Source organism: Tiliqua scincoides, chromosome 2 (genome assembly GCF_035046505.1).
Source record: "Tiliqua scincoides isolate rTilSci1 chromosome 2, rTilSci1.hap2, whole genome shotgun sequence".
NCBI classification, from domain to species: domain Eukaryota; kingdom Metazoa; phylum Chordata; class Lepidosauria; order Squamata; family Scincidae; genus Tiliqua; species Tiliqua scincoides.
Genome location: NC_089822.1, coordinates 102,477,869 through 102,620,984, shown reverse-complemented (window position 1 = coordinate 102,620,984; position 143,116 = coordinate 102,477,869). Strand labels below are relative to the sequence as shown.

At 45.6% G+C, this 143,116-nt stretch overlaps 3 protein-coding genes and 2 pseudogenes across 6 annotated transcripts; 1 reads left to right on the top strand and 4 right to left on the bottom strand.

Moving 5' to 3' along the window:
* Nucleotides 1–40,628: 40,628 nt before the first annotated feature.
* LOC136639335 (lymphocyte activation gene 3 protein-like) lies at nucleotides 40,629–51,041 on the bottom strand. The gene is made up of 8 exons (XM_066613432.1): nucleotides 50,987–51,041; nucleotides 50,417–50,576; nucleotides 49,987–50,213; nucleotides 47,112–47,363; nucleotides 46,622–46,915; nucleotides 43,165–43,443; nucleotides 41,455–41,570; nucleotides 40,629–40,736 (listed from the first exon to the last, which is right to left on the bottom strand). The coding sequence occupies exons 1-8, from the start codon at nucleotides 51,039–51,041 to the stop codon at nucleotides 40,629–40,631; spliced, it is 1,491 nt and encodes a 496-aa protein (XP_066469529.1).
* An 8,281-nt stretch (nucleotides 51,042–59,322) lies between these two features.
* Nucleotides 59,323–59,439, bottom strand: LOC136642587 (5S ribosomal RNA; annotated as a pseudogene).
* Nucleotides 59,440–67,473: 8,034 nt separating this feature from the next.
* On the bottom strand, nucleotides 67,474–79,940 carry PTMS (parathymosin). 2 transcript variants are annotated; one of them, XM_066616094.1, is made up of 5 exons: nucleotides 79,739–79,939; nucleotides 76,512–76,580; nucleotides 72,529–72,613; nucleotides 72,352–72,419; nucleotides 67,474–68,508 (listed from the first exon to the last, which is right to left on the bottom strand). In XM_066616094.1, the coding sequence occupies exons 1-5, from the start codon at nucleotides 79,784–79,786 to the stop codon at nucleotides 68,458–68,460; spliced, it is 321 nt and encodes a 106-aa protein (XP_066472191.1). In that variant the 5' UTR covers nucleotides 79,787–79,939; the 3' UTR covers nucleotides 67,474–68,457. The 2 variants fall into 2 exon arrangements, with proteins under 2 accessions (XP_066472191.1, XP_066472192.1); XM_066616095.1 differs by lacking the exon at nucleotides 67,474–68,508 and adding an exon at nucleotides 70,562–70,718 and having other exon boundaries at nucleotides 79,739–79,940.
* Nucleotides 79,941–101,579: 21,639 nt separating this feature from the next.
* On the top strand, nucleotides 101,580–118,955 carry MLF2 (myeloid leukemia factor 2). Of its 3 annotated transcripts, XM_066618111.1 has the most exons (10): nucleotides 101,580–101,969; nucleotides 102,102–102,233; nucleotides 103,412–103,484; nucleotides 103,617–103,743; nucleotides 109,666–109,701; nucleotides 111,797–111,850; nucleotides 115,479–115,604; nucleotides 115,882–116,041; nucleotides 116,140–116,380; nucleotides 118,300–118,955. In XM_066618111.1, the coding sequence occupies exons 3-9, from the start codon at nucleotides 103,435–103,437 to the stop codon at nucleotides 116,316–116,318; spliced, it is 732 nt and encodes a 243-aa protein (XP_066474208.1). In that variant the 5' UTR covers nucleotides 101,580–101,969; nucleotides 102,102–102,233; nucleotides 103,412–103,434; the 3' UTR covers nucleotides 116,319–116,380; nucleotides 118,300–118,955. The 3 variants fall into 3 exon arrangements, with proteins under 3 accessions (XP_066474208.1, XP_066474209.1, XP_066474207.1); XM_066618112.1 differs by lacking the exon at nucleotides 102,102–102,233 and having other exon boundaries at nucleotides 116,140–116,305; XM_066618110.1 differs by lacking the exon at nucleotides 102,102–102,233.
* A 5,751-nt stretch (nucleotides 118,956–124,706) lies between these two features.
* Nucleotides 124,707–124,840, bottom strand: LOC136642565 (5S ribosomal RNA; annotated as a pseudogene).
* Nucleotides 124,841–143,116: the final 18,276 nt, after the last annotated feature.

Below are 143,116 nucleotides of genomic sequence, written 5' to 3'. Positions count from 1 at the left end.
CTGCTCTCCTGAGGAGGGAGCGGCTGCAGCCTGGGGGCAGACCCAGCCTGGAGGCAACCGCAGGCTGGGAGAAGCACTAGACTTTGACCCAAGGAGAGGAGGAGGAGGAAGGGAGAAGGAGGAACCTGCCCAAGTTACCGCCTCGCTCACCAAGATGGGAGGTCCTTCCCAGGGCTGCTAGAGAGCCCTGGCTGGAGGGAGCCCCTGGAGCATATCCAGTCTGACCCCACTTACCTGGGGGGAGAACTATTCCCCATCTGTCCAGACCAGGAACCCTGTGACAGCTGGGCCAGGGACTACCTGAGGGAGCAAAAGGGGGAAGAGAGCACAACCCTAAAACCTCCAAAGACAACCCCAATTCCAAGAGGACTACTTGGGCCAACCTACCCTTCCAGAGGGGAGCACGGCTTCATCGGCAAGGGAGGGACTGGACAGGCCTGGACCACCCAGTAGACACCGCATTCCTTGACTCCACCCCCGAGATGGATGTCACACCACCATTTGTCAATATCCCTGACTACCATTCAAATACAACCACATTAAAAAATGCATAGGTTGTGTTGCATTAATGCAAGGCTTAATGAAATGTTCCACTCTGCAATTACACAAGTCTCAGCTGCAAAAATATTTGTCAAAGAGACTTAATATCAGTTTCTTTCAACATCAACTGCAGCAACATGTTTTGCAGTTACACCAAAAATTACACCAAGATACAAATTTCAAGTAAACTCTGAATGTTAAACAAATGACATAACATTTTGTTATTGTTTTAAAGTTACACTAAAATTTATATAAACGTTCTGTCTAAAATGGTTTCTCTGAAGCCACATTACGAAACTTACAGTTTTGAAATTGCAGTAATCAGTTAGAAATTAGAATACAAGTAAACTTTTTAAAGATTTAAGATATAAAACTATCACTTCTACAGTTTTCTCTTTTTATTTTGTAACTCTTTTAGTTTCTCATCAATTGTTTCCTCTTTCATTTTGGCTTCTTCCTTCAGTCTTTTTACAAGATGTTGGATTTGTCTCTCAAGTTTCTTCTTCTGAATTTCTTCTTGTTGCTTATGGTGTTTAGCCTCCATGTGCTCTTGCGTAGCATGCATGAGCATGCCTGACTAGTCGACTGCAACAGATTCAACTCAACTCAAACTTTTATTAGGCATAGAGTTTTACAGATAACTCCAGATAGTCCAATATATAGATATATATGTTAAAAATAAAAGTTAAAAAACAGCAATTTGCTTGCAAAGTTACTCCATATTACTTGAGACCAACAGCTTAACCTGCTTCAAATTGCTCAAATATAAAAATTTTGCAACTGGAAAGGTCAAGCTCAGAATCATCTGCCAGCAGAAATGGTAGAAAAGCACTCTCAGGGAAACCTTTTTCAATGCTTAACAATGGAGAAAGATACTGGTTTCTAAGCACTTGATTACTAGCTCAACGCAAAACAATGTGAATTAGAGTCTGACTGCAACAGATTCCTATCAGTTATAAAGATTCTAGTCCTCCATGGTTCAAGACAGCATCGTGAACCTGACGTTGACAGACAACAGTTTTTTCATGCAAGTTCTCAGTTAACATTGACTTATTAACTGAAAATCCACTTTCAACAGAAGCATTACCATGAGACAGGATAAGGCACATTTTGACAACAGTCCAACAGGTCTGAGAAACTTTTGTTGGACATCAAAATACCACTGTAAAACGTATCCAGTCCAACCATCATGGTGTGCTCGGAGCACACCAGAATAAAAGTCTGAAGCAAATGCTGGCATTGTCCAGTCCCAGCCCAGCTGATGAACTAAAGTCATTGAGGTAGTTGGCAGATTAGGGCATGCCTGTCTGGGAATGAACTGCCCATTCCAAAAAGGTATTAAATTTTTCAAAAGCCGATCAGGAAATAGCATATCCCATGGGGAGGGACTTGTCCACGTATACCCTGCTCCCAAATTGAAAACCCACGAGGCAAAAGTCCTTGGGATGCACCGGAAGGAGGCAAAAGGCAGATTCTATGTCTGCCTTGACCAGCATGGCATGTTTACGACAGCTGTGCACCACCTGAATGGCTTGATCAAGTGAGGTATATTTAACCAAACAGAGGTGGGAGGGCCTCCTCTCATTAACCGAAGAACCCTCAGTCGGTATTCCCCCGGGGCTTTTTTAGGGAATTCCCAAGCTGGGAAATCTGAAGATTGGGAAGCGGCAGTCTGGGAAATGGGCCAGTAACCTTGCTGGCCCTAACTTCCTTTTCTATCTTTTTTCTGACCAGCTTTTCCTTACCCCAAACTGAAGGCAGTTTCTTGCCAAAGTCTGTCTGGCTGGAGGGGATGCTAGAATCCTAAAGCCTTCATCAAAACCCATATAACAGTGATGGCGAAGCTTTTAGACACTGAGTGCCAAAACTGCAACCCAAAATCCCCTTATTTATCACAAAGTGCCAACAAGGCAATTTAACCTGAATACTGAGGTTTTAGTTTAGAAAAAACTCATATATTAACATCTTTTGTCTTAAAAGAAAAACACAATAACAGAGCTTTCAATGATACAAACAACTTTTTATTGAAAAGTCAAAGTTTGCATTTGGCCTGCTTTTGAACCATTAATGTGATTTTTGCTGTTGTGTGCATGCTGATGATTTGTCTAACCTTGGCTCATACTTTGTAAGTTTGAGAGCAACACTTGCAGCACTTAGGTCATCTCTTAGTCTGTTTCTGGTGTCAGATTTGATATCCAAAGATGAAAACAGCTGCTCACAAGCATAAGATGATCCAAACAAAGTAAGGAAAGCAATCCCGATTGCTTTCATTGACTTAAAATTATTTGGCAGAGAATTCCACACTTAAAGGATTTCCTTGTCAGAACTAACTGCTGTCCTTTGTCATACCTTCTATCTTCTCAAGTATTTCACGCAGGTCATAGAATTTTTTTTTTCCAGATAGAGCTTTCTTGAAATTCTAATAGCTCAATTTCCAGATTTCCTAAGTCTAACCAGTGTAAGCAAGAAAGATCAAGTTCTTCAAATTTGGCTTTATCTGGAGAAGTAAGAAAACACGGTTGTCTCCATCTTATGGAACCGTAAAAATCTGTTACTAAAATTCACCTTTGCAGCTGCTACAATGCTAGAAAATTCCTTGTAGATTTCCTAATGGCTTATAGGATTGTCTGCAAATGTTGTAGAATTTTCTAAATGCAATTTTAGATTTGGAAAATATTTCAGCTGCCCACTTTCAAGGTCTCTTTCAAAAACCTGCCGTTTTCTCTCAAATGTTTTGATATCACAAAACATCCTTTCTGCTGTTTTCCCTACACCTTGTCGTTCATTCAGTACATTGAAGTGTAGTGTAAAATCTGTAAAAAAAAACATGAGGTTGGTAGGCCAGGTCATATCAGTGAGCTGTGGATATTCCTGTACTTTTTCATTCATAAACAGCCTAATTTCATCCGAGCAGGCTACAAATCTCTCCAGGACTCGTCCTCTGCTCAACCACCAGACATTATTGTACATAAGTAAACAATTACACTGTGCCTGAACCTCCTCAAGAAGTGCTTGAAACCGTTGAAAATTCAGAACACGAGCCATGATGTAATTCACCATTTTTGTGACATCTTTGAGGACATCGTCAGATTTTTTGCTTGCTTTCTCTGGCACAAAGAACTTCTGGATGTATAATACAATGGAACCGAATGACTTGATGTTTTGTTTCAAACCAGATGTTGCCCCCACCATAGAAGGTGCCCCATCACTAGTAATTGAAACCACTTTTTCTGGTCTTATGTCTTGTGACAAAAAAGCCTCCATCACAGCATTGTAGATATCTATCCCTTGTGTTCTTTCAGGCAAAGATACCAGTTTCACCAGCTCTTCATGATGTCACCAACAGCATAACGCAAAATTACTGCCAGTTTTGCATGATTATTTATATCTGTGCTTTCATCCAAGCACATGGAGTAACAGGTTGCCTTTTGTAAGTCAGTGGTGAGCTGCTGACTAACATCACTTGCCATGCGCTGGACTCGATCTTTAACAGCACCTTATTTTTGTTTTCTAGGGATATCATCAGTAAATGGGTGACATTCCTCATTGATGCAATTTTGTTTTTCAAGTAAGTGCAAATTCTTGTGGTTTACTACGGTGGGGGACTGCATAGGCAGAGCATGCTTACTAATGCTTACTGCAGCGTGCGGCATGGGGCTAGAATCAGGTGTTAAGAGTGATTTACTTGATTTCCCCCAATCGGACCCCCAGCTAGGCTGGCAGATAGTTGGTTATCAGTCACTGACTTTCAGGCAGTGAGGTGCCAAGCTGGCAGAAGAGATGCTACCTGAACTGATACTACCTGGACTGCACAAAGCTTGCAAAGTTAGCACATGACATGCCAGGCCCCAGAGACTGCCCTTTCAGCTACCACTCAGCCCTGGCAGCTGGAGGTTTTGCAGCATGTGGTGCATGCTGCACACAGGATTTTAGAAGAATGTTAACTCTGCACTTACCAGCAGTCCTTTCTTCTTTCTCCAGATACAGCTTGCCATTTAATGTCTAATCCGTCGCTGTGCACATGCTGCCTCTACTCCTTCTCCACCTCTCCCATCTAGCTATGGATGGCTGCTTAGTGCTGTTTTCTTTTACCCCCACACCCCCAAAAGAGAGTTCTTTTGGAAGAATGGGCCGCTTTATTAACTATTTAAACACAACTGCAGCAGGGACGAGCAACTACAATTGTGTGCGCCTAGTTGGGGGAAACAGAGCTGCCCATCTACCTCCCCCATAGGAAAACGGGTGAACCATTAGGCACTCACTTCAAAAACCTTTATTGGCATATTAGGAGTTTACAAGAATAAATATAACATAATAAAATAAATACAGCTTTACAAAGAGATGTTAACTTCTGACTTTATCCTTAGAAACTGCCGCTAAAAATTCCGCCACCAAGTTGGTAATGGGAGGGGAATAATCCTAAGAAGAATTGGGAAAGGATCAACAAGGGAGATGGGAAGGGAAGAAAGAAAAGGGTCAAGTAAATGAGACCTGAGACTGCGATGAGCAGAACACCGAAGGAGAATATGGTCCAAGGTATCTGGTTCAGCTGAACAAAATAGACATAATCTGTTTTGATGTGGGGTTTTAGAAAATCTCCCTTGGTATTTTGCAGATGGAAATATATTCAGTCTCGCCAACATAAAAGCCCGTCTTTTACTAGGATTAGTAAGTTGGACACAATAATTCGCAGGACGGCCCAGGGAGGGGGACAAACCAAAAAAGAGGGGTGAGCAAGTTGGATTTAAGTTGGACAATAACATTGCGTATTCCTGCTCCCAAAGTTTAAGTTTAATGAGATGATGCACTTTTTGAAGATCCATATCAGCTAAACGTTCAGGGGAAAGATCTAAAGAAGATAATTTAGCTTCAGTAAATTTGAACCAATTAGATTAAAAAGGGCCTTTTAATAAATCTGAGAGGATAGAATTTGGATGAATATTAAGATGGAGTCTAAGCCAAAACTTAAAAGTGGAAGTCCAAGCTGTAGTAGTGGGGAGATGTATACCTAATTCCAGAATCATAGTGGACAACCTAATTAAGTTTGGAACTCCAAGAATTCTTCTCAAAAATTTAGCCACTGCCTTGTCTATCTCCTGATTAGCTGCTTCAATCCAAACAGCTACTCCATATAATAATTGAGGGAGAATTTGAATTTGGAGGGCGTGAATGGCAGCAGGAATGTACTGGTTGCCCTTACAGAAGTGGAATCGGGCAATCGCATTTTGGGATAATGAAGATGAGCAGATAGCAGATCTACGGTGATACAACCAGGAATGACGATAATGAAAAATAATCCCTAGATATCTGAAGGATTTAACTTGCTGGAATATTAGATTATCAATCCTCCAGGAGGACAATGCCCAGGATTTAGAAAAAACTAAAATCTTTGTTTTTTCAGAGTTAATAGACAAAAGATTAGAAAGGCAGTATTCCTGGAAAGAGATCAGCAGTCTACGAAGACCCAGTTTGCTAATGGATAATAAAACAGCATCATCTGCATATAAAAGGATCAAGATAGGGGTACCATTTAAAGAGGGAACAGAAGTTCCTAAGGTAGGGAGAAAAGAGGGGAGATCAGCAAGATAAAGATTAAACAAAAAAGGAGCCAGAATGCATCCCTGTCAAACACCCTTATTCACCGGTATGCTATTGGACATAGCACCTGAACAATCCAATCGAATGCGGCAGGTGTTGGAAGAGTGCAGTTGTTGGATCAAAAATAGGAGACGGGTCAATCCCCCATATAATCAGTTTTCTCCACAGAATGTTTCTATCTGTAGAATCAAAAGCACCTCTAAGATCGATAAAAGCCAAGTATAGTTTAGTGCCATGGTGCTCAGAATACTTGCTAGCTAGAAAAGAAAGAGTGAATACATGATCCATTGTAGAGGCTCCCGGTTGGAAACCTATTTGTTCCCTACCCAGGAGACCTATTGAATCAGCCCAGGATGTGAGTTTATTTAAAATATACCTAGAGTACAACTTCCCAATAAATGAAAGGAGACTAATTGACCTATGGTTATTAGGGGAGGCTGGGTCTCCTTTTTTAAAGATTGGGACTATTATAGAAGCTAGCCAAGTAGCAGGGATTAAACCAGATTTGTTGATGATTGTGAATAAATTAGACAAAGGAGTGGACCACCATGAAGGATTGTTGGTAAAAAACTCTGTTGGAATTCCATCTGGGCCAGGGGCTTTCCCAGATTTCAAGGAGCTAATAAGCTCCATGATTTCAGAGGGCAAGACAGGTGACCATTCCGGTAAGTCAGGGGGCATGAAAAATAATTAACACCTGAATTCAAAGCAGAAAAAGCTTTAGAGTAATAAGTAGTCCACGTGGAAGGAGAAATCAAAAAAGGGGATATATGACTTGATTGAGAGTAAGTATGTGAAACCAAAGACCAGAAAAGCTTATGATTGTTGGAGTGAATCGCGTCATAAAGGGATTTCCAATTTTTGGGGGCAAATACATGTTTCTTACAATCAAAGAAACGGCCACATTTTTTTTTAATAGAAAAAATGCTTTAAGCATTTCTGGAGAGGGATCACAGGTTGCAAGGTGGAAAAATTACCTGATGTATTTCTTGGCAGCCCAACACTCAGCATCAAATCAAGAAGGGGGATGAGAGCGTGTAGTCAGAACCTGAGGCGATTTCAATGACTGGACCAGTGACTGAATGGGCAACTCATAGAGTGCAATGGCCAGAGGAGGCGACCGGGTCTCAGATAACTTCAAATTAAGATCCGTGACTTCGCTTGTTCTGGTCCAGTTTTGGAAGGCCTCTTCAGATTTGGTGGACCATCTAAGTCTATGAGATATATAAGTAGAAGAATTTTGCCCCTCAATAGTAAGGGTGAGAGACAATTTCAGAAGAATTGGCAGATGATCACTATCAGACCGTTGATCAACCGTAAAGTGTAAAATATAGTGAAAAATATCTAAGGAAGTAAGGATATAATCCAGGACGCTGGCCCCATTATGAGAAAAATGGGTCAATCTGCCTGGGATGTCATTTGAAAAAGAACCATTTAAAATATACAGGTTAAGTTCAAGGCAAAGATCTACCAAGTAAGGAGTATAAGCATTAAATAAAGGATCCATAGATGATCTGAGTCCTTGAAATTCCGGGGGGATAAAATCTTCTGGATCCGAGTTCATATGTTGAGCTAATGCTATGTTATCAAGGCCTAACCTGGAATTAAAATCTCCCAAGAGTAATAAAGGCACAAGGGGGTTAGACTTGAGATAGTCTGATATGAAGGATTTAACGTCATCCCAGAGCAAAAGAAAATCTGGATGGGAAGGTGGAATATATATATATATATATATATTAAGAACCAATGTTTGGGTATTTTTAATTAAAAGAAGGGAAGCTTGAAAGAAAGAAGACTGTAGATAAAGGGTTTAATAGGTGTCCGAATGAAGTTTAAAAAACAACAAAGGCCCGCACATGGGCGGCCTCTTGTGTTAATTTTAAAAGCTGGTAGAGACATATAAAGGGGAGTTAATGACCATGTTTCTTGAAGAAAAATTAAGTCGAAGGATGAAAGATAACTTAAAAAATCTGGGTCCATTGATTTATTTCTCCAGCCAGCAGTGTTCCAAGAGATTAATTTAAAAGGGGTAGCTAAGGGTGGAGCAGCCTGGACAAGAGTGGGTAGTCAACCAGAAGGATTGGGGTTTAATTGGTCAGATAATATAGTGACAGGTGGAGAATCAGTAGCCACAGGCAGGCTACAATTTGTAGATAATTCAACTGGTGAATGGGTGAAAGGTTTAAGAGAAAGGGACCTGTATGGGAGAAGGAGAATTAGGTAAGGTATTAACCATGTCATAAACCAGCAAGGGCCCTTGAGAATCGGGGCTTATAAAATTAAAATTTAAAGGGGGTATAGATTGGGTTTCTGCATCCACTAACAAAAAGGAACTAGGGTGGGAACAATTTTCCACTATACAATTTGGGTATAGTGAAGTAACAGGATTATGCATTGGGGAGAAAGGTGAAGAAATACAATCTTCACAGATAGAGCTAACAGGAGACGGAAGGGCAGTGGATTTAACCAAAGAGTTCAAAGTCACAGAGAAAATTTGAGAATTAGAAGCAAATAAAAATTGAGGAGAATTCTCGGAAGTCTTCCCCTGAAAATTAGGATAATCAGTTTCCATTTGAAGGAGAGGGAGATCAGAGACTGTTAATTGCTCCAAAGAATTGTTCTCAGCTGCTGGGGATGAAGGAGGTTTCCATCTGGGATTCTGGTTAGGAGTTGAAGGGAGAGTCGACGTCCTGGATTCATCCTTACAGAAAGTAGATGGAAGGAGGCTCGTGACTTGGGTGTTCCTGAAGTGTCTTTGAATAAAAATTCCATGTCTCCTTAAGGCTCCTGCGCGCTGGAGCAACAGCTTCGGGGTGTGAGTGGAAGAAAAGTATAACATAAGCCTGTCCATGGAGCTTGTTGGAAACAGTTTTTCGATTTTCCGGAGATCAATAGAGGAAAAAGTTGTTCCTAGTAGTGTGGCCAGGTGTCTTTTGGCTTGCCTTAGCTTACTCCAGTCAGAACAATTCCCTCCATGCCGAGGAATTATGATTGTGATGCAGTTTGGTTCATAAATCAATTGAACAGTTTTACTCTCTCGCATCGGTGAAAGGTGCTTACATAAGGAATTTGCATACTTTTTTTGTTCCTTCTGATAGCAAGGAGCACTTGACTGCAATGAAGTAATGGCATGATGTAGTTAGTCCCTTTAAGACTTCCACTATAATCTCAGTTTGAGAAAAAATCCTGCTTGCTGTGCGAGAGGTTAGGAGAGAATGCTGAGAATGTTGCAATAATAAGTGAGAGTGTTGCAGCAATAAATTCTCAAGTTCACGTAGTTTATCTGCTTCGTATGGAAATGCAAAAGAATGCTGCTTTTTCCTATCGAAGTTGTTGTTAGAAGCAGAAGGCGACGTCAAAGAAACTGGATGGGGGGGACATATGGAGAGCTCAGTAATACAGCTCCAGCTTCTGAGGGCTGAGGCAAGGAGAAGAATGTCTCCAATCTGGTTTGTTTAAGGTGGGGTGTTGAATCGAGTTCTGCATCCCCTGGAGAGAATGTTCTTTTTCCCCCCATTCAATTAGGAAACGAGGTGAAGGTTCAGTGAAGAATGTTACAAGTCAAAAGGATATGGAGGAGATAATCAACCAGCTAGGCCTGCTAACTCCTGATAATGAGCTCCGGGGGAGTCTAGTAGCAGGCAAAAAAGACACCACAAGATTTACAAACTCTCAGTCTGTCTGTAGAAAGCAGAATCCAAAAACAGCATAGGAAATAAAAGAAGAAAATTTAGATAGCGGAGCTATCCAGTGTCCTTGGCTTGGAGTGTCCCACTGGAAGTCCCCGTGAACCATTAGGCTCTAGCACATGACACACCCATCACTTCTCTCATTGCCACCCACGTGGGGCTGGAGCAGCTTGGTGGCATGGCCATGTGGGCAACCCAGCATGCACCCTTTCCCACCGGAGCCAGGGGTCCAGCTGACCTGCCTCAGCCAGCTGAGCAAGCAGGCATGAGCAGGCCTGGTTTCCTCCTGGCCTTGCTACCCCACAACAAAGATTTCTTCTGCCTATCCCTGCCCGCATGATGTCACACAGGATGGGGGGGTCAGCCTAGCTTGGCCTCCCCACCTCACACGGCAACAAGGATTTCTGCAGGCCCTGCTGCAGGTCACTAAGGAACAGATCTACATCCTCATCGGAGAGGTGTACCCAGTGGTGGGATTCAAATTAATTAACAACAGGTTCTATGTCCTAATGAGCAATGAGCAACTCAGCTTCAATTGTTTGCCGCAAAGGAAGTTGAAAGACTACACTTGCTTGGTGCAAGTATAGGCTGCACTCCTATACTGTAGAGTACACACTTTCCTGGGAGTAAGTCCCATTGAACATAATGGGACTTACTTCTGAGTAGACAGTCATAGGGTTGCACTGTAACTTTAACACGCACCCAATGTCTAAATCCAAATTGCAAGGCTGCAATTCTGTCCTCTATAGTCATACTTACAGGCCTCTGGCCACTAGTTTCCAAGGAGGATAAACATGCTGCTGAAATGCACACTTCAAATGGACATTTCTTCTTGAATTCTCAAGGCAGTTGTATAATGAAATCAGGAAAGCACCAAGAAGAGGAGGTGGGAACTGCCAGGGCTCCAGGTTACCAGCCTCTGGAGACACCACAGCAGCATAGCACCTTCACATCTGCACAAACCAACTTGCTGCACTGGGCTTTGAGCTGGGCCACCTTCCTTCTCAGTGGGAACTTGGTGATTTTTACCAGAGCAGTCAATCTTCTCAAGGATCTGGTTCACTTTTAGTGGTGAACATCTGGTCAGCAAAAGAGCACTGAGCACATAGTCCGACACCTCATCATCAACCAAAAGCAACAACAGCATAGTAACATCTTTACATCTCCCCTTCTTCTTTGTTCTATTACAGCATTCCTCAGCATCTGCCTCTCGCCCGCTGTACCATTTTGCATGGCCCACCTCTGGGAAGTACAACTAGAAGTAACTGGAATGACTTTATCACCAGTTATTTCCATACTAAGAGGCCAGACATGATGCAACAAACAACGGTAAGAGGCTCAGGCTACAATCCTATCCACCTTTTCCTGGTAGTAAGTCCCATTGACTATAATGGAACTTAGTTCTGAGTAGACATGCATAGGATTGGGCTCCCAGGGTAGATGGGAGGTCTTTTTTGAGTGCAGGAAAAGCAGAACTGAGCCTCCTACCACTGTTTGTTGCATCGTATTGCTGGTCTCACTGCCAGGCAGTGGAGGTCTGGGGAGGGGGGGTCCTGCCATGAGTACCACTGGGCACCACCTCAAGTACTACTAGTGGTATGAGTGCTACTGGTTGAGAAATGCTGCTCTATTACTTTTACCACCCAGCCCCAAAAAGAATTCCAGTGAACTCTAAAGCTTTCCCCTCCAACTTCCAACTCTGCAATCCAATGCACGTCAACTCAGAAGCCCAACAAGTTCAAGGGGAGTTGTTGACTTTCCAGGGTTTGAGAGAGAATGGCAGCCTTGAAGGACAGTTTCACTGATGAGCAAAAAAGTACTATGAGGGGACTGTTCTTCTAGGTTGCTTTCCGACAGGCAACAGCAGATACCCATCACTTTGGTCTACTCTAGTGGCGAGTCTCCCACAAGTTTGAGGGCTGCTACTGACCAGGGAATGCAAAGCAGGGGCCTGCAGTGGGTGGGGAGGCAGGTGAGGCAGAACCTCCCCACCACAGTCCTTTGAAAGTGTTGCAGCTGTGTAGGTGCCCAAGCACCCACAACCCAGCCTAAAAATGAAAATTAACAGCACATGTAACAAGCCTGCCATTTCACTTGCATGGGGGGAGGGGGAGGGAGAATAACCTAAAACCTCTTTCTGCTAGAGAAGCAGCAATGCTAACTGTACCATCCTCAGCACACTTACTTGGGAATAGCAGCCCAATCCTATGCAAGCCTACACAGGAGTAAATCACATTATACAGTCAATTGGGCTTGCTTCCCAGGTGTGAGTAGGATTGCAGCCTAAGGGCTATCCAACTTTCCAGAGCCAATGCAGCCACATTGCAGTCCTGAGGTAAGGGAACAAACATTCCCTTGTCACAAGGAGACCTCCAGGACTTGTTGCTGGAAAGTTACAGTTAAAAGGACTTAGGACACAATCCTATCCAATTTTCCAGTGCCAGTGCAGCTGTACCAATAGGGCATGCACTGCATCCTGTAGTGGGGGGCAGGGAACATTTGTTCCCTTACCTCAGGGCTGCATTGTGACTGCACAGGTGCTAGAAGAAAGCCTCACTGAGCACAATAGGACTTACTTCTCAGTAGACATGCATAGGATTGTTCCCTAAGGCTGCAATCCTACTTCCACTTTCCTGGGAATAAGCCCCATTGGCTATAATTAGATTTACTTCTGAGTAGATATGCATAGGATTCTGCTCAAAGGCTGCAATCCTATCCACACTTTCCTGGGAGTAAGACCCATTGAACACAATAGGACTTACTTCTGAGAAGACCTGCATAGGATTGTGCCCTTAATGAAGTAATGTTTTTTGCCACTTTCCTGCCTTTTTTTAACCTGAGGAATTTCAGCTGTGGGAGCATCGCCTCTATGTGTCTGATAGTGTAACAACACTACATATTATACTATATATATATATATATATATATATATATATATATATATATATAATACAATCATTTGTATTGTATTATAGTATTGAAGTATTATGAAGTATTATACAATCATTGTGTAAAAACATGTTGTATTGCAAATAAAAAATCCCAGGCACAAAACTGCATTCCCAAACCCCAAGGATGAAAACCAACCCCATGGTGCAGTCCTGTGCTTGTGGGAAGTAAGGGCACAATCCCTATGCCCGTCTACTCAGAAGTAAGTCCCATTATAGTCAATGGAGCTTACTGCAGCATGAGAGCCCAAGTCTATGCATGTCTACTCATTATAGTCTCATTATAGCCAAAGGGGCTTACTCGCAGGAAAGTGTGGCTAGGAGTGCAGCCTCTGAGCACAATCCTATGCATGTCTACTCAGGAGTAAGCCCCATTATAGCCAATGGGGTTTACTCCCAGGAAAGAGTGGATAGCATTGCAGCCTGAGGCAAGATGAGTGCAGGATCCAAGGCGAAAGTGAGTGCCCCCTGAGGCCGCCTTGTTGTCAGGGCGAGCTTGTCAGCAGGGGAGCTGCTGACTGAAGGGGGGACTAGAAAGGCGGCCCTTCCAAAGCACAGAAGAGGTCCTGCCAGAAGGGAGCCGAGCCGGGCGCAGGCAGAGAGGGGGACGGTGCGCCTCAGGATGGGGGGGAAGAGGAGGGGCGGCGGCGGGGGGCGCCCCTCACCAGAGTCCATGCGGCACAGCTCGCTCCCCTCCCCAGCCAGGGTGAGAAGAGGCATGGAAAGGGGAGGCACCTCCCTCGTTTCATAAGTGGGAGCGCTGGGGCAGAGCGAGCGCTTCGAGCGGGAAACTCTAGCCGGGTTCTGAGGGGCCTGAGGGCTCTACCGGGGGGGGGGGGAGCTCTGAAACAGGGACCTGCTATGGGTGGGCAGAGTCTCCCCACCAGAGTCCTTTGAAAAGCACTGCTGCCATGGGTTGTGTGTGCTTAAGCACCTTACACAGTGTTCGTGGTTCTTTTTGAGGAACTCCGGTGGGCAGGCTCTGCCTCACCTGCCTCCCCACTCATCGCATGTCCCTGCTATGAAATGGCAAAGGAGAGACACAGGGAAGGGGGGGCAGCCCCGGGCAAGGCGCGCTGGAGACCTGGGCTCACCTCCTCCTCCTCCTGCTTGTGCTCAGCTTGCTTCAGCCACTCTGCGGGCGCCCAACTGCTCTCCTTCCCACCCAGCGCCCTCCTCCCAGTCCTGCGAGTAGCACTGCTGCGATTGGCTGGCCGCGCTCGTAGCAAACGGTTCGCAGAACTGACCCATAAGCTAGCAAAGGGTTCTGTAGAACCGGGTAGAATCTGGAGTTCAGCCTCTAGCAGTTGGTTGGACCGCCAAAAGGACACCCCATTATATTTGCCCAGGAATTCTATGCAGGTGTGCACGTCCTGTTTTATGTCTATAATGATTTTCATGTGGTGGTGTGGCTTGTGTAGACCGGATATGCTGTTACAATGCCTGCTTCAAAAGGTCTTGCCAGGCACAGTGACTGCAAGCTAAGTTCAGGTGCCCCACCATAATTTGAAGCTCTCTCAGAGAAAGCTACTTTACTGACATGCCTGAATTGGAGGAGTTCTCTAAGCTTCTTGAGCTTGTCTTTTGGCAGCTGACTACATTCCTTAATTGTGTCAAGTTCAACTCCCCAAAATGTCAGCCTCTGTCTTGTTATGAGCAAGCGGGACACCCAGCTCCAAGCACAGCTCCGTGAAGGAGTGCAACAAATGCTTGCTCTGCTGTGTACCCACCCTTCCCACAAATAAGAAGTCATCCTGGTAGTGCGCCACCAGTGAAATACCTGCACTGCTAGAAACTGCCCACTCTAGGAACATACTGAATTTTTCAAAAACTGAACATGAATAAGCACATCCCGGGGGAAGAGATTTGTCCAAATAAACTATGCCCTCAAATTGAAAACCCAACAGACAGAAAATGTCAAGGTGTACTGGCAACAGCCTAAACACTGACTGAATATCTGCCTTGACTAAAAGTGCTCTCTTTCCACAATTGTGCAGTACCCACAGTTGCACACTGATTCCCTTGGGACCTTTGGGGCTTCCTGAACCAGCCAAATCTGTTGAGACTGTATGCTTGCCTCTGCATTGGCCATAATTGTGAGAAAATGTGAATTCAGTCTTGGTGTACTCTTGGTGTACTCGCCCTTTGAGTTAAATTTGTAGCAGGGGGTTGAACCCACTACAACAGCAGAATTTTGCCCAGAGGTACTCCTAGAAATAATGTGGCCACTCCTCAAGCGGTTGGCCCAGGTTTGGCTGGAGCTGTAATCTGTACCTAAAGCTCCCATTGGGGGATGCTCCAGTCAAGGGTGGGGTCATGTGAAGCTTGAAGTCTAAAGTGGTCATCATACGCCAACCAAGTGGGTCCTGCGTATTCCCTAAATGCTGTATGAATTATGTACAAATAATTTATCAATGTGCTGACCTTAGCTGGCTGCATTTGCAAAACCACTGCTATGTATATGATGTAACCCGTTAACCAGTTATTCCAGCTTCTATCTTTCGCTTGTGCCACCACCTATGAGTCTGGGGCCGAGTCCCCTAATTTTTGGACCAGTTCCAGTTCTTTACGAAATAGGCTGAATAAGTCTACGAACTCTCCTCTCCAAATTTTCAGCTTCACAGAGAGTGCCAAGTAGCCACCCAGTGGAAGTGCAATATCTCCATACAGGACTTGCGGGTGCTCAGGAGAGCCTTCAGCCTCCAGAACTGGCAAAATAGTGGCACCATAACCCATTTGATAAAGGGGGGGCCATATGGAGTGCCGGACACTGGGGAAACCCAAGTGAAAGGAAGCACATCAGCCACTACTGGTCCCAATGCTGCCTGCATTGGGACAGTGGCATGTCGGCAAGACAGATGACCTGCTGTTGAGGAGGATAGACAGGATACTGCCAAGGCAAGTGGGGCCACAGCCCACCCAGTAGTTCACATGGGCCACCGTCTGCGGTGCTGGTGCACTGCCTGCTCTTTCATCCCAGATCCTTGCCCAAGATGCACTATCTACTCTGTGACATCCTACCTGGAGGCACAGTGTTTACTGCTGCGGTGCCCCCGCTTGCCTGATGCTGATCCCAGGCCTCCCTTTGATCCTGCTAATTGTCTTTTTCTGGGGTTGATCCTGCATGGTGAAACACCTGCATCCTCCAAGGCAGAAAACCTCCATTTTGGTGCCTTTACCCTTACGGTTGAATTTCCTAAACTGTGGGGAGGGGCACCAGACATGATAACTCCCCCCAACACCTTGCCCCCTGGCCCTCAGGGTTCTTTCCTTCTCCAACATTTCAACCCCTGCAAGCAATGTCCTGAACCCTGTCATGTCCTTTTCATCATCAAAGGGCAGAACAGGTACGGGGGCTTTGGGGGGCTTTGCCCCCAGATGTTTTTATTCCTTTTGGGCATACCAATGTGCACTAGCAATGTGTTGCATCCAACCAATTAACCACCCAGCAGGTGGTAGGAAGTCACACAGAACTTTTTACTTGGTCCCAGGGTGCAATATAAGGTTTATATGCCTTTGCAGGTCCCCCGCCCCCCACTCTTAAGCCTTTTTTAAAAAAAATATATAATGCTTTATTTATTTATTACAGATACAGGTAAGGAAAATTGGATAGACTTAGGGCTAGGACTACATAGGTTACACACGAGGGTGGTGGTCATCGATTACAACAAACATTAATCCAAACGAAATTAATAATCAATACAAAAATTATCATATTCTTTAACCCAACTGGTTAATACTTTAACATTCCATATTTTTCCTCTAACCTTATCTATTCCATCATAAAAAAACACTTCAAATTTTTCCTTATACACTCTTCTTACCACTAAACTAGTCTCTAAAATAAAACCTTTCTTATCTGATTCTTAATTTCTAATATGACATCTAAAAAAGAAGACTCCGATTACCATGGTATTACCTTCTTCAATATCTCTTATAACATGTTATACATCATTTTCCATAACTATCCAATCAAAAAAGGCTTCAAATTTTTAGTTATAGACTCTTCTTATCACTAAACTAACCTCTAAAATACAATCTCTTATCTGATTCTTAATTTCTAATATCACATCTAAAAACAAATATCTCCAATTACAATAATATACTTCGCTTATCCACCACATATTTATTAACCCAAAATACAGGTTTAATATTTTCTCCAAAATAAATTGACATCTATAATTTATTTTATTTACCTTCTTTTTTATAAAATAACTCTTTTATTTGTCTTAATACCACTATATTTTACACAATACTTATATTCCAAAATTGCAGTTCATCTAATTTATTTCATATATTTACCACTTTAATTTTCACAATACTTATATTCCAAATTCCCTTTTCATCCACTTTAGTTTAATCTAATTAATAAAATATTTATCTTAATACCACTTAATTTCCACAATATTTATATTTCAAATTTTCATTTACATCTATTTTAATTTAATATGTTTTAAAAAAATTCTATTTATTATTCAACCATTTCGCCCTTCTTCTTATTGTTTACTCTGTACTCTATCTTATTGGTGTTCCCTCTTAGTCCTCCTACTGGTTCTTCCACTTTTTCTTTTTCTTCTTTTTTATATCCAAAAAAAAGTCAATCAAATCCGCAGTCAAATTAGGTTAGTATGCCTTTAAATGACCAAAAGAAAGAAAAAAAAATTCAAGCCTCTTGCTGAGAAACCGAAACCAGCAGTGTCCAGGCTTAAATAAAGGCTTTTTGCTGGGAAAATGCAGGTAGACTTTATTTCCTTCGTTGAAGATTACTTATTTATTTCTCTTCGGTACATACCATTAAAAAAATATAATCTTGTACTTACTCCAGCAGGGAAAATACCAATTCACCTATTCCCCCCCTGGGTGGCTAATGGCCAGCGTGAATAATCTTGAATTATCTCCTCCTCCTCCAGACTTCTTACTTACAGTTCTCAGTAAAACTTTTTAATGAGCCAAGTTCACTCACTCTTAATAGCTTTTTTCGCTGCAATGTTGTTGTATCTAGGCCGTGGGAGGACGGGTTTTCAGCTCTCCGAGCTTCTCAAAGATGTCGCCCGGGATAGATATGCTTCAGCACAGAGCAAAACAGAGAAATCCTTGAAATTGCCTGTTTCTAAGGACCCCCCGTTCAAGCTCTCAGCTCTTCGTACCATCTTCCTGGCACCGAAGCGTGCCTTAGTTGTTTAGGCACATGAAAGCATATCTATTTCACAGTCTCTTCGGGAACCCCCAAAGTTCACTGCAACTTCGCTGAAAGTTAGCTCCGTCCCCTCTCTTAAGCCTTTAATTGTAACACAATAGGAATTACTTCCTTCTACAAGGAAGGCAAGAACTTCTCCAATCTCCTTTTTGAGCCCAGAATATTGTCAGTCCTTCTGGGCAGTTAACAAAATCATGATTACTGCGGTTTTCAAACTCTCCGGGAGTTTGAAACCTGCAGTAAGTCTTTGCGGGGGCAGGGGGGAGGCAGCAGGGGAAGGCAGAAAGCGGAAGCGGAGCATGATCGCCCACTCTCCCTTTCCCTGACCTGGGGTGCCCTGCAGGCGCTTGCGCAGGGCTCCCCACACACAGGGACGGCTGCTGCAGGGACTGGAGGGTGCACCCCAGTCTCTGCAGCCCCATCAGAAGGGAAAGTGGAGTGATCGTGCACCGCTTCCGGTTTTGCGGAGTGGGGCGCGATCGCTCCACTTTCACTTTTCCTGACCTGGGGAGCCCTGCCGAAGGTTGCGCAAGGCTCCCTGCACCCCCAGGAGGCTGCAGGAGGCTTGGGCAAGTGCACCCAAGCCCCTGCAGCCCCCTTAGCGGTGCAATCCTGTGGATCGTGCTGCTGCCTTCCCCCTGTCTCCTGGCTGCCCCCGCCCCTTAAGGGGGCAAAGGCCAGGACCCACAGGCTGGGGTGTTGCGACGCCCCAGTTGGAATACCACTGCATTATTAGAACAGCACAACCTCTAGTACACTTTGAGGTGGTTATCAATGCCAATAACAGGCTCAACTATAAACCAGTTTTTAAAAAACTATTTTACCAAATATGCAGCACTCTAATAAGTTGGGAAAATGCTTAAACTTAGAGTTCCTCATTACAGGTGAAGCAATTAACAGTTTACACAGATAGTTTTGGAATTAAAGATTTCTAGTTTTAAAATGTTTCTATTCCTACTCCTCTTTTGTTACATGAACAACAGGCCATGAAGAACAGTAAAGACTTAATAAGGCTAAACAAATCTGGCAGCCTTTTGGAGCCCAGTGGTTGGCTTGCTCCTTGAGAGGTGGCTGGCCAGTGTGGAAGAAATGCAGTCACAATTTTGTTGGTGATCCTGTCATAACTCATTTTTAATCATTTTATTTAGTTGATTATTGAGTTGCATTGTGTGATCAATTGTACTTTCATAAGTTATTGATTTAGTTTTTTAGAATGGGAAAAAAGCATTCCCTTGAGAAACTGAAAATCTTGTCTTCCCACATTCCAAAGGATATCCTGAGCAAAAGAGATAAGAAATCTGTGCAAGCTCAGGAATAGGTGCCCCTTCCTCAGGAATGCAGCAGTGACTTCTCAGGGAAAAGGATGCTGTGATCTGTAAGAGGATGCTATGTTCTTGAATAAGCATAGGTTATTGGTTGAATATGTATATCTACTCAGAGAAGCAGTGTATTGTTTTAGGTTCTAATTGGTCCAAGTGTAAAACCTTACCTTATTTGGCATGAGGCCACATTTTCCTATAGTAATGCATATGTAAAAAAATGGGTGTGAAAAGTATAAAAAGTTTGAATTCTCAATGTTCTGGGTGCCTGTTCTCTCCATCCCTGGCTCAAAGCACAGTTCTGTCTGTGTCTACTCAGAGGTAAGTCCTATCATGGTCAGTAGGCATTGCTCCTGCATAGGTGGGTCGGAGATGTTGAGTAACTGGCAGCAAAACAGCTGTTTTAATAAAATAAGAAGTTCCTGAAACAAATGCAGCCTAGCCTAGTGAGTCTTCACTTAGCTGGAAAAGAACCCTGAGGAAAGTTTTAAACTTTATCTCATACCATCTAAAACAGAAGAAAAACAAGAGAGCAAGGGGATTAAATTTAGTGGTGTCACAGGAGTAGTAGAATAGTTGCAGTGTGCCCTCACATGTGACTCAAGGCTGTGAAAAGGACACCAATACAGTTGGAGTTCTGTAAGGTATCACTCCTGTTGCTCCTCTGGGTGCCGCAGTTGGGTTTCTGGGGCTGCTTCCTCTTTTTTCCCCTTGGATATGGGGCATCACAGTGGCATTCTTGGGGAGGAGTGAATGCTGCAGGGCGCCATGCCTGTGAGGCATGGGGGGGCAGCACCGCTACCACCCACCTCCAGAGCCCTTCTGAGGGCCAGGAGGATCCATCACAGAGACACATCATAGAGTATAAATTTCTGCATGTTGCAGTGTCTGAGCTTCCAATCTGTAACATTGTTCCAACGTGTTGATCAGTTGGTCTTTCTGCAAGAAAGTTAATAATATTCTCAATATTAATCTTTTTGTTTTAGTATTTGCATAGCACCTCTCTGTTTAGACAGCATTCCAGATGGCTTACATGGGCAGGGTGGTCAAACCCATCATTTTTCAATGGTGATCAGCCTTGATCCCAGCTGATATTAGTCCCCTTGTCCTAATAAGAGATATTCTTGAGAAGAAGGACGCCCTAACACATTCCCTAGTGTGCAACAGGTGTGAAAATATGGGCGATGGAGCAGATAGCGATGAGGATGAGGACAATGAGGTCTTTACCTGGGAGGCTGACCATTCTTAATTGGTTGTTATGTTGGATGCTGTATAACCAGGCAGAGGTGGAAGGAGCTACGAAAGGAAATATCTGGATAAGACATGCTCATTATATGTTTCGACAACATGGGAAAAATGTTACCCTAATGTATGAAAGACCTGACTCCGTTGCCACCACTAGTTTCATGGACCAGTTGATCAACTGCCTGGTTATATTCCCCAGGTATTCCTGGGGTACGACCTGGAAGGTGTACAGAATTCCATACTAGCTAAAAGCGAAATGGTTTTGCAATTCCCAGCTGGTGGGAATACTAAAGAATGTGTTGGCTAGCTCTATTACAGCATGCCACACCCCCACGTTGTTTTCTGTGCATTCTAGTAGCATCACCATGTCTGGCACAACTGCGGCCAGTGGCGGTGCCAGTTTGTTCAGTTGGTGGTAGTTGATGATCATTCGCTAGCTCCCATTTGGCTTCTTGACTGGCCACACTGGGGAGTTAAAGGGTGAGACTTGCAGGTGTAATTACCGCTACCTCCAATAGCCCTTTTACAGTTTCTGATATTTCTTTATGGCCACCTGGTAGACAGTATTGCTTTACATATACCAGCCTGTCTGGGGAGGTATGTACAGGGGGGCCCACCTGTCCTTTCCTACCAGTACCGCCCACAGCCCAAAGGCATACCGCTCCCTGGGGATTTGAAACTCCTTCCCTTTTAATTGTTCGGCGCCTATTATATATTCTGGCACACAGGAGATTGGGACCTTGGCCGTAAAGGGCATGGATTTCCCAATTACTGGCCTTATTTGGGTCTCATTGGTGATCTCCTCTCCATCGCCATAACATTAACATACCATATCAGTCCCACAGGCCTCTTTGGTCCCCATGTAGCAGGTTTCTCTCGGGCCCTGTGTCCATTCAGGCCAGGACACTCTGTACGTTGTTTCTTGCTTATAGTTTGTGGAAGGTGAGGGCTTCTGTCTCCAGGGATGGCCGTCTTTCTTGGCCTCAATGTTGGAGCCTTCCCTCCCCTAGGGACTGAGGCATATCCCATCCTGATGTTGTGAGATCCTCCTCCTCCTGGTGTATCTCTACCAGGAGATCTGTGGGGATTGCCTGCCTCACTTGGGGGTTTTTCTTCTGGTGTGCTTGTCCTCCCAAAGCTTGCATAGCTGTGTGGTAGAAAGACTGTCTCTGTGGTGCCTGGGGACTCTTATATACTCTTATACAAGGGGACTCTGGGCCGTTGTAGGTTGGGCCAGAGTTTCCACTGGGGAACTGCTGGTCCAGGCTGGGTTGACGCCTTCCCTGTGCCCCTCTTTTGGACTCAGATGGACACCTCTCATCCTGTACATTCCAGGCCCTTGGCCTGGGAGGGTTTTCTCTGAGCATGTCGTGCAGTTGTCCTAGCAGGAGAACCACATCCTGGTTCTAGTATGGCCACCACTGCACCCTTCAAGTGTGGTTGGGTTCCCCTTACAAGCATTCCCAGGGAGAAGGGCATGCTGTTGGGCCCCATGAAATTGGCCATTTAAGTACCTGATTGCATGGTCATCATGTGCATTTGGTGTGTTGCCTCCACTATAGTATGCTACTCTGGCAGGCTTTCCTCCCAGTCTAGGGTGGAGGGATATCTTGCCTGTATAGCCAACCCAACCCAGCTGGATAATGATGTCGGTAGGCCATTGTCCCCTCCGCAGGTACCTGTTTATCTTGATGTCCCTTAAGAGGGCACCCAGTGCTCTCAGCTTGTCCAGGCTTAGATGAATATTATTTGCCCCCTGATCATTTAGGCAGACCAGCCAGCTTCTTAACTGTTCCCCCACATGGAACTTTGCCTCATGTCACTGGCGATGTCAGCCAATTTCTGTGTAGTCCCACACGGTTCACTGAACTGCTGCTGAACCCCAGCACCAGCAGGAAGGTGACTAGTAGGTAGCTTGCTTGTGGGGCTGCAGGATTCCTCTTCTCGGCTCTCCAAGTAGCAGCTCTTCTAGGTACAGCAGCTTTCCACCACTCAGCAGTCTCGGCTTGGGTAGTCAGTTCATTAGTCCTTCCACCAGTCCGTTAGTCAGTGTACTAGTTCGTTAGTTCATCTGCCAGTCCATCAGTTTGTCCATCAGTCAAGCCGTCAGTTTAGTCTTCCTTCCTTCTGCTACCCACACCTCTCCTTCCTCCAGGTTCCTCTTATATCCTGTAATGACCTGCATCACACCCTATGCTAATTAGAGCCCTGGCATTAACCCTAAGTTTCTTAGCTGATCATGAGCAAGGTCCATTGTTAGCATCACATCCTATTTCCTGTGGGGGGAGACCTCTTCTGCTTTTTCCCCTTTAAGAGGGGAGGTTTTTTCTTTCTTGTAAAGGGGAGTGGGGGAGACTTTGTTTTGCATGTATCAGCTTACTTACTTACTTACTTTATGTATTTATTTATTTATTTCTTATTGCAAACCGATATGAAACCGGTACTCAGAGACTGTTTGTCTTCTAGTAACAGCCAATGTGGGAAGCCAAAAAAAAAAAGAAGATAGGATTATCAATCTCCTTCCAGGATATGTGATTATGAGGGGAGAAGAGGGAATACAAAGAAACAACCAAGAGTCTGAGCTTGACCAAATGAGACCTGTAGGCCAGTGTTTTCTGGGAGAATAGTTCATTTTGCCTGCTGACATCCATATATGAAGGTCTGTAAAATGTTTCTGGATGCCAAAGTAGCATAACCAGAAATAAAATAAAATGGGGAGGGGAATTTTCTCGTAACAGGATTCCCCTCCTTGGGGCTGGAGAACGACAGGTCTCCGTAGCCCCACACAAATTTAATTACGATAGAAAGAATAAAAAATAAAAATACTACAATAAAACAACTTCATCCAAAGAAATCATACATGTCAATAACAGCTTATTATTCATCTGCCGTGGGTCCCCTTAGCAGGTCCAAAACCAACATATCCTTCAGCATTGGACGAATGAAGTTGTCTTCATCTTCCAGCAGCTGTCTTTCAGGCGATGTTGTGTATATCAAGAACCTGAAAAGTTTGTGCCTCCTGTGTTGAATCTCCATCTGTCTATCTGGGGTGTATGGCGAGGGACTGGTGTAGCCTCTATCTTGCCGTCTCTCCATTCAGTAGATGTATACAGGTTGAGGAAAAGAGGTCTGGTGTCCTTCACAGCCAAGTTACCTCTTCCATTTGTTTCAATCCAGAGGAGCACAGGCAGGAATTGTCTTCAGGTCTGAACCAGCATTGGTTGAAAGTTAGGTCCATGTAGCGCTGGGCTTTGGTGACTCACTATTGAGCTGGTCTTGTAGATATGGTGGTTGGAGTTTGCTGTACTGATCTTGCCATGGAGTCCACTGCAGGTGATAATGCTGAGGCATTCATGATTTCTGAGTATTTTCTTCCTAGCATTGTTCCCACGCTATGGCGGGGTCCACTTTTCTGCATGTCTGTCTCCATTTTGCTCAATCCAGGGCATCCTCAGGGTTGATGTTCACGCATTTCATATCCTCCTTGATGCAATCCAACCATCGCTTCTTGGGCCTACCATGGGGTCGTCAGCCAGCAGGGTCCAGATACATGGCTGTCTTCGCCGCAGAATCTTCTTTACTGCGCACAACATGTATTATCTAAGTCTTCCTTCCTGCATTTTTTCCACAATTGGTGCAGCTCCCAGTTGTTGTCGGACATCATTGTTTGTGGTGTGGTCGAAACAAATTAATCCAAGGCCCCCATGCAGCATTTTCATTTTCATCACATGTGTGGTCTGCTCATGCTTTGCTGTCACTGGCCAGCATTCTGACCCATAGAAGGCAACTGGGCGCACTACCGTTCTGTAGATCTTTGACTTAAGGCATAAGGGCATTCGACGTTCACACAAAACTCCAGTCACCTGGCGCCACTTCATCCAGGCGGCGTTGACATGGGCGTGAGCATCTGGAAAGCTATCACCATTGTTGCATATGAGCAAGCTGAGGTACTTGCTCTACTTTCTTCAGGTCCTCTCCACCAATGCTGATAGTTCCATCTGTCTGAGGGCCACATTCCATATATTCCATTTTCTTGATGTTCAGCTGAAGTCCAGATTCGCTGAGCTGTTCTTTCCAGCGCTGCATGTGCTCTTGCAGGTCCTCACGTTGTTTATTCACCAAAAAGATGTCATCGGCATAAAGGAGTGACCATGGGTGAGGCGACTGGAGGTCTAGCGTCACAGTGGGATGAACAAGGGATGAACAGTAGAGGGATGAACAGTAGAGGCTAAAGCACTGATCCTTGATGTACTCCGACATTGATGGCGAAGGGAGGCAAAGTCCCTACTGAGCATCGGACCGTGCTAGTGACTCTATGGTACAGTCGTTGAGTCCACTGCATGTAGGCTTCAGGGACATTATGGGATCGTAGGGTATGCCAGATAAGTTGGTGTGGGACATGGTCAAAAGCCTCTTCCAGCTCAAGGAATGCCACGTGAACAGGCTTGGTCTTCTCACGGTGTTTCTCCAAAAGTAATTGAGCAGCGTGAATGGCGTCCATTGTTCCACTCCCTTTCACAAAGCCACATTGGTTCAGGGTGATGGAGATAATCTTGCAGAGCCTGGCATAGATGACCTGTTCAAATATTTTCATGGCGTGACACAAAAGCCAAAATGGCCGATAATTCGCTCACATCACCTTTACCTTTCCAAACTGGCACTGTGATACTAGTTGCCCAAACTGCTGGGGCTACACCCTCATCAATGATGCGGTTGAAGAGGGCAGTGAGAACTGTGGCACCTTGGCAGCCGAGGATTTTCCACACCTCAGCTGGAATGTCATCAGGGCCAATTACCTTCCCATTCTTCATCTTCTTCATTGCTTCCTCAACCACTCTGATGGTGATTGGTGGCACAGGTCTGGAAACTGGATCAGCACTTTGGTCAAATTCTTCATTGCTAATTTTGGAGAAGTAATCACTCTACTGGCAGAGAATGGCAGTTGGGTCTTGAAGGAGTTGATGGTCTTCTTCCTTTATGTGCTTAACTTGGCCAATGTCCTGAGTAGCTTGATGATTCGATTTGGCCAAGCGGTAAATTTTATTTTCTCCTTTTCCTTTTATTTTCTCCGTGTCCAATTTATCAAATACGTGGTCAAAGTAAGCAGCCTTGGTCGCTGCTACTGCTCTCTTGGTAACCGATCTCTGTGCCTTGTACTACCGACTGCTTTCATCAGTGCGAGACTGGGACCACGCTTTTAACACCTTCTTTTTCTCCCTCACAGCCACTTGCACTTCTTCATTTCACCACCAAACCTGATTATCAATGGTCTGTTTCCCTAGCTTTGTCTTCCCAAGGATGGCAGTCGCCACAGCGTGGATGTGTCTGACCAATTTGTCCTACATGGCCAATGCTGGCTGGTCTATGTCCACACTGATGGGACCAAGGGCAGCTGCAAACTGAGCTTTATGTTCCGGTAAGTGCCACCATTTTATCTAATAATAATAATAATAAACTTTATTTATATCCCACCCTTCTCCCTAAAGGGACCCAGGGCGGCTAACAACATGTAAAAACAAATTTAAAAACATAAATTAGGACAAATAACAGATAAAAACATTTAAAAACACATTAACAAAGACCATAAAAACAGTAGTCAGATTAAAAGACAGAATAAAAAGTACAAAAGAGCAAGTCACAGAGGAATCAGGCCTGTAAAAACTACAAAATGTGTAAAAAATGTTAAAAAGGCCAAAAAAATCAGAAGGCTTGTGTAAACAGTAGTGTCTTCAGGCCTCGCCGGAAACTCTCAAGAGAGGGAGCCATTCTCAAGTCAAGGGGAAGGGAGTTCCATAATGTTGGTGCCACTACCGAGAAGGCCCTATTTCTTGCAGCCGCCCCCCCGAACCTCCTTGGGTGGCGGCACTTGTAAAAAGGCCTTCTCTGATGACCTGAGAGGGCGAGCCGGATTGTATGGGAGTAGGCGGTCTCTAAGTTATCGTGGCCCAGAGCAGTATAGGGCTTTAAAGGTCAAAACCAGCACCTTGAATTGGGCCTGGAAATGAATGGGCAGCCAATGTAGCCCCCGGAGAAGCGGACTGACAGTCAAACCGCCTAGCTCCAGTGACCACACGGGCTGCCGTATTCTGCACTAATTGCAGTTTCCGAACCGTCTTCAGGGGCAGCCCCACATAAAGCGCGTTACAATAATCTAACCTCGATGTCACCGTGGCATGGATCACCATGGCCAGGTCTGCACGATCCAAGTACAGCTGCAGCTGGCGCACCAGCCGAAGCTGAGCGAAGGCCCCCCTAGCCACAGCCGCCACCTGGGAATCCAGGAGCATCTGCGAGTCCAGGAGGACCCCCAAGCTGCGAACCTGCTCCTTCAGAGGGAGTGCAACCCCATTCAGAGCAAGCCGATAATCCAGCACCTGCATCGAGGATTTCCGAACCAGGAGAGCTGTCTTATCCAGATTTAATTTCAGCTTATTAGCCCCCATCCAGATCCTCACTGCTTCCAGACAGCGCTCCAGGCCCTCAACCGCCATCTTGGAGTCTGGAGGAAAGGAGAGAGCTGGGTGTCATCAGCATATTGATGGCACCTCACTCCAAACCCCCGGATGACGTCTCCCAGCGGTTTCATGTAGATATTAAACAGCATGGGGGACAGAATTGAACCCTGCAGCACCCCGCACCTCAAAGGCCAGGGTGTCAAACAGGCATCCCCCAGCACCACCATCTGGGACTGACCCTCCAAGTAGGAGCGGAACCACCGTAAAACAGTGCCTCCAACTCCCAACTCGGCCAGTCGGCCAAGAAGGATACCATGGTCGATGGTATCGAAAGCCGCCGAGAGGTCCAGCAGGACCAACAGGGATGCACTCCCCCTGTCAAGTCCCCGGCGTAGGTCATCCACCAAGGCGACCAAGGCAGTTTCCATTCCGAAGCCCGGCCTGAAACCAGATTGAAAAGGATCCAGATAATCCGCTTCATCCCTCTGGAGTTGGGTCGCCACCACCCGCTCAATTACCTTGCCCAGAAACGGGATGTTGGAGACTGGCCAGTAGTTATTCAGCACAGTGGAATCCAGGGAGGGCTTTTTCAGGAGGGGGCGAACCACCTCTGGCTTCAAGGCGAGCGGCAACGTCCCCTCCACCAAGGAAGAATTGACCACCCTCCCCGTCCACTCAGCCAGTCCCCCCCGGGCAGCTCTAATCAGCCAAGCTGGGCAAGGGTCAAACAGGCAGGCAGACGGCCTCACACTCCAAAGGAATCTGTCCGCATCCTCAGGCTGCACAAGCTGAAAAGAATCCCACAACACTGGAAAAGCAGTTGTCAAGAGGACATCATCAGACATTGTCAATGTGGCATCCAAGTCGCGACAAATACGATCGATTTTATCTGCAAAGTGTTGGGCAAACACGTCGCAGCGGCTGACCGTGTATTCCTCCTGGACTACCGGAGAGGCCTGATTGAGGCCCCGCACCACATGGAACAGCTCTGCCGGACAGCTATCAGCGGACGCAATGGTAGCAGAGAAGAACAATCTCTTCGCTGCTACCACCGCCACGGAGTAGGCTCTATAATGAGCTCTACTCCGTGTCCGATCGGATTCATCGCGAGTTTTCTGCCACTGTCGCTCTAGACGCCTGCTCTGCCGCTTCATCATTCGCAGCTCCTCAGTGAACCAAGGAGCCGCTCCGAGTCTGTGACGTGGCAGAGGTCGCTCCGGAGCAATCTCATCCAGAGCCCTGGCCATTTCCCCGTTCCAGAGGTTGACCAGGGCCACAGATGAGACGCCAGTCTTGGCAGTGGGAAAATCCCCCAGGGCCCTCAGGAAACCTTCAGGATCCATTAGCCTCCGGGGGCGGACCATAGAAAACGGTCCCCCGCCTCTGCGGAGGTAGGAAGTCACAACAAGCCTAAACCCTACCAGGAAGTGATCTGTCCATGACAACGGAGTGATCTTGATCTCCTCTACATCCAGATTGCTGCCCCCGTGCCCAGCTGTGAACACCAGGTCCAATACGTGTCCTGCAGTATGTGTCGGGTCCAAGATCTTCTGGGACAGGCCCATGGTTGTCATGGCAGCCATGAAATCCTGAGCTGCACCTACCGCAGGGGCCTCGGCATGAACATTGAAGTCCCCCAGCACTAACAGGCGGGGGGCCTTCAATGCCACCCCCGAGATCACCCCAGTCAGCTCAGGCAGGGAGACTGTTGGGCAGCAGGGCGGGCGGTACACCAACAGAATCCCAATCCTGTCCGGCCCTCTCAACACAACATGCAAGCACTCGAACCCAGGAGACTGTTGGACAGGGCACCTGGTAAGGGATATGGACTCATGATAGACCACTGCAACTCCCCCTCCCGGTCCCTGCAATCTTGGCTGCTGCAACACCTGGAAACCTGGCGGACAAAGTTCAGAGAGACTAACATCTCCCTCCACGTCCAACCAGGTCTCCGTAATGCATACCAGGTCGGCTTTCTCATCCAGGATCACATCCCAGATGATACAGGTCTTGTTATTCACCGACCTGGCATTCAAAAGCAGCAGCTTCAGATCCAGGACCACCAGGTATCCAAGAATTGGGGGAAGGACTAGAAGGGGAGATGATCTGCCTGTGATGAACTCTCCTTTTCCTATAACGGCCTGTCCGACCCCCACCACCATATCTCCCCTGGCCCGTCACGCTCTTGATAGTGACATCCTTCCCTTCCACTGAGCTCCCTCCCGAGAAAACAGACATGTGGCAAGGCCCACCTTCTGAGACTGGCCTGCAGGCAGATCCTCTGCTGTAAGACAGCTGTTGCTGCTCTCTCCCCTGCCGCAACAGATGGGGAGGAAATCTGAACCGCTGTTGAATTGGTCCACTGTTCAAGAGGTCACCAGATCTTCCGGGCACGAGCCCTAGGCTAAGAGCTACGGGCCAAGAGCCCCTTTGGCTCTTGCCCTTCGGCTCGCGCCAAAGGCTCGTGCCTCTGGCAAGCCCAGCAAGATCTAAATACCTGGGGAGAGAGGAGAGCAATTAGGCAGGCAGGCCGGCTTGCAGACTCCACCCCTCAGCTGGTCAGTCCCCCCAGCTGGGCTCTTCCAGAGTAACTGCCTCTGGAGAATCTATTCCAATGATTCTGGATCGCTTTCGGCCTAGAGTGTCCAACTGAATATCCATGACGAGAGGCCGATGCTAGGAGGTGATTGATTCCGAGGGGATTACTTTCAAGTTGGTCACCAATTTCAGATCGCGTCGTCTCATGAGCCGTTAATCAATTTGAGTCCTGAGCCTACCACTGGTGTAGGTGATGGGATGCATAGGCCAGTTCTTGAAGAATATATTGGTCAGTGTATAGGTCGTGAGCTTCGGCACTGTCCAAAATCTGGATCCCGTCCTCTCCCTGTAGGTCCCACCTTTTCTGTTAGGAGGGGCAGTTGCACCTGGGCTGTCCTGTCTCTGAGGAGGCCTCTGCCCCGCCCCAGAGGTGAGGGGGCTGACTGCAGCAAAGACTTAGGAGCCTCGTCCTCTTGGGCTGGCTCCTTGTCCTTCCAGGACATTCCTTGGAGAGTTCCCTGTGTCTGGATACCCCTTCCTTCCACTTGCCCCCTTTGGTCCTCCTGTTTCTCCGCTGGGGATTGTTGCCCAGGGTAAGCCCCTGGGTGACAGACACCCCCCCCCCCCGCCAAGACCGGGGCCACCGCATCCGCTGGCCACGGTGTCCTGGTGTCCTGTTGGGACAAAAAGTCAGCATTACTATGTTGAGGGCCCTTTTTATACTGTACCGTAAAGGCAAATGGCTGCAGGGACATGTACCACCTGGTAAGCCTGGGATTGGAATCCTTCATCCTTTGCAGCCAAATGAGGGGAGCGTGGTCTGTCATTAACGTGAACGGTGTCCCTAGGAGGTAATAGCGTAGGGCATGTACTGCCCACTTGATGGCTAAGGCTTTTGGCTCTATGACAGAGTATGCTTTCTCCGCTTTGGTGAGCTTCCGACTAAGGTATATTAGGGGGTGCTCATTGGGGCCATCCCCTTGAACCAGTACGGCCCCTATACCCACCCCCGAGGCATCGGTCTGTACTATGAACAGACGTGTAAAGTCCGGGGCTTTCAGGACCGGCTCTGCGCAGAGAGCGGTCTTTATTTGTTGGAATGCCTTCTTGCAAGCTGGAGACCATTCATGTAGGAGCATGAGTTCTGCGACTTCTTGGGCCGTGTGGACCGCTGGCTTGAGCCATCGTAGTCCATTGTTGCGTATCTGGTTCCCCACGAGGCAAATGCTGTCACCTCGGGGAAGGTCAATTTCCCGGAGCAGCCACCTGTACATGTCTTCTGACACATTTAACGTGCCTAATATAGTTGTCTTTACCGTCGCATAATCAGCAGCCTCAAGCGGGGTCAGAGTATCTACGGCTTCCTGTGCCACCCCTGTGAGGCAGGGTGTTAATAGCGCTGCCCACTGGGTCGGAGGCCAGGCGGCGGCAATGGCGATACGTTCGAACGTATTCAAGAAGGTCTCCGGATTGTCTTCGGGGCCCATCTTTGTCATCCGTATAGGTGGTAGGCGGTCTGCCGCCGCATGGTCTATGGGGTTTGGGGCCGGACCAGGAGTAGGGGGAGGAGCCGTGGTCGTGGCCGCCATCGCGGTAGGATGTTCAGGCTTGTTGGTAGTAGGATCGCAGCTTGTTGGTCAGCAAGTGCAGTCAGCAGCCTCTGTTGCCCCTCGGCCTGCGCCTGTTGTTGGGTGACCCACCAATGCAGTCATTCGGGGGCCGCAGCTCCCCCGGCCCCTGGGGGGTCCGAAGGGCCACTGCCCGTATTCTCCACCATTGTGATGTCCATATTGAGGGCAGATCCCTGGGGTATTGGTTCTGTTGTAACGTCTAGACCCACCCAGTCTCTCCCTGGTCGGCGCAAATAACGGGGAGCCGAAAAAGGAGGTTTATTTACCTTCTTTACTTCAGTTGAGGCTTTTACATTCATGGAGGGGTCCTGTTCCCTCACAAGACCCCAGTACCCCCTAGGTACAGTTTCAGTTACAGTCTCTCCAGTTTCCTGGAATCAAGGGGTCAGTTGCCCCACTGACCTTTCTCCCGCAGTCCTCACCAGGAAAGGTGTCAGGTGCGTGGGATTCTCTGCAGGTAGGTTCTGGCGTCCGTGTAGTCTCTTTGGAAAGGGCTGGGTCGGGCTGGTGCCCTCCTCTCCTTTTCGCTCTCCCCGGTTTGTAGGTTCAGCTTAGAGGTGCTCCTCGGGTCCTCTGTACTTGGGGCTCTCCCAAGGCCCTTGGGAAGCTCTTTCCTCAAGGAACCAGAGTCTTGGACCTCTGCCAGCCCCTGGCTGTCACCCCACTTTGTTTGCCTCTTCTCTACTAGAGGCGAGGCAATGCTTTCCTTTCCTCCCTTCCCCTCTCTAGCCCCTTCCTTATGGAGCTCTGGAAGGTGCTTCTCCCCTCCTTGGCTGTCTCCTCTCCGCTTATTCTCCTGGGCATTCCTCCTAGCCCCTCCTCTTCCTGGCCCCACCTGGGGTTCAGATCTCCTGAGATATCCCTGCAGGTCCCACCCTTTCTGTTAGGAGGGGCAGTTGCACCTGGGCTGTCCTGTCTCTGAGGAGGCCTCTGCCCCGCCCCAGAGGTGAGGGGGCTGACTGCAGCAAAGACTTAGGAGCCTCGTCCTCTTGGGCTGGCTCCTTGTCCTTCTAGGACATTCCTTGGAGAGTTCCCTGTGTCCGGATACGCCTTCCTTCCGCTTACCCCCTTTGGTCCTCCTGTTTCTCCGCTGGGGATTGTTGCCCAGGGTAAGCCCCTGGGTGACAGTCCCCTTAAATTTGGGCCTTGGATGGCAACATATAAAGATGTTGTGTACCACCAGGCCTGCCTAAAGGCCTGATTTCTGAGTATAAAGTAGAACAGAAACATAACAAAGCAAAACATATACTCGTGAAATAAGTGTGGTAAACAGTGAAACATCTAGTCATTTCTTCCCCTCCTTGGGTCTAGGTTATCAATGTATGAGATAATGCTAAAAACATTTCATGATGTCTGAAGGTTAAACAAAAGTACGCACATTTAGAATAGCTTATACTAAGGAAACCAATATTTTAAATTCTATTTACATTATCTTCATGCAAATCATACTAATAATACTAACATTCCTCTCCTGCGCCTAGGCTGAAAAGTGACTTCTTAGTGGAGCGGAGAGAGACCTGAAGGTTGTTCTCCCCTATTTGCTGCTGTAGCAGTTGTGTTGGCCTGCTTAAGTGGATTTCTACTCATGGAAGCATGTTTCTTAGTGCCTGCTCCTCTCTGTTCACAGAATGTATCCTGGATGCTGTAGTAGTACATTGACTTTTCACATGGCCCCATTAATGGCAAGCGTAGCACTTTCTTAAAGATTGCCTTTTGCATGGGCCAGGAGTTGGTGAGATGACTGGCGGTGCTTGCATGGAAGGTGAGAAAGTACTTGCATGGTCTGTAGAAGTCAGTGCTTCTACTGGGTATGTTCCCTTACTCTCCAGCTGTGGATTAGTAGGAGAGCTGGGCGATGTCTAGAGGAGTGGTTTCCTCTGCTTTTTCTTTTGAATCAAGTTCTTGCTTCAGCTGATCTGCCTGCTGTTTTACGGTGTTAATTTGGTGAATAGAAGGATCCTGACTTGCTGTTTTCTTTTGCTGTTCAATTTTAGTCTCTCGATTAGACATAGCTTTTACAGCATTGTCTAGGTCCTGCTCTAACTGGACAATTTCTTCCTCCTTTTGATTTAGTTCTTTAGCGCTTTTCCTGCTCTCCATTTCATACCAGTGAAGAGCCTGATGTTGGGATGTGTTCTGTCTTTCTAGAACAGTTACAGTTCGCTTGGTAGACTCGATCTGGTTCTCTATGTGCCATTTTATAGTAACGAAGTTGTAATGGTGTAGCAACTGAGGCAACACTTGCCTTGTGTCTTTGAGATTGCAAAAGGTTTTTAGTATCCGACCTACCTCTGTGCGCCATGGAGAACTCTGCAAGACAATGGTTACATTTTACCCTGTCCACACAAAGCTTTTAAAATAAAGGGTAATCCTGTTTGAGTTCTTTGGTGAACGTGCATCCTCTTTTCAGCATTACTAAAGTAAATTAAAATTTTAAAAATACAAATATCAAAATCTTTGCCAAAGTAAAGTTCAGAAATATGCGAAAACCAACAGTCCCCCATGCGTGAGCTGTGATCGCTGACCTATATAAATAGATTGAACATTGCTATTGGCTGACAGCAAAGCCTGCATGCACCAGGGACATGCAGTGACTCTCTGGGGCAGCTTGTTTTGCAGAAACAACCCGGTGTGCCTCTACGTCTTCTTCACGCCCAATTATGTGCACCAATCAGTGCCAGGCAGCCACTACCACATCACCCAGCCAAATTGAAGGCTCTGCACCTGTGCTGCCTGGATTGGGGGGAGTGTTTGCCTGTGCCCACTTTGACAACAAGTGCTTTAATGTGTACAAGAAAATACATTTTAGATAGGACAAATTAACTTTTAGCAAACTGTGATTGAAACCGGGACAGAATTTCAGATTGAGTGGAACGCCAGGACAAAGTTGCTAAACCGGGACAATCTCAGTCAAACTGGGACGTATGGTAACCCTAGGCATGAGGGGTGGCACTTTGTGGTCCTGGCCCTGGGCAGCACAGGGGCCAGGATCACCGCTGGCTTGCAGCACACAGCTGATGAGCTTGAAGAAACGTGAAGCAGATAAAAGAGATGTAAATTAGATTCGTAGTTGCTCACAGAATGGCCACTGAAGGTTTTTTCGTGCTAGTCATGAAGATTGAAGCTCTTTCCACATTCCAGGCATTGTGAAGGAGCTTCCCTTGTGGGGGAGCCAAGCAACAGCCTTCACCTGAACAGCAGACTGAGGCCAGCTTACCAAATCCTCAATGAGCTGAGCCCTTTGTTGTCCCTGTCTTAAACACTCTGGACTTCTGCAAGCCCTTCATTGTCCAGTTGGACACATCCAGTCATGGCTCAGTGCAGGGCTCAGGGAGATCCTCCACACAACCATCTTGTTAGGCACTTGAGCCGAAAGTTGAGCCAGGCTCAGCAGGCCTATTGGTCATTGAGCAAGAAGCTCTTGGCTTTGACAGGGTTGGCTTTGACAACCCTCTGACATTGCTTGTTGGGGGCTCCCATCACCATGGAAAGTGACCATGCCCCTTGATATGGTTCAGTTAAATAAAGGGCAGTGACCCCCTGCCCTGACTGACTTGGTGGTATTTGGCTTTCCAGCCATTTGCAGCTCAGTACCCAAAAGGCCAAGCCCATGCTAATGCCAGTTTTCTTTCCTAACAGGCAACCCAGATGATGTGGACTGATGGGTTGGGATGGGGGAGGTGTATTGACACTGGTGATTGGGATGATATTGGCTGTTTCTGGGATGGCAGCACCCATAGAGCAGCGGTGGGAAGGCAAGAGGGCAACCTGGGGTGGTCCCCGGTCAGACTCCCGGTCCTGAATATGCAACCTCTCCCAGGACTGCCTTGTTGCCAGTGATATAAAAGCTGACCCTGGTAAGTTGTGACAGACGTTCAGCCAGAAGCTAAACTAGTTGACTCAGTAGCACTGCCTGTGGACACCCCAACTACAGCTTATCTCTATTCCAGTCCAGCAGGGCTGCCTGAAGCCTCACCATCCCCTCCACTCCCACAAGTGCTTGATTGGCCCTTGAGTTGTTGGTAGGGGCATACCACTGTCCTGGGGAACCACTTGACAGTTGGCCCTAACTGGGACTGGGAGGCTAGCACTGCAACAGAAACTGGGGAGGAAGCTGTGCACCTGCCCTGGAAGCAGGCCTGGGGCAATGAGAGCCAATTGGGGAAGGAGCCTGTCCCAGCTGCAAGCCCACCCTGTCTTCAAACCATATTGGGACTGAGAGAAGAGTATAGGAGAAACAGTGCCCTGCCAGCCATCCACCTGCCCCCCTGGCATCAATGCCTTTACTAGGGCTCAGGACAATAAAGGGGCTGAGTTAAGCACCCTCACCTGAGGGTGAGGTCTAATTGGTGAGGTCTGGATTCAGGTCTAATAAACCCATTTGCGTTCTACACTGTTGCCACTTGTGATTGATTGGACCTCTGAAACCGCAGATAAGTCCAGTTTGAAACCCTTTTATGCCGCCCTTGCTGCTTGGGGCGGGGTTGTCAAGGCTGCCACAAACATGACAGTTCTGCTGTTGTCTTTGCTAAATATTAACCTGGAAGAAAGAATAGCAAATTCTTACAGAAAAGGGAGACTTCGAGCTATTTAAGCATCTACCCTTCCACAGAAAATGTTTGCTAACCATTTACATATATCCCCAGCAGACTGAAATTGTCACATCCTATCAAAACAAGAAAATACTCTCGGTCAACAGATGCACTTGCTAGGGAGCGAATAGCAAGCAAGACATGCTGAGGTTAAGGATCAAGATGTTTACTTGTTAGCTAAAGTGAGCTCAAACCACGAGGGAAGTATGTATGTAATGTCGTGTCAATCATCCTTTCACTGTATTTTCCAGATGTTTTGGAACTAACTGCGGTTACAGCATGCTTCCAGTTTTCCAGAAGGGCACAAAGGCCTGACTGCTTTAAAGGTTCAGGAGAATTAGCAGAATCGTGTTCTTTTCTCTGTTCTCCCTGCATAGGTGCATGTGCCCCAGGTGCCATGAATGCACCTCAACCACATGTTCAGTGTTCAGTTGGAGTATGTCTGTACACAGCCTTACTATCTTTGTATCTTGGGGTACTTTGCTACTAAGGGCTGCCAGTTCTGACAACTGGATATTTTTCCCCCATATGACGTAATGCCATTAAGCTAAGGAGACCCTGTTAAAACTTCCAGTATTGCTTTCAGTAGACCCCAGGAGGCTGAAGCTGATTCTTGGAAAACCTGTACCAGTTTTGGAAGGTTGGAATCTTACTCATGTTTCTTCATCATAGAAGAAGGCAGTGCTCATGAGGTCTCCGGGTGGTCACTAAAGTCCTGACCAGATCTAGGACTACTAAATATTAGCAGGGTTGCTGCTGCCCATGCTCTCAGAGCATGCTCTTGAGGCCATTGTGTTAAATATAAAAATACTGCATTAAAAATCTCCAAAGTGATTAAAAATCCATTTTCCCTTTCCCCCCCCCATGTTTTTTCTGATGTAGGCTCTAGGTGGCAGTATAAGATTTGCAGAACTTTCCAACAGTAACCAAGCAAGGTAGTCAAATTTGCTTTACGGTGCTCAGAATCCATGGAAACTACCCAGAAATCACACCTGCGCCTAAAATGTCACATGAGACTTGTTTATCTAGAGTGTTGCCACCAAACCAAGGCTTCAGTTGTGGGTTGAGGTTCGGTCAATAATTTTCCAGAGTAATCAATCAAGCCTGCATGTTAATTTCATTTCTCTGTCTTGAAAAAGCAAGAAGGCCTCTGGTTCTGCCTTTAGACCTCTGTCACCAAGGGTGAGAGCCATACCTATACGCTAGCCAACCAGTGGGAGTGGCCCCCTGAGGAGAGATGTTGCAGCACCTCCCTTCCAAACCCAGGTGTCACAAACACCTTTCACCTGCACCTACCATTATCTCCAATGGCAGCTTGCTTTGCATGTGAGAGGCCATATTCTCCACGCCTGGCTTTGCTTTATATGACTTTCAAAAGCCAGGTCAGCCCTGCCACAGACACTGTCCTGTGCCTGCTGTCCAATATGTTCAGATCCATGGCCTTGGCCCTCTGAGTTCCATGATCTCATTAACTCTTCTACCTGACCATGCCCGTGCCTTTGGCTACTGGAACCATTGTGCATGGAGTGATGGACCGCCAGTCTCCAGCAACAAAAAGTATGGGCGCAAGAAAAGTGTTCTCCAGGGGTGTGGGTCCCCTCTTCCCCCTTGCATAGCCTGGCCTGGGATTCCAACCCAGATCCTCACCAATGGTGAGAGCCATAGACCAGCTAGCTAGTGGGAGCAGCTTTCCAGTCAGAGGGCGTTGAGGTGACACATTTCCAAGGTACTCAGACCAAACCTTGTTCTCAACTCCTCCAGGTACTTTGCGGGCACACACATTCCCTCTCCCTGCAGAGCAATCTTGAGTAATGCCCCCTACTCTGAATCCAGCAGTCATGAAGACAGGGTGCTTTTCAAGATTGCTTCTCCTTTTCTGCCTCCCTCATCCCCCATTTATCCCAGACCACTGTATCATTGCAAGGGACTCTGAAGAAGCCCAGTTGTGGATGGGGAGAGCAGTACAAAGAGTGAGTTGGTGATTGACCTATGTTGCCACTGCCTGCATTAGAGGCCAAACATTTGGGCCACTGGGAAGTCTGTGGGCCCTCAGTCCAATCTGGTGGAACTCTGATGCTGCTCATAGCTGTGCTGCATTGGTCTGCTCCGAATCACCCTCTCTAAGCCGTATCTCTCTGGGGGAAAAGAGACATCAAGCTTGTAACTTCTTTCTTTCAAATAGAAAAGCAATGGGTGGGGGGAGAGGAGATTTCAGGGGCTAATGGCAGGATAGGGGAGTGTTAAGCAGCCTCTTTCCCTGGCCACTTTTCTAGTCCCAACTGCAGTTCCGGGCTGCTGTTCAGTAAGAACCAAAAATATAAGGAGACTGTTGAAGGCTCCTGTGTAATATCTAGGATGGTTAGACCATAAACACAAACACAAGAAAAGCACCCTAATGTTAACTGCCTGTGTCTTTTGGGGGCCTATAGATCCTTCCTGGTGTATTTGATTTCTGGAGTTAGACTGATGATTTCATCTGGTGCAACCCAATATTATGGAGCTCTGTCTTCAGTTAGGGCCACCACAGATCTTTTGGCTTTCCAGAACTGGTAATATAGGAGTGAGTTATTTTGTGAGCCACCTTGAGAATGGAAACATTGAAAGGTGAAATATAAATAGCTTAAACAGACTCATTTTCAGAAACAGGAGTAGTTTGCACATGCCTATACATCACTTGCTTGCTTATCCCTTGATCAAGTAACACGTGATGATTGCAGGTGGGATGCATGAATAGACCCCCATAATGGAAAGCATTGTTTGATGTGACATGAAAGTTCTGTCTGATGACTCATTCACATATACAGGTCTTTACTTGATGTTGTAGTCAAAAGATGATGAGCATATATACATGAACTAGTCCGTAAACTTAGGTATATTCCTTTCCCATTGTGACATAGATGAGAGAGGGCCTCAATCTCCCTCATTTGACTTTAAAATAATAATGTAACAAAGGGTGCAATCGTATCCTGCTCTGGAACAGGCAAGCCAAGAGGCTTGTGCTGTATCCAGCGCAGGATTGTGACAACAAGCAGCTCAGCCAGAGGCAAGGGGAAACATTTCCCCTTACCTCTGGGTAAGGATGGCTGGCACCTATGGGTTTCCTTGAACTCGCGCCACCTCTTGAGGTGGCACAAATCCAAAGCGAGCGGAGCGACTTGAAGCTGCTGTGTTCTCCCTGGGAACGGGGGGTTGGGATCTGGCATAACTGCCTCCTGCCTGCCCGCCCCCAGGGCCACCAGCTGCGCACCCTCCCCCTGCCCAGGAATGCCTTCCTCCCACCTCCCCCCCCCCCGCCTACCTTTTCTTCTTGCATCTGCCCAGCTGAGCCAACGTAAGTGTGAGAGAGGAAGCTGGCATGGAAGCTTCTGTCAGCCTCTGCAGTTCGGAGCTTCTCTGCCGGGCTTCCTCTCAAGGAGGCACCCTCCTGGGCCAGCGCAAGGGACTTGCATCAGCCCAAGGGCACATTTGGATTGCGCCCAAAATTATATGGAAGCTTTTAGTACTTTTTGCTTGGTTAAGCTGTGAGCTGAGAACAAACTGAATTAATGTACAATGGCTTCTGCAAGTGCCAAATTCTTAAAGAGTCCTTTTGCACACATTCTCATTGTGCCTGTTTGTGTGAAATTATCCTCAGGGAGACTCTTCACTGTGAGCGAAATGAATTATGGATAGTAACTGATGGAAATTATACAAGTTGTAGTGCTGGGGCCGAAACTGGCAGGCTCTGCACCGCAAGGACAAAGCCAGGCAGAGAGAGAGACTCTTTGGAAGCCTCCCTTTCAGCAATGTGGAGAATTCCCTTAAAATCTAGATGGTAGTGTCTAGCCTAGGGTCTGGGTCAGAGGATTGGGGCAAGGTAGTGACAGTTCAACCAACAGCAGGCAGGTGAAGAGAAAAGACTTTATTACTAAAGACTTTATTAATACACAGAAAAAAAAGAGGTTTTGGATGCTACAAAAAGGGAAAGAACAAGCAGTGTTTGAAAATGACTTGGACATTGGAGATACCCAGGTATGCCTCTTAGCAAAAATACAAGCAGGCAGTTACAGGCAAACTGATAGGGAGCAGTATTTATTTAAAATTGCAGAACATAGTTTCCTGGCCCCTAAAAGCACATACTCAGGGCTTTAGCTTTCTGAATGCCATTACACATCTCTGATTTCTAGTGAGGCAGTCGAAGTGGCCATGCACAGATTTGCACTGAGAAAGCCAGATGAGAACACACACATGCATCCTTGGGCTTGACCTGAAGTCGCCTAGGCTTAGTGACTCATAGGCCCATCCAGTTATGACTACCTGGGCATCCCTACCTGCCCTCTGATCTGATCAGGTGGGCTTGGATGCCCAATCAGATGCATGCCAATCCCAGGTGGGCTGGCTAGGAATTATTGTGCTTTGTAAACTCAGACAATGAAGGCAAGAAATCCACTGTCTGCTTGGCCATGCAATATTTCTGCAATGGCACTGTTTTCAAAGTGTTTGTCTTTCTTGATGAACCTTATGCTGAAAATTTCCTTAAGGGAAATACATGAATAGAAGGAGAGAGAAAAAGGAGCTTAACCAGCCATTCTCCCCTGGATGAGGTGATGGAGCCAACAGGGGAGTAGTCACCTCTGCAAAGTCCAATGTGGATCAGTGAGGAACTCCTTTTAAAGGACTTTTGACCTATCCAAATCTTGATGTGCTAGGAAAGAATGCCTGAAGAATCTATCCTTCATCAATATAGTGCATGGCCTTCCAGATGTTTCACTCTCTCAAGTGTCCCCTCCTCACAGTGTGTAGAACCACTGCGTTTACCAGACTTACAGCTGTGTCCATGCCAAATCTGCATTTCATAGGCCTCTCTGGCCAACTTTGGCCGCTGCCATGTATGGGTCTATTCTATCTGCAGGACCTTCTGCTCCTGGTCTCCATCCTTTGATCCTTTTCCTGGCGAAGCAGCAGTTACTATCTTGTCCAGTGCTGGAAAGTTTCGAGGGTGCATCTAAAAGGGAGAAGAGTGGGAGGAACTGGAGTTAACATCGTGCTTGCTGTGACGCTGTATGCCTCATCAGCTGTGAAGCAGACAGCTTGATCATCAAAAACATAGGTAACCGTAAAGTCAGCCAAAAAGTTCAGGCTTTCACTGTAATGTGAACAAGCCCTTTCTTTTAATAGAAATTAAGACGTAGAGTTCCAGGGTATAACAATCTCCAGATTGCCAAGGTGAACCAGATTTGCTTTATAACCTGTGTGCACAGCAGCTCTGCACATATAGCATGCTTGCCTTCTAAGAGAGAGATCTGACCCAGAGTGCACAACCAGACACTTACGGAATGCGACTCCTCCCTCTCTTCCTCTCTTTCCTTTTTTCCTCACATGGTTGCTTTTAAGCTCATCAGTGACTCACGCCACAAGCCTCACTGCAGAAGAGCTCCCCAAATTCACCTTCTCTTTCCTCTTCCCAGCTCCCACACCAAACTCTGTTAGTGGTCCGTTTGTGAGCTCACAGACATGGTGTGCCTTCTAAGAGGTACTTCTGTTAGATAGGAATTCCTCCACGGTCAGCAATAATTGGACCAAATTCCCCCTGCTCATCAGATACCCCTCCCCTTGCCTCTTTTGGACTGATTGGTACCTTGGCCATTCTGAGAAGAAGCCAAATCATGTGCTGAGAGGTGCAGTGTGGGTACGGACAGAAAGTAGGTGGTGGGATGACTCACCTTTCGTCTCAAGAAAGTCAAAGCCAAAATGATGACTACAAGAACAAGGAGGAAGAGAATCAGTCCAAAAGCGATCCTCTCTGTCATTATGGGTGGCAAACTAGCAATCTGGGCACCTGCAAAGTTAGGATGAAATTAGACCGTTTGGAGTGGAGCAGAACAACCAGAAAAAGTAGCTCAAAGGTACATGGCTGGTTTGGAAGGTAGTTGCCTGGAGACAGACCATTTTATCTGAAAAAGAGGCACTGATGCTTAAGCGTGCACACCATGCTCACGATTCATCTGCATTCAGCCCAATCCATCTGTTTCATCTCAATCAGATATGAACATCTGAATTTTTTTCTTAAGATCCTGCAGCCCTTCTCTATTAGATGATATCAACAACTAAGGACCATGGGTTGAGTTTTTGGGAAGGATTTGAAAGAGACATTTTTTAGTTGTCTATGGCTGCAATCCTAACCTCACTTTCCTGGGAGTAAGTCCCACTGAACACAATAGGACTTACTTCTGAGTAGACCTGCTCAGGATTGTGACCTACGTCTAATTAAAATGGACCCATTAGCTTGGTGTTGGATTCAATCACATTTTGCGAAAGGTGATGGGCACAGCTTGTGGACATTTCCCACATAGATTCACATGCATTGGATTTCCTTGTTATAAAGCAGGAGGGAGGAGATGCTATATAAAGGATGGGAGTAATGGTAATACGGATAGGAGAGGAACAGAGCTGGCCTGAATTGCAGAAATCCCAAGCCAAACTTCCCCTTGCCACCAGTCATGGGATACAAATAAGTCTACATATTTTCAAGACCTCCTTAACCATGAAGGCTAGGAGCAGGGCTAGGAGCATGAGGCCAGTTGAAGCAGTCATATCAGGAAGCAGGCCTGCCCTATTTGCCTCCACTTCTGCTCCTCCTCCTACTCCCTGGACTGGAAAAGGAAGATGGAAACAGAGAGGTAGAGCAAATGTGGAGGGGAGGAGGGAGAATGCTGAGCTAGAACAGTGGAGAGTGGGAGGAGCTAGCATGTCATTAGGAAAGTGCTGAGAGATCTTGGGCCACCTCTGGCTAGGAGTCTGCAGCTTTTTAAAAACAAATCAAAGCCAAGTTTTTCTGCACTCGGTGGCTATCAAAGTTTATATGTATGCAGATTGCTAGATGGTGGTTGGCAACCTTCAGTCTCAAAAGACTATGGTATAAGCCTACAGCATCCGGTATTGCCAGGCGGTCTCCCATGCAAGTACTAACCGGACCTGACCCTACTTAGCTTCTAAGATCAGGCATCTGCACAGTCACAGTTGTTGCTAGATACTGTGCACTCTAAAACAGGAATATGAAGTTTGGGAAGTATGATAGCAAAATAAAGCAGGTGATTTGCCAAGGGAGGTGGTGGATTCACCCTCACTGGAGATCTTCAAGCAGAGGCTCAGTACAGGCACCTACTTGAGATACTCTAGGAGGATTTCCCGCTCTAGGAAGGGAGTTGGACTAGATGAACTTGTAAGTACCTTACAACTCTATGATTCTATTTTTTTGGATTGGATGAGGGTGCCCAAATTGGATCAAGCAATGAAACATGGATGGATTGGGGGCATGCCTCTAACATCCCCATGTTTACTCAGAAGTAAGCAAATCCTATTGAATTATTTCTGTGTATCAGATTGCAAATTATGACAGAGACATTTGAAAGGAAGTGTGAGAGAGAGAGTACCTGCAATTGCCAGATGATATTGCGCAGATCCCATCTTGCCATCAGGACCATGGACGCTGCATTCCCAGGTACCTGCCTCATTGGATGACACCCGGGATAACTCCAGGGTCCTGTTTCCGTTCAAGACCTTGACACTCCCGGAGGAAGCTTCTGATCTATTTGTGGACACCGCATCTATCTGTTTCCACTGAAAATGCTCATTTCCTGTAGAGAAGCTGAGGTTGCAAGTGAGCAGCAAGTGAGATCCTTCGGTGACCAGCCCCTCAATGCTTGGACTGACTGGATGGAAAGAAGAAAACAAACATCAGTTTCACAAGACAATAATTTTCCTACGAATTCATCTCGACCACATTCCTCTCTGAAAGTGGGACCAATTCTGGGCGTACTTAGTCACACCTGACAACTCTTAGTACTAGGGCCGTCAACGACATTTTAAGTGATGGATGATCTGCTAATCTTTGAACTAAGTACCTGATTTGTTAATCCATTTTATTTATGCCACAGTGACAACCCAAAATTCTGCTAGAACTTGTTCTAATTAATGAAAACTAGAAGATGCAAGTGGTCTTCAGGAATCCTAGTAAGAATTGGAATTTGCTGTATCTATGGGTGAAAACCTGCATCTAAAATACAATTCCTAATATTTATTGCTATTTTCAGTTCATAGACATTGTAGTTTCTAAGGCTTGGTAGCCAATATCAGGATTCAAAATGCACTGTGGAGCTTCTGGTTCTTGGTATAGTTGTAACTTACAACTAGTTAGAAGTAGTTGTAAAAAACTTTGGGTTTTCACTGTAACATATATGAAAATTGATATGCAGACCACAGTATAGGTACAATGTTGAAATCCAGAAGAAATTGTGGGCACCGCTGTGGACACCTACAGCTCCTGGTGCAACGTCAAACCCAGTTTGGCCATGGTTCTCAGGATTCACACTGGACAATGATGTCATTGCTAGGGGACACAGTGGATCAGGACACTGCTGACCGACAGCAGACATCTGTCCAAGGGGGCAGGAACAACCGACAGTATGGGAAGATTTGAAGAGATAACAGGGCTGTCACAGAAGAAGAAGAGGTGGAGTGCCAGCGGGAGACAAAGAGTGACAGAGAGGTAGGGAGAGATGGAGAGACGAGAAGAAGTGGAAAGGAAAAATGGAGAGGCAAGGTGGGTAAGCAGAGATGGGAGGAAGATGCTGGTGCAGAAAGGTGGCTAGAATACCAGCAGAAGGGGGTAGGGTTGGTGAAGAAAGGACATGTAGGGAGCCCTCAGAGGACAGGGAGAGGATGAGAAAGGAAGAGAGAGATGCAACAAGAAGAGGTGGAAAGGACAGAGGGAGCCTAAGGCAGAAGATAGGAGAAGCTGGGCAAACAAAAAGGGGAAGACAAAATAGAGGAAGCTCTGCTAGCTACACGGATCCTAAAGCTGGGAGCAGCAAGGAATTCCTGGGGAGCATTCAGACCAGCTAGGAAAAGAGAGCAGAGACTAGAACCAATGGCAAGAAGAGAAAAGGAACCAGAAAATGACACTATTCTATCTAATGACCCAGGGCTAGTGTATAAAGCGACATTGATGGATAACAGAACTGGACTGGGGGTGCATTCACAGGGAGGACAGGGCCCTCTTTAGGAGACTGACTTCAATATACAATCCCTTGTAATGGTATCATGAACCCCAATTCATTCTCCCATGGCAATGACAGTCTCTAGCCCTTCTGATATAGATCTTCCCCCCACGAAGAGGTTGAGGGGGTAGAATAACAACGTAGAGCTTAATGAAACGTCACAATTTATTTGAAATCAAGGTCAACTTGCTTTTTTCTTTTTCATTTCTTATTACAGCAACATACCAAAACAGCCTCAAAATCTAAACCAGCATGCCTTAACCTGCAGCTTGCTGATTAAAACTAATTTCCACTGATTCATCCAGTACAGCTTTGGTTAATTAATCTAGATTAAATTACCACAATTGAAATTGCATCAAGATTAGAGTTCTGGAGCTGCCTTTGATGATAGTTTGGAAAGGACAATTAGTGCACAACACAGTAACTGGGCTTCGAATTAGTATTACATTATGGCTCATTTGCCCAGCCACACCTTTCTCAAGGAGACCTGGTTACAGATAGACTATTGTACTGCAGTCTACATGGGGCTGCCTTTGAAGACTGTTTTGAAACGTTGGTACAGAATGAAGCTGTGAGTCTTTTGCTAGGTGTGGGGCTTTACAATAATGTTGCTCCTTTATTATCCTAGTTGTATTGGCTGCCAGTTCATTTCTGGGCATAATTCAAAGTTCTAGTCATTGCCTTTTAAAACCCTCAGACTGCAATCCTATTTATACTTTCCATTGAACACAATGGGTCTTACATTTGAGGAGACATGCATAGGATTGCACTGTGAACAACTCAGGACCATGTAATCTGAAAGACCACACTCTCCCATATGTATCTGCCTGCCCTGTAAGATGTTTTACAGATGCTTGCTTGCATGTTTTGCTGCCATTGAAGGGTTTGGCCTTCTCAGTGCTTGCCCCCATGCTAGAACTCCTTGCCCCTGTAAGTTTGGTTGGTCCTTTCACTATGTTTTCTACTGTCACCTGAAGGTCTATCTTTTTTTTTTATCAAGTCTTTAAAGCTTTTGTTTAATTTTTGACCTTCAGAAGTAGCATCAAGGAGCAAGGTCTTTTTGGTCATGGCACCTTCCCTTGGAATGCCCTCCCCATGTCCATTTGCCAGGGTCCTGCTCTGCTGATCTTTAAAATAATGAAAACTGCTTTTTGTAAAAGCTTTTCAGCTTTTACACAATCTGATACTGCTGCATTTCTAAACTGTGGCTCTGATTTATTGATTCTAGATTACTCTATATTGCATAAAGGAGAATTTATGAGTTTATAGCTTTCTATTTGTTGCTGCCTTGAGAGTCTCTGTGATTAACAGATGAGTGGTAAATATTTAAAATAAAATCTGAATCAGCTGGTTAAGGATTGCACTAAAGGTCTCCTTTGGTTAAAAAAAAAGTCCATTTTCTAGGCTCACACAAGTAGAATATACCTGAAGATCATTTTGGCAGTGTCCTCCCTAAACACACTTCTTAAAAGTTCCATTCAACTCAGTGGGACTTAGTCCTGGGTAAATACATCTAGGATCATGTTATACAATTAACTCCTTCCACTAAGGCAGGAATTCCTGCTTTGGAAGAAAAGGCAAGAAAGAAATGTATTGGTGTAAAGAGAATCCTATGTGCTTGTGTATGGCTTGGGTATCAGACAGATCAATTCACAAACAGAAGGAACTGACGGAAACTTGGAAATGGTGCAAAAAAAACTGCAACCAAGCATGAGAAAAACATATTCACATTAAAGAGCTACTAGTTACATTTAATGTCTTTGTGTGCTACAAGCAACTTGGTGGGAGGGGGGTGTATGCAATCTTCCCTTCCCCCAGGTTCCTGCCTTACCTGTAATTACAGCCAGAGTGATGTTCTTTGTGATTGTGATGCCTCGGATGGCAATCTCACAAATATACTGACCAGCATCATCAGGCCCCACAACAGGAAGATGCAGGATAAAATGTCTTTTGTTTCCATGATGAAGGGTGTACCTTGTCTCTTGAACACCCCTAGCCATATACCTCCAATGGCTTGCCACCTCTGAAATGCCATAGTCAGTGGGATTGAAATTCAGGATGCAGAACAGGTGAGCATCAGATCCAGCTGCAGTATATACGACAGGAAGGCTTGGCTCAGCAAATCCTGGAGAGGGGAAACAGAAAAGAACACAGATAGGCTTTTGTTATACTCTGTGGGGGAGCTGGGAGCAGGCATTCACAAGGATGATGTCTGTCCGTTTATCAAGAGGAGCTGGAACATACAGTAGAAAGCAGCTGCTCAAGATGAGGTAGTCTACAGTTTGGGGAGATATGACAGATGCAATGGAGAGTGAGCTCACCTAAGACTTCCAGGTTGTGTGTGACAGAAGCTATCTCGCCATCTGCAAACACGAGTTCACAGACCCAGGGTCCAGAGTCTCTCTTGCTTGTCTTGGAGATAAACAGAGATTGGTCAGGGGAACAGAACCGGCCAGAGGTGGGAACGAGATCACGGAACCAACAAATCTGTGTGGGGTTCTTGGGGTGTGTGGAGTTGCAGGTTAGCGTGACTGGTTCTGACTCAACTCGGGGACCAGGAGGGTTAGCTGTCACTGTAAAAAAAAAAAAAGAAGAAGAATTGTACAATGATATTATTCACATCACAGGATATGACTGCTCTCCTATTTCTTACACTGTCTGCAGTTCTCTTCTGGGGGCAAGGCTGGCCAAAGACTCCTGGAGCCTGATATGTGACACATGCTTCCCCCCCATTAGGTGGTGAAGTGCCAACCTCTCCTGCTCCCATTTCCAGGACTCATAGAAGGGGATGAAGTGTAAAGAAGGGAGCAGTGTGGGAGCTCTAGTCTAACCCACCACTCTCCTCTCTTCCAAATGTCCTCTTTCACTCAATCCCTCTCCAGTTCAGGGAGTGAAAGGAGAAAGAGCAGTGCAGGCGAGTGGGCAGAGACTTATAGCAAGGGAGGCTATGGGAGGGCTGTTTCACTCCCTTCACCTGTCCGCTAAATTTCATTAAAAATGAAATGTTTCCCCACCCCCTGCTTCAGATGTGCATGAGGCAGAAACAGTCAGAGGAATAAAGGCACTGGCTGCCTCATCCTGTCAAGGTTGGCCCCTTAGTCCTGGCTTTCTCCCTCCTTTAACTGCCTCAGCCAGCACCATGGATTCTCTCTCTATATTTTTAAAATATTTTCTTTCAGGTTTGTAAAGCGGTGAGTGACAGCATGTCAGAAGCAGTTTTCTTAACTCTTTTTCTCCCATCCTCCCCCTCCATGAAACCACATGCAGGCAAGGAGACCTCACTCCAGTCAAGAGCTGGAAGCTTATTCCTAGGAAGGGGAATACAGGATTGCAGTGTGCATACATTGATTTTCACACATGGGATATTGTGAATCAGTCAACTATAACATGTCAATTTCTTCCCCCAGTTGATCTGTTACTATTTTTGTTAGTTTCTTTCTTAATTCTTTCTTATTACTAATTACTCTCCTTCTCTCTGTGCTGAAGATTTGCTCATAGGTAAACTCAGGGATTAGGATTAACTGTTTCAGAGTCCCAGCTACTTTTCCTCGATTGCGAATTAGGATTTTAGAAATTTGAGAGCATTTTCTAAAGAGCGCAATGAACAGTGATATAGGTACATGAAAGTGGCAAGGAGAAGAAGGAAAGAATAAACAAAAAACAAATTTAAGCTTCAGTCCTATGTACACTTTCCTGGAAGTAAGTCCTATTGTACACAGTAGGATTTACTTCTGAGGAGGCATGCATAGGATTGCACTGTTGGATTACCTGTCAGGAAATAGAAATTGTGGAAGTTTTGTTGCTTACAAATGCTGTTGTGACAAATCAAAACATTGGACTTCTTATTACTAATTACTATTTAGATTTATGGTTTCTGTTCAAGATTGAATGTGTAATGATTTCAATTATTAGTCATTTCTTTCTAATAGGGGTTGAAAAGAGCTTGCTGAGGCTTTTCTGTTTGTTTTGAATTGAGGACTATATTATATAATTTGCTCTATTATTGTCCAGGGTTGTTTCCCAATTATTTCACAAATTAGGATTTTAATACAAAAAAAGTATTTGGAAAGCCTTTCCAAATATTTTATTGTATTGGAGATACCACCTGTTATCATTCTGAAACAATGATTAGATAACATTAGGTTCTCAAACATTTTGGTCTCCGGCATCCTTTACAATCCTAAAAGGAGTCTTGGGGAGTCCCACCAGCACATGCAGGTAGACTAGAGGTGCCCCAGTATGCCAGCGCATGGAGTGGCGCAGTGCTGAACTCAATGCCAAATACCAGTGAAAAACTGGAACAGGAGGGGAATGAGACGGGGGCTCATCTCACACTGTCCCTTTAAAGGGATCATGTGAGGGAAGGAGCAAGGTGAGCAGGTAGGAAAGTGAGCGGGGAAGTGGATTGCTACAGCTTGGTCTGCAGTGGGCTGGAGGGAGGCAGCGACTGACTTAAGCTATTTCTGCCCGACATTGCAGATATGTCGGGCATATCTGTGGTACACCAGTACACCTGTGGGCTGGCCAGAAATGGGTTAAGGTGAAGGCTGTCCTGAAGCCGTGACTCTCCACGTCACCTGCTGCTAATGCCATTGTTTGCTGTATGGCTGGGCTGGCCTTGGCCTGGATTTATAAGTTCTTATGCAGATTGTGTATATCCTTCATTCTTATGTGTTCTGTTATTTAAAAAAAAAAGAAAAGCTTTTTTTGTTAACAGAAAAAAATGCTACTTTTTTTTACATCAAAGTACTGTTTACAGTTGCCACTTCAGTTCAATGGAGTTGTTAACTGCCATCCCTAGCTCCAGATTTTCAAAGATCTTCGGAGGGCTTCTGTTCCTGTTTGACAGAACTCTAGGGTTCTAGAGTATTTGCTTCCTGGGCAATTGTTTCCTGGTCAAATTTGTCCCTGGCCAATCGTGTCTGGTTTTTGTGTGTGTGTGTTCCGGTTATTTGCATCCCACCATAGCTGGGCAACAAATTCCATGTTATATGTCCTAAGCCTCCTATCCCAACACTAACCCTACCATTGCATTTTAAAAATAAAAAAGTATATCTAATGTACATAAACATGTATTGGGACACAAATGTTTGGGATGCAAAAAGAATGGACACCTATGTGCAATACTGGGATGCACTTGACCGGGACCCAATTGTCCAGAATGCAGTGGTTCTGTCACATTTAAAATCCACATACCTGACACTACCCCAAGCTTCACCTTGCAGTACCACACTTCAGAGCTGTATTTCACGATTGCTTCATAGGTTCCAGCATCATCGAGCAGCAGTGGCTCAATCTGGAGTGAAAAATTCCCGCTGAGGAAGCCATTGTCCCAGACCGTTGCTCGATGCATCATGGTAAGGACTTGCTTCTTGAGCCCACTGGGTTCTACTACTAGCACCAGCTGGTGCTCCTTGTGGGAGCTGGAACAAATGTCAGAAGGAGTTACTGTGGGATTAGTGAGCCAGTAGCTGGGAAAGGGGCTAGAGGAAAGAGTGGAAAGAAGGAAGAAGCAGAGAAGATGTAGAAGGAAGGGACTAAGTGATAAATAAAGAGAAGAGAAAGTCACCCCCCAATGGCTCATTCCAGAGTATGTAGGAATAAGTCTCTTCTCTTTCCATCTTACCTGCCTCCGTGTCGCACCCAGCGAATAGTTAATCCTTTGTACAGCAGCCTTGAGCTGCTCTCCAACTTTTGGGGACTCAGGTGACAGGGAAGCGCAGTACGGCCACCTTCTTTAGCCCACACCCTCTGCTCTTCTACTGTTTGATGGGCACCATTTTTGGCTGCAACAGGAAATGAACCCATACAAAGAAAGGATGAAGTTAGAAATAGGATTTGGACGCCTCTGAACCTAACTTGGTTGGCAACCTTTAGTCTCAAAAGACTATGGTATAAGCCTACAACACACGGTATTCCCAGGCAGTCTCCCATCCAAGTACTAACCAGGCCTGACCCTGCTTAGCTTCTGAGATCAGGCATGCACAAGGTAACAGAACCTAACTTACCTCGCAGGATTGTTACGTGGTGTATATGGGGTGGGTAGGCAAAATCGCTTGGAAAGGTAGTTTGTTGCTTAAGAGCAAGTAATGGAGGGGAGCCTTGAACAGTGTAGCAAGGGTTCAGATGCCAGCCGAAGCAAAGCCTCCAACAATTCCCTGCCTCCTGTCAAGAAACCACCAACCCCACTCCTTACCATTGGTTAACTGCAGGCTAAGAGCAGTAGTCCAGAAAAGGAGCAGTGCAATCATCATGGAATCAAAGAAACAGATAACTCTGCCCTGAGCTCATCATTCCCTTGACAGACAGCGTGAGAAATCTTCAGGCAGGGAAAATGAGGGCTGGACTAGACAAGAGGCTCAGATTAAGGAAAACGGAGGTGGATCTCTGATCAAAGATGTTCCCTGGCCACTCTTATATTGCAGGTGGGCTGTTGGTTTCCTGACACTGCTAAGATGAAAAACGTCAGAGCCGAGAAATCAACCCGCTTCTCCGCCCCCCAAACTTGACACATGATGAGGAAGACACAGAACAAAGGGTGCAGGCAGTTCTAGAAAGCATCTTGCAATGGAAACTTTTTTGGTGTTTCGTTCTGTCCACTCATTTAAGCTGTTGTTTTTCTTCATGTTTTTTTCTTGCAATGGAAAACGTATATAGAACTAGTTTCTCAGGAAGTGCCCCTGATGTTTTTCTTTGATCTTTTTACCTTTTATGGCATGGTTTCATTGAATTTGTCTCTGTCTTGTCTAAATGCCTTGTTGACAATGACAGTGCTGCTGCTGCTGATGCTTTAAGCCACTCCACATGCTTCATTCGCGCTGCAGTCAGGACTTCACAAGCACGTGTGTTTTGACAGTATGAGGTCATGACTGAGTGTCAGAATTCTCCTATGCATGTCTTCTCAGAATAACTTTGTGTTCAGTGGGGCTTACTCCTAAGAAAGTGGGTGTAGGATTGCAGCCTGCATGTGGCAGGAACAAGTGTGCATTTTTGAGAGATCACTTCAAGAGGCAAAATGACAGTGATCTTTGCCTTTGCAGAATGCACATGAGATAGCAACATACTTTTTTACCGAATGAAACACATACAGCCTCATTTCGTCTTTTCTTTTGGAATGCAAACCTGGACCAGTTATTTTTACCATGCCTTAATTACATGGTCCCAGGTGGTTATAGGATTGTCCTTGACCAAAGAGGGCACATTGAGCTTCACATATTAGTACTAAGGGTCTGAGCTTGGATGAGCAGAGGGGGAAAGAGTGTCATCTTCCTTTCCTGTCCTGTGTCATCTTCAGCAATGGAATTCCTAGTAGTGGATTCTACTATTAGGAATTGTAGATTCACTCTTAGTAGAATTATAAAATGTTACAGTTCAAAGGTGCTGTGGAGATCATCTCATCCAACCCCCTGCTCAGTGCTATAGTGCCCCTCCAAATGGCCATTCAGCCTCTGCTTCTAAATGTCCAACAAAGAAGAGCCCACAACTGCATAAGGCAGACTTCCAGTAATAGACAGCTCTTCTAGTTAGGAAATACTTCCTCATGTCTAGTCTGAATCTACTTTCTTGTAGTTTCAACTCATTGGTTCTAGTCCTTCCCTCAGGAACCATAGAAAGCAAGGCCTCCCGTTCTTCTGCATGACAGCCCTTCAGATATGTGAAGATATCTCCTTAGTTTTCTATTTTCCAGGCTAAACATAGCAAGGTGTTTTAATCATTTCCCATAGGACTCTTCCTTGCCCTATTCCTTAAGCTTTGTTTCCCTCCTCTGAACCAACTTCTAACTTGTTAATGTCTTCCTTAAAATATTGTGCCCAGAACTGGACACAGTATTTCAAGTGAGGTCTAAACAGTGTGGAGTGGAACTGTTGCTTCTCATGATCTGGACTTACTGCCTTTGTCAATGCAGCCAAATGTTGCATTAGTTTCTTTTGGGAGGGGGCAGCTGTGTCATATTGCTGGCTTATGTTCAGCATGTGGTCCACTAGGACACCTAGATCCTTTTCGTATGAGCTGCTGCCAAGCCAAGTGTCTCCCATTCTGTACTTACGCATCTGATTTCTTTTTTTTTTTTTTGTACCTATGTTCAGGACTTTACATTTGCGTCTGTTGAACTTCATCATGTTGGTTTGAACCCGATAATGGAGCCTGTCAAGGTTGTTCTGGATTTTTTTTTTTTAGATGAAGTTATTAGTGGGAAGAGGAGAGGATTTTGTGGGGAGCAGTTGCATCCTGCATATATGTAGACAAAATGAAGAAGTGGAGACCTTGGAGCAAAGCATATACAGTCAGTTCTCATTATCTGCTAGGGCTAGGTTCCTGGAAAACCTAGTGGATACTGAATTTGTGGATACTGAATCATTGAGCCTATGGAGAAAATGTGGTTAGATTCCAGGGGACTCAAACTGAACCTGAATCTTATCTTGAATATATGGAGATGGGTGATAGCGAGGGCAGGGCCTAGGAGAGGGGGGGTAAAAGGGGTAATTTGTAATTCCTCTCAGAGGCCCTGAGCGAGGGCTTACGTACATCTCCAGCATCTGATGCTTCCTCCTCCATGTTGGATATCCCTTGTTGCTTTGAAGGTTGTGGCTCCAGGCTGGGTATTCCTCAACTCATTGAGAGTGCTCAGCCCAACAACAAGGCCTCAAAGATCAGAAGTGGGGAGAGAGTTGCTTCACCTTTCCTCCTCCACCACCTCTCTCGGCTCCTTCCCTTGATTTGCCCCAGACCAGCCGTCATATAGCCTTCCAGAGACCTCTCATCATCACCAGGGCTGTGAAGTTTCAGCTGGAGTCCCCAAGATGGTGGGGTAAGTCTGGAAGCAGACACAAATGCATCTGACAGTTCTCCACAAACCAGTACCAATGCCCATTTGATGCAGCGCCAGCACACTATTAGTGGGTAACAGCATCACAGACAATGAGAGGTAGGTGGCAGTTTTGCCCCTTGCAGATAGGCAAATTTGGAGATAGCAAATTTGTATATAAAGAGAACTGACTGTACACCCCAGAAAGTCTTTTCAGAGAAGATCAGCCATACTGGTTCGAACACCTCTTTTTCCCATGACACAGACAAGTGGAATAGAATTTTCAGCCATTTATGATCACAAGAAATGAATCAAATTCTATGTCTTAGCTATGTGCATTGGTTTTATTTAGCAAGGTTTGCATACCCCTTTTGAACCATAATTGTCCTCAAGTAGTTCACAAAATTAAAATCAGATTTAAAGGCAGAAGGTACTGTCCTCTTCCTTAAGCTGTCTTGGGTGCAGTCAATGTTATTAAATGAACACAGATCGAACTACTGTGCCTCTAATTCCCTCTGATTAAAGGTGATGGTAGCAGAGAGAGGTCAGGGGTGTAAGATGTTCTTCAGAGTCCTTTTCCCAGTCCAGTGGGTGTTCCCAGTGCTGCTATAGGCAGGTGATATCAAAGCCTCCCAACCCCTAGTACTGTCAAGGACAGGGACTGTTGGAGGCACTGGGGGGGGGGAAGTGATGTATGGTATCCTTTCCTCAGCCTTCTTACTAGGGTTCCTTTCTAACTAGGTCCGCACCAGTGGCCACAGGGGAAATGAGGCTTCCACATGGAAACTGGGAGCTTACCTAGCAAATCTTTTCTCATTCAAGGTCAAAGTAAATGCATGTTAAAAATACTTGGCCCTGTGTGTTCATTTTTAAAAAAATGTTAATAGTAGTCATGCAGGTTGATCAGGATTGTGACCGTGGCAGGGGTGAAGTGAGGATTCAACCTTTCCCTTATGCTGTGGTTCCAAACTGGACTGATGCACCCAGCCAATGCTGTTTGCTCTGGGTTGGAAGCTGCCATTGGCAGCAATGGGAACTTCCCTCCCATGGTAAAGAGAAGCTGAACAAGCTCAATCGAGATCAGGATCACAATAGTGACAAAGGGTTAAAACCGCATGTAATTAATCTAACACAGAGTTTGGCACTGGCAGAAGATAAAATGTTCAGCCATCTTTTGGTAGGTGCCGTCATGAATAGTCCTGCTTTGCAGGGTTGGTCCATCCACGAGGCCAACTAAAGCAGTTGCCTCAGTCGGCAGGTTGGCGGCAGGTGCCCATCTCTATCCACCTACTTGCCCCCACCTCCTCCTCCTTCTATTCCCTGGATTGGAAAAGAAGGAGGGGGCAGAGAGGAAGAGAACAGAAGAACATAAGAACAGCCCCACTGGATCAGGCCATAGGCCCATCTAGTCCAGCTTCCTGTATCTCACAGCAGCCCACCAAATGCCCCAGGGAGCACACCTGATAACAAGAGACCTGCATCCTGGTGCCTTCCCTTGCATCTGGCATTCTGACATAACCCATTTCTAAAATCAGGAGGTTGCACATACACATCATGGCTTGTAACCCGTAATGGATTTTTTCTCCAGAAACTTGTCCAATCCCCTTTTAAAGGCGTCCAGGCCAGACGCCATCACCACATCCTGTGGCAAGGAGTTCCACAGACCAACCACACGCTGAGTAAAGAAATATTTTCTTTTGTCTATTCTAACTCTCCCAACACTCAATTTTAGTGGATGTCCCCTGGTTCTGGTGTTGTGTGAGAGTGTAAAGAGCATCTCCCTATCCACGCTGTCCATCCCCTGCATAATTTTGTATGTCTCAAACATGTCCCCCCTGAGGCGCCTCTTTTCTAGGCTGAAGAGGCCCAAAATCCGTAGCCTTTCCTCATAAGGAAGGTGCCCCAGCCCCGTAACCATCTTAGTCGCTCTCTTTTGCACCTTTTCCATTTCCACTATATCCTTTTTGAGATGTGGCGACCAGAACTGGACGCAATACTCCAGGTGTGGCCTTACCATCGATTTGTACAACAGCATTATGATATTAGCCATTTTGTTCTCACTACCTTTTCTAATGATCCCAAGCATAGAATTGGCCTTCTTCACTGCCGCCGCACATTGGGTCGACACTTTCATCGACCTGTCCACCCCACCCCCACCCCAAGATCTCTCTCCTGATCTGTCACAGATAGCTCAGAACCCATCAGCCTATATGTAAAGTTTTGATTTTTTGCCCCAAATGTGGAGGGGAGAAGCATACTGAGCTATAGAATCGGAGAGTGGGAGGAGCAGATCCTGGAACAGGGGTGTTCACACTTTTTTGGCTCGAGAGCTACTTTGAAACCCAGCAAGGCCCGGAGATCTACCAGAGTTTTTTTTTACAATGTTCGCGCCATCATAACATAACATTTACGTGTACAATGTATGTTGGTGTACCTTGAGCCCTACTGAGTATAACAGGACTTGCTCCTGAGTAGACATGCCTAGGATTAGGCTGTGAGGCTGCAATCCTAGCCACACTTACCTGGGAGTAAGCCCCATTGAGTACAATGGGCCTTACTCCCGGCGTTTCCTCCCAGAGGCACCTGAAGGGGGGGGTCGGCACTCCGCAATCTACTCATTTTGCCTCGCGATCTACCGGTAGATCACGATCCACCTATTGAGCACCCCTGTCCTGGAACATCATCAGGTAAGGGGGGACAGCATTTGGAATGCCACCTCTGACATCAGGAGGTCTTGAGCCAGCCCTGTTACTCTGGGTTGCAGCATCATTCTAGAGCAGCACAAGTGATAAAGTTGCTACTGCTATGAAACAGTGTTGGCGGCCATGTTGACAATAGTCATTTGTTCACAGTGGTGACCATTTCTACTGCTGCTGCTGCTGCTGCAGGTGATGCTTCATTCTTTGCAGCATGGGTGTTTGAGATGGTTTGAGATGACTACAAATTGCATCTCCTCCTACCATTGATCCAGGCAGCAACAAAGACCAATTAAAAGAGAGCTTAAAATAATAAAATAAAAAAAAACAACAAACAGCTGGGGAACAAAAATTTTTTAAAAATGACTGGGTCATTTGTACACCCATCATGTCCATGGAAAATAATGTGATAATAAACTGAATAGACCCCATTCAAATTCATTTTCTTAGGTTCCAGAAATGAATACACAATCGTACAAGACTCCCATTTACCAACTTACTGAGGACCAGGGGCAAGATAATGGTGCCATCTAACTCCACCATTTACCATTGCTGTTATTGGTAGAAAACTGTGTACTGTACTTGAAAATGTTCTTGCTCTCCATGGTCTCTGGAGAAACTTTGTAGCAATACACCTTCACCCTAAGTGACAGCTTGCACTGCTACTTGATGTTCTCCTATTTGCCAGGAGGTGAAAAAGTTCATGCCCAGACATTATGCTTTGGTGTTCATTTTGTATGCCTCTTAACCGAAGTGTGAGCAGGAGCCAGGACTGGAAACCAGGTGTGTGGAAATGGAAGTTCATTCTCAAGAGGAGGCAGTTGAGAGGTTGGTTGAGAGGTTTCTATGCTGAGTAAGCTGCTGTGAAATGATGGCTCCATCCGGAGGCTCTGTTTTACTCAGCATCTGGCTCTATCTTTAGAATCAACATCTCTGGTGCTTCTGTGTTTCAACCATTGCAAATGCTGACTCTACTAAATGGCTTCTTGTTTATCACTGGAACAAAGGTGGCTGAAGGATGGAAAGCTAAAAGACAGCTGTGTAGAGAACCTGGGGTGGAGTCAGAGCTGTCCCTTAAGTAGGGCAACTGGGGTGGGTACCCTGAGCCCTGCCTTTTCATGACAAATATATGGCCATAATGAGGGGGGTGGGGCATCCTGGTTGAGTTATTCCTAACCCACACTCTGACCATACCCTACTAGGGACACCTCTGGTTGGGGGTCCACTAGGACACCTAGATCCTTTTCATATGAGCTGCTGCCAAGTCAAGTGTCCCCCATTCTGTACTTACGCATCTGATTTCTTTTTTTTCTTTTTTCTTTTTTGTACCTATGTTCAGGACTTTACATTTGCGTCTGTTGAACTTCATCATGTTGGTTTGAGCCCCCTTTTTTGTCCCAACCTAGGGACACCTCTGGTTGGGGGGGGATACTAAGTTTCCTCGGGTTGCCAGGACACCCATGTAAAGTGGTCCCTCCTTTTCAGCTTCCAAGCCATTCAGGAAGGCAAGAGCAATGCAAAGTCTTCTCTGTGTTGCTTTTGCAGCCATGACTAACTTGGAAGCTGAGGCACATCCACTTGCATCGGTCTACATGGACTTGTGCAAGATATATAATTGGCCCAGTTGCAAGTTGACCTGTTGCGGCTCCAGGGGCTTACCCCAAGGCAAGGCGACCAATGTCCCCCTTACCCAAGGAGACCTTCAGCAGCTGAACATCTTGTGCTGAATGCAGCCTAGTCAGCACCAGAACCACTGCATTGTGGGAATCAAAAAGGTGCCATTAGAAGGCACTATTGAAGAAGAGAAGCCCAACTCTGTGAAGATGGTCTAGTCTAGTTCACAAAATTTAAAAATTTACAATTTTAATTACAAATTTAAAATTTAATAGGACTTTAAAAAGTATATTAAAATACAATTTCTAATGCCAGACGACTGGAAAGCAATCGAAATGTGACTTTAAAAGTGCATGTGAGTTAATAGACTGTTATTTACAGCAGAGCCCCTCTGACTTGCCTCCTGAGATCCTCCTTTACCTGGGATTCACCTGGGAAGAAATGAGGTAAGAGGGTAGTTGAGGAAGGTATGTGCCCCCCAGCATGTCCCACATGTCAAACTTTATTCAAAGTGACTGCATTGGGAGGGTGGTAGAGAAGCAGATTGCCGCTGCCTTTGTGTTTTTTTTGACACTGCCACCACTGACTCCACCTCTGCTTGGAAGTAAGGAGATGGGGGTGAATGTGAGGGGGCGGGCAGCAGCAAACTCTCCGTGCTTTAGGTTTGACCTGCCCTTTGGCTGGCCTTGGCCCTACCAGAGGCAAAGTGAAGCTGGCAAGTGTGACTCATGGGGGCATCATCCCCAGGAGGTTCTACTGTGCACACTCCAGTGTTAAATGCAAGAGAGCTGCTGTGCAAGAGCACTGTAACCTACGTTCCAAACCATGTGTGCATTTTTCTTATGTGAAGATTCATCTTTGGTAGGAAAAGGTTTAAAAAGAGTGTTTCTCTTTCCCTTAAAATCAGAAATTTGCCACATGCACGTACACTAGCTGACCTCCTGTTATTTTTATGTAGTGCTTGTGAGTCATTCCTCATATTTAATTTCTTGCCATAGCTGGCATTTGACACTTAGCTGTGGTTTTTACGCTAATACCACCTCTGGGGGTGGCGAGTGCCAGCAAACTGGAAATCAGCCAGTGTTTGAATTATGGGAGATGAAGCAGGGCACCCTTCATTTTATTCATGCTACTTGATAGGTGTATACCTGGCCTCTCCTGACCAAAATCACCACAAGGCAATGAATTGATGAAAATTCCTGAAAATATTAAATTAATGAAATTCACACTCCTCGATTCCCCTCTGTTTTAGCCGAATCTTGAGCTGTCCCCCAGGTCTTTTAAAAGCAACTGCTGTTAAAAAAAAAAAAACTCAGGGGGACAGAACTTCTCTGGTACCCTGTAACCTGACTCAAAGCACATACAAGGCCCCAAATTATTGGTTGGCAACCTTTAGTCTCGAAAGACTATGGTACAAACCTACAGCACCCGGTATTCCCAAGCGGTCTCCCATCCAAGTACTAACCAGGCCTGACCCTGCTTAGCTTCCGAGATCAGATGAGATAGGGCATGTGCAGGGAAACAGTTGCATTTTGGTTTTTCCTCAGCTTTTAAAAAAAGTTATTTTACAAAATTGCAGTGAAAGGCTGCAGAGGGGATCTTCCTTAACCTTTTTTTCCACTGGCTCTTTTTCCACTAAAAATTCTTTGTCCAACTGCTATTATTCCACACCAGGGAGAAAATATGTGTTGAGTACCCCTGCAGCCTAAAAGCAACAAGGGGAACTCTATTTTTAGCTGAAGACCAGTTGGAGAAGGCAGGGTTAAGAACTCCTCCTGCCAGCCATGTAAGTACGGGTGGGACCTCGCTATCCACAGGGGTTGTGTTCCTGGGCCCCCTACAGATTCTGAATCCATGGATAACGAGATCCTTCTGGGATTCCTTTAGAGAACCTCTGGATGTGACAGAAAATGCCTCTGTACACCGCAGAACACCTGGACACAACTGGAAGGCACTTCTGGTCATGTCTGGGAGGTTCGGTGAGGCCCTCCAGCTGTGGGTTTGGAACCTACAGTAAGCTAAATCCGCAGGTTCCAAACTCACAGATGAGGAGGGCCCAATGTATTCCAATGGATGATGGCCGGATCCCAAAGGATCTCCTCTATGGAGAACTCATGCAAGGAAAGCGCCCTACAGGTAGACCACAGCTGCGATACAAGGACATCTGCAAGAGGGATCTGAAGGCCTTAGGAGTGGACCTCAAAAGGTGGGAAACCCTGGCCTCTGAGTGGCCCGCTTGGAGGCAGGCTGTGCAGCATGGCCTTTCCCAGTTTGAAGAGACACTTGGCCAACAGTCTGAGGCTAAGAGGCAAAGAAGGAAGGCCCATAGCCAGGGAGACAGACCAGGGTCAGACTGCACTTGCTCCCGTTGTGGAAGGGATTGTCACTTCCAAATTGGCCTTTTCAGCCACACTAGACGATGTTCCAGAACCACCTTTCAGAGCGCGATACCATAGTCTCTCGAGACTGAAGGTTGCCAACAACAAATGTATTCCATTTCTAAATGCACTGTGTCATTTTTTTTTCTTCAGGGAAACACTACATGAAAAATGTACATGAAAATGTGTTGCATGTATTTTGGCCCTGGGGCTAGTTCGCCATATGTGTGCCCATCCCTTGATGACCACACCAGCCAGTGATGACTGTAGATATGAATAAGCTTCATTCATATCATCTTGAGCACAATACTTTCCAATTGAGTAAACCCACTTACTCAGCTTCATCATTGAGGGTGGAGAAATCAAGTGATGTGCATATGTGGGAAGCACTATGCTATACCCAGGCATGGATTTATCTCTGTCCTCTCTCGGTTGACTGTGAGGTTAAGTGACCTGGTTTTGGAAGGAGAACAACAGGGTCAAACACGAACTTCCAAGGTACAATAAATCCCTCAGATGAGCTTCCTCAAGAATAACAGGTTCAAATCCCTGCTCAGCCACGAAGCTTCCTGGGTGCCCTTGAGGCAGTCACCATCTTGCAGCCTAACCTACTTCACAGGGTTGTTGTGAGGACAAAAGGAGAGAAGGAGCCATGTACAACACCCTGAGCTCCTTGGAAGAAAGTTGGTATAAAAATGTGAAAAATAAATTTATCATGGTTTCTGGGTTAGCAACAGCAGCTCTATCAATCATTCAAGCATTAAAATGATATTGATGAAAGTATGGCAGAAGGGAGTACAGCTGTTTCACACATTAAAGTTTAGTTATACATCTGTGGTAATCTTAAAATATACCTCAGTCTATCAGTGGTAGCTGCAACAAATACATGCTTGCAAACACAGGTATCCTCTGGGGAAAATCATTGACAGCCCAGTCCTATGCATGTCTACTCAGAAGTAAGTCCCATTAGAGTCAGTGGCATGTACTCCCATGAAAGCGTGGATAGGATTGGGCTGTGAGGAAGCTAGTAATGGATGCAGTTCCGTGTACATTCAGTATGATCAAAATTAGATTTATTGCTGCATAATAATAATGAGGAGAAGAAAAAGAAGTACAGGTAGTAGTATTTAGAAAATGTATACACCATTTTTCCGTAAAAAAATTCTTAAAGCTTTTCACCAAATAAAGGAATAAGAGGATGGGTGGTTCTCTGCCCCAAAGGGACTCCCATCTAAAAAGAAACACAAGAGTGACGCTGGCAAGCAGCCAGTGGAAAAGATGCTAAGCTGGGGTGTATAGAAACAATTGCTCTCTCCCTACTAAATATAAGAGAACCACTACTTTAAAAGTTACCTTTGCACCCCACTAGCAGAGGTTATGATGAAATTTGTGTTAAGCGCATTATGTGGACTTTTGTGAAATGACATTGTATTAATTCACATCCACTTTATTCCCATTAATGAATGTATTTAAGCTGAAATAATAGCAAAGTTGACATAATTATATGGGTAGTTTGGATAAAAAAATTTTTTTTAACTTTTGTTTTTGCTGGTTTTGAACAATGTAATACCCCTGTGATTTGTTTTAATTGTTTAGTTTTGTCATTAATCTCTCTTTTGGCTCAGTCCTAACATCACCGTACACTGCCAGACCAATAGTAAAATTCCTTTATGGTTGTTGCAAACAGCAAGCAGGCATGTCGGCATGCCAGTGGTCTGACCACATCCACTGGAACTGGTAGCACAGTCAGCGCAGGGAGATCCGAGCCGAGAGGAGTGCAGATCGAGGCCAGGAAGGGGGTGGTATCACCAGCAGTGTGCCACTACCTATCCCCCTTCCCAGTCTTGATCCACCTTCCCAGGTTTACATGGATGTGCTCCAGCTAAATCACTGGCACAGATCCAAATAGACCCAATCAGGTGGTGGCAAGAGCTTATCCTCAGGGGAGGGAACAAATGTTCCTTTACCGAGATGAGACTTCAGGGGCCTGAAACCCCCCCCCCCCGTGGGAGTGTGTGTAAGTGCGGCTGCATCATTTCATGGGAAGCGTTGTAAAATTGAGCTGTTTAATATTGAAATAGCCAAAAGGTAATATTTTTTCCCTTAGGACCAGTGCAGTCATTTCCTCTAGTGATCATTGGCATGGTTTACTAAACAGGTTCCTAAGAGATTGCTGGTGCTTCCCTGAGTTTTACCATTTCCTAGGGCAGCCTGGCTCTCTGATGGTCTAACAGTCTAACGGACTCTAACCCATTCCACCCAAAGCTACTGAAGAGTAATATTGCAAAAAATATTGCAAAAAACTCATTAACATAAGAGTAATACATGCATTTTGCATTAATTTTTTGAAATCACTCGGTGATAGTATTAGCTAAAAAATTGAATTTATTAATTCAATAAATACATCAATAAATAAAGCCCCAATTCTGTAGATGTGAAATAGTAATTGATCGGTCCTGGGGGAATGCTGAGAGGGAAAGTGATCTGGGAAATCCAAAGGGGCCACAGCAAGTACAGTGGCCTTTTGGAACCTGCCTGCTTGCCTGCCTGTATATGTTGCCTGCCTCCCATCCTTCAGACCTACGGTTGCCATGTATAGAACAACCACTCTTGACTTGAGACTTGACCCTACTGGACTCTTCCTTCTCTATACCTTTTGGTATAGTTCCTCCACCTTGTCTATTCCACCTTCAACAGTGATCACAATTTGCGCTATGTCTTGTTCTTATTCTGTTTGGCAAAGTAAGCTCAAATTCTGTGCATGCCTGCCTGCGTGCATGTCAGAAGTCATGGAAAATTATTTTGCTCACCGTCAAGCCTTCTCATAGCAATACTGTCTGTGGTATTGCTTAGAATTTCTTAAAAACCAAGGCGCTTACTTAAATCTGATGCTGCACAAGTATTAATCAGGTCATTGAAAATGGTTGGGTTTCTTAAGGGGACTGACATGTTTTGTGTTGGTTCTTATTTTTCCTGGAAGGGAGCCGCCCCCCCCCCCGAACATCATGCAAGGTTGTGCAATATGAAGACAAACGTTCCCATTTGCAGCAAGCAGAACAAGCACCAAGTCTACTCATGAATCATTTCTAAAAATGACCAGCTGTGGCTCCAAGGAAGGAAAGTGTATGCAGTTGGATAAGAAATGATGCAGAAGATGCAAAGTGCTTTGAGCTCTTCTTCAGAGGAAACATGGATGGTAAGAGATAAAAACAAGTGGGGACCTGCAATAAAATGGGGCACTGTATCTGCAGTCCTTAATGAGAGTGCTCCTTTTGGGGCTTCAGTGTTGGTTCCCTAGAGCAGCATTTCTCAGTGTGTGCTCTCCAGAGCCCTGGGGCTTCCTGAAACCATTGTTAGAAGCGGAAAGGGCTCCAAAGACCAAAGCGTTTCAGAACTGGAGCATTGGGAACCATCAAGAAAAGGAGAGTGGTGGCCATTGCTGCATCTTCCTGAGCCAAGAGCTACCTGACCTTCAGCTGGAGAGAAGCTGCAGACTCCTCCTTCATTGCGAGGGGACAAAGGTGGGTGGGGACTAGGTTGTGTGTGCTTTGTGCACCAGGAAGAAAGGAAACTGAGAGTCTTTGGGTCAGGCATACTTCCCAGGTAAGGAGCTGGTATAGCTCAGGTTGGGCCTGATGGTAAAAGATCATCTTTGTTCAGAAGTCCCTCTCCTGGCTGCCCAATACAACATCCTCAAAGGCCCCAATCACAGATGACCATGGACCCAATCCTATCCAACTTTCCAGCACTGGTGCAACCACAATGCAGCCCTGTGATAACAGAACAAACATTCCCTTACCTTCAGGAGGCCTCCTTGACTGCTTCCCCATCACCGGAAGCAGTGCACACCCCATTCGCACTGCTGCACCGGCACTGGAAAATTGGATAGGATTGGCCCTATCTTGGCCCATTAGAAGAAAACTCTATAATCCAAGATCAGGCAGGGCTTTATTTAATACAGACCTAAAGTAACAAAGTAAAGAACCACAAGCTTTGGGATTCTACAGATCTTTTTCATCAGGCAGATGGACATGGGAGGGAGTGTGGGAAGAAGACAAATGTTTCTTGAATAAGTCTTGAACACTGTGTATAGCTTGTCATGCTCTTGGTCACAGCAGAACTATATTTTCTTGCTCCCTTCTTCTGTGCATCTAATGGGGGAAGGCTCTGTGACCTAGATGCACTTTTCATGGCTGACCTATTGCATGCCTGTCATGTTAGCTGAGCACAGAATGATGTACTGTGGTTCACTCTCAGAGTGTGACTGAAGCAGAATTCTAAGTCCAATGGTGCCTCCACTAGGCCGCTTGTCCACAATTTTATTTTGTGCATTTGTCAAGGGAAAACCAAAAGGAAGTCTGGGAAAAACACCTCTGAGATGAAAAACTGAGATGAATTACACGGGAGCGAATGCTACAGAAGTACGCAGTACTGAGTGTGGCCACAGGAGGGAGCAGAGGCACCAGATATCGCTGAGAGGATGTGAAGGCAAGTGTGAAAATAGTACCCTAAAGGATCCCAGCTACTCAAGGTACCAGCAGTGTAAACAACAAGACTGAAATGAATTGTTTGGAAAAGGAATAGATTCTATACAAACAGCTTATGTCTGAAATCCACAGGTGGGATCTGAGAGACAGGCATTTCCATTCATATACACAACTTATCCTCAGGGTAACATTCTTTTAAAATGGGACTGCAACCCCACGGATGGAATGCTTGGTAAAGATAACTACTGAGCACATTCTAGAATGAAGCATTCACATCCCATTATGCTCCTCTCTAGGAAACACTGGACTTCCGTAGCCATGTACGGGATAATAGAAACACGGTAAATTGTAAACTGGGATGGAATTATCTGTTTCATTGGTGGGTATGCGGTTTCCCCAGTCTGATTACACGCGGGAAAGATACATAATTGAGAGGCAGTGGAGATACAATTTCCGAAGGGTGATCTATTTATGCAGTACGGCCCTCCTATTTTAAAATGGTATAAATTCATATTCCAGGTAGCAACTGCGGTGGCAGAGCCAGGTGCATGAGGATCAGGGCTGGTGTGACTTGGGATGCCACTTGTCTCGCTGGGGGGGGGGGCAATGCTCCTTCCCATGCTCCTCACACCATTTTTGCAAACCTGAAGTGCAAGACTTCCAGTTGTGTTCAAAGGAACTATGTAGATGAAGTAACTCCTTCATTAGTGCAGTCCTTGTAAATAAAACCAGAAGTCCCACATTACTGGGTTTGCAAAAACCATGCAAAGCGTACTGTTAAGAAGGCAGATGGTCTTTTCCCCACTCAAGTCAGTGGGAAGCAAATCAATGCGCTTGTGTCTGTGGCAGCTTGGTGGGAGGAGGCAGTGGCAGCAGGCTGAGGGTGAAGGACACCCAGAATGCACTACCTCCTCACCCTTTGCCGCTGCCACAAGCTGCAGTGATGAGGACCCTCGGTGAAATGCTTTTATGGGCACTCAAAGGTGCAGAAGAGAAGCCATACTGGTACCCACCGTCTTAAAGTTTCAGTAATGCAATATGCTGTTGCTGCTAGTGAGATCGTCAGCAGCAACAGGCTCTTTGCATTATTGAAAATTCAAGATGGTGGGAACACTTTGGGCAGCTGCTAAGGTCTGCCCCTACAAACTTTTGGGGAAGGTTTGCCATAGTAAGTGCCTGAAACATTTCCCTCAGTGCTGCATGCTTAATTTTTCTGGTGCTGGGCACTATTGGGAGAGGCAGGTCACAAATCCCTGTTCCTGGCACCGGGAAAGCTGAGTGGAAGATAGAAACATCCATTGTTCCCTTTAAGCTTTGCAGCCACACAGCTCAAATTGGAGCCCTGTGCAGCTTCCTTCACAACACCCCAGAGCTCAGTGATGACAAAGAAGCCATCACCAAGCACTCTGCAGCTGCCACCATATAGCAAACATAGGGCTCCACACAGTTCCTGTAGTTTTTTTACAGAGAAAACTGGACACATTCCCTTCCTTCAGCGCCATTATCAGAGCTGAAGGAGGGTTGTCCACTGCTGTCTACCACTTCCTAGTAAGTCTCCCGGTTGGGCATTGCTCCCTGCAAGTTAACCTGGTGATAGTGGGCAGCAGCAAATTTCCTCCTTCAGTGCATGGCGCCCTTTTGGTTTGGGGCAGACATCCAGAAAACAAAATGGCACTGCACTTAAGAAGGCATTCGGGCCGCTGCCCACCTTACCTGATTAGTTTGCTGGGGGTAGGGCCAAATGGGGAGTCTTATGGGGCAGTGCTGGGTAGCAAAGTCATCAGCATGCCATCCTGGCATGGGTGTCCAGCCACCCATGTTTTGAGTCTTCCCCCATGTTTTTTTTTTTTTTTAAACTCCTTGCATGTAGCAAAGTCAAACACATTCGGGAGATAGAGTCTTACAGAAATGCAAGAACCTGTGAAGCCATGTGAGCCCATTGACCCGTCTGGCCTAGCACTCTCCATTCTGATGAGTAGCAACTTTCAAGATGTCAGGCAGATACCTCATTCTGGTCCTGTTATCTGCAGACCCTTAAATGGAGATGCTGGCTGTATTTATCTTGGAGGTCATCCTGCAGACTGTGAGCATTTGGGACAGGGACATGTTTGTTTTTGTTTTTTTCCAGTTATGTGAAAAATGCCAGGGACATAGATGGCATTATATAAATCCATGATAAATCTTTTGACTGTGCAACAGAAATGCTACAGACCTGATGTCACATCACATGGTCTTTTGGCCCCACAGTTTTCATATTTTTTTCCTCTGTACCCACGTGTGTTTGGGTGTATGAGAACACTGTGGCCCTGATGGCATCTGCTCTATACAAAACCCTATGCCACAAATTATTTGTTGTTCTTTAAGGTATTTAAGGACTATTAATTTGCAAGACAGTCGACAGCTAACCCACTGGAATGAAATAATAGTAATGGGAATGTTGCATTTGTTCCTTTTTATTTCTGTTTTAAAATATTAGTGAAAAGGCATACTGAGTGGTCAGAAAGCTGATGAAGCTGCACACTCCTGGTCAGTCCCTTGGATGAGAGACCACCGCAAGTGCCATATGCGAGCAGAATATAAATTGAATAAATTTTTTTTTTAATCAGAAATTTATCCGCTTCATCAAAGGGATACTTTGTTGTGTAGTCCTGATGGTTTTGATGTAGACATGCACCATGATTTTCAAACACGGACTTCTGAAATGTTTTTGAAAGGTTTTTATTTACAGTGCTAAACAATATATATATTTATATTTCTCATCCTCATAATGTCTGTGCCATAGAAAATACTGCAGATGAGTCTGCTTTAATTTACAAAGAAAAACAACTCAAGAACTTGAAGGGAATGAGAAAGAAATCAAATTTGGTCCCTAATCCTTTTTTAATTTTTTAGCCCAAATGAGGGGGGAAAAACCCACTGGGATCACATGTGACTTTACACATTAAAAACAAGCTTCAACTTCTGGAGAGAAAAAAAAAATCACCAGATCTAGTTTGCTGCCTGCCACATTGTTTGTACAAAATGCATTAATAGTTAAAATATTTGTCACTATGTTTGTTTTACTTTTTTAAAAAAACACATTTTTTTTTTGTTTTAGTTCTCTTTTTTGCCTTTTCCTAGCAATGTAAAAGGAGCCAGGCACAGGATAGCAAGACATCACTGCAAGATTCCCTGCCACACTACTTCCTGAATCCCAGATTTGATTTAACCCTTTCACAGCACCATACAGCTTCCACACACTTGTGAAATTCTGTAAGGGGACAAAAAAAGAAGGGAAAGGGGAAACGTTTGTCTGGGGCAGGGAGCAGTTTTCAGAAGATGCATCAATAGCAGGGGGCATGTAAGAATCTCAGTTAGGCAGCAGCTGTGAGGTGGTGCTTGGGGAGAGGAAAAGGGAAGCAATATTTGCAAGTAATGGGGCTATTTGAATGGTGGTTGGAAGGAGGATCAGTAGCTTGGGGGTGTGTGAAACGGTAGGGAGCACTGTAATATGGAACGGACCTTGGGGCTGGAGAAGATATATCTTCAGCTTCCTTTATCTGGCCTTGTTGGAGAGCATATTCATTCCCTCCCCTCCTCCTCATCTGCGATAACAGCACTGAAATGAGTGCCAGCACAGGTGGGAGGAACGAAGACAAGAAGACAGACAGACGGCGGCAAAGAGGAGGTGGATGGAAGAGAGGGTATCAAGCTGAAGAGCCATTTTCTGATTTCTTCCTCTTTGGGTTCACTTCATCCTGCATAGAGAAAGAACGATGTATTTGGTCAGATACCTGGTTCTATGCAGATAGTAATTCATAAGCTGTGCTGGTCTCACAAAATTAAGGGTGTATATTAGAAGGGTTCACACATTTGCTGGTCAATCAGGTTTACAGAAGTGCTGCAGACTTTTGAATGCCAGTTTCTGCTTGAGGTAAAGATATTCCCAGAAAAAGAAACAAACAATACATGAAAAATTGGTACAGTACAGCAAGGGTAGGTGAGATAAAAGGTCAACAGGGTTGCCTTGTCCAGCATTTCTTGGAACTTATCCAAACTATCAGTACATTCATGCTTAAACTGCACTTTAATCTTCTGTTCATTGTAACAGATGGGAGAGATAAGGGTTTGTACAGGAAAAACTTATGCTGTTGCTTGCTCCTTAACAAATATATCACATATGTATTCAAGCAATGTAGAGAAAAGGACACAGCATTCAAAACACTAAATAGTGTGAATAGTGTGAATAGCAGAATGTGGTGGTTTGTGCGGTTACTGGACCTTGGTGGTTCAATCCTATCTGCTCCTTTGCTCCAACAGCTGCTCTGGCTGTCAGTTTGTTTCCAGCGCCAATTCAAGGTGCTGGTTATGACCTTTAAAGACTTTTATGGCTTAGGACTAGGTGCTGGCCTGCGCCCTGAGGGCCCTTCTGCATGTTGGAAGCCAGAAGGGCAGTGGTGAGAAGTGCAGCCTTCTCTGTGGCAGTGCCACAATTGTGGAACACCATCCCTTGCCATTTAACAGCTGCCCCCTCCCTTAAGGTGTTCCGGTAGGGAGTAAAAACTTTCTTTGTTTCAGTTGGCACATAATGTAATTGGGTGGGTTCACTATGGTTGGGTGTTTTATTGTTTTTACCACCATTTATCACAAGTTTTTATTAATGTCATCTTTTATGGATGCCTTTTAGTGTTGCTTTCATTGCCTTTTATTGTTTTACTGCTTCTTGCCACCTTTTCCTATGTTATTGCTGCTGTTTTTTGCTGGTTATTGTTCTTGCATTTGATTATATTGTTGTTTACTGCTTTTATATGTGTTGGAGGCTGTTTTTATTTTTATGAATAAAAATATTCATATTTTATTGTTTATTCTTAGTTTTATAAGACTATATATTTGTATATTTTGCTAACTACTTTGGGCACCCACAGTGTGGGGAAAAGGCGGGGTATAAATGCATCAGTCACTCAGTTATAAGGCAAACAATGGAATTGTGTTGCAGAGACAGGGGATCACCTCCTTAATGCTTATAGGTGCATTCCTAACCCCGGGGTTAGGCCAGCGCAAGTCACTTGAGCTGACCCAGGGGTTTCGCAAATGTGCTGTAAGGCATATTTATGCTGACTTAGTTGTTGGAGAGGCCAGCACAAGGGGTAAGTTTGCGTCTGCTGAGCTCAGCTAACACGGGTCTGAGGGGTGTGTGTAGGGAGGGCAGGGAGGAGGCGTTTGAGGGTGGGGAGGGCGGGCAGCGGGAGTTCCAGGGACGGGCAGGTGGGGAGCAGGAGGCAGGGCCAGGATCCAGCGGTTAAGCTGGATCCTGACCCCAATCCCAGGCAGTATGGCATGACCCCTGGCTGCTCCATTCTGCTCAGATCTGCACCACTTTATCAGGTGGCACAGATCCAAGTAGACCCATTGAGGCCACTACAGCATGACATGGGGTAAGGGGAATGGTTTGCCTCCGGGTGTGCCACTTTTGGCCCCTAACTTTGGCCCCTGGATGCAGCGCAGGCCTGCCTGCTCAAATGCAAGATAGGATTGGGCTGCCTATCTTTTATAAAGGCAAAATGAGCACCACTGGGGCAGTAAGGAGCAACATGTCTAAAGCAAAATAACAAGAGGTCCCTGCAACAACTACATTAATGAGGTAAGAATTGCCCTTTTCATAGTAAAAGGATAATTTGTAGAGTACGATTTTGCAATTAATTTTTGTAATTTGGAATACACAGAAAATGCAAGTTTCCTGCAACAGAAAGTCAGTTTTTAGGAAAGACAACTTGATCCAGTGCAACAAATGAGTGATAACTGGTGATCACTAGAAGGAAAAATATAATGCATGGAAAGCCCCCCTAGGCTAGTATAGGCTGATGCCACTGTGATATCTGAACTTTTGTCCCAGTTTCAATGGAGTTCCATTCTTTTATCAAGTCCATCCTTTTATCATGATATATCATAATCAAGCGATGATATCACACTGCATGTAAAAAGAGAAGAAGCAAGTTTTGAATATGTGCAGATGGCAACATGAACTTCAGAGGGAGAACCAAGAAAAACTTTGTCCTTAGTCTGCACTGCTGGTAGTGGACTAGGAAAATATTTCTGCCTTATTCAGTAGCATACATTACTATACATATGCTGTACTGACAGTGAATCTGGAACTCTGAACAATTGCCTTCTGCAGAGTTTCCTTATAATTATGCATTTTCCCTACTGTAAAAGGTTTGGAGTGGGTAGTAACCTTTCCATCTCTCTTTTACATTGTACAACAGCTTTGTAAGAACTACTTCAAAGGGGATGGAGAAACATGGCACAATCCTAACCCCTTATGTCAGTGCTGGAAAGCACTGACATAAGGGCAATGCAGCTCTGAGGAAAGGGAACAAACATTCCCTTACTTTGAGGAGGCCTCCATGAGTGACACCCAACTGCAGGATGCAGCACCCGTCCCATTGGCACTGCTATGCAAGTGCTGGAAAGCACTGACATAAGGGGTTAGGATTGCGCCCACAGTGATTTTTCCAAAATAAAACAGTTGTGGCTGAACTGAGACTATAGGATGATTGCAATGAGCATGCAAAGGGGTCATTGCTACCAAGTGAGCAATGAGCTAGCAACTCACTCCACAATGCACTTTGGATTTGCCTTGCTACAATCTCTTAGAGCAGGGGTGCCCAAACCCCGGCCTGGGGGCCATTTGTGGCTCTTGGGGATCCCCAATCCAGCCCACAGGGAGCCCCCAGTCTCCCATGAGCCTCTGGCCCTCCGGAGACTTGCTGGAGCTCACACTGGCGTGACGCAACTGCTCATAGCATGAGGGGCAACTGTTTGACCTCTTGTGTGAACTGTGGGCCGAGGGATCCCTCCACTGCTTGGTTTCATGTCTGTGATGCAGCAGTGGCAGCAAAAGGAAAGGCCGGCTTTGCTTTGTGCAAGGCCTTGAGCTATTGCAAGACCTTCATTCATTCATATAAGTTCCATCTCTAATATAGTCATTTATGTAAATTTATTTACATTTTAAATGTAAATTAATTCTTTTTCTCCCAGTCCTGGACCCAGTGTCAGAGAGATGTGGCCCTCCTGCCAAAAAGTTTGGACACCCCTGCCTTAATGGATTACCTCACATTAACAAACTGTCCAGACCAGCTGTATACTCTACTTGCAAGTACCATTTCACATGAGTAGAATATCAGCCCTAGAGCCAGATGCTTGGACTATGAGCTTGCTCCAAGAGAGCACGCAGTTGGGCTGTCATAGTGATCTGCATTTTTTGTCAGCACATACATTCTCGTATAAAGTCTCAGTTTGACATGTGAATTCCACCATGATTCCCAGAACCTATCAGCAAATACTGACAACAGAATACAAAAAGTTCTAAAGAGGAGATACATCACACTAAATAGTTATCAGGTGTGTTTGTGAAATTACAGTAGGGCCTGCAGTGGTCATGACACAGCCGCAAGCACACTGTTAATGTTGTAATAACATCTGCAGTTATATTAGCATTGATATTTTGCTCAATGGTACAGCCCCTGTACACTTCCCCAGCTCCCAATTAGGCAGAATAGATCCTCCCACTTCTGCTGTTCTTAAATGTTGTCTCTACTAACCTCTTCCTGCTTCTTCTCTGCAGATCGTTTTACTGCATGTGAGTCTGGCTCCTGTTCATTCTCATCATCTAGGCATGAAGGAGAGAAAAATGGTAAATCACATAACCAGTAATTAAATCTAGTGGGAATGTTCACTCACCACCCAACGCACAAACTACCCAAGGTGCCCATCCTTACCTTCATCTTCCTCGTCGTCATCATCCACATCCTCAGGATTTGCATCTTCATCATCTTCCTCTTCCTCAGCTCCATTTTCATCATCCTGCATAAGGCAAGCCCAGAGAAGGCACTTGTGACATTCTGCTCAATATATTGAACTCTTGCCCTCACATACCTAATTCCACACTGCATACTTGCTCAGAGCACAAACTTTTGCAAGTCTACTCAGAAGTAAGTCCTACTGTGTTCAACAGGGCTTACTCCCTGGAAAATGTGCATAGGATTGCAGCCTCAGTCTTCCCTATAACATTTCTGGGGAATTTGGCTCTCCAACATTGCACAAATCACCTCAATTTTTATTTATAGTACAAACCCCTGCCAAGGAGATTACAGCTCAGATGATAGGGCACATGGTACAGAACTATACCTCTCTGGTCTCTCAAAGGGGAACTTTGGTGGTGGTCAGAGAGTACTTGGTGCACAAAGGGAGCACTTTACACACACAACCTCTTGTCCCTCACAGCATGTATCGCAAGCTATTTGGTTAACGTCTTCTCAGAACTCCTATTAGAGGTATTCTGTCCCAAGAGGATTCCATGCACAAACACCAATTGGAATCTCTACCTCACCACCCCAATGGGGGAAACATGGACAATACACCCAAAGAGGTAAGCAAAGGGCAGGAGGGAATCCCATACCGCCATACATTGATGCTGCAGCTCCCTTTCATGTCTTTGCCCTTCCCACTTGTTCTGGCCTTTAGAGTTATTACATGTGTCTTTACTATAAACTGTATTGCCTAACCATTCCTTCCTTTTGCATCAGTTAAGAGCAGAGAGTATCTACTCCCTTATCATGAATGCCAGGGACTCCAACCATTGGTTGCTGACCAACCTTCATTTGAATCCATTTTGTTAGCAGACAGGGATCCCTTCTTCCCACCCTAGTAGTTTCTAACCTCAGCTAGCCTCAGGATGGGACTCTGCTCTCAGGGTGTGCAGCATGCACACTCTGACTCCTTCAGCTCCAAAGGGGGGGGGGGGAACAGTCCTCTGGTGATGAATCTCCTATTGCCTGCTGCTGTAGTTGATGAAGCAAGTGGTTGTAGAGGAACAGAGAGGGCAGCGCACTGACAGTCACACTAGCAGGTGCCAGCAATGAAGGGCATAGGGTGCGTGGGGGTGTGGTTAGACGGCTGAGCTGCTAGAGGAGCACCATGTGTCACAGGCTAGTCCAATGACTGGCCCATACAATGCTCCCTCCGGTAGATCCATGTGCTACAGCTTCCCAGCCAGTGTACCTGTTGCAGTGATGCAAGGTGTTAAATGGCGGGTGAAGGGGTGTTTGCCTGCCTCCTAACTGTGGCAGGGGAGTTAGATAACAACTGTGTGGAGTAGTCTCATCTTCTTTTGTCCCTGCCATGGGTATTTCTGGCCAATCATGCAAAAGGCGAGTGCCCTGCTGGTTAGGGTAAGTCCCTTGGCTGGATTCAAACCCATCTCTCCTGTCTCCCAGCCTGCATCTTTGTCCAGTGAGTTACCTGCACCATGCTTTACCTAAGTGGTGTAGAGGCTTCCCTTGTGACTCATCCTAGTCCCTCCTCTGACAAAAGAGTTCCTTCCAGGTGGTGAGTGCCCCAATAGTGGCTCAAAGTGTTACCACAGAGATACTTCTGTGGTTGTTTCATATGACTGCCTCTTTTGAGACGACTATTTTTCTATTCTTGCTTTGCTCAAAAAGGTATTCCTTGGATGTGTGCGCTTGCATGTGTGGTATCCTTGGGCAATTTTTCCATGGTTCGTGGTGGTGCCTGATGCTGTGCTGCTCATTGCGGAGTGCAGCTTCCCCCAACGATGGATACTCATTGGCCCTGCACCTGCCCTGCCCACAGCTTGATTCACCCTAGAGGCACTTCTCTGACCACTGGCATTGGTGCTAGGTGGAGGTGGTGATTGGCTCCTTAGATGTCATGCTAACAGTGCACCAACCCTGAACCAATGATGCATCAAACATCAGGATGCCTCTCCACGGATGATGGGCTGTGTTGGGGTTTCTACGAACACTGTCAGTGCTACTGAGAAAGGCTGAGCCAACATTACTGAGAGCTGCGCCAACATGACGTTGCCTGGAGAGGCTTAGGATTGACATTACAGCGGTGTCCATGTGCCATCAGTATGGCATCTGAACAGGATTAGGTCATTTGTGATGCCAGAAGTGTATGTTTAGGACCTCTGTCTGATTAGGATCTCTCTGTCTCTCTTTTTTTATGCACAGGTGGGAGAAGCAACACTGTGGGAGAGGGTTTTAGCCCTGTCCTCATATGCCTTTTCCCTACTCTAAATCTGGAAGCAGCTATTAGCTCTGTGGAGGCGGGCAGGGAAGACAAGTTCAGAGGTACAGTTTCCGGAGCATCTGGTCGGCCACTGCTGGAAACAGAATGCTGTACTAGATAAACTTCAGTCTTATCTAGCAAGGCATTTCTTCTGCTCCTAGGAATGCCCATTCCACATCATCAGTTTTTTTTTAAAGATACAGCTTCATCTTCTAATTTGGTTAATGATAAAACATAAAAGGCTCATTGGCAGTCATGTCAACAAAAATTTCACTTTCACCCTACCATCTTGGACTGCTTGTGCCTGTAGATTCCCAGTAATTACTACAGAGGACAATCCCCCTAACTTCCAGATCCTTTTCAACTTGCCCTCTCTTCCTGCTAAACTCTAAGAGAGCAAGAGTGGTAGTGGACTGCAGCAGTTCATACCTGCCACACCATTGTTTCCCAAGGCCTAGAGTTACTGGCTTTTTTCCAGTAGAGGCTCAATGACAAACAATACTGCACGGCAGACCACCACCACTCCAACACAAAACAAACAAACAAAACCCAGATGCAACTCTTCCCATCACTGCATCTCTATGCCAACAAAAACTATACCTGTTGAATGTCTACATGCTATGCCGTTCTCAACTGTATAGTGCTAACAAAAAATGGTAATTGCAACCCACTGCCACAAGTCCTGTTGTAAAAGGTGCACTGCTGTTGTTGTGGGACCAGCAGCCCAAACAGCTGGAGGCCCTGTGTGCAAAACAGCAGCCTGCAGAAGCCCTGGTGGAGCCAGTAAGTAAGGTAGCTGGGACGGTTCAGCAGAGGATCAAGGTGGGGAGTGGGGCAGGTAGGGGGCTAGAGTGGAAGGATCTCAGCAGCAGTGCACACACCAAGATCCTATCCCCCTTTTCCTGGCCCGATGCCCTCTGAAGCTCCTCATACTTATACAAGCTAAATAGCTGACATAGGTCTAAGGAGACCCATTGATAACGAGGTGACCTGCAGAAAGGCAAGTAAAAAGATTTTTTTCCTGGACTGTCTGGTCTCCCCCACCCTAGGATGAGGCGTACAGTCCAGTAATGTGGCTGCATTGCAAAACTAGTGGGGGATGAGATACCATAGGCTTCCTTTCTCTTTCTTTTTGATAGTGCAGGAGAAAGAGATTCATTTTTAGATTGTGAGCCCTTTTGGGACAGGGAGCCATTAGTTATTTGATTTTTCTCTGTAAACCGCTTTGTGAACTTTTAGTTGAAAAGCGGTATATAAATACCATTAATAATAATAATAATTTCTGCTCCCTGTTCCTATCGTTAACATACAACTCATGATTGGGAGCCCTGAAAATGTAAAACCCTGGAGGAGCAAAACTGTCCCGTGCTCTTTCAGCACTTTAAGCAAACCAACAACAAAGGCAGACATCCCATCAGGAGCACAGAGGTGCAAAACTAACAAAGAAATATATGTTTACTGTGAAGGCAGATGTGCACCTCATTTGAAGGGTGAAGGCAGAGGTAAACCAGGCTCAGCCTATAGGGCAACTCCCCACACCCCAGCAAGTTCCTCTTTCAATGTATGTCTCTATGCACCTTCTGCTTGTCCTCTTCTTTTTGATTTCATTGCTCACACACAGACACACACTTACATCCCATGTTCCTCCAGGAAATACACATATGGTTACCTCAATTATTTCCTTCTTTTCTTTGCGAGCAGACTTTTCCTCATGTTTCTCTTTCTTTTCTTTCAGATCCTAAACAGGGTGAGAAATATGTTACATTCAATACTGAATAGGCTTAAAGAAAAACTAGTATAAGATCTAATGACAAAGTAATGAAACAAATGAAAAGAATGAGACTCAGTAACTGGATTAGAAGGATAGGTACTAAAATGGAAAAGCAACATGGTTACAAATTACAAAAAGAAAAGGTTTATTTTACAGTTGCATTGTAGGTAGTATTTTTAAAACCCACAATATATTATTTCAATCAAGAGGCTGTCAGATGTTCACACTCTGTGACAAATGTGAAGATGTGGACAATACATGGAAGTCTCAGGGCAGTAGATTAAAGGCCTGGCAGCATTCAGTAACTGTAACATAATTTACCTGTATTCAGGGCTAGTCCATGATGCTTTGTGAAAATCCCCATACACACTAATTGCAATGATGGCACAATCTAACAGTCCGCTGTCATGCTCTTGTGCAGCTCCCATACATTTCACTGAAGCTTGCACAGAACTTCCCAGTAGATTGTGCTCTTCATAAACTAAATTTAATAATACCTTTATCTATACATAACATCACCTTCTGGGCAAGCAAAATGGACAAAAGGTAGAAATAATCTTGAGGAGGAGTCCCACGATTAACACAGAATTTACCTTTGTACCTGCACAGGTTACTGCTAAGCCTCTGCACTAGTTTCAGTAGACCCAATTGTGCACTAAATCAACTTTACCTTAGACAAGCCTTCATTAGATTAGAGGAAAACATGTGCAAAGGAAGCCTTTATGTGAAAGAAGCATCCCTGCCCCCATAAGGCTATCCTATAAATTTCCACTAGAGGGTATCATGGGCTTTTCTGAAACAATTAAAGCCAGCCACAAATGGTGATGGAACACTGGCCTAGATACTGTACATGCTAGTCTCACTGGGATTGATCTTTTTGGTGTCACATCAGTATCTGAAATTTCCACTGTCAATCCTGAACACAGGACCTTATGCTCAGCATTTCAAAGAAGCTTTTCCCATATAAAGAGGCAGAAATATTTTTTTCAGGTGGATCTTATGCCCCATCCACAGGATAGGATCATAATAAACTGCTGAAGACACCATCCTGAGTTTTGTCTTACAAGGCAATCTCAAAGACTTTCCCCCTGTGACCTAGGGTAATTTTCTGAACACCCAGCTAGAAGTAATGAGGAATGGTTGTCTTCGCCCACAAAGCCTCCCACAATTAATGTAGAATATAAAATCTGACACACTGCACAGGGATGGAGAGGAAACTGGGGGGGGGGGGGAACTGGGAAAAGTGTTGTGGTTCATCCACCTCTGTTATGGTAAACCTGGGCAAAATGAGTCCATGTAAAAGGGGGATACCAGGGAGAAGGATTTTGAATCTGCAGATACACCATTAGGCACAGTGATCTGCACTTTGCTGACACTATGGGAAAAATTAGAACAATCCGACCACCCTGTGTAGAAAAATATTTCCCAAGTTTCCATTCTGACATTCTTTGCATCTTTGATTTTCTCATTCAAAGCAAGCAAGGGAAGCACAGCCAGGTTGAGCTGCCTGCAGTCTTTAACCTTTATCCCCATGTCCCTGCCTGCCCTTAGGGTTGCTTTAATTATTTATTTTCCATGCAGGCCGGAGAGGGGCGTGCATGACAAGTAAGAAAACATTGCGCAAGACTCAAGCCCCAGGACACAGATTAATACTGTTTCCCTTTCCTATTTATCTTCTCCTTTCAATCTGGCAAGTTAGGAGAACTATATGGCCTGGTATCTCCTGCTATCCTGACCTGGTCAGGTATGAGTATAATATACATTGGCAGGAGGGAGATTTAAACCATTCCTGCTAAACTGAGTAAAGCAAGATCAAAATCTCCTCTTGGTGGTAATCCTTGTGAAACTGTCAAAATCTTGCATGGGTTTGGTGACACTGGATACCTTTTAATTGCTCTCTTCTCTATCCATTCAATTAACCTTTCTCCCCACCTTCATAAAACTAGCCTGCCACAAACAAATTCATTCTGGAGCAAATCCAACTTGCCGCTACCTTCCCCCTGACAGAAATCACAAAGTTTTCTGAGGGCTGTGTGATTTTATACAGTTTGCGGCAATGCTGCCCCACAACCCACCAAAGGCAACCTGCTTCACAGAATACCAGCATTTGACTTATAAAGGACCAGCCTTCTTGCAATGATTCTCATGACACAGAAGACACAGGTCTCTGCTGTCGTGCGGATTTAGAAATCTAAAACACCCCGAGGGACACCGAAGCAGCAACTACAGAAGACACAATGTCTTCAGAGACATGTGTAAGGAAAGAGGAATCCATATGCTGACAGCTTGGCAGGCGCCCGCACGTTCTTCAATCGCCTTCCATCTTTTCCTGGCTTTGTTGCGCGTAGCCGCCTTGCTGTTTGATTCCTAATAAAGCGAGGCGGCTTAAGCTGCAACCCTGTCCACGCTTACCGACAGTAAGCCCCATGGACTATAACGGGTCTTACTACTGAGTAGAAAGGCACAGGATTGGGCTCCAAAAGAGCTGGACAGCCAAGCCCCTTCCTAGCACTTAGGCTGCACCCACCTGCCCCACACCTGCCAACCAGCATGGCACATGATCTGAAGGGTGAACCTCTGTCTCCGTTCAGCTTAATGGGGCTGAAACAACAAAGCCATGATCTCAGCGGAGTCGTGATTGCAGCCTGTGCCCCAGCCAAGAGCGCGGAACTGCCATGCCCATTCTTCTTCCACCACTGTTTTCCCCTTGCAAAATCCAGGGGACCTTGTGCAGAAGACAAGCGCTCTCTGGGACAGCCAAGTGCAGCGCTTGGGGTTCAGAACCAACCAGAGAGGTGGGAGAGGAGCAGTAGCCAGGCAGGCGTCGCTGTCCCTCTGGAAGCGCGTTCCTTTTGCTGACCCGAGTCAAAGGAGGGTCGTGGGAACGGAGGTTTCAGGGCAAGGAGACAGGGCGGCGGAGGGAAGGAAGGAAGGCGGCGGGGGGAGGGAAGGGGGAGAGGGATAAAGGCAGCGGCGGAAGATGGGGGAAGCAGCCAAGGGGGGCGAGGGGAAAGGCGACAAGGCGCGCAGGAGCCTCCCGTGCCCTCTGCAACCACTCCTCGGACTCCGACCGCCTGCCAGGGAGGTGGCGGGCTTGTCCTGGAGCCTGGAGCCCAGCGCCTCACCTTCGCCCCCAGCTCCACCGGAGCCTCCGCGGCGGGCTTCTCCGACATCCTGGGGCTGCTGCGAGAGAGAGGACCGAGCCAAGAGGAAGGGAAGCGCTCAGCCAGCGACAGCTGCGAGGGCTGTTCTTGTCCCGGGCGCCGCCACAGCCACAGGGTCTTGCTCTCCCGCGATGGGGCTATGCCAGCAAAAGGGGATTTATACACCGCACGGTGACGAGGAAGGCGAGGTGGGAGGGACCCGCCGAGAGGGAGGAGGAGAGCGAGGGAGGAGGGATGCGTGCAAGACCGGAACAGCAGGCAGGCTGCTAAGGGGGTGGCAGAATAAATGGCCCGGGAAGCAGGATGCTCAAAGCACACTGCATCTCTGGGGGAGGCGATGGTCCAGGGCTGACACTGAAGGCAGGGGGAAGCAGCTCCCTTCTGTGCTTTCCCCTCTGCTCCTTTGTTTGCTCTCTCCCCGGCGCCTACTTGCGCGCCACCTACGCAAGGCGCCCTTTGTGCTGCTACTCCAGGCTCCGAGGAAATTAATGCATTCAGAATCACTGGAACTCAAACGCCAAGTTGCTGCTGGTTCCAGACAGGGTGACCAGATGTCATAAGCGCAAAAGAGGACCAGGCGCCCCAAAATGTAGGACACACCCAAAAATGTAGGACATGGCCAAAGAAAAGCTAGAAACACTCATCTGTGCATTTCATGGGGTTAATTTGAACGCCATCATTACTTATTATTAAATTTAAAACTATACTTCATATAATTTTATTACATATTGGCTGCAGTCCGAACCTCACTTTCCTGGGAGTAAGTCCCATTGATAACACTAGGACTTACTTCTGAGTAGACCTGGTTAGGATTGTGCCCAGTACACAGGGCTACAAAATTGAGGGTCAGAAAAGTTTTTCCCAAACTTTATGGTAGTTTGATATAAATTTGGGGTGCCAATTCCAAAAATGGCATCCGTTTTGCCCTATCATGTCTAGTTTTGGAGATATAGTATAGCCTCATTAGTGAATGGTTCAAGCAGCTTCCTCATGAGGAAGCCATGGTGTAGGCTTCCTCATGAGGAAGGTGCTTGAACCATTCACTAAAGAGGCTATACTATATCTCCAAAACTAGATGGGATAGGGCAAAACGGTTGCCATTTTTGGAATCGGCACCCCAAATATACCCAGGAATTGGTGTAACGTTTAAGGAAGCAAAATGTGTCTTGGCCTGTGTTATTTATTAATTCCAAGAAGGCTATCCCCTGGCTGTCGGAGCCCACTCACAGGGAAAAGGAGGACATTCAAGTCCTTTTCCAGGACACAAGGCTAAAAAAGAGGATGTGTCCTGGAAAAAAGAGGGCATCTGGTCACCCTGGCTCCAGACCTACAATCAGTAGTATTGCAGGTTGTTTACGCTTTCTTTTTCATTCAGCAAGATTTCAGCCTTTCCACCAACCTTTCAGCAGGTTTGAATGACTCCTCGTTGTGGAACATAAGAATGGTGCAGCAGAGTTGCCTTCCAGTTGGAATCCGGGTCAGCCAAGCATTTCTAGAGCAGACCTGAGAGCTGCCACATTCTGGGGGATTCTGAAAATAGCATGATATATGTAGAGTTTGAAAACAGTGTTATTCATTTTACTCAGAAGTAAGCCCATTGTGTTCAATAAGGCTTAGGCTATAGTCCTGTCTTACTCACTGGAGACAAACACCTCTAGATCAGTGTTTCTCAACATTTGTCCTCCGCTGTACCACTTCGCATGGTCCACCTATTGGAATTTGAACCTATTGGAGCGGTACCTATTGGTACCACTCATTACCAGTTACTTTCAGATAACTGATGTGATGTGATGTGATGCAACAAACACCAGTAAGAGGCTCAGGGTGGATGAGAGGGCTTTTTTGAGGGCAAGAAAAGCACACACTGGAACTCTGCCCACTGACCCAAGATTCCTATTGCTGCTTATCGCATTGTGTTGCTGTTCTCAATGCCAGGTGGCAGGTTTGGGGGTCCCGAGTGTACCACCAGGCACCACCTCAAATACCTTCAGTGGTACGAGTTCCACTGGTTGAGAAACACTGCTCTAGATATAAGGCATAGTAGAGCCTTGGGAATAATACTCCCTAACCTGGCATACTTCTCTAGGTTTCTCAGCACGTGCTCTAAGTGGATAGCAGAATCCCTCTCCCATTGTACCATGTGCTTCACAGTTTTGTTGAAGCAAAACAGATTCATCCTTGGCTTTGCCAAAACTTTCTAGTTTTATTCACAGTGGCTAGGCACTAGTTCAGGACATTTCCATTCTCCATGATATCAGATGGGAAGGAAAGAGAGCTGAGTGGCATCCATGTATTGCTGTCACTATACAATGTGAATATACATATGTCTCACAAACAGCCTCTCCCAGCAGGCTCATATACAGGTCATCCCTCGTTATCCACTGGGGTTCCGTTCTGGAACCTCTAGTGGATTAAAAAAATCCATGGGTAAAAAAATCAGTGGAAAACTAGATTTAAAGACCCACTTCAGTTTTCTTGCCCCTCCAATGCTCCTATTGGAATAAGGTCTTGCCTTGATATCCGCAGGGGTTTGCTTCTGGGATTCCTGCTGATACCATAAAATGTGTTAAATAAAAACAGTTTAAAACAATAAAAAAGTGTATCCCTTTACAATTGTGGTTTAAAAACAGCTTTTCTTAGTGTTGTAGAAAGGCAGTCAGCAATCAGAAATGCAAAGGACACCCGCCTCTGCCTGGCTCAGCTGAAGAATGGAATGATCGCTTGCATGACTGTCCCTCTACAACAGTAAGAAAAACATTTTTTTTTTAAACTGTGATTTTAAAAAGATGCATTTTTCCCCTTCTCCAGAGATCTGCACATTCCTTCTCATTTGCAGTGGCCATTTGTGTTGAGTCAAATTCATGTATAAAAAATCAGTGTATAACAAGGTTGAACCTGTAGATACTGAAAAGCACATGAGACAAGAAGGCACCAGGTAGGATGTCAAAAGGCTGGGCAGCAGTCCCTGAGCCAAGCATCACCTTCTGGCTCTGACTCAACAAGCAGGGACAGAGCCACTGTACAGTGTATCCCAGTCCCAGTCTTGCCGGATGGCACAGTAGGATATCAAAGTGGTATCAAAGGATATCAAAGTAGTATCAAATGTCTATTCTTTATGACTTGGGAATAGTTGCCCCACAAACTGAGGTTTTATATTAGGGCACTGTTAGATAAGGCAAATAAAATAGCCATAAGTCCACATGCCTTGTCTTATTTTGGAGAGCTGCTGCTGATACAAGAAAAATATTTTATGAACACAGGTAAAGGGTTCCCAGAGAGAGTAACCACTGGGCTGGTGTGGCCCTGCCACCAGCAGAATGCATGGCCACACCACAGCAGCCCCAAGGCTACTCCGTGTCCAGTGCAACAGCGCAGGGCATGCTGGGGTGTTCTTTGTTCCATACGGTGGTGGTGGAAGCAGCCATAAGGCCTGGATGATGGTTGTTGCCACTGTGAGGTGATCTTTCCACCCCACCCCAGCAAACACTCCTCCCCTGACAGGTTAGGGGAAGCATTGGACAGGGGTAGGACAAAGGGAGGGAGTAATGGAAAGGTGCAAGGCTCCTTAGGCCCACAGGGTGACTGGAAAGGGCCTAATTGCTGGCCAGCATTGAGGGATATAGGCAGTGTTCCAAGGCCAATTAGGAGAACACTCCCTGGACTGGGGAGGTGGCTGAGGGGGCACAGGGAGGCTCTAGGGGGAGCCCAGGCATTCCCTTCTTGCCAGATTGAGCAAGTGCAACAGTGTTCCTGGGAGTCCTTGATGAGGGAAGGTGAGAATAAATACTTTAGGACTTGGTTAACTGTTTTCCTAGGGCCCTGGTGGCCGGCCCAATCCTGGACTTACTGAAGTACCTGACGGCAGAAGGGGGTGGGTACCAATTGATGGTCAGGATTTCCATTGCCCTGGGACCTGGTGACTCTACACAAGAGACCTCCCTCAACTTTCATCTGGGGGACCTCATGGCCTACCAGGTATCCATCACCATTCCCTCACTCACCTCTCATGAGTTTGGCCATGGCTAGATCTTCCCTCTGGGCTCTTTGGACCTCTGGGTCCTTGCTCCAGCTTTCCAGAGATCCTACTGTTCCTGCAGTGGCTGAGATCTCAAGGACATTCCCTAACTAGGGTCTCCTGATTTACCTAGCATAACAGGATTCAGCCCAGATACAGACATCTGGTGGACCATCTCAGAAAGGCTGGGATTTCCAAGCCTAGTAGTACAGAGTAGGGGAGTTCCTCTACCATTGGAGCAGATTCTGCATACTGCAAAATAGCTTGTACCACTGTCCTGTTGTATGTCGGTGCAAACAGGTAATAATCCATCAATTGCTTCATTAGCAGTGTTGTTGGGAGAAGATGGAATTGCACCATGGAAATGGTGCTCCCCAAGCCCAGCAGGGCTTTTATATCCGGTGGGCCAGGTAGACCAATAGTGTGTTGCAGAGGTCTTGGGCCCGGTCCAACCCCGTTGCCACCTACCCCAGCTCGCACTCCATAAAAAGGCACTCAGTTGTAATGCTCCCTTTGACTGCATGTGAAGCAAGGATTTTTCTGGGCTGCCTATTTGTTTGGGGGGGCAGTTCACTGGCGGGGGGGTTGAGCTTTTGGCCACACAAGTAGGTGCTCCTCCACTCATTTTCCAGGAAGCCTTACCCTGTGAGGCAGTCACCCATAAGACTGTCCTCTTGGTGAGATCAGAGTGTGTCTATCCTGAGGACAGCCATCTTTCTTTGGGCAGCCTGGGTCTGGGTGTTCAGTACACTTCTCATGTAGAGTCCTTGGCTGTGAGGTAGTTATCCAAATTATCAAAAAGGAAGGTGGCTGTTTTTTGTTGTTGTTTTTTTAGATTAGCTGGTCAGTGACAGTTTACCCAGACTTGCACCTTACCAGGCATCACTTGATAGGCCTGGTCCAACAACACGTTATCCAGGATACAGGTCTCCCCCTCAGTAATGGCTTTTAGTCAGCGAATTGGGGCCTCCCAGATCTTGGCTATCACAGCACAAGCCCAGTACCCTTGCTTAAACAAGAAGATGAGGAGGCCTTAAATATCATATGTGCCAGGGGAGGGGGTTGCTGTACCCTAGACCCTCCTCCTGGCTTAGTTCTCATCTTGGGACTGGTGGCAGCAACATCGGCGACCTCCCAGTCCTCAGGAAGTGTTCTCATCGGCCTTGGGGTGCCACTTATTTTCTTGATACTGGCCCCTTCTGATTGCCCTGCAGGCCTAGCCCCTTTCTACTACTCCCTCCCTGGTCCCCTCCCCTATCCAATGCTTCACTTGTCCTGTTAGGGGAGGAGCATTTGTTAGCTCTAGCCAGCACCACTGCCTTCACTTTGCTGGGGCAGAAGCTGAGCAGATTTCCTTCCACACATCATTCAGGCCTGCCGGTCACTGAGCATCAGCTGATGAGTGTGGTGCCAGCTGTGGCAGTGGGTGATCTGCTCGCTGCCCTAGCTCAGGATCCCCTCATGCATGGGTCCCAGTTGGGCAAAACTGGTGAAGTCACCCTAGGACCAGCCCTGCCTGGTAACGTCAGAGGTCTCCTTGTGGCCTCCTTGGATGACTTGACTAAGGCGATCATGCAGACACCTCTCATGGCTCCCCCAGCACCTGCAATTGGCAGGCAGAGGCATTCCTAGAGAGGGGCAAAACATTGTCTTGTAAAGATGTCCATGTAAAGCAGCTCCTTCTCCTCCACTTCTGAGCCAGTCATGGCTAGGAATGCAAAGTAGAGCCATCTCCTCCACTTTGCTCTTGCCTTCTGGAATGGCTCAGAAGTGGGGGGGGGGAGCCACTTTACACAGGCGCCCAGGTGCCTGAAGACACTTACTGTTTTGCCCCCCTCCAGGAATGCTGCTGCTGAAAGGAGACAGTGAACGCTTGGACTCTCAGCCCCAGAAACTAGGAACCAACAAGGCCTCCTATGCACTTGAGACAGACAAGGAGAATAAAATTTCTGGTGTGTTAAGACATTTTGGGTAACCTGGAATTGTCACACCTGGTTCAGTCACTCTTTACAATGGTTTCACACCAGGTCATCATCCATCAGGTATCCCTCTGTATTTTCCTCACACTGAAATCACATTTATTAACACAGAAAACTGTACTTTTTGGGTAAAATTTTTGAGAATGGCAGTCTGTACAAATGACCACATGGCGTTAGTACTACTGTCCTTTTTTTTAGATACAAGGAAAAAGGGAAAGGGTTGGTTAGTCAATGGAGTCTCAGCAATGCTCTATTATGCACTGCCCGCTAGTGTGGATAAGATGTAGCACAGTGCAAGTGCCCCAAAATAACTGAGGTGTGGAAGGAAACTTAACATTCCACATTTGACTCAAGTGGAAAAACAACCACCAACTGGCACTACAAGAATCACTTCTGGAAGTGTGTGGCAATGCTGAATGTCACTGGGGCAACTCCACATTTGTCACTGCCTTTTTGCATCTCCAGTATCATAAAACAACAACAAATTCTTATAACCTTTTCCTCTTGAGTTCTGTTTGCTGATCAGGGAGCATTTTGTAATGTTCAGGGACTGATGCTTTTTTTCTTGAGCTGGGGAAGCAGAAACTTCACAATAGAAATACAACAGAATTACACAGCTGAAGGGGGATCTCTTTTCCATTGTTCTGTACTTCAATTCCCCTAAGTCAGCCATTTTCAACCATTGTGCCGTGGCACACTAGTGTGCTGCGAGTGGTCCACAGGTGTGCCACAAGAATTTGGGGGAAGATCATTTATTAGTAAGCAGGGCCAATGGGGATGTGAGCCCCCCCACCGACAGCATGGTGTGCCTTGTCAATTGTCAAAAACCTGGTGGTGTGCCTTGACAACTTTAGAGCCTTGTCAGTGTGGTGGGAAAGGTTGAATCTCACTGCCCCATTTAAAAGGAAATCCCTGTCGAAAAGCACTCTGGTCAAGCTTTGGAAGAGCCATGTGCAGTTATCGGTGTGAAGGAATGTGTTTTGCGCGGAGCACTCAGTCGCGAGTGCCCCCACTGGCCATCTGGAGTGGCACCACCACAGTGAGAAGCAGCCCTTTGTTCTCCTCCTGAAAGGTGTGTGAGGCACTGGAGTGTACAAAGGTGGCAAGGTGTGTGAGGCCCTTTCGTGGTACAAAGACCGCCCAGCCCCTCTCTTGAGGGGGGGCACACTGCCTGGGGGCCAACCACATGAGGAGACTTGTAGCTGCCCGCCACAGCCTCCTCACACACGCTGGCTTCCCAGTCAGTCACTGGAATTTTCCACTCCAGCTGCCTTCCCTCTCAGCCGCTCCCCCCTCCCACCGTGTGTGGCTCCCACCCCACTTGGAATGATTCCTTCCCCAAGCCCCGCCTCTCCCCACCCACCGCTGTCAATCTGAACAGCAGGGCGGGACCAACCCGGTGAGGCTGGGGGAGGGGCAGAAGAGGCTTTTTCCCGCGCGCGCTAGTGGGCAAAGAGGGACATGCTTCGCTGTGCTCCCCTTATAAGGCGAGGAGGGCAGTGAGGACGCCTGATTGGCTAATTCAAATGAGCAGCCAGCCTAGCAACAGGCTTCTTATTGGCTGCTGAGGGGGGAAAACTATACTGTGGAGGGAATGGGAATGAGGCCATAGGGGAGGGAGTTGGGCACTGGGCGACAGTTTCCGTGGCAACCAGAGGGAGGGTTTCCCCTCCTGAGGTGGTGGTGCAGAATGTTCCCTGAAGGGAAGTGCATGAGAATCTGGGGCTCCTGTCATCTTCCTGGCTTGGGCTGCAGAAGCATAATTAGCTTTTCGGTTACCTCAGTATATTTTTAAAACTGAAATGTAGCCTGACCCACATTTGTCACAGTGATGGAGCAAGGCCCCAAGCGCATAGCTGCGTAACACCTGAACTGGCGTGTTTTAAGTGTGGCACACGTTAAGCACAATCATATCTTCTCTGGCAGAGGAAGGGGGGCAATTTCAAATTCCAAATGCCCCCCACGTAGAGGCAGAGCTTGCAGGATGCTTGGCTCCTCCTTGGTGCAGGCGCATGCATGTGCCAGTTCTGCCATGCACCTCATAGGGCCAGCAGTGTTGAGCTGAGCTGTTAGAGCTCACCTGGTTGCTAGTGCTGACTTTGTTGTTTTAAAGTTTCCCGCTGTTCTTTCTTTTTACCTGTCCTTTCCTCCCCTTAGTGAGGGAAGGAGACATTCCAGGGGAGCCTGGTGTCACACACTGTCTCCCTCTGGTCTTGTGTCTGGAGACAAGTGCTGGATGCGCTAGGACAGTTGTCCTCCACTGTATCACTTCACATGGTCCATCTGTTCAAAGTTCCACTGGAAGTAACTGGTGATGACATCATTACCAGTTACTTCTGGTTTGGAAGGCCAGATGTGACGCGACAAACACCAATAAGATGTTCAGGGTAGACAGGAAGTCTTGAGCAAGGAAAAGCATGCTTTGGAGTTCTGCCTGCCACTGTCTGTTGTCTGCCTCCTACCCCTGTCTGTTGCATCATGTTCCTGGTCTGGCTGCCATGTGGCAGGTATCCAGGGGTCCTTCGAATGCCACCAGACACCACTTGAAGTATCACTGGTGGTACCCGTACCACTAGTTGAGAAACACTGCATTAGGAGATAGAGGGCCCTGCAGACCCAGTTTTGCTAGTGTGGCGTAGGTCAACAGTGAGGTTCTGCAAACATAGCTTCAGCCAAGAGAAGACCAGGCATCTCTGGGTCCAGTTTTAGGGCACATTGCTTTAGGGCCACATGTTCATAGTTGAGGCCAGCAGGGTAGAGGCTCATCCAGGCGCACTCTGATGCATTGGCAGTAGGAAAGAGTTTAGCACCCTTGTCCTCTTCTCACAAGCACTGGTCTCCCCTTGCCATGCTTTTCCCATAAGACCACAGCAGCTGAGAGAGAGAACTTTTGTTGTGCCGCATCTTCTCCAAAAGCTACCTGTCTGACCAGTCATACCAACCCCTTGCAGGTATGTCAGCTGGATGAGAATCCAGGAGAGGTGACTCAGGACCCAGTCCAAACCAATTTTCCAGTGCTGGTGCAGCTGTGCCAGTGGGGCATACACTGCACCCAGAGGTGGGAATGCAGACACACAGGCCTCCTCAAGGTGAGGGAACATTTGTTCCCTTACCTCAGGGCTGCATTGCGGCTGCAGCAGTGCTGGAAATTGGATAGGATTGGGCCTTCAGTTGATTCCCCATCATCCTACCCAGATCTCTTGGGGGATCAGGCAAGACCACAGTTCCTGGCATGGATTAAAGAGGGTACGGCACAGAAGATGGTAAAGAAGGGAACTGCTGATGGTTCTGAAGGGTCAAGAAGGGATTTGGGTTCCCACTTCCCTCTCAGAGCAGGGAGCTGGCTCAGAGTAGACAAAGTCACTGTTTTCTCATTCCCTCTCCAGGTCAGAAGAGTCACTGAATTCCAACAAGGAGGATGGGGAATTATCAGAGGAAAAGTTGACTGAACAGGAGGCTTCTGTGAATAGGTTTTTTCCTCCAGGATTTTTTCTCAGGTTGCTAGCCAAGACTGCATGTACCTTACAGTTAACTCCAGAGAAGCAAAGCAGCAAGGAGGTAGCTCTGGTGCAATACCAAGACAATTTTCCTCAGTGGCCAAACAAGCCCATGGCATTACACCCTTCAGAGGATTCTGAACACCAAGAGGGCCACTCAATCCCGTCCAAAATACACGCACTAATGGCTCAACAAATGGTACTATTGTATTCCGCAAGCCTGTCATCAACAAGTGGAGGGTACTGAAGGTAGATATTCCTGTGGCAGTGCATTCCTCATTAGCTGTCATCCCGTCAGAGAGTGAGGGAGGTCCCAAGGACTCCTACAACAAAAAAAGGGTGGAAATTGCATTAAAACGGGGTTTTGAGGCTTTGGCAGCAGCACTCAAAGCTACAGTGTCTAATTCAGTGTTTGTTAGGGCTGTTTATCTCTGGATGGAGGAAATGGCTTCCAGTGAGTCATCCATCCCCATGACCCCAAGACCAGGTTAAATCGTGGCCCAAGGGCCAAATCCGGCACATGTGCTTACCCCTCCACCATGTGACCAAGGCAAACCATTCTGCAGGGGAGCCACTAATCTTTCATTCCGATCTCCCCCAAACCATGCGCCAGCCAGCTGCTTTTGTACTGCATGGCCCCAGTCGGCTGTGCGCCCGGAGTTTCAAGTAGATGCGGCTGGTAGGTGCATGGTTTGGGGAAGATGGGAATTGAAGATTAATGGCTCCCCCACGGAACAGTTTGCCTCGGTCACATGGCAAAAAGGTAAGCACGTTTTTGGTGCACAGTGGTCAGCACTTTGAGCTCCGCTACCCAAGGCCGTGAAGGAAGGCCTTAAGAAAATCTTGTTGGCAGCAGTCATGATGGCAGATTCCTCCCTCAATGCGCTTCACTCCTCAGCTAAGGCTACAGAAACAAATGTGGCTAGGGGAAGATACATCTGCTTGTGCCAGTGGGAGGTAGACAGATACTGGCTCGTAAGTACACCTCATGGGAGTTCCATTTGCAGACAAGAGTTTGTTTGAAGTAGCACTGGAGCTGGTCCTTGTGAAAACAAGAGTCAGGATGGTGTAGTGCAGTGGTTTTCAACCTTTTTCATCTCATAGCACACTGGCAAGGCACTAAAATGCTCAAGGCACACCATTTGTTTTTTGACAAACGACAAGGCACAGTATGCTGCCAGTGGGGGGTTCACATCCTCCAGAGGCCCTACTAATAAATGATCCTCTCCCAAATTCCTGCTGCACACCTGGGGACCATTAGCAGCACACCAATGTGCCATGGCACAGTGGTTGAAAATGGCTGGTGTAGTGGTTCAGAAGTTGGGATTAGACCTGGAAGGTCCAGGTACAAATCCCCACTCAGCCAGGAAGCTTTCTGGGTGACCTTGGGCCAGTCACTGTCTCTCAGCCTTACCTGCCTCACAGGGTTGTTGGGAGGAAAAAAGGAAGGGAGGAACCATGTACACCACCCCTGAGCTCCTTGGAAGAAGGGTGATCTAAAATTGTGGAAAAATAAATCTAAAAGAAGTTTCTTCCCATCAACTGCAAAGAGGATAAGAGAGCAAAGGCCCAGCAATCCTTTTGCTCCAGCCACCAGTCTATCAAGCCTAGGGACCAAGCCCTAGGGACCAGTAGAACATCTGGAACTCCCCCAGCCACTGGTCCCAGGAGCAGTAAAGATCAACCCCCAAGTTGATGCCAGAAACCTAGACATTTCCTGCCATATTGGAGGCTGTCTTCTCTTGTGGACATCTCCACTCCATATTCCTTCCCCATCAGGAGGCAATAGCCAGGAAAACACAAGTCAAAATCAGCATCTAAGACCAAGTAGGACCTCTGCTGGTGGGTGAGCAAGAGAAGGTTAGCAATGAGAGAAACAGCCCAATACTACCTAACTCCTGGCATGATTCAACCTTTCCAGCAGGGTGCATGCTGTATCTTGCAAGGGGTGTTTCAGGCTCTGAAAGTCTCCTCTGGGTGAGGGAACATTGTTCCTTTGCCCAGGGGTAAGCCTCTGCTGCTTGCATGTGTCTATTTGGATCTGTGCCTGTTACTTTGCTGATGCAAGTCCAAGTGGACTCAGGAAGGCAGATTGAAGCCAGGAAGGATAGGATATAGGTGGCGTCACTGCCACTGATACCACTTGCTCCTCTCCCAGTTCTGTCCTCTCCCCTCCCCATTCTGCCTGTACACATGAGGATATGCTGGCATATGGTGGGACTGTTGGCATATCTCAGGGATAGGATTGGGCCTTAGTTGTTTTAAGATTAACAATGTATGTTCCCTATGGCCTGCCCAAATCAACAATCTGCACATTTTGAATCAGTTGTAGTTTCTAAGAACTTTTCAAAGGCTACCCTACATATACTGTGTTAGTAATCCAGATTATCAGGGTGCTAATTTAGCATGACAAATCCCAATCACAGATAGTTATGGAAGGAGATAGAATAAACAGGTGTGAAATGCTAGCAAAATATTTTAGTACAGGTTGAGTCTTCCCAAAACTCAGTGGATGGCAAAAATCGCATTAAAGCAAATCCATTTAAAAAACAATTACCCTTTGTCAGGCACTTTAAAAACTGCCTTGCTGACCTTTGTGATGTAAGATAGACATAGTCATTAAGAAGACAATTCATCAATCAGTATCCTTCCAGGCGCTTCACTCCGAGCCCCTCCCTTCACCAATGTAAAATAATTATTTTTCTTTCAATGTAAACTGATTATTCCTGAGGGTTCAGTTCCAAAAACTCACCTGGATGGCAAAAAACACACTCTCTTTGCTCAGGTAATTTCAAAACAGCCTTGCTGACCTTTTGAAATGCACACAGAGGCAATCTCTCTCTCCAGGCACTTAGGCTTCACTAGGAGGAAGCAATCCCTCCCTTCACCAGGAGCACCACTAAGGGGGAAAGAATTGAGGAGGTGATAATGGCTGCCATTTAGCCTTCCCTCAAGTGCTCAGGGGGAAGGGAGGAGTGAAGCCTACAGAGAGAATGATTGATGGATTGTCCGCCAACTGTTTTCCTTTAATTTAAAGGGCCCTTCTCATCAGCTTTGAGAGAAAAATCTGTGGAATTTGTGGATAATTAGGTTATACCTGTAATCACTTGCATGACTGTCTCTCTGCAACAGGAAAATGCAGTTTTTTAAACTGTGATTTTAAAGGGGGGGATTTTTTCCCCTCTCCAGGGATCAGTACACTCCTTATTTGCAGGGGCCATTCTTGTTGAGTCAAATCCGTGTATAAAAAATCAGTGTATAACAAGGTTGGACCTGTATAACAAAGTATAACAAAGTTGGAGCTGTACTGATATGAATATGGAACGTAAGACAGAATACGCAATCTGCCTTCTTCACTGCTCATGAGCACCTTTAACACATAAAGCTTCAAGCATGTGGATCTCTCACACATTACCCTAAATTCCTCCCTATTTAGCTTCTATACCTCATGGTTACAAAGGAAAATGTGCAATTTACATCTGATGAAGTGGAGGGTAATCCACAAAAGCTGAGTGACTGAAATACTTTAGTTAATTTTTAAGATGCTATAAGACTCCTCATTGTTTCAGCTATAACTAACCCAGCTACCTTGCTAGAAAAGGAAAATTTGGGTCCTGTGACACAAGTGTAGCAAAAAATTCTAAATCTGATATGACCACAATGGCATTAGAAGGATATAAAGTAAAATATTGAATGTCTATTTGTAACTTAGAGGTCCAACAATTTTTCACTTTTATTTTCCATAAAGACAGAATTGTGTAGTATATAATTATTGTCATTGTTGATTAGAATCATTTTAGTAAATTCACTGTGCTTGCTAAAGATGGCAACAATTAGTGTGTCCTCTCTTGATCCATCATTTCCATCAGAGTCTCATGAGAGACAAGAGTATTTGGGTATATGAATACCTGGTTCAGGTATCGGGGACTGGACAAGTTTCTGGAGGAAAAATCCATTACGGGTTACAAGCCATGATGTGTATGTACAACCTCCTGATTTTAGAAATGGACTATGTCAGAATGCCAGATGCAAGGGAGGGCACCAGGATGAGGTCTCTTGTTATCTGGTGTGCTCCCTGGGGCATTTGGTGGGCCGCTGTGAGATTCAGGAAGCTGGACTAGATGGGCCTATGGCCTGATCCAGTGGGGCTGTTCTTATGTTCTTATGGTTTTAGTGTTCTTACAGATATCATATTAAAACCTTACCTTAGTGCAAGACTGAGGGCCCAATCCTATCCAACATTCTTGCACCAGTGGAGCTACAATGTAGCCCTGAGGTAAGGGAACAAATGTTTTCATACCTTGAGGAGGCTTCTGTGACTGCCTCCCCAAGACAGGATGCAGCACATTCCCCATTAGCACAGCTGCACTGGCTAGGATAGGATTGGGCCCTGAGGTGGCTAGACATTGTCCACCTGAACAAGGAGATTTTTATCAAATTGACAGTCTTTTTCTGTCCTACTTTTTATTATCTTCAAAGTGTCCTCTTTCAACCCTGACTATAAATGAAATATTAGATGAAGTATTAATTGAATGACGTAGAACACTGATTTAACCTAAGGCTTAACAAACCAATATAGTCCCATATGTTTTGCATCTAATAAATATTAACCAAAATATTTGATACGTGAATGAGACAGTTCAGTTCTCCTGTGCTGGAAAAGTAATGATTTATTGAACAACCCTAATATAGCTCTGAGCCGGTACAGCTATCCCTGCATTGGTTCAAAGTGTCATAAACGTGCCATAAGGCATGTCTGTGACGACTCACAAACTGGCCGGGCCAGCACAAAGGCCCACGCTGTCCCAGCAGCACCAGATTCCAACCTTGCACTGGCCAGCACAAAGGTGTGGGGTGCAATGGAAATGTACAAGATCCCTCGAGGAGATCGAGTGTGGTGTCAACAATGGCCCCTTGCTCTGGCAAGCAAGCATGGGGTTAACACCAAGGCCTCAGATTGCAGTGAGTGTACTGCACAGCTGGAGCCACTTGGAGGCAAAAAGGCCCACAGGGATAAAAGTAGCACCTGGAGGAAGGAAGAGGGTATTGGTGTAGAAAGAAGGAGGTTGGAGAGACTGGAAGAAAGTTGGAAAGATTGAGAGAGCGGAAGGAACTTGGAAGAAAGAGGCTGGACTGACTAACTTGACTGACTGATGCCCTGAATGGAGACTGCTGGAACAGAGACTGGTGTGTGGCTGCCATGCCCAGCACTGCTTTCTGCAGGATTAGGGCTATTTTGAGTGAAGAGGGGAACTAATTAGCTTAAAGTGGGCATAAATTTTCTAGACCAGTGGTTTTCACACATTTAGCACTGGGACCCACTTCTTAGAATGAGAATCTGTCAGGACCCACCAGAAGTGATGTCATGATCAGAAGTGACATCATCAAGCAGAAAATTTTTTAACAATCCTAGGCTGCAATCCTACCCACACTTACCCAGGAGTAAGTCCCATTAACTCTCATTGTTAAAAGCTTATATTTAGCAGCCTGTTAAAAGTACAGTTCTGTAACATTTCCCCAAATGCAGTCACATACCATGGTAGCGTAAAGTCTAATATATTAAAACTAAAATATTGAAATGAATGGGGACCCACCTGAAATTGGCTTGTGACCCACCTAGTGGGTCCCAACCTACAGTTTAAGAAACACTGCTTTAGACCACGTTTGGAAAGAGAATTTGGCAAAACATGGGGAGAGTAGTTGGAGGGTGATTTGGAGGGGGGAAGACTGCACTTTGCAAATGGGAGAGGGTGAAATGGGGGCAGGATTGGACCCAGGAAGTGACGGGAACAGCAGAGGTCACCTCCGCCATATCCTAACCCCTGCTCCTAGGCCAGGCAACCCTAGATGGACTTTCTGGATTTGTGCCAGCTATATTGCTGGTGTAGATTCAAGAAGCCCCATTAGGGTGGCTGAGACTTTACTCAGGGTAAGAGGAAAATATCCACTTATCCCCAGCAGACCTCCAGCCTGCTCCTAGACACAATCCTATCCTGCGCTGGAACAGGCAAGCCAAGAGACTTGCACTGTATCCAGCTCAGGATTGTGGCAATAAGCAGCTCAACCAGAGGCAAGGGAAAACTTTTCCCCATACCCCTGGGTAAAGGTAGTGTAACTTTTCCCATTACCCCTGGGTAGTGGCCCCTATGGGTCTCCTCAGACTTGCACCACCTCTTGAGGTGACACAAGTCTGAGGAGAGTGGAGCAGCTTGGAGTCGCTCCGTTCTCCCTGGGAATGGGGGTTGGGATCCAGCATAACTGTCAAATCCCAGCCCTGCCTCCTGCTCCCCACCCGCCCACCTCTGGGGCTACCACTGCCCACCCCCCACCCCCGCCCAGGAATGCCTCCCTCCGTCTACCTTTTGTCCTTACATTGGCCCAGCCAGGCTGATGCAAAAGTTGAAGAGGAAGCTGGCACGGAAGCTTGTTTCAGCCTCCGCAGGCCGGTGCTTTTCAGAGCGCCGGCCCGGCTTCTTCTCAAGGAGAAAGGAACATGACTTGCGACCCCTCTGGGCTGGCGCAAGGGACTTGCGTCGGCCCAAGGGCGCCTCTGGATTGCGCCCTAAGTGGCATTGGATGCACCACAGGCTATGTAACCTGGCTGTACCAGTGCAATTTAGGATTGGGCTATCTTTATACAGTACAATTGTTATAATAAAAAGGGAATCGAATCTGGTGTGTTACAGTTCAGTTAGCTTCCTTGGTATAGTAAGGAAGTTATATTCCAGATTTCTGTGGTCTATGCTCTGAATAACTGAGAAGCAAATAGTGAAAAGACAGGATTTATGCTTGGAAAAGCTACTATAGATAATTTTTCATCTTATCTTGCTTCATTCATAAGTATGATTTCCAAGAAACAATAACTTGCTTTGGCCATTTCTCATCAAATATAACTTTTTGTTTCTATCAGTTGTCATAACTGAGACTCAAATCTAAGATCAGCCTGAATCTCAGATTAATAGTCCTGCATTTTCCTCAGCTAGTGAAGAATAAGGCCAATTTGTTTTTCATTGTGGATGCTAGTTTGTGCTGTATTGTTTATGTTGAATACAGAGATTATGACTGTATTTTCTGTTGTCAGACTTAAATTTCATTTTTGTTAACAAGCAGCCCAATCCTGGGACTGCCACAGCGCTGAAATGTGCACAACAGGGCATCCAGCAGCGGCTCCTTGGGGGAAGGGGACTTATCCAACTTTCTGACACTGATGCAGCCAAGCCCACAGGGTGTGTGCTGCATCCTACCGCAGAAGGCCAGTCACAGAAGCCTCCTCAAGGTAAGAGAATGTTTGTTCCCTTAACTCAGGTATGTATTGTGGGTACATCAATGCGAGAAAGTTGGATAGGATTGGGCTGAGAGAGTGAAAGAGAGAGAGTGTGCATAAATACCGGTAAACGGTTTCATTTAATATGAAGACCTATCTGGATCCTCTCCTCTTCTGCTTGTGATTAAGGCTTAATTAGAGTTCCTCTGCTTGGGTACATGTGAAAAAAACTGCCTGCCTTAGGCTGAAGACAGACAATAGTTGTTAAGGAGGCATCACTGCCCTTGGTTACACCACACATATCTCCTTTGTTCCAGCATTGCCTCCGGTGAAGCAGATTTTTATAGGTTTTAGAAACCCCTGCTAAACCTGTAACAGAAGCAAAAGGAGACAAGAATCAGGGCTGGCATTTGGTTGTTGGATGTCTCAGGAGTGCTAACTCAGGGAGATCTGTACACCTAGACCAGGGGTCTCCAAACCTCGGCCCGGGGGCCAGATGCGGCCCACAGCCAGCCTCTTTCCGGCCTGCGGCCAGCCTCTTGTCCCCTGAAGCCTCTGGCCCACTCAACTGTACATGACCAGAGCTATGCTCTGACTGTGTCTGGAGGGTGTTCTGAGGGCCAGAGAGGTGGAATGAATGAGCCCATTCATTCATTTATTCACTCATCTAAGTTCCATCTCTAATTTATTTATTTAAATTTTATATTTAAATTTTTTTCTGGCCCTCCACACCACGCCAGATATTTGATGCTGCCCTCTGGCCAAAATTTTTGGAGACCCCTGACCTAGACCAACCATATTCAACCACTGTGCCATGGCACACTAGTGTGCCACAAATGGTCTGCAGGTGTGCCATGGGAGTTTGGGGGAGGATCATTTATTAGTAGGGCCATTGGGGGATGTGAACCCCCCACCAACAGCATGGTGTGCCTTGTCAATTGTCAAAAAATAGATGGTGTGCCTTGACAATTTTAGTACCTTGTCAAAGTGCCACGAGACTGAAAAGGTTGAAAATCACTGACCTAGACCAAGTGACTTTCGCTACTGCTCACCAGTCCCCAGTGGTGGAATTGTGGATAAGAATGAAAAGTATCATTTCCAGATTAACTTGAATCTGTTTGGGAAGCGTGTAGCATATCTAGACCTATTAAGACAAAGAATTAAGCCTGCATGAAACCAAAGACTTCATCTGCCTCACTCTCCAAGGAAGACTTCCCCACAGAAATGAGCATTTCCAGACTTCCCTACATAGTAAGTTGCTAGGCAAGGGAATGAGCAATCCAACAAGCAGTCTGCCCTGCTGCCTAGCAGCAGTTGCAGAATGCCAGCCCCTGGGCACACATGCTTTCCGCATTGACACTTTTGACCGCCTTGACTTGCCAGGCAAGGGGGCAGCCTGATGGCTGAATGAGCCAATAAGCACTCAGCAGCTGTTAAAAGCCAGCCACAGATTGCATGCGTCCTTCTTCAGCTACTGCCAAACAAGTGTATTCCTGCATGTTTGCAGGAGGTCACACTGCAAGAGACTGCAGCATACCCAAAGACCCAAGCAAAACTGAGCCCACAGGGCCTCAGCAAGACATAATTAAAGACCCCTGGAGCCTCCAAATACTAGGGCAGGGGGTTATAAAAAAAAAAAGTCACACGGGCTGCACAGGCACAAAAAAATCCAAATATTGTCTAGTGGTGGCCAATGTGAGGTGAGCGGTGTATGATCAATGGAGTTCTGCAGGCAATTGGAAGAGGAAGTGTGGAAGAGGAGCACTGGCAATCCTGGCCCCTGTTGCCCAGGGCCAGGACTGCAGAATGCCGCACAGCCCAGTTGAGCGCCTCCCCACCAGGGGCTTGGAGGGCCAGAGAAGGACTTTAACATCACTTCTTGTTTTTGGAGAAAACTGGAAGTGAGCTTTAAAGGCTCCCCAGAAGCCTCAGAATGCCTTCAGAGAACCAGAAAGGCTGTGCATGTCCTCAGCAGCACTCTGAAGGCCTTTTGAGGCCTCTGGAGGGCATTTAATGCTGACTTCCAGTTTTTGGCAAAAACTGGAAGTGACATTTTTAAACCCTTAGAAAGCCTTTTGAGGGATGGGGAAATGCAGCCTGTCTCTAAAAGAAATTCATTATTTAATTTCCAGTTTGAAATTTCAGACCAGTTTCTGGCTTTTGGGTCAAAGGTTAAAAATAAAAGGTTTCAGCAGCTGTAGGCACTTGTCAAAGCCTGGCATAGGCTTCCTCATGAGGAAGCAGCTTGAGTTATTCACTAATAAAGCTATGCCATATCTCCGAAACTAGACATGATAGAGCAAAACCGATTCCATTTTTGGAATCAGCACCCCAAATATACCCAGGAATAGGTCTAACTTTTAAGACAGCAAAATGTGTGTTGGCCTGTATTATAAAAGCTGACTCGGGTAGTCACTCAAATAAAAGAAATCTTAACCAATCAAATATGTTTTAGTTAATTGGGAAGTTCTATGTACATTTACATATTACTAAAACAATAGATCTGAAAGAAGACTTTTTAGGTGGTTCATGAATATGTTGTAGCTGGTACCAAAATAATCCCTCCAGCTGGAATTCCTTCCTTGTGTGGAAGAAGGGGAAATGCTATCTAGGCTGTCTGCAGTTTTTATGACTACAGGTGGGGCCTCTTTTTCCATGGGTTCAGCACCTGCGGATTTGACTCATAACAGGTGCCATACCCATGCTGGAGGCTCCCACCTGAATTCCTGGATGTGACCGGAGGCAACATCCAGTCACATGCAGGAGGTGCACCTCAGAAAATTCCCCCAGAGCTCTTGGAAAGGCACTTCTGGTTAATTTACTTATGTAATGTATACAGCACATCTTTTTTCATATAAAGAGTAACAAGATTAATTACAATAAGGGCCCAATCCTATCCAATTTTCCAGTGCGGGTGCAACCGTGCCAAAGGGGCATGCACTGCATCCTGTATTGGGCAGGCAGTCACAGAGTCCTCCTTAAGGGATGAGAACATTTGTTCCCTTACCTTGGGGCTGCATTGTGGCTGCCCTGGCACCAGAAAATTGGATAGAATTGGGCCCTAAGACATTGAACACATGCCTTAGACTGGATTACTGCAGGGCACTCTATGTGGGGCTGCCATGATGATGATGATGAAGCAGATTTTATACTGATTCGAAAGAAAAAAGTTCTTAAAGCCATTTACAAGAAAAGGAATGAGAAGATGGTTTCATTTCCCCAAGGGGGCTCCCTATCTGAAAAGAAATACAGGGGAGACACCAGCAACAGCCACTGGGAGGCATACTATGCTCAGATGAAGAGGGACAGTTACTCTCCCTGTGCTAAATATAAGAGAACCACAGCTTTGAAGATAGAACTTTGGCCGGACAGCCAGCCTTTGGCTTTGAAGAGCATGTGGAAACTTCAGCAGGTATAAAATGCTGCTACCAGTGTTCCTCTTTATTTCTTGCAGTGTGTTGCTATCAGTATATCAACTGCACTGGCTCCTGGTCCATTTCTGGGTTTCAGTTACAAGTGCTGGTTCTTACCTTAAAAGCGGTCAAAGGTTCAGGGCCACAATACATAGGGCCACCTGCCACCCTCCTCCAATCCCCCAGATTTGCCCATATGCTGAAATGGTCTGGGGAGGCCCTTCTGCAGGGCACCTTCTTCTGAAGTATGGTTGGCAGAGGTGTGTGAAAGCAAAGGCCCTTTCTCTTGCAATGCCCAAAATGTGTTGGTTGCGTGGCCTGCTCTGTACCTGGATCCACACAATCAACAGAATGCTCCACTTGGCAGCAAGTCTCTCCTCTTTCTGCTGCTTCAGTTTTCATCTGCTTTCCTGGGCTCCCGACTGCTGCTTCTTTTGTTGGAATGCATTTTTGTTTCTGATTTTTAAAACTGCTCTGGTTGTTTGGTTATTATTTAGTTGCATAAGCCACACTGAGCGTTTTCCTTGTGCACAAAGGTTTCCCAATATCTACACCTTCAGCCGAGATCAAAAGTCTCCAAGAATACAAGACTATCACCCACGCTCAATGGCTTTCGGAGTGCCTGTTTCCAAAGCACATGCTGTGTCTCAGCTTTTTGCAGTGGAGGGACGTGCCCCTGGAATGTTGGGCATTGCCCAGGCAGTGATTGGACAAGCCCCAAGGGATACCCAACATTTATTTATGCGAATCTCACATCAGAAATGCGGTATATAAATGATGGTGATGGTGGTGGTGATGATGATGATGATGATTCATAAAGCAAAGGGGAAATTTAAGGGGAAAAATGCAGTTTGGGTCCTTGATGTTGTCAATATGTCTGAATCTGTTGTCGCTTTTCAGAGCCTAACGAGAAGGGAAGCCACTTCCCATTCCTGTCATTTGCATATAACGCTTTGTCGACTGCAAGGCGCCTCTGGTGTCTCTCCTCCACGTTCCCTCCCTGCACATGATGCGCGGAAAGTCTTTGACAATGGAAACTAGAGGATGCTGTGGCTTTGTTAGCCACAGGCTTAAGCCGTACTGCGAGACGAGAGGGACCTCTGCTGTCCACACGCGGGCATTGCACCTGCCGGCAAGTACTGGCAATGCCCTCCCCACGACCAGCAACAGGGCATCTTCTGCTCATTCGTAGGAATGAAGCTGAAGCTGCACTGCAAGCAACCATTTCCTCAGCCTTGTAAGAATCTGAAGGTTTCCTCCCAGGGTCAGGCTTCTGCTCCTCCTTCTGGAGGACGTGCATGCGCCCACACACATATTAGTATTCATTCACTGCGCGCACACACACACACACACACACACACACACATTTTAGTGCATTTGCAAATCCTTCAGAATCCTGGGACTTCCTCTCTTGAGCTTATCCCTCCTGATTCAGTGTCAGCCAGAGTCCTCCCCAAAAACCAACTGAACCACATCTGGAACCCACTGGTTTATTTCCCTGCAAGGCAAATCACACAACCCTCCAACAGCAAACCCATCATTACGTTGTATGGGGGTAGGGGTGGGGAAAAGCGACCCTGCAGCGTAACTCTTTTTCTGGGGGAGGAACTTAGGGGTGGGGGCGGGGCCTGTGACATCATATCCTGCTTGGGCCTTGTTGTGGGCTTTCTTTGAAAACGAAAAATAGCCTTTCCCTGCAAAAGGGGTTGACAACAGTCTTTGCATTCTCTTAAAAGGGGGGTGGGTTGCAACTTGGGCTGCATTTGCTGTGGCTGCTGGGCGGCTGAGTGGCTTGTTGGGTTGCAGGACTGATTGGAACAAAGAGGCTCTCCCTTCTCTTCCTCACCCCCCACACCAGCATCTTTGCAACAAAGAAGATCTAGTGGGGGAGGCAGGCAGGAAGAGAGGGAAGGGATGCAGCATTAATCTTCCCCTTTAGGACTCGTGGCTGGAATACATTCCGGGACAGCCAGGAGGAGGAGGAGGAGGAGGAGACGACAGCAACAAAGGATCTGGGCATAGATGTGAGCAGTCCTGGGGGGGTCCTGTGCGGGGCTTGGGAGTGGGGAGACTTGGCCTGACAGCTTGGCTGGGGGGATGCTTAGCCTGCTCACCAAACCAGCTGCCCAGATTCCCCCCCCCCCTTTGATTTTCAGCCTGGGGCATCCTCCTCGGGGAAGAAGGTGCTGCTCTTGGAGAGAGTGGACGACGCAGCAGGCCCAGGCTGTGCCCGGGAGACCGAGGCCAGGAAGGAAGAAGCGCAGTTGTGCAGACTGCTGGGCGAGCAGGTGTTGCAGAGGCGATATCCTGGAATGAGTGGATTGGGCTGCGATGGCAGTGTCAGACCAGAGCTGTGCCTCCTGCAGCTGTTGGGCCCTGGTGTGCTGGCCTCAAACTGTGCTGGCCTCTTGCCATAGCCTGTGCTGCTCAGCGTGGTCAGCCAAGTGGATGATGATGATGATTTTGGAAATGAGAGTTCTGGTCAGTGGGAGGAATTCCTGCAAGGGAACTCACTCTCCAGCAGGTGGGAGGAGGCTGCTTTGGGGTATACTGGATTCCTGGACTTCCACCTGCGCTGGGCAAGGAGCCAGGTATTTGGAGAGCAAGCTGGAGGTCTGGGGAATGTTGCCAACTCTTCAGGAGTGGGCATCTACGTCCGGGTGACTATTGGGAGCTATGTTAACAGAACCTCCAGGAATTGACAACTTTACATTATATGGGGGGAGAGTTCAAAAAAGTCTCCAGGAATCACAATCTCTAGGTACAGATGGGACCCCAGGACTGTGTTTGGGTAGTGCTACTGGAAAGGGATGGTGATGTGGAGCGATGTGAATTGTTTCTCTTTTTCCATCATTAAATATCGGCTTTGTTAATTCTGCCACTTACATCGAATGGTTGGCTCAGAACGCAAGAATCTCCAGGTGCAGTGGAGGGGACAGCAGGACCTCTGTGCCTTTAACAGAGATGAGAGAATGTTGGCAGATGTGGGTTACTCAGCAGGCTGAGCGAGGCCCCCATACTTGCTAAGGTTCTCTCAGCTGAGTTCATGTTAAAGGTACAGGAGCCCTTTCCACCTCCGTGCTCCATTGAAAGAGTAGAAGTTGCAGCTTTGAGGGAAGTCTTCTGAATTGAGCAGTTATCGTAAGGGTGACCTATGTTGGGTGAAGTATGTACAGTGTGCTTCTTTCCATCTCACAGCACCCTGCCTCCTTGTTTGCTCCTGATATGGGAAGCGAACAATAGCAGCTGAAGGATGTTATTGTTTGTTCATGAAGTGTGTCATGGTTGTGTTAGGTGCTGCACATAGCTGCTGTGGGAAAGAAGGTGGCACTGGGAGAGTATGCCGTCAAAGACAGACAAGATGGTGGGGATCAGGAAGAATAGGGCTGCATAAAAGGGAAGGTTGGCCTGAACATGGCTTTATATCTGCCTATATCTTACACCTTTTCCCTTCCCTTTCGGACAGCCCACCCTGTGTTTGAGGGAATTATGTTCCGGTTCATGAGAGATGGAGAGCCAGAGGACCCAATGTTTGTGATGTGAGTACAACCCTCAAAACATCATCCCGAAGTGGGGGAAAGGGAAGCAGTTGATCAAGGGAAGTTGACAGCTAGGGTTGATGTAGCATACTTAGATCTAACTCTCTTGTGTTTTTCCTCCACTTTATCCAGGGACCCTCTCGCTATTCACCACCAGCATGTGAACCGTGTACTTTCAGGTGGCTTTGGTTATGGCCCCTTCCTCAGCATTGGCAATGGGACTGTGCCGGGAGCTCGCCAGACTAGTCGAAGAATGCAGGTAACAGAAGTGGGGGCTTTGGATAGATTGAGAGATGTTGGTGACACTTGTCTTGGTCTCCATGTGCCTGTGTTTTCCTTTCAGAAGACTATTAGTCCTTTGGTGTGCCTGGAAGACTTTTCATGGCATCAGAAATATGTATTAACATGGTTAAAGGAGGCTTGTGAGGTGTTATGTTTCCCATTGTGGAAAGTGAGAAGATGTGGTAGCATTATTTATTTAAAATGTTTTATAGTCCATCATTCTGCTTAATAAGTCTTCAAGGGGATACATAATTATGTCTAGAATTCAAAATCATATCTCAAAGCATACTTTATCACTTTTTAGTGTCACCCAAATGTCTCTAGGGAGCATATTGTGCAAATGGGATACTGTCACAGAAGAGATCCTGCCTCATCTGTGCATGTGAAGGAGTGGGTGTCCAAAGCAATTCAGAATACAAGAACTGCCTTGGTGGGTGAAGCCAAAGATGTCTCTTGTTCCGTTTTCAACAGTGACCAGCCAGGTGTCTCTAGGAAGTTCATATGCGGGGCATGAGGGCAATGGCCTCTCCCTCTTCTTTGTCCCCAGTAGAGGACTTGGGGTTGCCATTTTACTATCATGGCTAATACTTGTTGATAAAACGTGAAGTTATCTAATCTTTTCTTAAGGCTATCTAAATTAGCAACCAACATCATGTGTTGTAAGAGCACGGCCTGTAAGTTTAGTTTAGAAAAGAAGGCAGTTCAGGGCGGATGTGGAGAAATTTGATAGAATTGTGGATGGAGTGGGTAAGGAGAGGTTGCTGTTGATCTCTCATAACACTAAAACCAGAGGTTGTCCAATGAAACTGGCAAGAGATTTTGGACAGACGGAAAGTGGTACTGCTTGACACAATTATTTCGTTTTGATTAATATTGGAAGGTTTTAATAGTTTTTGTTCATTTGATTTGTCTTCCTGCTTACTCAAGCGAAAGCAGATAAAGCCCCTCCTTAACTTGCTCCATGCGCAGTTTCCGTCTAGCCAGAAGTTCGTTTTATTTACAGGGTCAGCACAAATGAAGGGGCACCTTAGTGTATGCCATCTCTATAAATAAAACCATGTCTCATGCTTCTTGTTTTGACAAAACCATTCAAAAAGCACAGCAAGGAACTTTTTCTAGAGCACTGCAGCAGCCATAGCATTGGCATGGGTCAGCGCTCTAGGACACACTAGCCTTGCTTTCTGAGGTCCTTTTCAACTGGAGATTGAACTGAGGCCTTCTGGATGCAAAGCGTGTGCTCCACCACTGAGTCATGGCCTCCATCATCACTGCAGTAGCACATTGATGATGTGTTTGCAACACATCCTGCTGTGCTTGATGGAATGTACTCCCTCATAAGTGTGCATGGGTTTGCGGTCTGACAACCTAATCCTATGTAAAGGAATTGTCAACAGAATAGATATTCTGCCAGCACAGCCTGCCACAAAGCAGCCATAAGCGCTTTGCAGCAGTGCTAGCAGCTGATGTATCTGCAGTAAGGCCAGACCTTCCTGTGTGTGTGCCAGTGGATGTTGTGTGGCCCACCGGAGCAGATGAGCCTGTCGCAGGGTGTAGAAGAGGGCAATGGGGAGGGTCCAGCAGCAGCTGTGTGCACCAAATCCAAGCTCCCTCCTTGGGCCTGATTTGCCTGAACCAAGCAACAAGGACTTGTTCCAGCAATATTACTGGCACAGGTCTGAGTTGCCCCATAGCAGTTGCTGGGACTCAAAGTGACACCTCCAGCAGCCAGAAATCCCCTGTGGGATGCAGCGGATGCTATGCTGGTGCCAGCATTGTTGCTTGGGGATTTAGGTTGGATTGGGCTGTGAGTTGTTGTTTTCAAAGGACTTTCTACCATGATCCCAGGATTTTTCTTGAGAAGCCATAGTTCATTCACTCCATCAGTGTCTGTATAAAAATCAGATGATTTCTTTTCTGGTCCCATTCTGCACACTTTGTACTTTCTTGCAGCTCCTGCCATTCTGTTTCCCACTTAGCCAGTTTAAAGTAATCTCTTTGAGCTTTTTTCAAGACTTCTTGGGATTCCACCATCCTGAATATGTGGATTTCATGCATAAACCTGGTTGCTTTACCTTCTGGAAGAAGAAATTGGGTTGGAGAATAGTTCCCTCTGTTGCAAAACCTGATCTCCTTATTTCCTCCCATCCGCTTCCTGTTCTTTAACCAATTACCAATGTTGAAGAGCGCTAGTTTTCTTAGCCCACACCTAGAAAGATACTTTAGGAGCATTTGGTGAGAGACTTTTGTCAACTGCATTCTCAAAGTTCAAGTATATAATATACTGTATTGCAGTGGTTCCCAACTGGTGGGTCACAACCCACCAGGGAAACCAGAACAGGGCCATTCCCCCTTAAGGAGAGTGACCCAGAAGTGGGTGTCCTGTTGCCGCCACAGCAGTTGCTGCAGTGCTGGGAGCAAGGGGTTTTTACACTTACCTGGGGAGTTGCACTGGCCTCCAGGAGGGTCCAGTCCCTTCTGTGGGCCCCTGTGCTGCTTTATACAGCACTTATCTCTGATCAGAAGGCACTTTTGGTTTTAAGCGCTGCTTACAGCAGCATGGAGGCCTGTAAAGGGGGCTGCAAGCCCCTTGGAGCCTCCTGGAGGCCAGTACTATTCCCCAGTAAAAGCCCCTTGCTCCCAGTGCTGCTGCAGTGCTGTCAGGGCCTGCCTTCTCCCTGCAAATACATATTGTGGTCCCGAAGTCCGAAAAGTCCAAAGTCTGCGGTGGAAACCACCGTGCTGTTGGATTTTCTTACAACTTGGTTGTAAGTACTTTTGGAGAATTTTGGAGTTCTTAAAGCAAGATCTCTTTGCAAACATCATGCGCCTTCTTGCTAGGTGTGATAATCCTAATGTAAGTTGTGCTTTCAACCTGTCTTCCTTAAACAAAAGGTAGCTGAGAAGTTTTACATTCCTGGAATCTATCACATCTTTTTTTGAAAATTGGTGTTTGTTTGGTTTTCTGCTGAGCTGGTTGACTTTAGTGTTTGGCAACTTATCTTGGTAAAATACTAACAATGAATACGAGTGCCATCAGTCTTGGGTTGTTGCTACTTAATTTCTCAATTGATTCTAAATCTGGGGAGGAGGGATGGAGTCAACGTCTCTTTCAGTGAAGGCAGATAGATTGATTTAGGATTCACTTAGCTTCCTTGATATTTCACTCTTTTTTACATCTTTTTTTCTTCTTATTGAAGACCTACAGCCTCTCTACCTGCTTTTCTTCTTCTGATATATTTAAATGTTATAGCTTTTAGCAGTTTGCATCTCAGACATGTTCTTTGTTTGCATTTTTACCAGTTTATATATACACCTGAGTTTGGCCACAATCTAACAAGCAGGTGTGCACCCATTGAGTTCATTGAGCTCAAACTCTTGTGCTGTGCTTGATTGGGCCCATGTGTTCCTTCATTTGGCCAAGATTTCCCATTCTTAAAGGAAGCCATGCTGGCATCTTTTTGAACTTGTTTATAGAACCTGTCTAATTTATAGCATATATTTTTGAGTCTTTCACATTGCTTTAGACGGCCTCTAAGCTTCTCAAGGGCATTTGACCCCACCTGTCAGATTTTGGTTTCTTAAGTAATTTTCCTATTTGGAGACATTCCCCATTTTGAAATTAAATGTGATTGCGTTGGGCTTGCTACAGGAAGCTCCACTTGCCTACAAGTATGATATCATTATGGCTGTAATAGCTCCAGCTCCTGAGCAACACTTGGGACTAAATCTAAGGTTGCCTCTCATCTTGTAGGTAACATTGCCCTAAGGTTGCCATACTCTTTATAGTGTTTTATGTTTATGCAGAGCACTTTGCAGGAATTGAGGTAAACCTTAAACAACCCTGAAGTATTATCATCCCCATGTTGCAGCTGGGCAACTGAGGCTGAGAGGGAATGACCTGCCTAAGGCCATCTAGTAAGTCTGTGGCAGAGGCAAGAATTAAGCCAGGGAAGTCATGCTGTGCAGCTCAGCCTCATAGCCACTATGTTACACCAGCCCTTATAGCAGTGGTTCTCACACCTTTTAGACCAGGACCCACTTTGGAGAATGACAATCTGTGCGGGACCCACCAGAAGTGATATCATCAACCTGGAAGCGATATCATGGCTGGGAGTGACATCATCAAGCAGGAAGTGACATCACTGTTCTCACCTAGTAGTTCATTCGCTGCAAATGACAAGAGAAAATAGTCCAGCTCAGAAGCTTGTTCAATTCTCACTGCACCCCACCCCCATTCCTACCAAGCATCCCACCTGTTGACTGTATTAAATGGAGAGTATCTCATGGTATTTTATTAGCTTTTATTAGGTTATTTCTCAGCCATTTTCCAATAGCAAAGTATAAGGAGAAAAAAACCTATTTACAACCTTGACAAAAGCGAAATAATATCCTGGACTACAGGATTGCCAGAGCAAATATTCTGCAAAAGTCAGCTTGGAAGAATATCAGCATCTTATCAGAGCCACAAAAGCTGTAGGAAGGGCTTCCCACTGCACCACTTGCAAATCAGGCTTAGAAAACTGTCTTGCTCACATACTGGTCTGTATTTTCACTAATAAGTAAAAAGCCAAATGGATAGGCTGCAAAGGAGAGCACAGAGACTGCTACCTTGCATTTCAGAGACCATTCCTAGCATAAGACAAACAGATGTACCTTCCCTCCCTCCATCTCTCAACAATTGCATCCGCTTTCTATAAAGATTCTATATTTAAATGCAAGGACCAAATCCATATCAGTGAGAGCTCAATCCTACACATGTCTACTCAGAAGACCCATTATAGCCAAAGGAGCATACTCCCAGGCAAACATGGATAGGACTGCAGCCTGAATCACTGCTATGTAGCACAACAGTACTTCTGCCATAAGGCTTGACCTATTCTCCTATTAAGTCACCTTTACAATCAGGGGGCTTCCCAGGTATGTAATTTTAAAAAGTTCATAAATTGAAACATCTATTTCATTTAAAAAAAACACGACTCCAGAAAAAGCTAAAATCTGCTGAGGTTGAAGTTCCTGGAGGGGGGAGGGAAAGGCAGAGCTTGGGCTGGATGGAAGTGGGGAAGGGGAGAGGAATAAAAACGCCCCCCACTTAACAGGGGGTTGAAGTCTGCTGAGGTTGAAGTCCTAGAGGGGGAGAGGAATGCACATTTCTCTACCATGGTTGGATCACAGGGCAGAGCTTGAACTGGAAGTAGGTGGTGAAAGAGAGAGCATAACAAACCAAAAGACATGCACTCCATTTACAGGGAGAGCTTGCAACCCACCTCAAAATAATCCAGCAACACGATACCTGAAGACACTTAGCAGGCACACTCACTCCTGTGTGCCTGTACGTGCCGCTCTTTTGCTAATGGAAGGAGCTTTGAGTGCACACAAGCAAGCTGAGGCAAAGGCTGTTCTAGCTTTATAGATGGCTGCCTGTCCAATTTGCCAGCCACACATACACAGAAAGCTTCAGCAAAGGCAGTTCCAGCTTCCAATAAGGCGCCTCCTGCCTTCTTTGCCAGCTTCCAAGATGGTGTCGCGCATACAGAGCATGCTTAGGCAAGGCAATTCCAGCTTCCCAGATGGCGCCGCCTGCCTAATTTGCCAGTTTCCAAGATGGCGGCGTGCATCTTTCTGCAACCCACCTGCCCTCAGGTCACAACCCATAGTTTGAGAAACACTGCCTTATAGGATTTGCTTCTGAGTAAATGTGCATAGAAGTTTTGGCTAATGATAATCGATTTGAGAACAGTTAGTGTAGTCATACGTACATCCTCTCATTTTTTTCAGTCCCTTAGCTGAATAATGAGCCCATTTGTCCTTTTTTCTGTCTGGGACATGGGAGTGTTAGAAAAGATGTTTTATTACAGAGAGGTAGATTCTAATGACTCTTTGTGCCTCTGTCTTTTTACAGGCAGGAACAGTTTCACCCTTTGGGATGCTAGGAATGGTAAGCGCTAATATTTTTATTCCCTCCAGTATATGTACATCCTTACGTGCTGTTCTCAGATTTTTCTGTCCTCTCTGTAACATCCCAGATTTCTTCTGCCGCAGTGTTGCTTTATTCTGAAATGGTGAAAATAATGAGGACCGAAAAATTTCCCCCGCAGGAAAGGAAACTATAAAGCCTTATATGCTGTTTAGCTCAAAGAGAAGAGCTACAGGAGGCCATGATAAAAGGAAGGTGGAGTCCCCTCTTTACCATCTGTCTTAAGACACTGCATAACATTTTCAGTAAAAAAAAAAAATTAAGATTTCACAGAATTTGAGCTTTGCTGTCTTGGGAGGCCTTTGAAGTCAAGAACATGGCAGTATTGGAAAAAGGGCAGGCAGCTTAATCTGAAGATCAGTACATCCAGTTAGGCTGTTGGAGGGAAAGCATTGGCTCTCTTATGACTAAAGGCACACACCAGACTCAGAGGGCGCTTGGCAAAACCATCTTAAGAGTAAGCATGGGGGCATAAGAGCTACTTAGAAGTCCACAAATATTGATGTGGTGCATGCCAGAAGAATTAGTGGGAAGGAAGCCTCTCAGATGGTCCTGGGCTTTGACAGAGACAGAAGCAAGGAGTCTTTTTTGCACTGTTTCTGCCTGTTCCTAAGCCCATGTGTCACAAGACTTTCTCCCCCTCAACTTATTGGACCAAGGCTAGGAGAGCGGGGTTCTTATATGGCATTGAGTAGCGACCCTTAACTGCTGGCTGGTAGATTTGTGGAGGCCTGGAGACACGCTTTACAGTGAATAACCAGAGCCAGGATGGTGTAATGGTTCAGGAGCTGTACTTAGACCTGGAAGATCCATGGTCAAATACCCTATCGGCCACGAAGCTTCCTGGATGACCTTGGGCCAGTCACACTCTCTTAGCCTCACCTACCTCATAGGTTCTTGTGAGGACAAAAGGAGGGGAGGAACCATGTACACTGTCCTAAGCTCCTTGGAGGAACAGTGGTATAAATATGTGAAAAATAACTTGATGATGGCTACTCAGGGCCTGAGTTCTGACTAGGCAAGATACCATGCAGATCTTGCTGTGGTGGTTTTTATATTCCTATGGGAAGGACTTGGAACCATTAACACAAATGTGGATACTTGCATGTTTGAATTGTGATCAGATGCTCTCTAGAGAAATTTACAGAAAATAGTCTCATTCTTCCTCTGTGTTGCCATCCAGTAATCCAGATGCCAGTGTACTCTCTCTCTCTCTCTCTCTCTCTCTCTCTCTCTCTCTAGTTTTTTTTTAACCATAAGTTCTTTTAAGAGAGAGAGACTTGTGAGGGACTGTTCTAGGAGGTACCTTGCACTTTCTTCCTAAAGCCAGTCCTTCTCTTGTCTCCATAGTGAATGAACACAGGTTCTTGAATTTGTTGCTGCTCCTTTAAATTTAATTATCAAAGAGCACATCTCCCCCACCATTCCTCCACTGCATGTTTGTGTGTAAAGTAGCAATTCTGACTGGCTTTAATAATTGTAAATGGATAATAGTGCCAATGTGGTATTATGGGTAGGGTTCTAAAACTTGGGCCAGGAAGATCTGGGTTCAGATCTCAGCTAAACCATGGAGTTCACTATGTGTTTGACTTTGAGCCACTTGCTATCTCAGAATTTGCCTCCCAGAGTGGCAGTGAGGATGAAAGGTTGGGAAGTGGAACCATGTACATTCCTAGAGGAAAGTCTTGATCCAAATGTCGGCACAATCCTATGCATGTCTTCTCAGTAGAAAGTCTTATTATGTTCAATTGGGCTTACTCCTAGCAAAGTATGTATAGGATTGTAGCCTATGTCCACTAATAAGGGAGGTGGCACTGATACTGTTTTAATTCCAAAATGAGTGTGATTCAGGGTATGTGCCTTCAGGTTTAGGGCACAAGGATTATACATGGAACAGAAGTGTGTGCCTCACAAGGATCTAATGACAGCCCAGCCTCTTGTTGGGAGGGAAAGGTGAAACCCATCACATTTGTGCTAGAGCACTATTTAAGTGTTTGTCTTTGCTGATTGGTCCCTCTCTCTTCAACACTCTACTTTCTTTCTCTACTCCATTCAGGCAGGTGGCTTCATGGACATGTTTGGCATGATGAATGACATGATTGGGAACATGGTAAGATCTTTCTTTCACTATCTTCCTCTAGGTTTGACCCCGATGTAGGTGTGGGGTGTGGTGACACAGTTTGGTTCATGAGGCCAGAAAGAAGGGACTGGTGTGGCTGACAGAGAAATGGCCTTTCGTCTGTTTAAAATTCTTGACAAGAAATGTAAATATTATCAAAGGAGAAGGACTTTTGCTCATCTTTTCAGTTAAGAACAGAAAAGCCAAGCAAGAAGATGGTTTGATACTTGTGGTTTTGTTGCCCTGATGTGTTTAAGGCAACATTAACAAAGGGATTGCTTGTAACTAGGAGGTCATGGAAGTTTTTTTTTTCTTCACAGTGAGCTGCATATAGAGTGACGGACGGGTGTTTAGGTGGGGGCTCTGAGGTATAGGCAAGATGAACAGCCTCTGCTTTCATCAGCTTGCAACGTAGTAGCATTACATGTATAAAACTACCTTATACAGAATTGGACCATTGATCCATCTAGATCAGTGCTTGTCTACATTGACTAGCAGTGACTCTCAGAGGTCTCAAGCAGGAATCTTTTTCCTGGAATTGAATCTGGCACTTCCTGCATATACTACCACCAAGCTGTGGAACCTCCACTGGGGGAGCATAAATATTCAACCAGAGTCAGCAGGACTGCGTCCAATATAATCCTCCTGTCTTGATTAGAAACCCTGTTTGTGTCATATTTCAGAGTGACATGAGAGGTAGATTTGGGTAGGAGCAGCTATAGCCACAGCCATGACTTTACTGCCTCCGTGGCCAGATCCCCAGTCATCTCTCAGCATTGAGAGACTTATGCCTCTCAATGAGGCAGTGAGTATGTAGCAGTTCCATCAGAGTTAAGACAAAGCACAGAGTATAGTGTTGGAGCAGAATTCTGCTTCTTGAGAATCTCAGCTTTCTTACTTGGCTTCTTAAATAATGAACAAGGCAAGCTTCTAGCCCTTTTTGCTGTAAAGATGTGCCTAAAAACAAGTGGGCAGTGCCTGCTGGAATCTCAGTCAGAGGCAGCTAACCAACAAGTATGGTTGCTATGGTGACCATGAATTTAGTTCAGGTGATCAGAATTGCTTTGCAGGCTCTGGCAGTGGTATTGGTGTTTTACCCTCTGTGGGGTGTATCTTTGTGAGGGACACTGTGGGAGAAGCTGCCATAGCAGTTGACTAGACTGCTAGACGCTGTCTCTGCTGTTCAAGCTACATCCTCTCATTCTCCTAATTTGCTTGACTGAGCTTGAGCGGGAGGCAGCAGCAACATTTTCAATGCCCACTTTCTTGTTCAATCTGCTTTAGTTTCTCATTTGCTGCTCTTCCCTACATCTCCACCTCCAGTCTCATTAACTTACACACTGTCACTCATAACTGGCCCCTTTTTCCACCCCAGAAAAAAAAAGAGTTGTACACTCTCTTTCTGTCTTGTTCCTTATGGAAATGGAGGGGAAAAATTACAAGTCCTGGAGCTACTGTAGGAAACAAAAGTTGACACAAATATGGAATAGATTTCTAATGTGGTGGAAGCCATTGTTTCCCCACTGACCTTTTAAGCCCTGATACAATGGCGGTGCCATTAGTCCTATAAACCATTTTCACTAAGGGGTGGTAGTGGCAGGTTGCAGTTGTTTGATGAAAAGGCAGTCTGTATGTGGTCAGAGGCACTGAGTATATTCACACTGGCTAAAAAAGAAGCTTGATATCACGCTTGGATGGAATCTGTGGACCTTGAGTGTAGGGGTGTGTGCTGGCGACAGATCAGTGCTTGACCAGTAAGCAAAGCTGCTGTTTGTGGACCCTTGTCTTGAGGGTGGTTGAATTACATTTTCAGCAGTCAGGGCTTCACTGCCCTGCATATGTCTTGCCCCTCTTCATGACTCCCAAACCTGTTGCAGAACAGGATGTAAAAAGAAATTATGCAAACTTTCTAAATGGGGTGTAGCTGTACAAGTTGCAAAGTTCTTGTTTTCTAGATTTTGAAATCTGCCCCACAAGCTCATACACACAGGATGCATATAGGCCTGCTTATGCCTATAGAGAAGAGTTTAGCTATTGGGGTAGAGCAACGCTGGCCCTGTGTGGCTAGCCTTTCTTCCAGAGTTCCTTTCTCATCTCTCATCTGAAACAGTGTTTTGGTGGGGAAGCTTGAACTTCCATGAAAACAGATAATTGCCAGGAGATGAAAGACTAGGATTTACAGAAACCATGTATTTAGTCTCCAGTGGATAGATACAGGAAGATCATCGCAGACATTCGCCTATAAGTCGACCCCACAGATAAGTCAAGGGCAAGTTTTGAGTCATGGAATCATGGACAATCATGGAATTTTCTATGACCCTTGGATAAGTCGGGAGTTAAACTTAGGGGGGTGTCTGACTATAGTTTTGTCTGGTTTTACCCGAGGCCAGATCTTGAAAAAATAACCTACCACTAATTGTTACCCAAGAACTGTAGTCTCTAATTTATTAAAAACACAGTAAAAGATCATAAGATACATTTTTATTCTTTTTTAAATTCTGGTCTTCACCACCTTTTTGTAAACACTATCAGAGTAAGTGCACTGTAAACATACCAGTAAAACAGTGGTTCCCAACCTGGTATTCATGTACTCCCAGGGACACTCAACAGGACCTTTAGGGGTACTTGAAAAAGAATGGAAAAATGGCAGGAAAAGGCAGGCTGTGCTCCAGAATGCACGGCCTGGAAGGGAGGTAGCTAGTTGGCTGTGAAAGCACCACCAATAGCTAGTTTTTGGTCATCAATTCATGTATGAACCAGTGATTGTTCACTTTCCATATTATGTTTCAGCTTCTTTACTGTGCTGGTTTTCAATCACCCAGAATTTCTCAGCACACTCCTGGTGCAAAACAGTGCAAAGGCAGAGTCTTCTGTTCTTCAAACAGATGAAAAGAGAAAATATGTGATGAATACATGAAGTCTGGGTTTTCATATGGAGGAGATGAGGGCTTGTCTTACTAATTACAAACATTTTGCTAATAGGAAGGGTACAATTTATGGAAATGGGCTGCCAAGGGATATGCAAGTGAAAAAGGTTAAATCATGAATCAAATCCACCTTTAAGGTGTCTGGTGTGTTAAGCCAGAAGCTCTACATGCAGCATATAACACATCACTGGGAGTGTGCAATTCAATTCGCAGCAGAGAGATGCAGCTGCATATATTTGCAGCCCTTTTTACTCAGAAGCAGACCCACTGCTTTCCGTGGGTGTTATTCTGAAGTCATGGTGCACTGAATTGTAGCCTGGGAAGGAGGGTCCCATCCTGGTGTTTCCAAAAACAGACCTGCTTTGCAAGCATTTGCCAAGCAGAACCAGAACCAGGCTGCAGCAGAAGGAAGGAGATTAAAAGTTTAACTTTGGCTGGAATTTCCCAGTTGCCGTAGAAACTATCTCTACCCTGCCTGCCTGGTGCCTGCCTGCTGCTTGAGAAACTTGGCGCCTGCCTGTCTGCCTGCCTGCCGCTTGAGAAATGAAACTGTTCAGAGTGGAAAGGCTCTGCCCTCTGATTGACCCGGAGATCAGGCGAAGTGAGAATTGGAGCTTGATTACTTGGCAGAAATTTCACGTACTATACGTGAGTATCTACGGTACTTACTTGCTTTTTCCACATGCTTCTAGGAACACATGACAAGTGGTGCCAACTGCCAGACATTTACTTCCTCAACTGTCATATCCTACTCGAATCTGGGGGATGGCCCCAAAGTCTATCAGGAGACCTCAGAGACACGCTCTGCACCTGGCGGGGTGAGAAACAGTCTGTTGTTGTCTGACTACAATTTGAAACTGTCCTTGGGGGTTTGCTGGCCTTACTTGGTGTGCATAGGCCTGAATGCAGACTTGACTCCCTGAGGGTCAACAGATATGGCTCCAGAGTCTGAGGTGGAGTTTGTTTCCTGGTATGAGATTCATCCTTTTGTAGTACAATGGATAGTGAACTTTTAAAATGACTAGGTTCCTGGTCAGGCAAAACAGACACATTTTAGTTGACTTCCCTAGTGATGACCCATTCTTCTCTCCTCAGATCCGGGAGACGAGGCGGACAGTGCGAGATTCAGACAGTGGCCTGGAGCAGATGTCCATCGGGCACCATATCCGGGAACGTGCACACATCATGCAGCGTTCACGCAACCATCGCACTGGTGATCAGGAGGAGAGGCAAGACTACATCAACCTGGACGAGAGTAAGTGTTCCCTGCAGCTCCTCCCTTTCCTTGGGACACTCCTCCTCCTCCCCAGCTTCACCCCCACTTAGCAGCTTCTTTCCCTCTTCCTGTCTCAGGTGATGCAGCTGCATTTGATGATGAGTGGAGGAGAGAGACATCCCGCTTCCGGACGCAAAGAGGGCTGGAGTACCGGCGTCATGAGGGAGGCAGCGGCCGGAGAGCCGAGGGGACTCGCCTTGCTATTCAGGGACCGGAGGAGTCTCCAACCAGACAGTCGCGCCGGTACGACTGGTGAATCCAGAGCAGACTTAAGGGGGGGTGCAATGCAGTCACCCCCAAATCTACCTTCATGCTCTTGTAAGTCTTAACAGTTGCCCCTCGCATGCACGCTGTGCCCCAGTGTATACCTCTCCAGCCTTGTTGCTCTCCCTAAACTTCTCAGATGAAGTACAAGGTGGCAATCCAAACCACTTTTTTCCGCATGACTTGGACCTGTGTCTTATTTCAATGGTCAGCAGTAAAACAATCCGCAATGCATACATCTCCACAGTTGAGAATCGAGCCTTTAGAGCAGTGATTTTCAACCTTTTTTGACTCATGGCACACTGACAAGGTGCTGAAATTGTCAAGGCACACCATCAGTCTTTTGACAAGTGGCAAGGCACACCATGCTATTGGTGAGGGGCTCACATCCCCCAATGGCCTTACTAATAAATAACCTATCCTCAAACTCCCACGGCAAACCTGCAGACCATTCGCGGCACACCAGTGAGCCACAGCACAGTGGTTGAAAATGGCTGCTTTAGAGTTTGTGCTGCTGGCAGAGCATGGGAGACTGTTAATGACACAGTGGGTTTCCAGCAAACTTGGCTTTGATCAGTAGGGCATAGGGGGTCATGAATAGTCCAAACACTTTTGGAATGATAACTGCTTTGGAGAAGGAAGAGTACTGGGAATGGGAGACATTGAGGGTTGTTCGGGAGGGGGTTAGCAGTTTGTATAAAAAAAAAACTTCTATAAAATAAAACACTTTAAAAGGAAAAACCCACAGGAAATATGATTCATCTGATGGCTTGTGGTCTATTCTGAAACCAAGCAAGTTCAGAGCTGTGTTAGCACCTGGATGGGAGTCCATCTGGAAAGTCCATATATGCCACTTCCTTAGAGGAAAGGCAGTATACCAGGGATTTTTTTTTTCTTTCAAAGACATCTGGGGCCCTTTGCAACTGTGGCAGCAGGTCCAAAATGATCTGTGCTTTTTCCAGGCAAGATAAGTACGGAAAATATCAAGAGCTGGTGCTCCTGCTTTCACCGGTTATGAATGTGAGTCATGAGCCTCATGCAGTCTTTTCCAAAAGGATTCGTTGTCATGCTGGGCTTCCTATTAAGGAAGACTTTTTGTACCTACAGATGATGGCAGTTAAAGAGAAGAACCCAAGAGCACAAGAGTTGTGCTACAAAATTGCACCTTAATTCAAGCCTTGCCTTGAAATTGATAGGACTTATTTCATGGAGATTGCTTAAGAGTAAATAAGTTTCTGCCTTAAATGCTTTGAAAGGTAGGTTGCTGTCATCCCTTCTCTCTAGAAAGTGCCAGAATCCAAATGTTGTTAGTCTGTTTGAAGGCTTTTCTGGAAAGAGAACCCTTTGCTTTCAGAACCCCAGTCCTGGGGGAGAGAGGTTGCAATGCAGACATACCCTAAGGGAAGAGAGAAAGTGTGTACATTCTGCATTGGAAACTAGGCATTTAATCAGAGATGAGCAAATCAAACTTGGATTCAATTACTTCTAATAATTTTGATAATGAATAAAAAGCAGATTCTTATTTTGGCTCCAGCACCTGAAGTTGCTCAATAGTTTATCTCAATTGAGTTTAGTAGATTGATACCTAGTTCCCACTAAGGTGGTAAGCCTGTACTGGACCATTTTGGACTGCAGGTGTAGGGCAGCTGATGTGAAGAAATACTCCTCCACAGCATTAAAAAAAAAAATTAACTCTCCTCAGAAAAAATATGACGGGGGAAAAAGTTCTAGCCTATCTTCTGGAAATGCTAGATTTCTATATGCAGAGACTTTTTTATATGGAGGAACATTCCATTCTGGAATGGCTGACTCACTTGTAATCAGAAATGGTTCAGCCCCACAGCGTCATCGTTTCAGTGAGGGGTTTTGCACTGAATTTTCCATTTCTCTTGCTCCCTGTTTCTTCTGCATTTCGTTTCTCTTCCTTTCTGATTTCCATTTGTTTATCCTTCTCTTCTCATCCTTCTGCTCAGGTACAGACAGTGAAACTCTGATGGCGAAGCCCCTACCAAACAACACTTGGACCTCCCTCAAGTTGAATACTAGCCTCCTGCCCCTCTTAAGATTTAAATTAAGTGACTAACTCTCTCTGCACAGTTGTACTCCTTGCCTAGAGCAGCTGGCCAAGGGGAATGTGAGGGACTTTGTCCATGAATGAGTGACACAGCAATTTTACTTCGTTCTTTTTCTTCTAACTCCTCCCGACCCTTCATTGAACTCCCCCACCTGTTATCTCCCCTTAGTGTTTGAGGGAGATGCAGGAGTGTTCTCCCTGAGTTCTTACCACCACCCCTCTGTACTTCCTGCTCCACGTTTGGCTGATTCTGGAGTTTGTATTTAATCCATCCACCCACTCCAAGCAGCAGCTATGTAAGAAAATCTACTGACCTGCTATTAGTTTCAAGCACTTGGAAAATAACCTTTAGTCGCCTTTGCTCTTGGCCTGCCTGCCCTGGAAATGGGGTATGTATGAAAGGGTGCAAGGGATCGGGTGAGGTGTGGACAAACCAACAGGCCATACCCCTCTGCCCCACTCCAGTCAGCTCCCCATCTTATAAAATTTGATTTTGTGAAACTTGTAACTAGATGTTATCCAAGTTGAATAAAGAAATGGAACCTGTAAAGCAAATGGAGTCGGACTGCGTCTCGCTCTTTGCGTCTCTGAGTTCTCGAGGGATACAAGAACTGTTGACTTTATGCAGTGCTGCTGCTTAGAACGCCTTGCCTCAAAGGCTGCCCTTTTTCTCTCACTGTGAACCAGTCAGCTTGACAAGCCATGTGTGTGCTTCATTTTATTAAAAATCTTTACTCTTTCTTCTGAGCATGCGGGGCCATTTGCAAGATGGAAACCTGAACAGAACAAACGTAGTACTAAATCCCCAGGCCCTGTCTCTGTAGCCTTGATCAGCATGAAAACTGCCTGTTTTCCTTCAGACCAGGCATTCTTGCAAGGAATACTGACATTGTTGCTTTGACATTGTTGAATGCTGGAAAGTGAAGTACTTTACAGCCCTTGCTTAAAAAATTGAGCTGCTCTTATTATGTTCCTATGTTTATTAAGGCATCAAGTTTATCCTCCAGCAAAGAGTCTTCTACAGCATCATGTCTATACAACTTTTTTTATTTTTCACATTTTTTATACCGCCCTTCCTCCAACAAGCTCAGGATGGTGTACATGGTTCCTGCCCTCCTTTTTTCCTCATACGAAGCCTATCCTGCATTGATAATGGTACTTAGCCAGAATGGATTGAACAATATTGTTCAGAATAGCCCATGGATCCTTTCAGGCCAGGACCTAGGGTTGGTTGTCTGTTTTTGTTTTTCTTTCTCACCATATCCATTGTCAAAGTGTTGTACATTCAGTTTGTTTGCCCTAAAACCTCTGCAGTTAATCCAGCTTTAGAGAGTTGGGGCAGATTTTTAAAGCATGAGACAGAAGTCTGCTGTGCTTCAAAGCCGAAGTTGTTTTCCAAGTCTTTGCATCTAAAGTTAAAAAAGTGTGTTCACTCTTTGGTATTAAAGGTTTTGTAGGATAGAAACCTACTCTTGTTTCCACAAGGCAGCTCTGCTTGGCTTCACACTCATCTTTTCCTGGTTAGCCATCTTGAATGAGGCCACACCTTTCACCATGGTCTCCAGATATGGATGGTTGCAACAGAAGAAGTTGGCTGGGCCCAAGATACAGGTAGCTGGGGCAATAGGGTAGAACTTGCAGAGGGATGTGAACAAGGCCCACTGCTAAGAGGTTGAGAGTCTGAAAGAGGATGTGGAGGGGGAAGAGCTGCCCGTGGTAAGAGAGGCTGAGAGGACGAGAGAGAGTCTGTCTTATGATATTGCCAGAATTTGGAAACTGGAGTTGATGTCATGGAAGGCCTGGCCCCTGGGGTTTCTTCCAACTGCTGCAGAATCTTGTATTTCATATCCTGGCTCAAAGAGGAACCAGCTGAATTGAGAAAAGCACAGACAGTATTGATGCAGTGGCGATAACCAGCAGCAAAATCCTGGCTGTCTTGGGAAGATGTAGCAACAGCACCTGGAGCAGAGGCAAAATTGGATATGCTAGTTTTCCTTATGCTAATAAATGGCATCCTGGTGCTGGCACTTGGCATTTTTTGTGTGCATGCCTTGGTTTTGTACCAGGGGAGGAGGAGCTAGAGGGGGAAAAGTGACCATTACCTTGCTTCTTGAGCCTGTGGAGTTGCTGCACTGTCATCTCCAGAATCTCCGCTTTCTCCAAACGTGACAAAGCTCTAGTATTCTGTGGAAGACAAAAACCCAAGAGGTTAAAAGGCACCTCTATATGGAGCTTCTGGAAAGGTTCAAAAGTGAATTCACTCCTGTTTACAGTTCTGCATGACATGTACACAGAGCCCATTGTGTTGCACTGATTCCTGCCCTGTTCCTGGTATAGCACATCACAGAAGAGGATCAACTCGGTATCATTGCTGCCTGCTCAGTGCAGGTTGTTTCAGAGCAATGGAATACATACTTTGCCTGCGCTTAACAGTAATTCTGAACTCAAGTAATACAAATGCTGCAACAAGAAAAGTTGAATTCTGCTATCTGTATACATTTGTGCAAATGTATATAATTGCACATAAGACAAGTGTAATGTGCTGGTTAGTGTGTTTAGGATTGGGGAGATGAGGGTTCAAATCCTACCTTGGCCATCAAACTTACTGAGTGACCCTGGGACCGTTAGACCTAACCCACAGGATTCCTATGAGGAGAAAATGGGGGTGCAGGAGACCTTGCATCCAGAGCTCCCTAGAGGAAGGGCGAGAGGAATGTAACCACAGATTACCTTGTGGTCATTGTGGTCAGAAATAATTGTGGTCTTTCTCTTATGGAGGTGAAGGACAAAGGACAATATTCAGCACTGAACTCACCTTTTGTTTGGGAAATCAGCAGCCACTTCTTAGCTTTGAAGATTTCAGAAGAGAATGGCCACATGCTGAAGTATATGTACAGCCTTGCCTTGCACAGCCTGAAGGATATGGCCCATGTACCTTTTATGCTTCCAATTTAGCACTTAGGTGTCTTAGGGCGCAATTCTAACCCCTTATGTCAGTGCTGTCCAGCACTGGCACAGCAGTGCCAATGGGACGTGTGCTGCATCCTGCAGTTGGGTGTCACTCACGGAGGCCTCCTCAAAGGGAATGTTTGTTCCCTTACCTCAGAGCTGCATTGCCCTTAAGTCAGTGCTGGAAAGCACTGACATAAGGGGTTAGGACTGCACCCTTAACTCAGCAAAAAATTTTTACCATCAAAATGTGCTGGTTGCAACAATCTTCTAAATTTTTGATAAGGTGTTCCCCGCGTATAGGATGTTAGTTGAGTTTTCAGATTTGGAGGGTGGTGGGGTGTGCTTTCAGCCATGTTCTGCCCTTGTAAGTATCTTAAGGCACTTGTTGGTCTGACTGCAGGGATAGATTGTTCTTCAAGGGGCCTTGCTATTCCTTGCTGGGGGTGCAGCAGTTACCTGTTGATCTGGGGTCTGTTGAAGTAGCTTCCTCAGCTGTTCCAGGCTAGCATTGATGCGAGCCCTGCGGCGTTTTTCAATCAGTGGCTTGATGGACTGGTGGAAGCAAGAGGAGAGAGTGGTGAACTATTGGCGAGAAACAAAGGCAGGAAGTAGGCCAGGGCTTTCAGCTGTCCAACAAGATCAGAAATATTTCTAGACAAAACTATCACAGTTGTACATTTGTAAGAGATGCTCAGGAGGACATTTTCTTTGGTATCTTTGAAAGGTAGGGCTAAATGTTTGTTGGGGCATAAGTTCTGGGGCATTTTAGTGCAAAGATTCATAAAGGGAAGGCCTTGCCCCTCTCATTTCAGATATTAAGTATTTTGGAAAGGCCAGCTCTCGGTGTATGTAGAAATTGGCAGCTTGCCACTCTACTGAGAGCAATGCCCATTTTTGCCTGCCTTCTGCTTCCTGCCTTTCAATTAGTTGCTGGTTCACAAAAGTGCAGTCTGTAAAATGCTAAATAAATAATATTCAGCTATATCCACAAAGATATCCTTCACAATAACAAAAAAAAAATTCCATAGTTATACTTTTGAAAATGTACTCAATTCCAGTCAACAATGTGAAGGGAGTTTCTATTGTTGGGGCAAAGTCTGGTCCTTTTGCAGAGACTCCAGTGGACTTGTACAAAAGTAGTGGTGTTTGGCTTTGAGGCAGTCACTTTTGGTTTTTATTCAATGTTCTCCTGCAGCAACTTTCAGCTGGTATGCCGCGGCACATTGCTGTGATGTGAAGGGTCCACAGGTGTGCTGCAGGAGTCTGGAGCACAGCTTTGAAAATTGCTGAAAATGTCTTCTGTGTGCTGAAGCTCTGTTTCTAGGGCAACTGTCTATAGCTGCAGTTTTCAAACTCCCAGGGAGTTTGAAAGCCGCAGTAAGTTCTTGCCCTAGAAACAAAGATACAGAAGTCGAATGAGTCTCCTGGAAGTGACATCACAAGAGGCGAAGACCATAGAGTAGACAATAGGGGTGGTACAGTGAGAACAACAACATTGAAAATTGCTGTTCTACTGTGTTGCAAACAAAACATTTTCCTTCCCATGCACTCCATAAATCTTAAGGATGAGTGCTTTTATTGGTTATTGTTATATATTTTGTTGTTGTTTTTCTTTTAATGTATTGCGACGACCTATGGTTTTAAGCAAAATTGAATTGAAAAATTCCTTCCCATGCTGCACTACCTAATACAAGGAGCTCACTCTGCCTTCTTTGTTAGAATTTGGGAGAAAAATGGAGAACTGGGATGTCTACATGCCTCATGGTGCAATATTGGGGGCTGGGAGGTGTGCAGTTAGGAGAACTAATAACACAGGCCTACAAAATTGAGTGTCAGAAAAGTTTTTCCCTAACTTTATGGTGGGTTGATATGAATTTGGGGTGCCAATTCCAAAAACCGCATCCGTTTTGCACTATCATGTCTAGTTTTAGAGATAGTATAGCCTCATTAGTGAATGGTTCAAGCAGCTTCCTTATGAGGAAGCCATGGTGTAGGCTTCCTCATGAGGAAGCTGCTTGAACCATTCACTAAAGAGGCTATGCAGTGTCTCCAAAACTAGATGTGATAGGGTAAAACAGATTCCATTTTTGGAATCGGCACCCCAAATATACCGAGGAACAGTGGCGTAGCTAATGATCATGTAGTCCGGTGCCAAGATCAAAATGTTGGCCTGGAAGTGATGTCACAACCAGAAGTGACATCACACCCGGGCTTTTTAAAAAGTGAAAATTGGGAGGAACCCACCTCCTCCCCCCACTGCAGCTCACCACCCACTTGCTCTGCTGCCTCCCCCCCCCCAGTCAGTGGCATAACTAAGGCATATATCTGCTACCTGAGGTCAAAGAAGATTTTGTAGCCCCCCCAAATGATAAAAATCAAATTTAATTAAATAAAAAGTTCCATGCTGCATCATAACAACTCATTGGCACTAAGAACAATTAGTCTCATAGGTTGGTTTGGAGTTCACTTTTTGGTTTGAAAATTCACTTTTTGTTCCACAAGGCAGTTGTTTCCATTTTCAGTTTAATTGGCCATAACATTTGAAAGAATACAGATATTCCAGTGCAGTTTGTTGCACTGCATTCTGAATTAAGTTACCTTTCCAATGATATATAACATGATGGTATTATTGATACATACTAAGATTTTCACATTTTTGGTCACTAGTGTTAAGCTCAGCTTGTTGCCCCCCTAAAGCTTGATGCCCGGAGCAACTGCTACTCCCTGCACCCCCTTAGCTATGCCACAGCCCAGGAATTGGTGTAAGCTTTAAGAAAGCAAAATGTGTGTTGGCCTGTGTATGTGCTGCTTGTTCTGATAATGGCTAGTTAATTTTTGTCCCTGCCCAGATTGTTTCGGAGCAGAGAACAATGCAAGACATAACGGGGAGGTAACTCTGTCCTTTTAAGGCAAGCTGTTAACAATTGTTGGCGGGATGGTGTTGGGAGCGGATGATGCTTCTTTAATCTGAACAAACTCACAACCTTTTATTAGTCTGACAAATGCTCTTTTAACTCGTAGCTGCTCTGAACAAGACCTAGTTTGCCCATGATTTTTAAGTAGGTGCAAGAAGAGACAGATGTATTTCAGATAAGTGTGGAGTCCTGGAGGGAATGCTGGGGGGAAGAGAGGCAGAAAAACTATGTCTTACCCTCACCCTTCCTACCAAAATGGAGTCCTGAGTAAGTGCATTGTGTAATGCAGCAAGAGATGTGTACTGTAGTCAGAATAAGGCCAATAGTGGGGTATGATTGTTGTGGCTAAGACTGACTTGGTCATAGTCCTCTTCACAGTAAGGCAGCAATTCTATGCACACTTGGTTGGCAACCTTAAGTCTCGAAAGACTATGGTATAAGCCTACAGCACCTGGTATTCCCAGGCGGTCTCCCATCCAAGTACTACCCAGGCCTGACCCTGCTTAGCTTCTGAGCCTGCTTAGCTTCTGAGATCAGACGAGATCAGGCACGTGCAGGGTAACAGTTGCTGTCCTTGGTATGCACACTTACCTGGGAGTAAGCCTCATTGAACATAATGATTGGGCTATAAGGTGCTCTAGCATAAGGGCCCTCCTGGATCAAACTAACGACCAACTACTCTAGCGTCCTTTTTCCCTACAGTAGCCCATCTGTAGCACCCAGAATGCACTGCTCCCATTAGCTACAGTTACTGTTAATCACATCAGGACAAAGGGGACTGTAACAAACTGGCACTAAAGGAAGCAGCATTATGGGTGGTATTACTGTATAAAGCTATTCTCTCCTGAGTTGAAGTCAAGTTTAATTTGTACTGTATTCCACTTTTCTGGCTTGGTGACACTCAAAGCAATTTACAACAGCAAACCAAAACAAGAAAAGTATCACAATCAATTGACACACACAATCAATAAACACCATTTCAGTAAATAATAAACATTAAATAATTTGTAATTAACTCAAGTGCAGCACCAAAGAGAAATACAGTATCATTAAATTGTGCCAATATGACAAATTACCTAATAAAATAATTGTCCTTCATTTGGATTGTCTTCTCTCTCGCCCCTCAGTAGCAAACTTTGCCTCTCTAACTAAGGCATCCTAAGACCTAAGCGCTTCCCAATCTTACTGTGGTCATGGCCCTATTCTTTTGTGGCAACCTCTCCTTTCTGGCTGTCCTGGGTGTTGCTATCCTGGATTGCACAAGATCCTGCGTGAGACAAGATGGTGGCACCTGGGAGAGCGAGGAAGATGGGTGCTGCCATCTTGCATCTGACAAGATTCTCATCAGATCTTGTGTGATCCAAGATGGAGGTGCCTGAGAGCCAGGAAGAGGTTGTAGGGGACATCCTGCAGCACCCCTGTGAGTTTGCCGCAGTTCCTTGTGGTGCCACAGCACACAATTTGGAAGCCATCACCTTTCCCAGAGCTAAATAAGCTGGCATTCTGAAGGTACATTTCCCAGGGGTATGCCCTTTGGGGTGTAAGCCAATCATGGCAGCAGTAGGCTTGGGAGGTATATACTCCCTTCCCAGAAAGTAAAATGTTCAAGCGGGTGCAATAGGCAATATCCATCACCATGAGTAACAATATAAGACGGTTCAGAAGAAAATCCCATTCAGTTCTACAAAGTATGTTTATGAGGGCAGCCAAGGTCTCTTTCAGCTATTGGCCCTGTAATTACTGTAGTCACTTCCTAACTAATTCCTCTTGGCCTCCTTCAGGAAACAATGAATTAAAGCAGTGGTTCCCATACAGTGAGCTACAGCTCCCTGGAGATCCAAGAAATCCTCATGAAAAACCTGCCACCCTATGCAATGTATAGGATTGTAATCCTAATGGGGAGTCTTGGCCAATGATCCAGCAGGTCAAGGGAGCCACCAGTCAAAAATGTTTGGGAATCACTGGATTAAAGGGCCGGTAGATGCTTTAAAATGCATCAAAGAGGGAGCTATTGAGCCCTTTATTTTTGCCTCATCCCAGCCATCAACCTGATTGAAAATAGCTTTTCTTCTTTTAAAAAATTGTTCCATTTCTGCATACTTGCACTTTTAGCATAAAAACAAAAGGAACAAAAACAGCACGATTCCACTTAGGGGAAATTGCCAATTTCCCAGTCATGTCACAAGCTTATCAAATGGGCTAGGTAAACAGTTGATCTGGCATGCGCTGCAGCTCAGAATGCTTGAAGCAGACCTGGCCCACCCCTGTGTGCAAGAGTGTGTCACTTTGCTGCCATCAGGACACCCACGCTACTGCATGCACGCACACCCTCAAGGAGATGCACTCTCTTGTCAAGGGGAAAAGAGACAAGGTATGAGAGGAGAAGGCTGCCAGCAGCTCCTTCGCTCACCCCGCATCCCTTTTGAAGCCATCCAGGAGATGATCAGGAAGCTCCTTGTCTGACCCTTGCAGGCTTCAAAAGAGACACAAGAGGAGCAAAGGAGCTGCCAACGTCCCTGCTCATTTGTCCTGTGCCTCCTTCGAAGCCTGCAAGGGTCAGAGGAGGAGCTCCCTGATCTGCCCCTTGCTGGTTTCAAGAGGAAGACAGGACAAGTACACAGCAGGGTTTGTAAGACAAGCAAAGGGGTAGTTTGATCCCAGGGTGAGGGTGCTTGTTACTCTGTCCAGCTTGCAGCTCAAAGTGACTGCTTCAGCCTGTCTCATGGTTTACAGCTGACACATCCATGATGCAAAGGAGCCCATTCACACTGTGCAGTGCATTGGGGGTCCAAACAGACCCCCCACACACACACACACACTTTGCTGCTGCAGATGCACTTTGTTGCTTACTGGCCCCCTTTCTCTATATGGCTGTTGAATCAATGCAGGGTACATTCCCACCACACTTGGCTTTGTTCATTTATTTTTCACATTTTTATACCACCTTTCCTCCAAGTAGCTCAGGATGGTGTACATACTTTTGTCTTCACAACAACCCTGTGAGGTTGATACTTACTGGCTCCATCACCCAGGAAGATTCAGGGCTAGTGGGAATTTGAACCTGAATTTTCCAAGTCTAAGTCCAGCTCCCAAACCACTACACCACCCTGGCTCTCAAATCATTGCCTGCTTTGTGTAAATAGCTTGTGCAGAGGAAGGCGTGAGACAGCTTCACCTTCTGGCTCCTTCACCTTCCTCCTCCACACACTTTAAAAGAGCCCAGTGGGGGAAGGAGCAATGTCAGGATTTTGTCCGCATGGCTCCTGAAACAAAAGAAGAAATGGAGAGTGCTCTGGGAGCCACTGGCGTAACTAAATCATCTGACACCCAGGGCCCATAAATTTTTGACACCCCCCCCCCCAATACAACAAAATTAATTAATCTAGTCTTCAAGTCTGGGCAAGAGCCCTACCTGCCCAGCAAACCTCAACCAACAAGGCAGAAGTTCAACTGGAAGCCCAGGTCTACCCACCTGGTTGACCTGGGCTCTGGAGTTCTCATGCTTCCCCAGACACAAACACTGGATCTGTCCCTGACTCAGTGACATACTCCCCCTGCATCTGGAGGTTCAATGTAGCCAACATGGTCAATAACCAATGATAGACTATAGTCCACCATGAATGTTAGAATCTGCTTTAAAAGTCAGCTAAGCGGGGGTGGGGTGGGGCCTGAGGTGGTTAAGTAGCCGTGTTTTTCTGAGCTCCTGGAAAGCTCTTGGAAAACACACTATTTCTTCCCAGAATCACGGGTCTGATGAGATCTGAGGATCAGTGGCCAGGAGAGGCCTCAATCCTACAGATGGTGTACGGTTTTGGAGAAGAAGAGTCCAGCCAGGGACTGTTTTTTCTCCAAGGGAACCCAGCCATCGATGTCGCTGATGGTGAGGATTCAATGTTGAAAATAAGCCGAAGGCTCCAAGGAGGGAAGGAAGCTGAAAGAAGCAAGTGAGTGTTGTTCCGTTGTGTGTGTCTGGCATTAATTGACTAATTGACTGCCTGATTAAGCTTTTGCCTGAGAGAAGGAGAAGGGGGGGCAGGCTTTCCCCCTCCTGGGAGAAGAGGAAGGAGGGGGAGGCTTTCTCTGCGTATTTGTTTGTTGATGTGAGAAGAAGCTTTGGAGGAGATCTGCCGAGCTTGTTATGGAAATATGAGTGCATAACTCTATAAACCTAAAATTTGTTGGATTACAAATCAACTGTCTTGGAATACAATTATTGTTGTGGAGTGTTCAGTTTCGTTTTCCTGTGGAGAGCTTGTGGAGTGCCTGTGGAGAGCTGCTGGAGACCTGCATTTTTTTTTGTTTGACAAAAGTGGTATGATTGTTTACATACATTGTTTACATTTACATTGATTATCTCCTGGAAAGGAATGCGGTTGACATAGAAACAAATATAAATAACAGAAATAAGAACATCAGGGACATCTAGTGGACTAGAAAAGATACTACAAGGACAAGAGCAGGACTTGACAAGTGAAGTAAGAAGGAAGAAAAGGGATGACAGGAGAAGGAGCTAAAGTTAGGAGCTCTTTTGCCCTGGAATCCAACTTGGGAAAACTAACACAAGAGGAACCGAAAGGGAAAGAATGGAAGCAGACAATACAAGACAATATAGAGAAATTAGTGGTGATGGGATAGCAACAAACAAATCAATATCTGCAGGTTCAAGCTAGTTTGGATGTGTTAACTACACAACTAAATGATCTTAGTGTGCAACTTAAAGATGTTATATCTGAATCACACGAGAAAAAACAGGATTATGGAAAAAGTATTGGAAATGGGAAAGCAACAAGCAAATCGATATTTGCAAATCCAAATTAGCCTGGAAATCTTAATTCAACAGACAATTGAGTCTAATATGCAACAAACAGGAGAGGGTCAACAAAAGAGCAAAGAAATGGAAGATAAATCCAAAACACTGGAGACAGGACAAAACAAACAATTTGAAGAGACAATGTTATTGGAGATAGCTTGGAAGATAAAGACTCAAAAGTCACCAGACCACAAAGGAGAAAAAATACTTCGACTAATTGATGCAGATTGGATTGATCAAGTGAAGGAAGAAGAAATACTTCAACCAACTTACATAGATTGGAATGATCACGTGAAGGAGATGACTCATCAAGATGTTGATTTAGCAAGAAGGACAAGTACATTAAACAGTTATTTGTTAAGAGGAATTCATGTTAATTTTATTATAAAAAAAAGATGGAAAGTTAAAGTCTAGGGAAGAGATTTGGCAGACCAGTGGATATCTAGGTTGGAGACAAGGGAATAGATAAAAAGAAAGACAGTAATGTGTTAATTTTGTATGTTATAAATTAAAGTTTATTAGACGTCAATGAGAATTGATATAAGTTTTATAGGTGATATGTAATATGTATAAAAATTTTAGTTAGCTTGATATTAATAGATGTTAGAGTTTTAGAGGATAATTTTAATGAATTAGAATTAATTTTAGGTGATATTGTTTTGGATGTTTACATATATGTTTATGTATTTAGTCATGAGGATATATTAATTTTGGATGTTATAGATAGAGAAATGATATATGTAATTATTAGGATATTAAAAGTTGTTAGAATTTAATATGTTAGATATTGGATTATGATATTAATTCTTGTGAGGATTTTATATGCTAGATATTGGAAAGACACAAAGATCCCAATGAAAGATGAATTAATAGAGAAAATAATGAATGTGGTGGAAATAGACAGATTTTTAGAGAGCTTGAATTAACAGTGGAACCGATATAGATTGAATAATGAAAATTATTTTATGCTTGGTTTAAAATAAAGTTGTAGAAGTATAAGAGGGTATTTAGATGAATGTATTATAGATATGATATATATGATATGATATATGATAGATAAATGATAAATGATATTAAGATGCTAACGTAGAAGAGGAACTGGATTAGGAAATATGTAATAATTTATTAGTTATAGTGATGTATGATATCTTGCACCCTCTAATACTGTGTTTATGTATTGTATGTATTGTATTATATGTTATGTGTGTTATTTTTGTTTCTGGAAAAATTAAAAATTTTTTTTAAAAAAGTCAGCTAAGCCAGTGACCAACACCCAACCTTCCCACCAGTGGTATCACTAGGGTTGGTGTCACCCATGACAACTCATGGTGTCATCCCCATTTATTTATTTAACTATAGAACAGTACAAGTTTCCAAAGTAATCAGTAACCAACAGAAAATAGTGGCCAACTTGATGACACTCACACAACTGAATAGGAGTTCTAGTATTAGCTCTGATACGTGGAAAAAGGAGCTGACTCATGATAGCATCTTCTTGGTTCCATGTTGTGTCATCATAACATCTTGTTAGGTCTCATAACACTCAGGCTCACTGGTCAGTTCTGAGTTGAGGAAACCCACTTTTTGTGACATAAGGCAATTGTGTTTCCTTTTTTGGTCATTTGGCTGTAGCTTTTGATAGAACACAGATATTTCAATGCAGTTTGTTTCACTGCATTCTGCTGTAAATTACACTTCTAATGGGATATAACATGATGGTAGTATTCCTAAAAACCACAATTTCCACAATTTTGGTCACTAGTGGTGTCACCCCCTCCCCAGGGTGTCACCTTATTAACACCTTATTGGTTCCATGCTGTATCATAATAGCATCTCATTGGTTCTTTGAATAATCAGTCTCATTGGACCATTCTGAGTTAAGGAAATCTACGTTTTGTTACATAAGACAGTTGTATGTTTGTTTTCTTTTTCTTTTTTTTGGTCATAACTTTTGATCAAATTGAGATATTTCACTATTGTTTCATTTCATTCTGCACATTGCAATGATATATAACATGATGGCATTATTCCTACAAAGCGTGATTTTAGCAATTTTGGTCACTAGAGGTGTCATCCCCTTGCAGCTTGGTACCCGGGGACTGTGGCCCCTTCTGCTCCACTGTTTTGATGCCAATACTGAGAGCAGGTGTCTTCCTGCTTGGATTCAAGAATCCATGTGGAAGAAGGAACCAGGTAATGAAGCTGGCAGAGCTGGAGGAGCTGGCAGAGCTATGTGCCACCTCAGGAAGCCCACTAGCTTCAGGCAGCCCTGGGTGGGTTGTCTCTGGCTTGGTTGGAGCTCTGCCTTAATAAAGCATGGGTGCCAAAGTAACTGGGATGCACTCAGTGTTGTTGTGTTCCTCTCTTGAAGTTCTCTTCTTCCCCCCCCCCCCCCCAATCACCATTTCCTACTTAAGAGGGTGGAAAGGGAACCATACAACCTTTTTCAGTCCTGGAAAGGGGATGAGCTGCTATCCCTGCCTGCTATATCAGTCTACAGCAGGGGTCTCCAAACATTTTGGCCAGAGGGCCGCATGAAATACCTGGCACAGTGCTGAGGGCTGGAAAAAAATTTAAATATAAATTAGAGATGGAACTTAGGTGAATGAATAAATGAATGAATGGGCTCATTCACTCAGCCTCTCCTGCCCTCAGAACACCCCCCAGATGCAATCAGAGCACTGCTCTGGTCATGTTCAGTCAAGTGGACCAGAGGCTTTCAGGGGACTAGAGGCTGGCCGTGGGCTGGATAGAGGCTTGCTGCGGGCCTCATCTGGCCCCCGGGCCAGGGTGTGGAGACCCCTGGTCTACAGCAAGGTTATTGTTTGGAGGAAGGAGGGTTATCTAGCACTATGTGCATGTATTCTTTGTGAGGCAGGCTTATTCCATGCATTTGGGCGCTTTCCCCACAAATATTTTTAACCCCTGCTAATTGGGTAAGAGGCACTTTTTCAAGTGGGTGCTCCTCTTTTTAGCAGGGGGAGAGTAACTGGCCCACCTCACCCCAGCAGTGTCTTTTCTAGTGGCTGTCTGCTGGTGTTCTTTTTGCATCTTTTTAGATTGTGAGCCCTTTGGGGACAGGGAGCCATTAGTTATTTGATTTTTCTCTGTAAACCGCTTTGTGAACTTTGAGTTGAAAAGCGGTATATAAATACAGTTAATAATAAATACAGTTAATAATATTTTTGTGTAGCTAGCATCCTTAAGTATGCTTGGGGGATGGAAATCCTCCTTTCAACCACTATAGAAGGGTACTTTAAGCCATTTCTGCCCAACGATGCATATACACAACAGGGGCCAAATGTGTACAGCTGTGGTCTGGGCAAAAATGGGTTAAAAGAGTAGTGTGCAAGGTAGGGTAGATATTTTTCAAAATCACTTTATGTTATTTCTTACAATGGCTAATACACTTTTTTCAGGATCACTAAGCATAAGAGTCATTGTGCTCATGCAAATTCACCCTAGCCAGGGGGAAATCTTGAGTAGACAGAACAGTGGAGTTTGGAGCACTTTTGGAGTGCATCAGCTGCCATTGCTTTAAAAAAAACAACTACAATTCTTCTTCTTTTTAAAATAAGTTCTTGTCCTTTAAATGGAAGCTCTCACACTACAAATTAAAAAATCCCATTTCCCCCAGAATTCCTAGGTGGGATGCGGCAGTGCTCATGACAGAGCAGTGCATCCACTGGCTCCAGCCTGGCTACCGCCCTGAGGGAAGTCAGAGATGACAGAAGATGCTTGTTTCTGGCAATGTGCTTCCTGTTACCTGACAAGCAGCCCTACAGACAAATGTGCAAGGGCATGTTCAGTGAGGGAGTACAGACAGCGGTGAACTTTAACACACCCTTTTCCACTTCTGACTGTTTACAAGCTCATATCCCCCAAGCAGCATAAACCTGCAGGCTAACACACTTGTGTTTCTTTCCAATTTGGCATTCTGTTGTTTGTTCTTGCCTGCAGAAAAGTATCCTGTGCATCTTGAAAACCTTGTTGCTACCTTGCCAACACAAATGGCCCCAATCAACAATAGCTCGGAACCCTCACATCCCACCTGCCTTTCATTCTTGTCTCTTCCTTTCTTCCTTTTATTGCTGCTGACATTCAGACTGCAGGTCCCTGTCCCCTGGAGTGTACTCCTTTTCCTGTCTGTTAAGCTGTAAAGAACCATTGTCCAAAGATGGCTGTAGGAGATGCACAATGGAAGAAGTGAAAGGCTGCTTTCTAGTGTCTTATGGGGCCTGGTTGACTCTGGGGAACTGTTTTTGCACTTTCGAATTGCAATGCTCAGGGCATTTGGTAGGCCACTCTGAGATACAGGAACCTGGACTAGATGGGCCTATGGCCTGATCCAGCGGGGCTGTTCTTATGTTCTTATGCTCATAAATAAACATCTAAGCCCTGCAAACTACAAAACAAGCTGAGAAAATTAAAAATTCATGTAAATGAGAACATAACAAGCAACACTAGATCCAAGCTGTATCTGCTAAACTAAACACAGAACTGTGCTGAGGTAGCTTTCTAGGTCAAGGTAACAGGTAATTCTGGCAAACCTATCCATAGCCAGATAGACTTCTGCCTGTGCCTAGGTGTGTGTGAGTATCAGAATATTAGTGAATTATGAAATCATTAATTAAATTTTTGCTTCCCTGAGCGTGCAAATCGGTTTGGAAAAATAATGAACAAAATAGAGAGAGTTCTCAAAAGCAGACAGGTGGCAAAAATGTAATGGCATTCATGATACCTTGCTAACTAGTGTGTGGCAAAGTTATTAGCATATTGTGGTCCATGTGTCACTCAGCCTGTGAGTCCGCCAAGCTGATATACATATTCATAAATAATGTCTGTATTAAGTTGCTGATGGCTAATTCCATAAGATGGTCTGTGAGTCACTCAAATGGAATCTAGCTGAATATATTTAAACATTTTCCCCTGAATGAACAGAGGCACATACTCAAGTTCACTTAACATAGATTAGTTATGCCTTAACACCCTTTCCTCAGCCTTCTGGACTGACAATCTGTGTTCTACCTTCTAAATGCATGCTTATAGCTGGAGAGAGTGTTAATGTTATAGAGCCACAGAGTTGATTATGTGCTGCACCATATAATGCCATGGGGTTTACCTCACTCCCTACTGCCCCCTACAACTGCTTCTCACACTCTGTTCCTGTTTCTATACTTCAGGCCAGAGCCTATTCAAATCATGTTATGAGTGTCTATCACACCCCTCAGAAGCTGATGAAATGAGAACCTGAAGACTCGCCATAAGTGAGCACTTGCAACTATTACCATTGAGAAAGGGAGCTGTCACCAGGCTGTTTTTAGTGGCATCCACATGGCAGCAGCAACATGTACCTTTCATGTATGGGGTTGGGGGGGGGGAGGGAATTGATGATCTTGAGTGTGTTTTTTGGTTGGTCTTGGACCATAACTGCAGTTGCCAGTGGTCACCTCATGCTTCATTTGGCCCTGCCTTAGTCTTATGCTTTGCTTTAAAAGTAGGATGAACAGAAGCCAAGATGGGGAAAGCTGTTAAAAACAGGCCATATCTGAGGTGGGCCACAGCTCAAAACAAAATCCATAGGAAAATAAGCAGGCTTCTGTGGTACCTATAATGGCCTTTTCTCAATTTGCACCCACTGCATAGATGGTGCACATTCTTGGAGGAGGGACTTCATGCTTTTGGAAATTTTAGGCTTGACTGTTGTTGTAAAGTGCCCTCACATGGGGCAGCCCTTGAAAATGACCTGGAAGCTCCATTTACTGCAGAATAGTGTAGCTTCTCTCCTGGCTGCAGCTTGCAAGTCATCCTCTAGGGCAGCCCCAGGTAAAGTGCATCACAGACTGAGATGGGGGCATGGGTGGCCTTTACTTTGACAGCTGCACTGACTGCCATTGCTTCTGACTCTGTTCAAGGGTTATAACATATAGATCTATGTAAATATATGTTTATCTATATAAATATAAACTGAAAACATTGTTTTCAGTGTTAGTTACCTTACTCAGCCCATTGTGTTCAGTAAGACATAGGCTGTAAAAACTATCCTACCCACCAGAAACAAACACCTCTACATACATATAAAGTTCTACATGGTCTGAGGCCCATAGGTATATTTTGGTATCAACATGCGCTCTCTCTCCATCAAATCAGGCATTGGTGTGGTGTAGTGGTTTAGGAGTTGGACAGACCTGGAAGAACCAGGTTCAAATTCCTTTTCAGCCATGAAGCTCCCTGGGTGACCTTGGGCCAGTCACTATTTCTCACCCTCACCTACCTCACAGGGTTGTGGTGAGAACAAAAGGAAGGGAGGAACTATGTACACCATCTTGAGCTCCTTGGAAGAAAGGCAGTATAAAAATGTGAAAAGTAAATCTCCATCCCATCAGTGCAGGTGATATGAAGTGGGGCTTTTAAAGCTGTGAGATCCTGTCCTCGTGGAATAATCCTACTCTGGAGCTGAAGAATCGTTCCACTCTCTTTTTATTTTAGAAGAGTTGCGAAACCTGTTTGTCTGGCTTGAGGGACTTGTGATTAAATGAGTTATTTTAACTGCCTGATCTTTTAAAAGTTGTTTCATTATTTAAAGTAAGCATCAGATAAAATGTTTCATTCTCCTTCACTCTTGTAAGCCACTTTTAAACATGCTGGAAAAGCAGTCAATTAAATATTTAAACTGAATAAATGCATGGTCATTAGGGAGAGTGTTTGATTTCCCCTTGTCCTCAGAGGATGTTGAGGAACTGCAGAAATGATTGTGGGTTATGGAAGTCTGAAGAACTGCAGCACAGTAATTTTACCCAGGGCTAGGGGGAGAGGGGAGAAAAGGGCCCAAACCAGAGTGGTGGCAATGAAAAGGGCCCAATCCTATCCAATAATCCTGTGCCAGTGGACATGTGCTGCATCCTGCAGTGGGGAGGCAGTCATGGAGGCCTCCTCAAAGTAAGGGACATTTATTCCCTTACCTCAGGGCTGCATTGTGGCTGCGCCAATGCTGGAAAGTTGGACAGGACTGGACCCTTAGATGTTGTTAAATCCCCCCAACAGATTGGTGAAAGAACTAGTGTGAATCTCCATTGCATTCGTGTCTGCAGTCTTAGCTGAACGTATGAAAAGGGTTTCTACAGAGCTGAAGAGGATTCACACCCATTTCATGCAAAAAGGTTGTTGTCCTTAATTTTGAAATCTGAACCTAGGAAAAGCATGTGAATCATCTGAACTGCTGTTATGTATCACAGACTAAATTCTTGTGATTCAGTCCTATGCATGGTGACCTAGAAATAAAGTAATTTGCTCAAGAATTTTTTTTTTAAACTAGGACAGGGTAGAGATGGGCCTCCCTGGCATCCCCAAGCAACCTGCAGTCTGCCGCACCCTCCCCCCATCGTTCCCAGCCAGGTCAGATTATGCAGTATACTTGCTAACAGAATGAATGAGAAGAGCAGCATTGAAAAATAAGGTTAACGGGCCTAAAAGAAAGTACTGTAGGTGCACAAATGCAGTCAAGAATGGGATATAATTCTTGATTTCCAGAAATAAATGTGCTAGAGTCAGTGTCGGGCAGCCCAGCTCTATAAGCGTTGGAGGGCAGTTGGGGCTGCTTTCTGGCGCAGGAAAGGCCCTCTGCAGATGCTCAGAAACAACTCTCGTTTTTGTTACATCATATGCCTGGAGTCTGAATTTGGGTAATGAACAAAAAGCTGATTGCTGTGAACTCTGTCTCCGAGTCAGCCTGGCCTGGATATGCCACTTTTTAATCCCCATATGTTCCAGGATAAAATAATGTGTTTTCTCAGTTTAGAGTCTCCTAAAGTTAACACAGGCAACAGTGGAAGAAGAGCCTTGTTTCCTTACCTTGCGGTAGAGACTGTTGGCATGCTTTGAGTTTCTTACAGAAGATCCGGTCTCGCTCAGACGTTTTGGCTCTCCATGGCCCTGTGCCAGGGCTACAGGGCTCCCTTTTGAAGTAACTGGGGAGGGAGAGAAGGTTTCCTTGGGGCCTCTCATCCCACCAGCCCTAAGCTATCCAGCTTAAAGAACAAGAAGGGTGTGGGAATAGTTAGATAATGTCCTCCAAGTCTTCCTTGTTTCCTTCCTGCGGCTGTTGCTCTTTGTAAAAGTGAATCCCCCCCACTCCTGCCCCTTGTTCTCTTTCCAAGGTGTGAGCAGCCCCTCCCCCTGCCAGTGGAAATGCCTCCTTTACTTCGCTCCCCCCCTCACTTTGCATCCTTCTGTCTCACTTATGGGTCTGGAGGGAAGAACATACTATGGTTAGCAGGAGCTAGGAAATAGGTGTCTGTGTCTTCAAATGTGACACTTCTATAGTTATTGAACAAGCATAAATTCCTATTTCATCAAGGTGATTGTAATCTCTTTGGGGCAGGGACTTGTAACTTTATTATTTCTCTGTAAAATACCATGTATAATGATGAAAGAAGAAGCTGTGTCTCCAAACACACTCTGTCAGCCAGTCCCTCTCTCCTGCAAACTATTCTGTCCTAGAAGCCACAAACATTCAGAATGTCCATTTTCATTAAAGTATCTATTAAAGTATCAGCTATCTGAGGCCCAAATTGCCCTTCCAAAAGACAGCAGGATGGCAACAGCCTCCAGCCAGGAAGAAGCAGATTTCAGTGGGTGTCAACTTCTCTGAATTACAAAAATTCAGAGGAACACAACATGTTTCAAGCATAGATACTTCTGTGCTTTGAGGAAACAGTTAATGAAACTGTGACCATAAGCAAAATGTAAGGATCTCTTAGTAGTGTGCCTAGAGGGACAATAAGCCCATGAGTGCCAAATGGGAAAACATCACATTGGCATCAGCAGTTATAAAAATGCCAGATTATGTTGCAGAGCATTGGAATAATTAAGCACTTTTGCCAGCTGGTGAATGATAATTCAGGTATCTGCTCAGAGGCTTAGCAAGAGTTGGGAGCAAGCAGAATGGCACCTTTGCAGTTTCTCAGTGGACTTCCTAATGCACTATAGCAAATCCAGGGAATTAACTACTGATGATGAGTGGGAAGAGGGGAAAATATTGGAGAACTGAAGCATTAGAGAGCAATGGCCAGCAATTTTTTTTGTACACATCCCTACACAGCTGCAGTCTCTGTGAGCAGTGGGAGCTTTGAATTTCAGCAGTGGTGCCCTTAAAGGTCCACCATTATTCTTAACGTGCTGTGGTGCTGGTTCCAGGGAAGGTACAGAAATAATGTAGTTACTGCATTGTTCTGAATGTCTTTGCTGAACAACATTGGCTACCAACTAGTCACTACTGATGTCACACACACAAACCCCATTGTGATGTTTAATTACAACTGAACAATGGCTTAAGTATGGTGGGGACAGAGCTTCCCCTTGGCAAACAAGAAGGTGCAGCAAAAGTTGTAATTTTTTCCCATAGTCCAGTAAGACAAGCCTCTGGCCAAAAATGGTTAAGCTTTGAGTTAATGCATGTTTTCAGACCTATTCAGCAATCTCAGCTTAGTGAATGTCTCACCAAGACACTCTTGCGCACTGGGCACTTCCTTATACCAAGCCGGGCCATTGGTCCAGCTAGCTCAGTACTGTCAGCATTGACTGGTACCAGCTCACCAGGGTTTCAGTTAAGAATGTTTCCTCTGCCCAATCTGAGGATCGAACCTGGGACTTTCTGCATGCAAGGTCTGTGCTCATCTACATAGCTATGGCTCCCTCTCTCACGCCATCTGATCTTCTTTACCAGGAATAATCCTCATGCTTTGGTATATCTGCCTGGCAAATTGCTATCCCTGTTTTGGCTTGTGGGAAGATTTAAAACTCTTAAAATGTTTTGTTAGTGTGTTTTACTCAGTGCAATAGCTTCCTCTGAATCCTTCCATAACCACCTATCTATACAGCCAGCCTTGCTAACTGTATTTTGAATGGCAGCTATTCCATAACAAATACATCCAGATCCCCTGTGTGATGAAATATTCTGTTTAAAAGTCTTAAGAGTTTATATATAGGGTCAGTTTACTAACACTCTTGCTTCAGATGCCAGTACAGACAGGTTGTTATAGAGTAAATGAATGGCCGAGTACAGGGAATGGCAGCTGCTGAAGAGACCTCAACCGCGTGCAATAGTGAAGGCCATAGTTCTTGATGTGATATGTCCATGTTTTCAAGCTGATGTGGGAGATTGTGCTGTCCTGTGCTGACACCCAGAAAAGACAACAACCCACATCTATCCCATAATAGCCCACACTGCCTAAGTAGAACCTCCACGTACAGGTGATGAAATGTTGGGGAAGAAAACAGGGAATGGCATTCATTCCTTGTTTGTGAGTTTCCTAGAAGCATTTGGCAGCATTAGAAAGAGAATGCTGGCTGAGACCAAAGGCCCAACCCTATCCAACTTTCCATCACTGATGCAGCCATAATGCAGCCCTGAGGTAAGGGAACAAACATTCCCTTACCTTGAGGAGGCCTTTGTATTTACCTCCCCACTGCAGGATGCAGTGCATGCCCTATTAGCATGGCTGCACCAGTGCTGGAAACTTGGATAGTATTGGGCCCCAAGTGAAGATGATCCAGCAGGGCTCCTCTAAGGATTTTATGCAGTGGCTGGGACCTCATAATATCAGGGCTGGATGAACATGCTGAACCTCTTCCAAGTTGCACTCTGGCTGTGCCCTAAATGCTTCCTTTTTATGAGGAAATCTGGGAAGATGTAGGAGGAGGAGTTGCTTAGAAGCATGCCCACGTTTGTCACTTGAGCGTGCAACCCTAAACCTTCCATCAGAAGTGACCTTCAAGAAACCTAATCAAGGCGAAGACCTGTACAGTAAAAATCAGAGGCACTCCAGTTCCATCACCTGATTTGCTCTGTGTTCCTTCATTTCCCCTTCAAACCTCCTAATAATCCTGGGGGGAAAAATTTCCATGTCTTTATCTTTACGGACTGCTACTCCTCTCCCCTCACACCTTAATTCACCTCCTGCTGCTGCTTTCCCCATCTCCTGCAGAGACAGACTGGAATTTCACAGTCCTCGAATAATAGCTCCTAATGGTCCATCTCAGAGAAGTGTGTGTCTCTAATTTGCAGCAAGAGCCAGGACAGCAGTGTAATGTTGGGCAGCCTTTTCCAAAGGGATTTCACTGTAGGTGGGGATGGGGGGGGGAGGTGAGGAGGAAGTCTGTTTACTGTTTATGTACTAAACAAACAGGTTCCTCCCTCAGGAGAACCTTTTAGTTCTTCCGAGGAGGGTACTCTACAGAGAAAATTACATTCTTTCAGTCATAATATATAGCGCTTTTTGAGTGTTCAAAGCACTGCACAGAATTTCCATAATCCTTACAAGAACCCTGTAAAGTAGTTAGTTGGCAACCTTCAGTCTCGAAAGACTCTGGTATCGCGCTCTGAAAGGTGGTTCTGGAACAGCGTCCAGTGTGGCTGAAAAGGCCGATTCGGGAGTGACAATCCCTTCCACACTGGGAGCAACTGCAGTCTGTCCCTGGTCTGTCTCCCTGGCTATGGGCCTGCCTTCTTTGCCTCTTTGCCTCAGACTGTGTAGAATTCCCATGCTGCAGCTGGGGGAGGGAGGCTGATGCTCTGTGGGTAATATAATAAGAAATACATATACTATTGGAGGTTCAGCTTATTTGTCAAAGCTGGAGTGGGGAGGGAATGCATTTTTGCTAAGACCATCTGATATGCAAGATTTGAACCTAGGACTTCCAAGCTCATGCTCTTAGCCGCATTATAGTGGCTTACATGGTGGAAGAAAAACTTGCCGTTGTAGGGAGTTTTGTATGTTTCTTGAATTATTCTCAAGGGACTCTGCTATAAACCCCATCAAAAGTTGCCATGTGTTGCCCAGGACACCACAACACCATGAAAGGGTTCTGCAGAACAAACTCTAAGATAGCTCCATGCAGCATCCAGCCTGCAGTTTAACTCACAATTCAACCTGTTTTTACAGCATCTCACCTGACTTGGCAGCCACATAGTTGAGTGGTACATATGGACTCTGTCTGATTGACATGTTTGCCAAAGCAATCACGTGACTAGTCTCTTCAGCACGTGGTATGATTGCCCAGTTCCAGTCAAACTACACCCACAGCCCACCACATTTTTCATTCAAAATTTCGAAGCAGCCTGAAGCAATCATACCTGACTGGTGTAAAAAAAGCAAGTTGATGGGAGCAAGTCTGATGATATTTAAATGGATTCAACGTTTTGGGATGGGCTGGTGAACACCCATCAGAATGAGGATTGTAGGCCAAATATGGGGCTATTCCAGTTGCAGTACACTGACTCTCATGGAAGACCTAAGGGAAGATATGTCTCTTCTTATTTCACTGATAGTTTTTCTTATCTGTCATGCGCATGCTAAACTTATCTGTGCTACTAGCTTACCATGATTCAGCACAGATATTAAACTCATTTACTGGGCAGTGTTCTCAGTAATTGCTACATGGAAAATATTTGGGAACAATGGGAGAACAAATTTCAGTTTGGATAGACAGAGTGAAGTTATTTTTCTTCTTGCACAACAGGAGAATCAGAGGCCTTCCATTAAAATTGACTTGGCAGACAAAAGGAAATATTTCTTTACCCAGTGTGTAATTATTCTGTGGAATTCCTTGCCACCCAATGTTGTGATGGCACCTGGGCTAAATGCCTTTAAAGGGGGATTGGACAGATGTATGAAGGAAAACGTCCATCACAGGTTACAAGTCATTATGACAGTATGCAACCTCTGGTTCAGAAGTAGCCTATCTCTGAATGCCAGGTACAAGGGCATGGTGAGAGGATACAGGTAGGTGAGAGGATACAGGTCTTGTGTGTTCCCAGAGACAACAGATGGGCTGCTGTGAAATACAGGAACTGTGAGATACTGGACTAGAGGGGACCTTGGCCTGTTTCACCAGGACTCTTATGTTCTTAATGCAACTTCAATATGAATGTAGGAAGCTGTCTTTTACAGAGCCAAGCCATTGATCCAGCAAGTTCAGGACTGTCTTCACTGACTCTCCAGGGCTGCCAGTGGGGAGGGGGGTGTCTTCAAACCCTGTCTGGAGGTTCCAGGGATGCAACTTGGGATCTTCTACCAGTAAAGCATGTGCTCTGCCACTGGGCTACAGTATCTCCTTTTCTCATGATGCAGAAATTTTTAAAAGCACAAAACCTGTGTTGCTCCTCAGCTTGACAGTAACAGTTCTTATGTAGGGGCTGTACTCAGGGCTCTGCATATGCCACAAATCTGCAGGAGTGCAGAAGAATGTGACACTGGATGCAGAACACCACTTCCCAGTAATCCCAGCTTTTTATTTTCCCAAAGAAGCATGATTCTGGCTCCTATGCCTTTAAAATGTGTGAGTGTATTTGTGTGTGTGTGTGTGAGACACACACACACACACACACACACACACACACACATTCTGAAAAGCACTAGAATCAATGTGGCTGCTGAAGTCTCCAAAGCCAGAAGGTTGGCTGAAGAAGGTTTGAAGGGGGTCGGTGAGTGATGCTTCACTGCTCTGCCCCTCCCCCATGACTAGCAAAATGGGAATGACTCGTACATAGCTATACAAGCTGGCTCAGAAGTTATGCAAAATAAAAGTTTGCCATTTGTGCTAAATGTATACAGGCAGCAGCGTAGCTAATGATCATGAAGCCCAGTGCCAAGCTCAAAATGTTGCTCTGGAAGTGATGTCACAACTGGAAGTGACATCACGCCCCGGCTTTTTAAAAAGTGAAAATTGGGAGGAACCCACCTCCTCCACCCAGCAGCTCACAACCCACTTCCTCTGCTGCTTCCCCCCAGTCAGCGGCATAGCTAAGGCATATATCTGCTACCTGGGGTCAAAGAAGATTTTGTGGTCTCCCCTGAATGACAAAATCAAATTACGTAAAGAAATAAAAAGTTATTGGTTCCATGCTGTATCCTAATATCTCATTGGCACTCAGAACAATCATTCTCATAGGTCAGTTTGGAGTTAAGCAAATCCACTTTTTGTTCCACAAGGCAGTTGTGTTTTCAATTTCTGGTTAATTGGCCATAACTTTTGATAGA

Excerpts from the sequence above, each read along its gene's own strand:
- MLF2 (XM_066618112.1), top strand. The coding sequence starts at position 103,435 with ATGTTCCGGTTCATGAGAGATGGAGAGCCAGAGGACCCAATGTTTGTG. Across the intron at positions 111,851-115,478 it reads ATGACATGATTGGGAACATG|GAACACATGACAAGTGGTGC; the intron begins GTAAGATCTTTC and ends ACATGCTTCTAG. Across the intron at positions 116,042-116,139 it reads CTACATCAACCTGGACGAGA|GTGATGCAGCTGCATTTGAT; the intron begins GTAAGTGTTCCC and ends TTCCTGTCTCAG.
- LOC136639335 (XM_066613432.1), bottom strand. The coding sequence starts at position 51,041 with ATGATTGCACTGCTCCTTTTCTGGACTACTGCTCTTAGCCTGCAGTTA. Across the intron at positions 50,577-50,986 it reads TAGCCTGCAGTTAACCAATG|CCAAAAATGGTGCCCATCAA; the intron begins GTAAGGAGTGGG and ends TTCCTGTTGCAG. Across the intron at positions 41,571-43,164 it reads ATATCATCTGGCAATTGCAG|GTGCCCAGATTGCTAGTTTG; the intron begins GTACTCTCTCTC and ends CTAACTTTGCAG.
- PTMS (XM_066616094.1), bottom strand. The coding sequence starts at position 79,786 with ATGTCGGAGAAGCCCGCCGCGGAGGCTCCGGTGGAGCTGGGGGCGAAG. Across the intron at positions 72,614-76,511 it reads AAAAGAAGGAAATAATTGAG|GATGATGAAAATGGAGCTGA; the intron begins GTAACCATATGT and ends TGCCTTATGCAG. Across the intron at positions 72,420-72,528 it reads TGACGACGAGGAAGATGAAG|ATGATGAGAATGAACAGGAG; the intron begins GTAAGGATGGGC and ends CTTCATGCCTAG.